This window comes from Quercus robur, chromosome 2 (assembly GCF_932294415.1).
Source record: "Quercus robur chromosome 2, dhQueRobu3.1, whole genome shotgun sequence".
NCBI lineage: Eukaryota > Viridiplantae > Streptophyta > Magnoliopsida > Fagales > Fagaceae > Quercus > Quercus robur.
The window spans coordinates 168,947-313,125 of record NC_065535.1 but is presented as its reverse complement, the minus strand read 5'-3'; the positions used below and the strand labels follow the sequence as shown (position 1 = coordinate 313,125).

Genomic DNA, 144,179 nt, shown 5'->3' with positions numbered 1-144,179 from the left:
AACATTAATGACTGTCTTATCCAACATTAATGACTGACGGTTAATCTTCCTGAGGAGTCGTTGGTTTACCGAGGTAAGTCCTTGATTCGTTCTCGAGTGCCGGACATGAATCAAAGGGGGGCTATTGTACGACATACGGCCATAGGCCCATTTATCTTGGGCCCAAGCCAAAATAGGACCATAATATTGTCAGGCCCAGGCCTAGTGTCATGACTAGCTTACTATTGATAAGCTTGGCATGTGAATGCCACCCCTGTGTAGAATGGTCGGTAGGTATCCATGTGATGGGCAGATATGCCTCGACAGCTCGAGAGTGCCATGGGAAATTGCACTGTTGAGCAATCTTTTGGAGGCTAGAGCCAGTTCCAACGTCCTTGACACCATTCCCAATGAAGTATATTCCTTGTTAGGAATAATTAATTTGGGCCCCACCCACACGAGCGGAATTAGAGGTAATCATGATTCCCCCACTAATCTCAAGCTATAAATAAGAGAAAGCAATGAGGTAATGGGGTTGGATACTGGAGAGATGAAGAAGAGAGAGAGAGAGAGAGAGAGCACATCTGTAGCTTGAGAGAGCTTAAGGAGGGAAAGAGGGAGGCTAGGCTATGCGAGACAATTCTTTCTTAAAACTCGGCTGGGAGCTACCCAAAATAGGAAACCCATCACCCACTATATAAGTAAATTGTGTGCCCAACCCTAAGTCCGGTCTAATAAGGAAAATTGAGTATGTACATTCTAAAGTTTCGGTGATATACTTAGATGAACATGTCTAGATATCTCATTGATGTTCCTTTTACATGCTTAGATGAACACTTCTAGGCTAATGCGCAATTTTCACTCAAATGCTTAGATGAACATGTCTAGGTAGTTGTTTTACTCTCTTTTTTAAATGCTTAGATGAACATGTCTAATTAAAATTATGATTTTCATTCAAATACTTGGATGAACATGTCCGGGTGATTTTCTTTGTTCTTCTCATAACTGCTTGGATGATTAGTATGCCTAAAAATATATATTTTTTCTTTGCAATTATGTTGATGACAAATAATATGACAATTTTGTTTTCCTTTACATGCTTAGATGAACATGTCTAGGCTAGGAATTCTCCGCTTTATATTAACTTCTTGGATGAACATGCAATTACTTTCATGCTTTCTTTACATTTGCATTGTTATCTAACAAATTTCACTTTTTGTTTCTCTTTACATTAAATTCCCCAACACATGTTTGTTTACAATTCTTGCAAATTAACATGTTTATGTGATATATTATTTGCATTTGTTTGACATGACATGATATTGGCCACCTTAACCTAGGAGACCGGTTTTACCAGGCGAGATGGGGGCTTAATCCTTTCCTATCTTGTAAATTAGCCTCTGAACCAAGATTAAGGGTTCTAGACTAGGCACTTGTATATGCAATCTTACATTTTTTAGAATGTAACTAAGAAACAAAGCAATATAATTTACTTTCTTAGATTGTATCTAGGACCAAAAAAGTATTGTAAATTTTTGTTACAAAATTGATGTAAATTGTCATATATAATAATACAACATAAGCATTTTTTTTATAGAGAAAGTTTTCTTATTTTTCCATTTAAATTAAATAAGTGGCAACTCCATGTAAAACCCTCGATCTAGGGGGGAGTACATTTTACAGTGAATTCGACATTTTGAGCATCATGATCCCACTCATTCACACTGGTTAGGCCCAATTTGAGAAAAAATTTGGTTGGCTGGGGCCGCGGTTGCTCACAGTAGCAAAGGCACATCTGCCAGGAATTGCTACCAGGGATTTGTTGCTTCTCCCCAAGCCGGGTATGTCAGGGGAATCCACCCATTCCATACACTCCTCTTTGTTAACGAGAATATGAATTTCCATTCCTTCCTCAAAATCATGCTAAACCAACCCATGATTTGGGTTGGGTTTGCTCGAATCTTGGCTAGCACCATTTTGGGAATCTCTACTATCACCCCCTCTAAATTTATAGCCCATCTTTGGCCAAGTGGTGGCTGCGAACTGAAAGTTTCCAAAAGCTCCTAGTCTTGAATCTCCATTGTACGTTTTTAGACCCCTGTAAACTAGATTGTTTAACATAATTAATTAACCAAGTGAATACTTAGGTTTATTATTCAGATCTAGGTTAAAACAAAACAATCATATCATGTAAAGAAGCGGAAATATAAAGAACACCACGATATGATGACCGAAGAAAACCTAACCGGTAAAAAACCTGGGGATGATTTAACCTAGCTATCCTCAAGGTAAAAGAAAATTCACTATGAAAGAATTGAAGTTTGTACAATAAGACTTAGATCACTAACATCCTATTGCTACCTCGAGTAGAAAACTTACTACCACGACCCCATGATAGCTCCGAGTCCACGGATTACTTTTTTCCTTGGCCTTTGCAACAACATAAGCTCACCTGCTTGTGACTTTGAGACTCCACTCAAAGATTTTGGATCTCCTTAGACGTTGATCTTGTATACAGCAACTTCTACAACACCGGATCTTGAGATTCTTCAAGGAATAACATCGGTAGAAGACATTAGAGAGCTTTTGAGTATAAAACCCTAGATCTACAAAAGAGGCACAAGATGCACTCTAATCTCTCTAAAAAACTCTGAAAACCCTCTCTAGGGTTAGCTTATAATGTCCTTTAAATACTGGAAAAAAGGGCTTGCGATTTGGGTTTCAAACGAATAAGTTATGGCCTTTTTACGTTTGCTAATTTTTGCTGATATGCGACTTTTGATCGATCGAATCTAATTTTCTATCGATTGAGCCTTGTAGAAATTGAATAGTAATTTCCTGCAATTACTCGATTCCAAACTTAATTTAAACCAAACTTTGGGCAAGTATAAACCTAGACTAAATGTTTTGATCATGGTTTGCCAACATATACAAATTGAAGTTCTAATATATTAGTTCCTAAAGTCTTAGAACCTAACATCCATCATAGGGCTCACCTTACTTCAAAGCCAACATTGTGTTCCCTTTCAAGTGCTCAATAGATACTGATTTCGCTTTTCCTTCTTCAGCGGCGCTAACTAATCCAGGTTGGGATGCCCTCAGTCGTGCTATTTCCTTTTTACCCTTCACCGAATTGGACTTTAATGAGTTCTAAATTGACACAGGCCGAGTTGGAACAAATCTTGAGTCATTGGGCTCTTGTTCTCGGGGAAGATTGGGCTAGGCTTGTTTCGTAACTTCCTTCCCTATTTTTTTGGATTAAATTTTCTAGCTGGGCTCTATCCAATATCCTTGGGGGGATAGCTTCCTCTTACTTTCCCTCACAGGCCCATTAGTGATTTCGGCCCTTCCAACTCCTTGCCTATCCACTTCCTCTATATCAAAGTTACCATTAAAATTCCCTATCATGACATTCTTTTGGTCAGGTGGGGACCTGCCACTTCTCTGAGTTTTTGTCCCATTTTTACTACGAGCCACCATTACCCACGGACCATACGTACCTTCATGCACAATCTCTTGCACAGTTTCATGCACCTCTCCACTGGGTCCTACATCAGTCCTTGGACTAATAGGATCACAATCTTTGTGTGACCTTGCTCCCACGCCATCTGCGACCTCCATCCTTGCCTCCTTAGATAGCGGTTCTTGTCAGGTGATGTAAGAACATCTCTCCTTCCTATGTCCCATTCTACCACATTCAAAGCATAACTTGTGGATTCTTTCATAGCTTACCGGTTGCTCGAGCTTCCTTATTATGACAGTGGTAATCAACAGCTTCTCCACATCAATTTGAACACATAATCTTGCAAACCTTCCTCTAGTTTTAGATACAGTGAACATATCAACTCTTAGAACATTTCCAATCGCTCTTCCAATATGATGAAGTGCTTCTTCATTGTAGTATTCAATGGGTAATTCATTGAGCCTTATCCATACTCAATGGAGGAAATGTTTGTTAAGGCCCGCTTGAAATTTAGCTCCCACGGCCTAAGTGACAGAAAATGGTCTCCAATAAACCAAGGTCCCTTTTTCATAATTTTTTCAAAATCTTCCTTCAAAGACAACCTCGTGAGGAAGAACCCATGCCCTAAGTCCACATGATCCAACCGCCCTGCTGGTTTCCACAGAGCAAGAAGTTTAGTTTGGAGTAAGTTGAATCCCATAGCTCTACCATACACCTTAACAATGTGAGCTCTTGCCCATGGCCTTCGAATTTGTTGTTTAAACTCTTTAGAAAATTTAACAGCAACAAGTCCATGTTGAAGAGTCTCCACTTCTTCATCCGAATCAGCATCGTCATTCATGATATCCCCAAAACTAAAAGCTTGGGTGAAAGAGCCTGGGATTTCACCCATTAGCTTATCCTTGAAGGATATGTTATGTTCCATGGGCCAACAACATGGCTTGGAGATGAGGGACCCGAGTTTTGGCCTTCACAGAATCCAGCGTGACTCACATCCTTCACTTTTTTTTGCTATGTGCAAGTTCTTCTTGTTCTTCACGAGAGAGAGAGAGAGTGCTCGGCTTCCATTTTTCTATATTTAATTTTTTTTTGCTTCGAAGTGTATTTTTAGTTAAGTAAATTAGTTAAGTAATGCCATATGGCTGAGTCTTAAGAATGGAACCTAATGAATAACATCTAAGTACTATACCTAAGTTTTGTCCATTTAAATAAAAGCCACTTTTAAGGAATGAGGCAGCATGTGCATGCATCATCCAACTCATAGTTTTTACTAAAATACCAATAATTTTATAAATGCCAAACATTATTGTTACATACAGTGGGCTACACAATTTTTGTTACATTGTGTCTACATTTTTAGGATACATCAAGTTTGTTCACAATCATTGCAATTTGGGTAAACGGTGAAATATGATTGAAAACACAAAGTTATCCACTGAAAGGAAAAGTTCTGGTATTTTTTTTATTAAAAAAAAAAAATTCCTCCTACCAAGATAGGGGATTTTTAAGAGAGGGTTAGGGTAAGTCCGTAGTATTGTTTCAAAAAAAAGTCCGTAATATGTATGGTCCAAGCTCCAGCTATCGAGAGCAAAAAATCGAGAATGTTCTGTCAGGCTTGTTCTGTGAAGTCTCACAGGCACAGCACATGGGTTTTTAATTATTTATCCTATCCCGAACTATGGACCCGATTTTTCATGAATTTATCACAACTTAGATGTTATTATACAAATCCTCAAAACCTTCTCAAAAAAAAAAAAAAAAAAAATCCTCAAAAAAGAAGAAGAAGAAGATGTTATTATACAAATTATAAATTATATATTATGTGATTATCAAAGTGCTTTAAGATGTGAGTTTTAGTTAGCTCAATTGGTAATATCTCTGATGGTTGAATAAGAGATCTGAGATTTAATTCCCGCCTACACCAAAAACCGTGTCTCGTTAAGAGCGGATGCCATAAGTTTTTTTTTTTTTTGAGAAAAAAGACTTTTATTGAATATAATCAACGTGCGGCCAAATCAGCCTGAACAAAGGGTAAAGTGCGAGATGGGACATCTTCCATCCACACGGTACAATCTGGTGTGGTCAAAGCTAGCCTAGCTAAACTATGAGCAACTTTGTTGCCATCTCTTTTAATGTGAGAGTATGACAATTCTGAAAACAAACCCGAAAATAAAGAGACATCATTTATCAGTGGTGCAAAAGGAGTCAATCCATTGTCATTGTTCCTCAAAGCCTTCACTATCACTTCTGAATCACCCTCCACAATAGCACAGTCCACTCCAATCTCGCTGCCAAACTCCACAATAGCACAATGCACGCAGCAATGGCTTCCACTTCCACAGGCTGGAAAGCTTGCTCCAATTGCTGAATTAAGGATGCCATTACCTCTCCATTGCAGTTGCGAACAACCACTCCAATCATCATTTATCTTATATTTGTTCAGTGGTGGGACTGACCATTTTGGCTTGGGCTGTGGTCTGATTGGGTTTGGCAGAGGATTGCCTGATCTGATCTCATTCCAGCGTTCTTGTGCAGCATGTTTCAGGTCCTTAGTGAGGTAGCAAGATTGTTGCAGCCGTGATTGATTTCTCTGGTTCCAAATATACCATAAGTTGAAATAAAAATCAATAATAAAAAAAAAGTGCTTTAAGATGTCACTACTCTTAATTAAGCCATTTCCTACGGCCTACCTTTGATGGAAACACGAGTATTTGTACACTAGGGACTAGAATTTTGTTTACACTGGTATTTTAAAATAGTATTTCTCTTTTATAAATCCCTTGGTGTATACATTTCTCATTAGTTAGCTTAAATTCAAACATGTCATGGTATGTGGGTTCTAATTAATTTAATTAGTAAAGTTTCTGATGGTTGAATAAGAGAAGAGTTCAATCCCCCCTACACCAAAAACTGATTAGTGTTTTGGTCTCTGAAAAAAAAAAAAAATGTCATGGTATTACAACATGCACATACATGAAAAATCACCGTGATAAGGTATTCAAAGTATTTCACAACAAGCATTCTCCTTGAAACAGAGTTGCACTTGTATACAATATGCACACACACCATGAGAGATACTTTATACACAGCATACGTATACGTAGTGGAATAAAAGAAACATACCCCTAGCTATGAGTGTTCAAGTGCATTAAATTAAAAACTCATTTCTTGATACTAATTTTGAATAAGTCATAATTTTTTTACAATTATTCTATTTAGACTTAATTTCACAAGTGTTAACATATCTTATTGTGATTATTATTATTTTTTGCTAGAATATCTTAGTGTGATTAGTGTGTGAGGCTGACTCATGCAAAAGTAAATACTGCTAAACACCATAATAAGTTATGAAAAAATTTGCGTTTTTATCATTGCACGTTAGTTTAATGAAAATTTTCTACCTTAACTCCTATCTTTGTTTCATCTAATAGAAACATATACTTGGTCAAAAGGTTAGGCCATGGAATATCTTTATCAAAAAATTTATTTTTTTGAGATAATCGTTATCAAAACTTGAGTCTTTTATAAATTACTTCCAAGAGATTAGTTATTCGTAGTTATTTGATATTATTTAAAAAAAAAAAAAATTGTTCAGCACATAATTATTTAACATTAACATATTTATTTATCATTTATATTATTAAAGAAATAAAATTAATTATTAGAATAAATCCGGTAAATGGACCACGACCACGTTAAATGATCTCCTTATGGAGATAAAATCTTATCTTACTACGTACTACATAGGCCATGGTAATATGGCAAGAAAGCATGAGACCCCAAGAATCAAGAAAGCAGCAATGTCATGCAAGTGCACGTGGGTGGGTGCACCATATATGGAAAATGCATCATAATTCATAGTTTCAGACATACGGAAACCTCAGCGAGAGTGAGAGAGGCATTGTCAGAAACTCAGAGAGAGACAGAGAGAGAGAGAGACCAGAACCCAAGAAGATCTGAAGTTGCTCAACTAAAGCCCGGTTTGGATCCACGTTCACGTTTCTTTGTGTTTACGCGTTTTCAGCTTATTTATTTTTTTATTTTTAAAGACCAGCACCTGGTGCACTGTTCATGGGACATGAACTGTGCACCAAGCATATGAACAGTAAAAAAAAGAGTGAACAGTAATTTTTCACAAATTTAAAAATTAATTTGCTACAGTATTTTCAGTTTTCAGCAAAATAAGTTGTATCCAAACGGACCCTAAATCTGTTGCTTTGTTGGGAAAAGAGCACTGTTTCCTTTGTTAATTGGGTTGGTTGATGTATGGGAAGTTAAAAGTATACATTAGTAAATTATTATTTTTGCTGAGAAATTAAAAAAGTTATAAAAAAATTTAATCAATTTTTCATTTTTCTTTAATTTTTTAAAAATGGTTTATTAATGTATGCTTTTAAAGCATATTTTAGTAAAACCATTATTAATTTGATCACAACCCTTCTCTTTTGCATGGGGATCCCCCATCTCTCATCTCAAATCATTTTGTTTTTTTGTTTTTTGTTTTTTTTTTTTTGGGGGGGGGGGGGGGGGAACTTCCTTGATAGTCTTTAATGTTTTTGATGTAGAACAGACAGATCATGCCTTCTTGGAGCAGCAAGGGTGTTAGAAGTCACAATGTAAGATCAAAGGGGGGTGTCAGTAGAGGGCATTGTGGCGATAGTGTCGGAATTACATGAAATTTGGCAGGTTAAAGGGAAAAAGGCATTTTGATCCAAAGTCATAACTATATGAGCGTCACCTAAATTTAGGCAAATTCCTTCGTTAAGGCCCTCAAAACAGTGTTTTTACTATTTATAGTAATATTTGTTACTTTTAGTTTAAAAGTCAGAATAAGGTCTCATCTATTTTGGGACAACCCTTAAGGTTAGTAGTTTATGATTCTGCATTTAACTTAATTTTGCCATTTTTGGTAAATTTCGGTATTTTGTCACCTAATCGTATAATTAGTGCGAATTAGGGTTTTAAACGTTTTTCTCAGTATTTATATGTTTTGTAGCTATCAAAGGCAAATCAGTTTATTATAAATAAAATACATAATTTTGTCAAATTCTTTCTCTAGTGGATTCCAGTTATCTCCTTGTGGATTTAGGGAAACCCTTCGTGGATTTGAGGTTTACTACTAGAAATTAACAATTTAGTTTCTGTTATATCAAAAAGAGTATCGTGTGTGCTTTTTTTAGGCTTCTACTATTGGGAACTTTAGACCCCAGTTGATAAAATTAACAAGTTTTAAACCCAAGTTGTTAATTAGATTTATTAGGAATAAAACTTGTTAAAACAAACAAACATCAATATCATGTCAAAATCATACAGCGGAAAAATAAATAAGACAAGATATGATAACCCAGGAAAACCAATGAAACAAACTAGTTTCACAGTAAAAAACCTGGGGGAAAACCTTCCCAAAAAGTAATCCACTATAGTAAAGAGAAGTTTCAGATCTAGTACAAAACCTTTGTCCCTAGACTCTACAATCCCTGTAAATGAACTTACAGCAGAAACCTTTTACCGCTTCAGAACCTCTGAACTCTTCAATATATGAACGCCATCCTTTGATGCACGAATCCCGGTACATGACTAACCAATTGTGCGGATCCCAGTATGCGACTTAATCACCAACTAGAAGAAGATTGTTGGCTGCAAAGTTCTTCACTTCATCAACAATGAAGATTAAGAAGCACTTGGTTACAAAACCCTAAGGCACAAAAGACACAGTAGCTTCTTTCAGAGAGAATAAGGCATTGGTCACCTTTTGCATATGTTCTCCTTGTATTCTCTTATGTGACGGCCTCTAAAATAAGCCTTATATAGGTCTAGGGTTGTGAGAAAAGAAACCCTACACAAATATGTAAGCTTGGGCCGAAAATCAGATCTGGAAATCTAAATTCCCGTAACCTCGATCGATCGGGAGGTGTCGAGGAGGTGTCGAGCTTTAAACCTCGACAGATACAGCTATTGAGAAGCTATCGAGGAGCTGTCGAGGAGACAGGAGCTTTCTTGATCGATCCACTAGCTATCGAGAAGGTGTCGAGATTGCGATAACACTCAACTGAAGAGCTCGATAGATAGCCTAGCTGTCGAGAGGTGTCGAGAAGCTGTCGAGCTATCTGTCCAGCTTTAATGAACAACTTTTCTTCACTTGTTTCTTGGTCCAATCTTCATGAATTTAATACTAGACTTGAACAACATGTTTTTTGAAGTATTAAACACATCCTAGATCTACCCAAATATAAGTAAAGTGCGTTTTGTCAAAGGATTAGCCAATTACACAAAATATGTCCTTAACATCTACGACATCAGTTTTCAATCAAGATGATGAAAATCAAATGTTCTTGATGATAAGAGATGACCCATTGTAATAAGTATAGTGTTTAACTTGTTGCACACAAGTGTTGAAAATTGTGGCTTCAAGTCCTAATTTGAATTTCAGTTGCTTTTAGAGTGTGTAAAACAGTTTGTGTGTATTAAACATTCAATGGTGTCGGCTCTATACATATGGAAGTACTAACAAATATGCTAGAGATACTATGAATTAAACACCTAAATCTACAACATTCTAAGTGTCACCTTGTGATTGGTGCACTTAAATCTTTTTTTCCAGCAAGTACTCTTGCTGGTCTTGTGTGTAAGTGCTACAATTCAATCACAAATTGACACTTAAACATAATGTGAAATTCTGTGAATTTGGAGGTGTGCACGTAGGTAGACCAGAGTACTACATAACCATTAATTTAAACTACCCTACAAATAAATTAGGATTAATTCTAGGACCACATCTTTTACCACACATTGTTTTCACAACCATCTAATGTGACAAATTGTGACTGACTACCTATCATTTTTGATAGGTCAAAAACGTATTGACCCCTTGTGATGAATTAATTGATTAATTAGCCAAGTTTATTAATTAATTAAATTAACATGTAATTGTACGTGGTAGCACAAACAAATCACCAAAAAACTAAAGTATGCAGTGGAAAATAAATTGATACGGTGATTTATTTACGAATGGGGAAAACCTACACGGCAAAAACCCCATCAGGTGATTTTAAGGTCACCACTCCCGTAAATCCACTATTATCATAACAAGCGGTTATAAGTAAAGGAGTCCAAGTACTTTATACCAATGTACAGTTGAACCTTTACTCCAATATCCAATTGGACTTGTTCTATAGTGACAATCTCTTCTTTTCAATGCACGACTCCTAGTACGTGACTAACCAATTGCGCGGATCCCAGCACGCGACTTAATCACCAACTTGAGAAGGATGTTGGCTGCAAATTTTTTCAGTTCATCACACGATGAAGATCATGAAGTTGCTTGGTCACAAAACCCTATGGTGCACAAACATAGCAGCTTCTTCAAGAGAAAGAAGAACTAGGGCAAAACTAGGTTTCCTGTCACACTCTTCTTCACACTATGGAATTGTGCTCTTGTGCAACTTCTGTAATCTTTTAGGGCCCTTAAAATAATCCTTATATATGTTTAGGGTTGTGAGAAAAGAAAGCCCAAACATACATTCACGGATTGGATGAAAATCAGCTTGAAAAACTGAACTTCATAAACCTCAATAGATAGCCATCTATTGAGCTAGCTGTTAAGCCACAGGCTTCAGCAGCTTTTAAATCTTGATAGATGCTAGCTGTCATGCTTTAAAATCATGCACTTTCTCACTTGATTCTTGGATAGACTTGCATGGCTTTAACACTTGAACTTGAAACCTTGTTTCTTGAAGCATTAAACACATCCTAGATCTATCCAATTACAAGTAAAGTGAGTTTTGTCAAAGGATAAGCCAATTACATAAAATAGTGACATATGTTCCTAACATTGAATCACATATGTCCTAACAATTTTCACATAGACCTACTGCTTTTTCTCAATTACTCACAACTTGCCACATTAGAATTGTGGTAAAATTGTGACACAAAGTATGGTCCTAAATCATTTCATATAGATGAGGTGTCATCGGCTTGTGTCTATGCCATCTCACGTGGTATGCGGTTAAGGAGGCTATGTGTGGATCCTAAGGAGTCTTGTTGCCCTAATAATTAATATTGGATTCTTTTGGAGGGGAATGTTTAGGACATATATTTCCGAGCAAAGAAGTTTAAGAAGCTATATGTCATTGTCGCCTAAAAGCCATTTCAAGGAAGCAAAGTCCAACAACTTGTTCTAGTTACGATTAATGAGATTATGAATTCTCTCTTTTTATTTATTTTTTAGTATTATCAAAGATTCAACGCGTTCAAACATTAAAATAATCAAAATTATTTAAGTATATATTCAGGGTAAATCTTTCCATTTCATTCCTCTAATAAAATAATGTCACTTTATTATTATTATTGTTAAGAAAACCATTATAACGATCAAATTCCATGAGAGAGAGAGAGAGCCAAGGCTATTTATTGTCTCTTTGCATTAATTATCAAAATTGATTAAAAAATGAAAATAAGAGAGATAAAATTAAGGTGATTTCTTGTCTTCTTGCATATAATTTCATGTGTAGAATGCCTATCTCTTGCTTCTTACTCAATTCATCCAAGAAACTATGTAGCCAAATCATCTCCTTTGCAGCTTCAGTCGCTGCAACATACTTAGCTTCTGTAGTAGATAGAGCAATAATCTTTTGTAGATTTGAAGCCCAAGATATAGTTGTACCACCCAGAGTAAATAAAAAACCTGTAGTACTCTTTCTACTGTCAATGTCACTAGTTAAATCAGCATCTACAAAATCTTGCAGTTTCAAACTTATACCTGTGAAGTAAAGACATGTATTTGATGAACCTCCTAGATACCTCAGAATCCACTTGACTACCTCCCAATGCAGCTTTCCTGGCCTTCTCATGTATCTACTCACAACTCTCATTGCATGTGCACAGTCTAGCCTTGTACACACCATAGTATACATCAAGCTGCCAATAGCTGAGGCATAGGCTACCTTGCTCATATGGTCCATTTATTCTTTTGTCTTTGGTGACTGTTCTTTACTTAGTTTGAAATGACTATCCAAGGGTGTACTCACCGGTTTAGCTTTATTCATGTTGAAGTTGCTAAGAAACTTCATCACATACTCTATTTGTGAAAGCTTCAATGTTCCGTTGGCCCTGTCTCTAGTGATTCTCATACCAAGGATTTGTTTTTGAAAGTTCAAATAGTGTAAAAACACCCTTGAACGTTTAGACCCCCAATTTACAAATTAACCAATTCAAGCTTTATGTCAAACAACAAGTGTGCGGAAAATGAACAAAAGCTATAAAACAGAATTGGTAAACAATCTAAGCCAATTTAAAATCACAACCCACAGCAGATAATAAAATGCAAAGATAAAAGGGAAGGAAGATGCAAACACAAGGACAACATGCGATGTATTATCGAAGAGGAAACTGAAGCCCTCGGCGTAAAACCTCTCCGCCGCCCTCCAAGCGGTAAACAATCCACTAGAAAATGTAGTTGGGATACATGGACAGCAATAGACCCTCCAAGCCTAATCTACCCAGTGCACCTAAGCCCTCCAAGCTTCTTGCTCCAACGAGGTTGCGCCAAACCTATTTCTTTTCTAGCTTCCCGGATTCCGTTACTTGACCATAGCATCAACCAATGTAAATTGGTTCCTTCCTAACTGCTTCCCAGAACACCAAACAGCCCTCTCAAGGGTTTAACAATGGAGAGGAAGAGAGTTGAGGAATTTGAAGAGACTCTTATGTAAAGATTGTAGATAAATCAATCTTGTTTTACTCTAGGGTTTCTCTCTCAAAATTCTCTCTGGAAGCTCTCATTCTTTTGTGGGTATAAGGGGTATTTATACTGGAGTGAGAAAAGAATGTGAAAAGTCAGGTTTTTCAAAACAGTGGTGGCTCGCAGCTTGGACTCGCGGCTTGACTGAGTCACGAGATCCAGCCGCGCGATAATAGAACGGCTAGTTGTCCTTTTTTGTCCTATAGTGCTCCAGCTAGCATGACGCTTCAACTTCTGGCATGCTTGGCACATGTGCTGCTTCTGGCGGTTTGCAGCCGCGAGTCACCCGTGAGATCAAGCCGCGAGACTCTGTTTTCTTGCACACTCTTGAGCATTCAATCACTCTATCTCACTCACTATCCTTACAACAAACCCACCTAAATACAGGGTTACTAATTGCTGAAATACAAGCAAATTTGGCACGGAATAAAGCCAACAAGATGGTTGATTAAATTCAACCTTACAATCTCCCCCTTTGGCTATTCCGTGACAAAACCCTAAAACAGACTCTAGACTTAACATGTGAGTTGGGAACAGTTGAGCAAAACTCACTCACACCTAATTCTAGAAACTATGAGGCACTTGAATCATATGAGCATGAATCTCCTAAAACACAACAATACACCATGATCATTGTATGCAGAAAACATGAAATGCATATGAAACAGGCATAAGGAGATCAGTAAGGATGAAGTTAAGAAACAAACCATGGCTTGACCAAACAAGTAATCACTACAAGGTAGTGATCACAATGCTCATTCACACTTGGAATGAACACTTGAACATACAAGCAAACAAGAACAATGCAAGTTACTTGTATGCCCAACACTCAAACAATGCATAATACACTAAGTATATGCATCTAGGAACAATCCTACAAGGGCACAAGAGTGACAGTACTTAACCAGAAAATACATGACATTTGGATAGAAGTACTAATTTAACAAAAACAAAGAGGTTGCATAAAGCATGGTACAAACCATAAAGCCTACAATAAAAGAACATAAACCCTAAAAGCTTACAAAAGCAACATGGGCCTACAATAAAAGAACATAAACCCTAAAAGCTTACAAAAGCAACATGGGTACAAAACACAATATATACTGAATAACATCAACAATATATATAAAGAGTAAACCAAGTTTCAAAACCATCCATGTGTTAAGAGTTAGAAACACAACATACACTGAAACCACAGTGTATCAAACCCATAGTAACAATAAATATCCAAAAACATAAACCTATAAATTTAAAGGATAAGTCTAAAACAAAAGTATGTGTGTACTCCCCCTATTACTATGCACACTTCCCTTTGAGCTTTCTCCACCTTTTTGGCACGAATAGCTAAAGGCTGTCGTCTAACTTTTGTTGAATAGCTTCTAGCTGATTCTCCATGGACTCGAGTCGCATTTGAACATGGTTGTTGGTGGAGTAGAGAAGTGTCACCATTTCATCAATGCGTTTCTGAATATTTTCAAGCAAACTACCCACTCTATCAGTTTGAGGATCAAACTGTGTTTTGCGGAATGCTAGTTTATGGAACTTCAGGGATGACACGCGAAGTAGGTGTGGTATGTACAGGTGTCTCTAACTCAGGAGCAGATGGAGTAACCAGAGAGATGTGTGCACTCTTTGGTGTTTTAGAGGAATGACTTCTGCTGGCTTGTAGAGTGAACATGGAAATTGAATGCAGACGGGTCAACATTTTTCCATCTGAGGGAGGAACAATGCCTTCACGAAGAATGAACTTCATGATGAGACTACAAAATGGAATACATCCTCGAGCTGCAGATCGAGCCGCGGTCTTCCTCATGGTTTGAAAGATGTGGGCACAGATATCAATAGGGGCTCATGTAATAAGATCACAAATGAATTGAGCTCTTCCAAGATTTATAAAGGTAGTGTTGGACAGTGTGTAGAGATTAGAGAACATGATCAACTTTAGTGTGGTCAGCTCTGGTGCAAACTTTGCGGTGCTTATGGATGTGCCTGTACTGGATACTTCATGATCAGATCCTAGAACTTGTAGAATGTCTTGAGTCTCTGGAGTTCGATCATCGTACGGAGTTAGATCCACATTCTGAGGTCTAGTGATGCGGAGAATATCGGCTATGGAGTTTGGGGAGATGGCAAACTCCTTTCCTCTGACCCAGCAAATTAGTTCAACTTCAAGATCACTTGTATTAGAGTAGCATTCCTTAACCAGTTCATCCATGGGATCGACAAAATTCCCAAATAAGTTTGCCCAATCTTGTGGCTTAAAGATTCGAGGGATAAAAGTGGTCCCTAAGGTGTCAAACTCAACCACCCGTTCCACTATAAGAGATGCCTTGTCAAAAATGTTTGAGTAGATGTGTGAGGTAAGCGGGATTCTGAACCTCTCCAAATTGGAGTCTTGAGATGACTGAGATGAGAGTCGAGTCCTTTTAGCAACTGGGGTTGATGGATCATCAGTAACAATGTCTTTGCCCTTAGAGGATCGACGAGACATCTGCAAGAGAATAGGCACATAGCAAAGAACCAAAAACAGCACCACAAAGGACAGATATCAACTTGATTAGATTCAGAAATGAATGTAAACCATAGAAATCACACACAATTTCAAACATAAGTTTTGACAATATAGAATGACGCAGGTGCAACACAATGGTGAAAGTGCAATAGAGCACAGAGTAAGACAAACTTAAAGATAACTGTCAATAAGACAATCTACCATGAGTTTGAAATGCACAATGAAAACCACATACAACCAAAAAAAATGGCTATGGGACATATCAAACAGAAAATTGAACGTATTAAAGTAATACACTCAAGACAAAAGCACACACATGTAATGACAACAAAAACACAGTGATACAAGATAGGTAATCCAAAACCACAGACACAAGTAAACTTTCATACACACAAACAGAGTAAAAACCAGAAAAACACCAAACCCATTTCCCAAAAGAGTATAAACAACAAACAAATGCCAAAGCACAGAACAAAGATAAGAACATTGTGACCAACAAAACGACACCAGATGAAATCAGCATCAAACACAATCCACCATACCCAGCACACAAAGAGTAAAACGTTTGAACACAATATGACACAAATAACAACCCAAACAGCAAGAAAGTAACACACAAAACATAACATATGAAGTGAGGAAGAGAAGACCCATACCTTTTCTTGATGATTTTGAGAAGAAATGAAGCAACAATGGAGTTCAAAATGGGTTACACGGAGCGTTTGGGAAGGAGCCGGTTGAGAGAGAAGATGAACAGTCATAAAAAGTTCGAGGGAAAACTGAAAAAGATTTTAAAAACTGCCCTCACTGTGCAAAACACGCGTTTTTTGCGGCTGAGGTAAGTCGCCAGATAGTCGCCAGATCCATTCACCAAAACACTTCAAGACAAAAGTTTTGAAAAATTTTCTAAGTGTTTTTCGCGACTAGAAGTTTCACTTGCGAGTGAGTCGCGAGATGAGCCGCGAAAATCTCTGTGTACTCCTTGCGACTGGACCTTCCACTCGCGAACAAGTCGCCAAAATTGACCTGCGAGCTCGCAATTGTGGCATGCGACTTGACTTAACCGCGATTGCTTCGCCAAAACAGGGCAAAAATGTTTTTTGAAATTTTTAGTTTTTGAAGAACAAAATACTTTCCAAAAACACCTAAAACACTCAAAAATCTTTTTGTGCTTGAATCAACAAAGATTGAGCATGTGGAAACACATTTCATCAAGTACAATCACACAAATGAATATGGCATTTATTGAACATAAACTTGTGTGTTGTGTGTGGATATCAACAATGAGATAGTCCTTAGTCTAATGTGAAGCTTCAATGATCAATTCAACCAAGGCATACACAATTAGCACTAGATCATGCGACCCATCTCAATTATAGAAGTATGCATATATGACCTCCCACAAAACTTGATAACATAACTTGGAGCTTTACATTTGACTCCACATTCAATCATAACATTTGATCTTTTTGGTCCTTTTAAGACAATCACTTCTCATTGTGAGAGTGATTAGGGGTGTGCAGAAAACCCACCGACCCGCCAAACCCGACCCGACCCGACCCACCGGGTTGGGTCGGTTTTTAAGGCTTGGTGGGTTGGGTTGGGTTACCAAAAAAATTATTATAGCGGGTCGGGTTGGGTTTGGGTCATAAAATTACAAACCCGCTAAACCCGACCCGACCCACCCATATTTAATATATATTTAAAATATATTTTATATTTAATAATTTTTTTTAAAAAAAATCAATTGTAGGGCACTTATATATATATATATATATATATATATATTATATATTTAATAATTTGCATTTCCTCAATTCCTTCTACTAATACTAATTATATATATATATATATATATAATATTATATAATTAATAAATTTTTTTAAATAATCAATTCTTCCTATCCTATATAAAAACCAATTAGTTCACACAAATTCTAATAAATTACTATTGTTGTTTAGTCATTAGTGTTGAGCCTTTGAGGAGTTACATTGATACTAATCTTTAGGTTTTTTTAATATATTAATATTTATATTTTTTTTCTACTCAATTTAATAATAAAAAAAAATTGTCAAACCCATGGGTTCAACCCGACCCAACCCGACCCACCTGGGTTGGGTTGGACGGACTTATGTGATGAGTTAGGTTGGGTCGAATTTTTTTTGACCCACCATGGTGGGTTGGGTCAAAAAATCCCCTCAACCCGACCCAACCCGACCCATGCACACCCCTAAGAGTGATATTTGATATTTCACCTTGATGAGATAGCCTTTGGCTTTTTGAATAATCATTCACATAAATTTTTGGTCGTTTTCCCTTTTTCCTAGTCAAATACTAGTATGTGCGACAGACTTTTGTAGCTCAATATCTCTTTTCATTTGGAGATTTACATTTGGTGAGCTCTTTTTAGCAAAAAAATAAAGAGTGGGAAGATATATAGGCACAAGTCTATGCAAGTCTCAAGATCAACATAATCATTCACTAATCATTCATGACAAGTTTGAAGATCTATTTACAACAGTCACATAGATTTCAAGATTTCTTCCACTGTGATAAGAGTGCAAAGAAACAAGCTACGCTCGAAAATGCACAAAGCCATTAGCACAAAGGTACAAGGCGAAACAAGTTTTGAGACAAAACTCAACAATGTCAATCAAACTTTTTGATTTTCAATTTTTTTATGTGGTTTTTGAATTTTTTGACACATAAGAATAAAAATATTGATCAAAAACAAAAATGAACAAAAGTATGCACAAATAGACAAATAAACAACCACCAGCATAATAAATAAGCAAACAATCAAACACCGACACAAAGCATAAGAATTGATGCATGGACATGTTGTAATGCTTATGCATAAGTACCATTTTTCACCCGCATGTCACTTGCGTTTGGGGTGATTTTCTTATAGGATTGGGTACGAGAGTTAGGGCTTTCAAACCTTCGTGTGAAGCTCTCCAAGCAGTTGGTGAAAGCACCAATCATCTTCATTACGTCCATCATTCCAGTATCACCACTTTGATCTCTTGATGGTTCAACAGCCCAATTTCTTCTGTCATTTCTAGGTCCTCGTGACCTTGGAGCAGTTGCATTGTTCAGTGCACTCAGCTTTTGACAATTTGGCCGAGTATGCCCTTGAAGTCTACAATGATGACACACATAGTTTGATCTAGGACCTCTTTGTGGTCATGGACGAGACTTAGTTCGGGATTCAGACCTGCCCACGGATTGATTACATGGATTCAACAATCGTTCGTTCCCCACATTCCTCTTCTCCTCTATCTTGGGCTTCTCAGCAGTAGGACCAACATCAACTGATTCTTTGGCCTTTATAAACTTTACTTCTTTAGTGATATTGCCAGATGAGCTACTTCCTCCGATATATCCCAATCCGGATTTGTCTGAAAAACTCTTTTGAGATGAAATAACATCATCTAGCTTCTTGGTGGTGACCCTCTCTATTTTAGCATTTGCTTGCACAACCTCCTGCTCAAGAAATCTCACTTTTGTGTAAGCTTCTGACAGCTCACCGATCAGTGTTTCTATCTCACATTTGGCCTCCTTATAGCGAATTAGGAGACTTCTATAGTCCTTCTCTGCCTTCTTCATCTTTCTCACAGCTGCCTTTGCCACCCTTGTGTACTCACCCGACCTCTCCAGGAGTGAGTTATAATTGTCTTGAAGATTGGCTGTGTTTTCATCTTTTTCTGCATCTGATTCCACAACAGCTCCAAATGATTCTTCATCACTATGTACTCCAAGCTCTTGTACAAGTAGATTCAACTCATCTGAAGACTCAACATGGGCAATAGTGATAAAGGCTGAATAATTCCCTTTTTCGTCACAGCTTTCCTCAGAATCTGAGTCGGATGAATCCGAGTCACTCAATGTCGTGGCATACACTTTGCCTTTCGATTTTAAATAATTCGGACATTTTTTGTTAAAGTGTCCATGCCTGTTGCATTCGAAACAAGTGACACCTTGTGTAGATTGGGATTCTTTTCCATCTTTCTTTTTGAATTCCCTTTTCTCTCTTCCTGAACTTTTGAATTTTCCTTTATCACCAAATTTGCCATTATTCTTGAATTTCAAGAATTTTCGGAAATTTTTTACAAGATATGCAACATTTTTGTCAACCACATCTTCTTCCGATGAGTCATGGTCTTCCACTTTTTCATTAGTGGTCTTAAGAGCAAGAGATTTACTCTTCCATTGATTGGGCAGCGACATTTCATAAGTCTGAAGAGAACCAACCAGCTCCTGGAATTTTATGTCATCAAGGTCCTTGCTCTCTTCAATCGCTGTCACTTTGGCACGAAAATTTTTTGGCAATGATCGAAGGATCTTCTTTACAATTTTAGAATCCTCCGTTTTCTCTCCCAAATTGAACTTGCTTACAATCACCTCATTCAGCTTGCTATAGAAAGAGTCAAAGGACTCATCCTCACTCATTTTCAACTCCTCAAACCGAGTGGTTAGCATCTGCAGCTTGGTGTCTTTTACTTTTTTCGTGCCTTCGTAAGTGGTCTCCAATATCTCCCACGCTTCTTTGGCAATGGTAATGTGAGAGATCCTGTGAAATTCATCTGTAGACACACCACAGAAAATAGCATTGAGTGCTTTACTGTTAGCATTAGATGCGGCGAGTGCTGCCTTATCCCATGTGGATTTAGCTGCCTCAAGTCTGATCCAACCTATCTCAATAGCATTCCAAACAGATTCATCAATGGAACACAGAAATGCTCTCATGCGAACCTTCCAAAAAGCATAATTACTACCATCAAAATATGGAGGTGCATTTAGGGATTGAGACCGATCCATCTCAATAGGGAGTCAAGGATCACATTATGGTAATGAAACCACTAAAAGTGTACCTGCTCTGATACCAATTAAAAGTTCAAATAGTGTAAAAACACCCTTGAACGTTTAGACCCCCAATTTACAAATTAACCAATTCAAGCTTTATGTCAAACAACAAGTGTGCGGAAAATGAACAAAAGCTATAAAACAGAATTGGTAAACAATCTAAGCCAATTTAAAATCACAACCCACAGCAGATAATAAAAGGCAAAGATAAAAGGGAAGGAAGATGCAAACACAAGGACAACACGCGATGTGTTATCGAAGAGGAAACTGAAGCCCTCGGCGTAAAACCTCTCTGCTGCCCTCTAAGCGGTAAACAATCCACTAGAAAATGTAGTTGGGATACATGGACAGCAATAAACCCTCCAAGCCTAATCTACCCAGTGTACCTAAGTCCTCCAAGCTTCTTGCTCCAACGAGATTGCGCCGAACCTATTTCTTTTCTAGCTTCCCGGATTCCGCTACTTGACCATAACATCAACTAATGTAAATTGGTTCCTTCCTAATTGCTTCTCAGAACACCAAACAGCCCTCTCACAGTAGTGGATATGGTGAGGAAAGGTTTTGGTAAAATGCCTCTTAAGGGTTTAACAATGGAGAGGAAGAGAGTTGAGGAATTTGAAGAGACTCTTATGTAAAGATTGTAGATGAATCAATCTTGTTTTACTCTAGGGTTTCTCTCTCAAAATTCTCTCTGGAAGCTCTCATTCTTTTTTGGGTATAAGGGGTATTTATACTAGGGTGAGAAAAGAATGTGAAAAGTCAGGTTTTTCAAAACAGGGGTGGCTCGCGGCTTGGACTTGCAGCTCGATTGAGTCACGAGATCCAGCCGCGCGATAACAGAACGACCAGTTGTCCTATTTTGTCCTGTAGTGCTCCAGCTAGCATGACGCTTCAACTTCTGGCATGCTTGGCACGCGTGCTGCTTCTGGCAGCTTGCAGCCGCGAGTCACCGGCGAAATCAAGCCACGAGACTCTGTTTTCTTGCACACTCTTGAGCATTCAATCACTCTATCTCACTCACTACCCTTACAACAAACCCACCTAAATACAGGGTCACTAATTGCTGAAATACAAGCAAATTTGGTACGAAATAAAGCCAATAAGATAGTTGATTAAATTCAACCTTACAGTTTTGCAGTTCCCAAATCCTTCATTGCAAACTACTTTGACAATTGCTTCTTCATATTATTAATCTCCTTAGTGCTAGGTCTTGCAATGAGCATATCATCCATATACAGTAGTAAAATGATATATGAGTTGTCAAAGAACTTAACATTGCAACAATCACATCTCTTAAACCCAGTTCTACGCATAAAATTGTCAAATTCCATGTACTACTGTCTTGGAGCTTGTTTTAGGCCATATAGGCTCTTTCTCTGTTTGTAGACTAGACTCACTTGTCCCTGAATAGTGAACCCTTCTGGCTGACTCATGTAAATGTCTTCCTCCAAGTCACCATGAAGGAATGCCGTCTTCACATCTAACTGCTTAAGATGCAGATTCTCTATAGCCACCATTCCCAGTACTAGTCTAATTGTTGACATTTTCACAACTGGAGAAAATATTTCTGAGTAGTCAATGCCTTTCTTATGTTAGAAACCTTTGAAACCTAATTTGGCCTTATAGCGTTTGCTACCATCATCCTCATTCTTTATCCTGTATATCCACTTATTGTGCAAAGCCTTAATCCTTGCTGGTAGTTCAATCAGTCCCCATGTCTAATTCCCCAATAAGGAATACATCTCATCCTTCATGACTAACTCCCAATTGCTTGAATTTTCATCTTGCAAGGCTTCGTCATAACACTTTGGCTCACCACCATCAGTAAACAGGATATAATTTAGAGTAGTGATCCTAGAAGATCTACGGACTTTAGCTACAGGTGTACTCTAATCTACTTGTGAATTTACATTCTCCTTATCTTCTTCACCCCTTTTATGGACAGTATTCTTAGTTAATTCATCTAAGTTGACAAACTTAGATTTCTTTTGATCTATGTTTGTAACATCTGACACTATAGTTGATATGTTCTTGTACATAACCTGCTCATTAAATATCACATTTCTACTTCTGATGATTTTTCTGTTTTGTTCATCCCAAAACTGGTAGCTAAATTTCTCATCACCATAGCCAATAAAACAACATATTTTAGATTTTTGCATCAAGCTTACTATGAGCATCAGAATCAATATAAACATAAGAAACACAACCAACAACTTTTAAATGGGAAAATTTTACCTCTTTACTACTCCAAATCTCTTCAGAAATTTTGAACTCTATGGGAACTGATGGTTCTCGGTTTATCAGGTAAGCTGCAGTATTAACAACATCAGCCTAGAAAGTTTTTGGTAATCCAACATGCAACCTCATACTCCTAGCATGCTCATTGAGAGTTTTGTTCATGCGCTCAACCATACCATTTTGCTATGGTATCTCAAGAATGGTCTTTTCCATCCTAATTCCATGTGCAGCACAATACTAATTTAATCCTCCATCTATGTACTCTCCTCCATTGTCTGATCTCATAAATTTTACTTCCAAATCTGTTTGTCTCAACCACAGCCTTCCACTTTTTAAAAGTCTCAAATATGTTAGATTTATTTTTTTAAAAATAAACCCATACTTTTCTGCTTGAGTCATCAATAAAAGTAATGTAATACATTGAACCTCCAAGGAATGCAACCAGAGAAGGCCCACACAAATCAGTGTGTACTAACTCCAATCTTCCAACCTTCGGTGTTTTGCTAGTTTTCAAGAAGCTCACCATTTTTTGCTTTCCTAAGATGTAGCTTTCACATATGTCAAAATTAATAGACTTCAATTTTGGTAGTTTCCCTTTTGACATTAGCATCTTCATCCCTTTCTCACTCATGTGGCCAAGTCTACGGTGCCATAGGCTTGCATCAGTACCTTCTTTAGTAACTACAATTGTGTCTCTTGGACTTGAGGTCATATACAAAGTACCAATTTTCTTTCCACGAGCCAATACCATGGCTCCCTTTGTAACCTTCCAGGTACCACCAACAAATAGTATTGCATGCCCTTCATCATCAAGTTGTCCAATAGAAATTAGATTCTTCTTTAGGTCAAAAATATGTTGAACCTTCTACAGTAACTAGACAGACCCATTGGGCGGTATAATCTGGACATCTCCCATATCCACAACATCCAAGGCTTCTCCATCAGCTAGATACATCTTACCAAAATCACCTCTAACATAGTTCTAAATAATTTCTTGGTGTGGAGTGGTATAAAACGAAGTTCCTGAGTCCAAAACTCAATCATCAAGTGGACTATTTACAGTAAGAAATAGTGCATCTTGTACCTCATATGTTACAGTATTAGCAGAATCATCATCATTCTTCTTCTTAAGGCTTTTGCAATGCTTCTTAATGCGGCCAGCTTTGCCACAGTTCTAACATTGTACTTGTTGGCCATATTTAGATTTACTTCTGTTTTGATTGGAATTTCTAGATTTTGATCTACCCCGATTTGAATTTCTGTCATTACCTCTACCTCTTCTCTTAAGGTTTAGGACAGAACCAAATCTTGAGGTTTCACCTGCATCTCTTCTACAAATCTCCTTAGCTAGAACTAGATCTTGTATGTCATTGTACTGTAGTTTTTCTTTTCTAGTAGAATTGCTTACTGCCATTCTTATAGCCTTCCAATTGTTTGATAAAGAAGCCAAAACTGATAGGCCAAAAACATATTGACCCATTGTGATAAATTAATTGATTAATTAGTCAAGTTTATTAATTAATCAAATTAACATGCAATGTACGTGGTAGCACAAACAAATCACCAATTAAACTAAATTGCAGTGGAAATTAAATTGACATGATGATTTGTTTACGAATGGGGAAAACTTACACGGCAAAAACCCCACCAGGTGATTTTAAGGTCACCACTCTCGAGAATCAACTATTATCACAACAAGCGGTTACAAGTAAAGAAAATTTAGTGCCTTATACAAACCTACAGTTGAACCCTTATTCCAATACCTGATTGGACTTGTTTTATAGTTACAATCTCTCTTTTTAATGCACGGCTCCTAGTACGTGACTAACCAATTGCACAGATCCCAGTACGCGATTTCAATCACCAACTAGAGAATGTTGTTGGCTACAAAGTTCTTTAGTTCATCACACAATGAAGATTGAGAAGCTCCTTGGTTACAAAACCATATGGTGCACAAACACAGCAACTTCTTCACAAGAAAGATGAACTAGGACAAATTTTATCTCTGGTCACAATTTGCTTGAACAAACTTTGCTCAACACTTGTGCAACTTGTGTTACCTTCAAATACCCTTAAAATAATCCTTTTATATATCTAGGGTTGTGAGAAAAGAAAGCCTAAACATACAATCACAAACTGGATGAAAAATAGACCAGAAATTTTAAGTTTCATAAACCTTGACAGATACCTGTCTGTCGAGCAGTTGTTGAGCCACGGGCTGGAACAGCTCTTCAAGGCTCGATAGATGCTAGCTATCGAGCTAGTTGTCAAGCTTTAATGATAAGCACTTTTCACACTCGAATCTCGGACAGACTTGCATGACTTTAATACTTGAACTTGAAACCTTGTTTCTTGAAGTATTAAACACATCCTAGATCTACTCAAATACAAGTAAAGTGCGTTTTGTCAAAAGATTAGCCAATTACATAAAATAGTGACATATGTTCCTAACATGTGAATCACATATGTCCTAACAAAAACAATCAATGCATGGATCTCATCATCAAAATCAATTTTAACAGAAGACAATTGATTTGTGATGGTGTTAAATTCATTCAGATATTATGCTATTGATGCATTCTCCGCCATCTTCAAGTTGAATAGTTTCTTCATCAGGTGCACCTTGTTGTTTGTTGACGACTTTTCATACATACCAGACAAAGCTTTCATAAGATCTGTTGTGGTCTTCTCCTTCAAAACATTTTGTGCAACAAACCTTGACAGAGTTAATCTGATAACTCCCAGCACTTGTCTGTCAAGAAGAGTCCATTCATCATCTTTCATCGTCGCAATAGACCTTGACAGATGCAACTTCTTCCCATAGAGGTAGTCCTCAATCTGCATCCTCCATAATCCAAAGTTTGTGCTATTGAATTTTTCTATTCTAGACGCCTTTGCTGTTTCCTCTGTCATTGCTCCCACTCAAACTTAAACCTAGGCTCTGATACTACTTGAAGGGTAATATCATGAAATTCCCAAATTTGTGAGATGCAAAAATAGAGAAAAATATGCGCCAAAGAAAATAATCACACAAGACAATATTTATGTGGTTTGGCAATTTGCCTATATTTACGGAGTTGCAGGAATTTCACTATTCTCAAGAAAAAAATACAAGATGCGGTAGTACCCTTTTTTTCTCTCAAAAACTACATGAAATCCTAATATCCAAAACAACAGTTTTTCTATCTTGCACATGCACATAATTTATAATGGGCTACCAAATGGGCCAAAAAAAATTTCCTATTGGCCCAAGTCTCCGCTCCATGGACCAAGTCTCAAAAAATCTCCCATTAAAAACCGTAACAACATTATTTCAGGTCAGTTCATAATTCGAATCAAACACAACTAAGCTTCACAAAAGCTCAACATATATATCGTCAGCTAAGCTACGCATCATGCAAGATATTAGCGGCCATTAATAATTGCAGGTTTATTAAGAAAAAAGAAAAAAATTTTGACTTAATTTATAGGCCCTAGTGGCCCACTACTGCAAGATAGCAATTAGGATTTAGTACAAAAATAAATTTTGAAAGAAAGGTAAATAAATTGGAGGTGAAAATAAACTGAAAAAAAAAAGGGTTTTAAGTTCTGGGCCTGGATAGATTGAAGCTGAGCCTTCTTCAAAGAAGAAATATTGTTTGAGTTATATTCTTCCCAATTACTAATTATTTTATAGTGCAATAAAACATAAATGTATGTCATAGTTTTTATTTTAAATTTTATAAAGAGAATTTTTATTAAACCAACAAGAGATCAGCATCTAACTTCCAAGCATCCTAAAAGGAAGGAGATAGCAGGGAAGATTTTTTACATATTAAAACTAATGGAAAGCTATACACTTAGTCATGTCATATATAGACTACTATGTTCAACTCTCTCTTTTTTTTGGTTGAAAATCGATATTCAAGTCTTTCTTAAGTCTTAACCCAATAAGTTAAAACAACTATGATGGACAGTTAAAATCTTAATATCAAAAAAGATTTTAAGAAGCTTCTAAGATCAACATGACAGTTAAAAACTCTATTCCCTTAAACGTTAACGTTATGATGGACTTTTAATTTATCACTCTTTTGTGTATAGAAAGTAAAATAAAAAACCTGAAGGAGCTTTCATTAAGCAATTTCAAGTAGTTTATATATATAACTATATAGACAAAAAAAAAAAAAAAAAAAAATACTAGGGTTAAATGCTAAGTCATGCGTGAAGAGAGTTTTTAATGCAACTTATACTTGTACGTTAGAGACCACGTGACAAGGAAAGCTGTATGCAGCGCAGCAGCAGGACAGATGGGTTTCACATTAACATACAGGTGACAAAAGGTCATTATGAGTTGAACAAGTCAAAAGTAATAAAAAAAGGAGAAAAAATAGTTTATCAATTATGAATTATCATGCATTTTGTTTTTTGGATAGTTGTTTATCAAAGGATTCAAATATTGGTAATTTTAAACTTATTATATAGTGTGACTCCAATTAAATTTGTTATTATCCTAATTAAGCATGTATTTGTGTTGAATCAGAGATCTAGGGTTCAATTTTTGTCTATACCAAAAACTGATTGGTGTCTTGGTTTGATGATAAAAATCTATCATTAGGAGTGGACGCTATAGGTTTAAACTCTCTAAAAAAAAAAAAGCATATATTTGTGTTGAATGAATAGAGCTAGAACTTCATTTTTTACTGTTGTTTTTTGCATTTGATAATTAGGAGTGTGCGCGGTTCGGTCAGCTCGGTTTTTTCTCAAATTTGTTATCGAACCAATAGAGATCGGTTTTCTCATAATTAAAACTTATACATATTGCTTAGGGTTGGTTTTTCAACCTATAATGGTGTGGTTTCTTGCGGTTGGTTTAATCGGTTTGGTCGGTTTGAAACATTAAAAATTCGATTTTTTTTTTTTTATATAAAAAAATTTGTTAAACTTGTTCACACATAAAATCTGTTCAAAAATCTGTTTCAATTTCACAAAAACCTCACAAAAAAATGTTAGGACATATGTGAATCATGTTAAGAATATATGTCATTTAGAATTGGCTAATCCTTTGACAAAATGCACTTTACTTGTAATTGAATAGATCTAGGATGGGTTTAAGTCTTCAAGAATCATGTTGTTTAAGTCAAGAGTTAAAGCCATGCAAATCTATTAAAGAAACAAGTGAAGAAGTGCTATATTTTAAAGCTCGACAGCTACTTGGACAGATTGCATCTATCGAGGTTTAAATGGAAATTTTAGCCCAATGCTCGACAGCTTCTCAATAGATAACCTATCTATCAAGATTTACGAAAATCAATTTTTTAGATCTGATTTCATGCATATTCATTGTATGTGTTTAGGCTTTCTTTTTTCACAACCCTAAACATATATAAGGATTATTTTAAGGGCCGTCATAAGGTTGTTGCACTTGTTGTTGCAAGCATATTGTGACCGGAGACAATTTACCCTAGTTCATCTTTCTCTTGAAGAAGCCGTTGCATTTGTACGACGTAGGATTTTGTAACTAAGGTGATATTCATTGTGTGGATGAATTGAAGAACTTTGTAGCCAACATCCTTTTCAAGTTGGTGGTTAGTCACGTACTTCGATCTGTGCATCGATTGGTTAGTCACGTACTGGGAGCCGCACATTGAAAATGAGAGATTGTCACTACAGAACAAGTCCAATTGTGTATTGAGGTAAGGATTCAACTGTAGGTTAGTATAAGGTATTGGGATTCCTTTACTTGTAACCGCGTGTTTTGATAATAGTAGATTTTCGGGAGTGGTGACCTTAAATTCACCCGGTGGGATTTTTGTCTTGGAGGTTTTCCCCATCCGTAAACAAATCATCGTGTCAATTTAATTTTTGCTGCATTTAGTTATCTAGTGATTTGTTTGTCCTACCACGCTTATTGCATGTAATTGAATCTAATTAATTCACTTAGCTAATTAATTGGTTAATTTACCCAATGGATAAATATATTTTTGGCCTATCAAAAAATCTGTTAAACTTGTTTACGCAAAATCTGTTCAGAAAACAGCAACAAAATCTGTTCAAATTTCACAGAAACTTCATTAAAAAATCTATTCAACTTGTTTACACAAAATCTGTTCAATCTGTTCACAAAACAGCAACAAAATCTGTTCAATCTGTTCAAAAAACAGCAACAAAATCTGTTCAAATTTTAGAGAAACTTCATAAAAAAATCTGTTCAACCTGTTTACACAAAATCTGTTCAATATGTTTAAAAATAGCAACAAAATTTGTTCAAATTTCACAGAAACTTCATAAAAAAATATGTTCAACCTATTCACACAAAAAATAGCTATAAAATCTATTCAAAAACTTGTTCAATTTATTCAAAAATCTATTCAATATGTTCAAACTGTTCAAATCTATTCCTACATAAACAAACTATCCAAATTTCATCATTTCATTCACACATAAACAATTTGTAAAATTTCATCATAAACTTGTCCAACCTATTCACAGTTTCACACATGACAAACTGTCCAAATTTTTTCATTTCATTCACCATGCAAAAATGTTTTGAAATTGCCTCAATAAGAGTTCAACTCCCAAAACACTATCATGTAGCATATAATATCATTAGTGTCACGGTGTGTGTTAGTGTCAATAACAATAAGCATTAATGTATCCACTTAATAACGTATTACAGAACCATTTGTCGCTGTCCACAAATGCCAAAATAAAAATATACAAATTAAATTAGCATTTAGGCAAAAGAATGCTAATTGCTTGTATCCCCATTGATAATCCCACCCATGAGTAACTAAATAACTACCATTAGTGAAAAGTCCACTCCCAATAACATGTACAAATATAATTAGCATATAAGCAAAAGAATGCTAATTCCTATAAGTCCTTTGTCCAGTAAGTCTGTGCACTATGCATCGTTCTAGAAATCCTACAAAATACTAAACAAAACAAAATAAACACGTGTTAATAACAATAAAACATTTATGAACAATAAAATATTTATAATTAGCACAAACAAATAATAAAAGCAAGTATACTTACATAATACTAACTACTAACTAACTCCAAGCAAAGAGCAGCACATCACTTATCATCATCCAACACAACGGTGCTTGAATCCTCCTCCATAGGCATTGGGCAAACCAATGCAATTTCTACAATCTCATTCAAAATAAAATGATTCTTAAGCATTGAGAAAATAAATAAACAATTGATGCATACAACAAACAAAATGAACATATATATATATATATATATATTACCAGTGTCAATATCAAAACCATCCATATCCTCCACATTATCCATGCACTCTCGAAGCTTTATTGGTCTTTTTTTCTTTGTATCCTTCAACCAATTCTGGGTACAAATAAGGGCTTCAATTGTATTAGGAGATAGTGAACTACGGAATGAATCCAAAACACACCCCCCAATACTAAAAACAGACTCAGATGCAATTGTAGAGACAGGAATAGCCAACACATCACAGACAATTTGGGAAAGGACTCGATATCTAGAAGGGTTCATTTTCCACCACATAAAAATGTCAAAATCTTACACATCAGGGTCTTCAGAAGATTCCAATAAATACTTATCCAACTTAGATTTGCATTCCACACTGTCCTCATCTGCCAAGTGTTACTTAAACCTATTATTATAGCTTTTAATGCGATCAGACAATGAAACATTACCAACACTTGGCCTGGAGTCTCTAGACAATGAAGCACTACTACCACTACCATTAGAACTCGAAGTTTCATTTTGAGCCACTCTTTCCATATACAACCTCTTCAATGCATCTTGAACCTTAAAGCTCATTGCATCCCCCTTGTCCTTTCCATACCACTCCCTGAATAAAAACTTGACTTACTTCAATCTATACTTTGGGTCAAGAACAACAGCAACAAAAAGCATCAAATTGATATTATCTATACTTCACCAGTACTTATCATATGTTTTTTCATCTCTACTGCCATACTCCTCAAAAGTGGATCCCCATCAACACTACACAACCGTTGCAATTGATCTTCAATGCTAATTAGCTCATGGAAGTATATATTAGAAGTAACAAACAAGGACCCAGAAAATCTAAGTGTAGCCTTATAAAATGTGCCAAGAAATTTCACAAAGGTTTTGTCATTTTCCCAATCAAGATAGTTAGAAGGACCTATGGGCTTTTTCACATTTCCATCTGCTTCACAAAAATAAAGTTTGTAATGCCCATCCTCCTCTTCCAACCTATCAAATGCTCTCACAAATTTCAAAGCACAATCTAACATGAGATAAGTCGAATTCCACCTTGTTGGAACATCAAGGGACAATAAACATTTGGCTTTAATTTTCTCATTTTCAACACATTCTTGAAACTTCTCAAACCTTGCGGGAGAGGCTCTCACATATCGCACTGCATTCCGTACCTTGGCAATTGATTCATGAATGGACTTCAACCCACTTTGCACTATCAAATTCAAGATATGCGCACAAAAACTCATATGCATGAACTCACCACCCAATATGCTACTATCTCTTTCTTTTGTTTTCTTCTTCACATAATCAATTGCCATATCATTAGAACTAGCATTGTACATGGTAATTGTAAACAACCGGTCTATACCCCACTTCAACAAACATGACTCAACCGCTCTACCTATGGTGTCCCATTTGTGATTAGCTATAGGGCAAAAGTTCAAGATTTTCTTTTGGTAAGTCCAATCCCCATTAATGAAGTGTGCGGTGACTACCATGTAGTTCATGTTTTGTATGGACGTCCAAGTATCCATTGTCACATAAACCCATTGCCCAATAAAAGCTCTTCTCAAAATATCCACCTCACTAGAATAAATCTTTATACAAACCCTTGCAATGGTAGTGTGATGGGGAATAGGAAACCTAGGCTCAACTATTTCCATACATTCTTGAAAGCCTTGATGCTTCACAAATTTAAAAGGTAATTCATCAATAATGATCATCCTTGCCAACGCCAACCTTATCCTCTCTTCACTATAGTTTGCAACCACTAACTCATTTGAACCACTTTCTCCTTCCCTCTTAGCTTGGAAAGACAAAGTTTTTTGCTTATCATCATGGAGAAAAGGCCACTTCTTACACATCTTCATGTGTTGCAACATGCTTGAAGTATCATTTTTCTTACCATGTCAATTATATTGATTTTTACAATACTTGCATTCAGACCTAGGCTTCTTGAGATTAGGACCAGCCACCTTAATGAAGTGCTGTCATACTGTAGATGGGTCCTTACCACCTTGTTTAGGTGACAGTGGGGAAAGTAATGCACCAAGTCCAACTGGTGCTGCAGGTTCAGGTGGATTAGGGTTAGCACTACCAGGAGGAGGTGGGTTAGGGTCCCCAAGGGCACCAAATCCAGGTTGGGCATTGACATCCATCTAATAAAAAAATTTTCAACCAACAAAAAAACAAAGTTTCCACAACAATGTCTATGTACAATTTTTCTAGCAAATACAAAATCAAATAGCTTACTCTCAATCAATGAATGTCACAACCAGATCTAATAATAGCAATAACTAATCAGTTTAGTTACAACAAGTCAACAATAATAGACTAATAATCATTAGCCATTACTCAACAATTCATGTCACTAATATTAACAAGGAATTCATTATATTATTCTTAGTATAAATATAAAATAGAAGCTAATTATATATATATATATATATATATATATATATATATAAACTTAAAGCAGTTGTTACTAAGTACTAAAAATTTAAAATGAAAATGTTGAATATAGTGAATGATTAGTGATTACCTCTCAGTGAAGGCTTGAAAGTGAGAACTCTCTCAATCTCGTCACCCTCAAAAATTAAAATGCTAAAGAAAAAAAAAGAGTTAGTACTTAGTAGACTGTGACACATCGAGTCACTAATTAGCTAACTCATGCAATTCAACTATATATGCAAGTAAGGTACTTAAAGAATTAAGTGGGACTAAAGTAACAATGTAACACTTCCAAACAAGTGCTGAAAAATGATAAAAAAAAACATGATAAGTGTTACTAACTTTATAGTTTATACTATTACTATTACCATTGAGTCCAAACAACTGAAACAAGTGCTGAAACAATGATAAAAAAACATGATAAGTATTACTCAGTGATACTTAATTTCGTACATAGTAATAGTATACTATAAACTATAAGCTTAGTTTGGACTTTTTGTTTTTGTCGAGAGGTGAGAGAGGAGAGTGGCTTACGGCTTACTGGTGGTTTACCGTGGTGAGCCGATGACTGGTGAGCGCTTGCTGCAGAGGCCAGTCGAGCCGAACTGCGAGAGCTCAAAGGTGAGGCGTCATGCCGGCGAGAGGCGAGAGCGAGAGAGAGAGTTAAGGGTTATGAGAGCAAAAGAATGAATTTATACTTAGGGTAGAAATCTAAAAACCTAGCATAAAAGGGCACCGTTTTGTTTTTGTTTTTGATTTTTTTTTAAATAACACCCAATATGACAACGTTTTATTAAAAAAAAAATTAAAATGGATACTCGATAAAATGATGTTGTATCCAAACATCTGAAAATTATATACAGGTATCGGTTCGGATCGGTGAGACTTGGTTTCGGATTTTTTGCTCTGATGACTGCACCGTATCGGCATCGGAACTCCCTTTGTGCTCCGATCGCCAGCATCGGCTCTGTCGATCGATTGCAGTGGCGGTGCGGGAAGATTCGCACTGGTCGGTTGGATTAGTGACGGCGTCTTTGTGCACACCCCTATTTGATAATCAAAGGTAATAAAGTATATGGAAAGATATTGAAACAAAAGGAGAAAAGGAGAATGCATAGAATTAACATGGTTTGGGCTTAGAGATATATAATTATAGTAAGAAACACTTAACTATATCTTTATTTCTTTACTATCAAATCTATATATTACCAAAAAAAAACCGAAAGGTATATATAGTAGGTGATTGTACGTTTTAGACCCCTTAATACAAATTGTTTAACCTAGTTATTTAACTAAGTGATTACTTAGATAAATTATTCAAATCTAGGTTAAAACAATAAAATCTTGTCATGTAAATAATGCGGAAATATAAAGAACACAACGATATGATAACTCAGGAAAACCTAACCGGTAAAAAACCTGGGGACGATTTAACCTAGTTATCCTCAAGATAAAAACAGATCCACTATGAAAGAATTGAAGTTTGTACAATAGAACTTAGACCACTAACATCTTATTGTTACCTCAAGTAGAAAACTTACTACCATGACCACATGACAGCTTTGAGTCCACAGACTACTTCTTTCTTTGATCCACTGCAACCATAAATTCTCCTACTTGTGACTTTGAGACTCCACTCAAAGATTTCAGATCTTCTTTAAAGTTCTTTAAGCAGCAACTGAAGAGATCACCAAGTTCTTGACATGAATCTTGACTTTGATAACCCTAAGTGTGTGTATGAAGGTAAACATTTCTAGATCTCACAAAAGATTCAACACACAACTATCAAAAGACTTCTAAAACGTAGCTAGGGTTTTTCCTTTTATACTTGGAGTAAAACACAAAACCCTACACGTCAAACGGGCTTGGGCTGAATTGGAAATTCTGCAGAAAAATAAATCTGCACGTGGTTCGATCGATCGAGTTTAATTTTCGATCGATCGAGCCTTGCAGATTAAGTCCAATAATTTCTGCAATCACTTGATTCCAATTTTACAAATAAACACACTTTGAGCAAGCCTAAACCTAGACTCTATGTTTTGATCATGGTTTGCCAACATAATACAAATTGAAGTTCTAATACATTAGTTCCTAAAGTCTTAGAACCTAACAGTGATGATGTACAAAATTGTCAGTGAGTCGATCGTCTAGATGCGCAATGACTAGAGGGTATTTGAAGAATAAAAGGTAAAGAACCTATAGAGAGCACTAGTGGGGTGTCGACTAAAGACCCTTCGAATCTTAAGTTAGTGATTGAATGATTTCTAATAACTCTAAAAGTATGAGAGTTAGGAAATTCTATGTACCTTGGAGAGGAAGGAGCTTGGTGCTTATATACTGATATAGAGCTGACCAAGATTCTATGGAATATAAGCTATTTCCTTATAAGGAGAGTATGGAATTAATGCTCTAAGATCCTTAGGCTTAACTTCCCATGTTTGGAGGATATAAAAATATAAAAAGATTTTTGGGTGTGGCATGTAAGTTCTTTCCATATGGAGATATTTGAGTGGAGAACAAACAAATGATGTGGAACAAAATATGGAGGGTCTTCAGTCAGGGGAGATTCGTCAGCCACATGAAGTACCAGATGGGTAAGCGTTGGACCGCGGCCATTGATCACTAATAAAAGAAATCTTTGACTAGGAAATCATATTGATCACTAATAAAAGAAATCTAAAATATGAAGGGTTTTCTTTTTCAATGAAACCGTTTATGTTGAAATCGGGAGAGGATTCTATGAATTCATGAAGGGCCAAGAGTAGTGAATGTGGGTCTTACTCCAAGGCACTGGCCAGTGGCCACTGACGAGTCTTCATTATGGGATTGAAGAAGTGAAAGTAAAGTGCCTTGCCTAGGTGCATGGTCTACATCTTTGTCACAATCCCTCAAATTAAAGAGGCCCTACCTAGCTAATATTTAATCTCTCCAAAATCCATTAGACCATTTCCATCAGACGTTTAAAGTACATAAGATTATTGTCTAATTGTTGGTGGAAGCCACCTTGCCTGTATCTTATTTATAGCCTAAACCAAAATGGCTAACATACTAAATGGAACCAAATATATATAAGAGACCAAATCAAAGACCTTTCTGCATCACCCTTTTTTCTTATCTTCAACTTAGGGTGCATAAAGGGTTATAGATGTTGAATGCATCATAACTTGTCTTGAGATGGCTGAACATGAGAAAACCAAATTTGGGAAACATGTGATCTTGGCAAGGATTATGGGGGCAGATCCTTATGGTGCCCATGCAGTCTAAGGCCATTAATTGGTGGGGTTATATATTGGATCTTAATGTACGTCCAACCCATCCTTTTCAGTCTAATTAATGATGTTGTTGGTTTGCTAAATGCGAAATAAACAACAATTTTGACTTATCAAACCAGGTAACAAAGATGTGATGTGAGTGAGAGTGGTCTTTTATGTGGTTGCTCACACCTCCTGCCAACCATTTATATATCTCTTCCGCATGCAGGTCCAATTTGTAGCTTGATTAACCATATTTTTGCCTTCTGATCTTGTTCTGTCATTCTGATTATTTTTTGGATGGATTTCTCCTCTCTTTTTTTTTTTTTTTTTTCCTAATTATTTTTTTTTAATGAGTTTTGGTGCTAATTAAGGTGAGGGCCGAGGGGTCCAGGAACGAAATTTATTTGTCTGATCTCCCTTCTATAAAAAAAATAAAATTAAACATATAATGGATGTTTTAAGAAATTGAGTTAACAATATTTTGAAAATGAAAATAGATTGAAGGACTAAAATCACAATATTGTAAAAAATAATTAACAAGCTAAAATGACAAGATTTAAACTTAATGGACTAAAATGACAATTTATAGAATTTATAGGGTGTAAATTATATGTTTACCAATATATATATATATATATATATATATTTTTTTTTTTTAAAGAAAAAAAATTAGTAGTTGTGGGGAGGAAGATTTAAATATTAGTAATTTCTTTTTGATAAAGGAGAGTATAAACATGCCATTGAGTTATAATGCTTTTAATACCAATAAAAATATTTAGCACGCTGTATCAAAGATCGAATTATGGTTCTAAAAATTTAACCAAAAAAAAGAAGAAGAAGCCAATAATACAATTTTATTTATTTATTTTTGACTTAAGTTACTAGTGCATTAATAAATTTTTAATGTTAATTATGGTGACTGCTGGTTTCAATCCTAACGCAGCCCCAGTTTAATTGTAGAAAAAGGCAATACATGAAGAAGTTTCAAACTTCATCAATCATCATGCGTGAGCGTGAGAGAGCAGTAGTTATCAAATTAAGCATATTTAAACGTGTAATTTTACGCGTATGAGAGAGAGAGGGTTGTGGATTATTTGGGTTTGGAATGATTGAAAGTCAATATTTAAATTTGAGGCTCTCCTTCCATGTATGTATAATTTACCCAGGGTGAAACGCCAATTTTGCATCATTGGAGAAGATCTTTCATCCACTTGTTTTTCTCTTTTTAAACTGTCATTTCCATTTTTCGGTAATGGAGCTTTCTTCTAACACTTTCAAAATTCAAACAATCATGATAGCGTTAACAAAGCAAAATGCATGGGCCCATGAACTCTCTGTCATTACCAGTTAGGAGCTAAAGGGATTTTTTATGCAAAATCTTTATCTTTTTTTACCTGTAATTCTTCATTGTCGTCGACGATTCCATCAGTAATTTTTATTTTTTTTATATTTTTTTTATGTCTTTGATTTGGATGGTTATTGTAGTGATAAAGGATTCAGAAATGGATATTGGGCTGTGAATTGTGTCGGAGAACATTAAATTGTCCGAGGACAGGTAGATATTAATGGGGGCATATAAGTTAGTGGTTCATGGTAGAAGTTTGGTCATAAGGGATTGGGAGTGTAGTCTGAGGAGAAACATCTTCTTGGCTAAGTAGAGTAGAGGTCAAAGGTCCGACCTTTCGTCAAGAATAAGGCACCAAACGATCATATTGGTAAGGGTAAACATCAGATGAGAATAAGACAAAGGAAAGCTGAAAAATATCTAAGAAGAAAGCTGCTATCACCGCATTGAATGCTCTGCAGCTAACTCCCTAATCACATTAAGGTGGAGGTGATACCTGAATAGTAACATTCAACCTTACAATTACCCACAAAGATTTCAAGAGGATGCTGATGAGACAAATATCAAAGCCAGCAATTTAATTTACACGTGGAGGGCTGAGATAGAGTGAAGAGGGGGAATATAAAGAGGAAATACCCCATTACAAAGGACGATTGGATAATCTGTAGAAAAACACTGTACACTCAAGAACTGTAATTTTGTTTAAGTCCAATGATAGGTCAAGAATGTATTGACCCCTTGTGATGAATTAACCAATTAATTAGCCAAGTTGTTTGCATGCAATAAGTGTGGTAGCACAAACAAATCACCAAATAATTAAATGCAGCAGAAATTAAATTGACACGGTGATTTGTTTACAAATAGGGAAAACCTACATGACAAAAACCCCACCGGGTGATTTTAAGGTCACCACTCCCGAGAATTCACTATTATCATAACAAGTGGTTATAACTAAAAGAATTCCAGTACTTTATACCAACTTACAGTTGAACCCTTACTCCAATACCCAATTGGACTTGTTCTGTAGTGACAATTTCTCCTTTTAATGCACGGCTCCTAGTACGTAACTAACCAATTTGATGCCTACCGGGTGATTTTAAGGTCACCACTCCCGAGAATTCACTATTATCATAACAAGTGGTTATAAGTAAAGGAATCCCAGTACTTTATACCAACTTACAGTTGAACCCTTACTCCAATACCTAATTGGACTTGTTCTGTAGTGACAATCTCTCCTTTTAATGCCCGGCTCCTAGTACGTAACTAACCAATTTGATGCACAAATCCTAGTATGCGGCGTACTCACCAACTTGAGAAAGATGTTGGTTGCAAAGTTCTTTAGTTCATCACACGATGAAGATCACGAAACTCTTTGGTTACAAAACTCTACAGTATACAAACACAGCAGCTTCTTGAAGAGAAAGATGAACTAGGGCATATCTCTTCGGTTCACAATATACTTGTGAAAAACTTTTGCATTAAGTTGCATTAGCTGTGACGGCCCTTAAAACAACCCTTATATATATTTAGGGTTGTGAGAAAAGAAAGCCCAAACATATATTCACGGATTGGATTGAAATCAGCACTGAAAAACTGATTTTCATAAACCTCGATAGATAGTTGAGATAGCTGTCGAGCATCGGGCTGAAACAGTTTTTTAAATCTCGATAGATACTAGTTGTTGAGCTAGCTGTCGAGCTTTAAAATCCAGCACTTCTTCACTTGTTTCTTGGACAGACTTGCATGGGTTTAACACTTGATTTTGAAACTTTATTCCTTGAAGCATTAAACACATCCTAGATCTACCCAATTATAAGTAAAGTGCATTTTGTCAAAGGATTAGATAATTCTATATTGACAAATGTTCCTAACATTAAATCACATATGTCCTAACATCCAAGAGAAATATATAAAAACAACCTTCCTCGGACTTTGTCGAGGAGGATTTTCCTTGCACAAAACTGTTTATTTATACTTTCAAGCAACACTTAGCCTACGGGGATTGTTGTCCAACTCATTGGAGTTCAGTTTCTAATCTACTCTCTACAAATTTATTATTTTGGGCTCTTTGGGCCTTTATTCATTTTACTTGGGAGCAAAACGTTCCCTTACAATTACCATTAAAATGTTTACCTTACCCGGGCAGTCCAATGTATAGCGCATGCATGACTTTTGTGTAATCTATAAGTTTAGAATACAATAATAGATATTAATTAATAAATAATGATTATACCCTCGTCGAATACATGAGCTACTCCACCCCCCCCCCCCCCCCCCCCCCCCCGCGCTTTTTTTATTGAGAATCTTTCCCCCAATTATATGCATGGTCCAGAATAATTTTTTGGCCTGTATATACCTACTTAATAAAATAATAACAATAATAATGTGAATATGTAAAGTATTTGGAATTGTGATTTTAATTAATTATATAATTTTTTTTTTCTACTTAACTTTGCAAAATGTAGAACTTCAGTTTCCTATATTATCACATCTTTAAGCCAAGGGGAAGAAAATCTTGTTAAAAGTATATGCCAGCTCTAAGATGAGCAAATGGACATATCTTAGAAAGATCTTATTATATATATTTATATATATATATATATATATAAATGATTTTTGAGAAGTACTTTTTATTGATAAGCATATAATTTTAGATATTTCACTTGAACATATTGTATATATCAAACAATTCCATGACCGAGGCAACTATTGTATAAAGAAGTGAAATCTCTTATTAGCAAAGACAAGAAACAAACAAAAGAAGGAAGAAGTCTTATATATTGTAAATGCATTCTAAATTTCTAATTCTAACATATTGTATATGGTGACATTGAACAACATATATCTTGACCTATATAGTGTATTGAATAATCAACTACTAGTTTGCCAGCTAGATGAGACTTTCACAATTCATACCAAAAGCGCGGAACCTTCATGCCTGGCTTCTTCAATCATTCCTACCACAATTAATTCAAGAGAGGGATTTAAATTTAATAATTGTACGCGTATGGTTTATTATCACGGCCTCCTCAATCTTGAGGTCAATTCAACTCAACAAACCGGGGTAAAGAATTTTCACATACAAATGCACATCCTTAGAGTGATAGTCATTGAATAAAGGAGGCAAGGATTGAGATTCAATTTTTCAAAAGGAATTAAGCTTTACACACATTATATTAAGTTATAGTATAATTCTATCTAAAATGGGAAAAAAGAGAGAAGAGAATTTGCACATAAGTGGATTGATGGAGCAATTTGAATGCTAAATAATTTACCAGTAAAGGTAGAATCTTTAAATGCAGCTCCAGCCCAAAAAGAAAAGAAAAGAAAGAAGCACCAAATATAGGATCATATATATGATGCTACTACCTAACCTAACACATATAGGAACATAATAATATTCCACTTCCACCCAACTTATTGAATTAAATTATTCAACCGAATTCTGAAAATTTGTTTGAATTTCAATAATCTTCTAAGTTTCAAAAAAAGAAAATTTATCTACCCTCTGAAGGACCCAACATTTGTTTCCAAAAACTGTATATTATAAAATGAGGGGTAGCAGTTCTACCCAAAAACTACCCATGCAGAAGCAGAAGCAGAACGCACTAATTAATCTATCTAGCAGTAACATGAACATAAAGTTACACCAAACTGACCAACATCAACATGCCTGTCCAAAAAAACACTACAGGCAGGCAAAACGTGGAGCCCGCCAGTATGACCATGACACTAATTGTTCTGCTCTCTCTGCATCATATTGCATATACTTATATTTTTCTACGTACGAGAGAGCGTACGCTATTATTAAACATGATCAACGGCTTGAAATTCGAATTGGAAGGTAAGGAATACAACCAATTTACAAAATTACAAACGTCATTTCAGTTCCATTGGGATTTGGGAGAGGTAAAATTTTATTTGATTTTGGGGGATCAGAAAAGAAAAAGCCAAACTGGCATGGCATTGGCTCTCGCTTTCCTTTTCCTATTCCTATTCCTATTTGGACGGACATGCACGCGCGTGACTGAAGTGAAGACCCTTTATAAAGTCTCTCACTCTCTCTCACTTCCTGTTCCCTTTCATCTTCAAGGCGTGCCATTTAGCTCTCATTACTCTCTCTCTCTCTCTCTCAACACCACCACAAGCATCAATACTCAATAGCTCCGTTTATACTTCATGTTTCCTTCTCACATTTTCATTACCCAGAAATTTTCATAGCCATTTGCTCCAATAATAATACCCACCGGTTTTCTCTAGCAGTTTCTTTCCCATGATTTTCATCACCAGCTTTTATTTTTATTATTCTATCTTAGCAGACAACAACTGACAACAAGCTCTAAGCCTTCACTTCTCATTTGTCACTCTCTTTCTTCTATCATTCACACACACACACACAGTCTCTCTCACTAATTTCCTACACATTTTCCACCTACAAAAACATGCATAGGTGGGAGAAAACATTGAGAGAAGATAGATACAGCCACGAGAGAAAAAACCCGTCTTTCTCTTCAACTCTACTGGACAAAATTTACCGTTCCATTGATGATGGTGACAAAAGGAGTGGAGAATTGAAATTTTACAGAGAAACAATGGGAAAAAAACAGAGCAAAGGTAGTGGGAAAAGCAATAGAGCTCTGGAAGAGGAAGAGGTGGCTAGTCTTCGCCGAGCCTGTTTGATCGAGAAGTGGATGGATAAGAAGGTCAAAGAAAAGGCTACCACACATCGAAGACAGTACTTGACAGAATTGGAGAGAAAATCACAGCACGATCATGATCATGACCAAGATGTTCTGTTCTTCAGCTCCACTTCAAGCTCTTCAGATTCTAGTTCTGGAGGATTCTCATCCTCTGATACGGAGTCTGTGTTCGGTGTGAGATCGAGGTCCTCCTGTTTCGCACCTCCAAGGCCTAAATCTGTAAGCACCAGCGTCTCTCCTCGATCGGAGAGAACAGAGAGAAAACAGAGCACTCTGTATCAAGAACAGAGGGCGTTGCATATGTGTGATGATTATCATCATAATACTACTACTACTACTACAGGGCAGACTCCAAAGCTTAAGGAAGGCATAATTAAGTCAAAATCGAGGGCATTAAAGATTTATGCCAATTTAAAGAAGGTGAAACAGCCAATTTCACCTGGTGGTCGCTTCGCGAATTTCCTAAATTCTCTTTTTGCAACAGGGAATACAAAGAAAACGAAGAACACGTTAACATCGTCAATTCAAGGGTATGATGATGCTGTTATCGTGGAGAGGAAATCCAAGTCAGTGCAAGCCACAACAGCTTGTTCTTCTGCATCTTCGTTTTCAAGATCATGCCTGAGCAAAAATTCACCTTCTTCTAGAGAAAAGCTACGCAATGGGGTTAAAAGGACGGTCCGATTCTACCCGGTAAGTGTGATTGTTGATGAAGATTGTCGTCCATGTGGGCATAAATGCTTGTACGAGGAAGACAATTCGAGTCTAATGGCGGGGTCAGTGCCAACAGCGTGGAAAATTGGACGATCTCCTACAAGAAGGAATGAAGAAGAGCTCAAATTCCAGGTCTTGGAGAAAACCCGACGCGTGGAAGAGGCGGCTAGAGAGTTTCTAAGAGATTATGATCATCAAAAACAGAAAAAGAACGAGTTAACAATGCGAGATTTTCATGCCAAAAATGATTATATTTATGAAGATGATGATGATGATGCATCCAGTTGCTCAAGCTCGGATCTTTTTGAGCTTGATCACCTTGTTGTAATGGGGAAAAATAGGTATAGTGAAGAGCTTCCAGTGTATGAAACCACTCATGTTGATACTAATCGGGCCATTGCTAATGGCTTGATAATGTAATTCCAGTTATATTATACAGAGCCAAAATTTTATATATATGTCATAAATGTTTTAAGTTGGTTATTGGTATCAGTTTAATTAATGGATTGGATTTCATGAAGGCCTAGAAATTGCAGGAACTCATTCTAGGCACCAATCTGTTTAAGCTTGATCAACTTAAAATGTTTGTATTTATGTAAATAGTGAGGAAGTATGCTTTATGTTAGGCCAAATTTTGCGGTCCAAAAGAGTCATGCATGTAGAACCAATTTGCTGTAAGTTCTATACCTTTATCTCTTTTCATAATGAGTTGATTTTGATTTGGACGATGATGATAGTGATGAATATATACTGCTAGTCATATTTAGATAATTTTGAGCTTGATGGCTACAGTATGCATATCATACCGGTCGACCAATTAAGGGTTTTGTCTTTCAATTTCAAATTTTGTTGTTGATTATGTATACCAGTTTATATATATTTAAATGTCAGTGAATGGCATGATCTTTTTATCTTTGGGGGGGTGGGTTTGAGAAAAAAAAAAAGAAAAGCTTATTGGAAGTCTTGAGTTTCTGAAAAGAATGTGGGGATGCGTCATAGGTTAGTTGTTGATCATGATGTAACACTCTCAGGTGGATACTGACAAAACAGTTTGATAGGGAAGAAGGAAAAGAGAGAGAAAGAAAGAAAAAGAGGAGGAAAAATGAAAGATTCGAGATCGTAATCACAAGCAAAATGAGAATGAGAGAGAGGGTTTGATGGTAAAGGGAAAGGCAGATCTTCGCCCATGGGAATAGAGAAAGTGAAGATTAAAGCTTTTGCTTTTGTTCTTTCTCTGGAATTGGAACTGTGTTGGCCCCCCCCTCACCCCTTGAACATTGCGTTAGAATCCCCCGTCCCAACTCCCAACAACCAAGAAAATATAAAATTCACTGTTTTAGCTGAGGCCCATCCCTCCAAAACCAAACTTATCCGTGGTTGCAAATCTAAATTAAAGCAAGGTATAAGTATGGGAAAATTGGATTTGTAGCCATTTCTACTTTTGAACCCAAACATTTTTCCAAAATTCAATGGGGCATGCAAGTGCAACCACCATCACTCAAGTCTCAATACAACGTAACTTTAACCATATTAGAGGTGTGGGTACGAGGTTGAAAGCGTTATATATTTGAGGTTTTAATTAAAATGATAATGTGTTTTGTAGGACTAAGATTATCTAAGGTTTTAAGAATGATTTGACCGTAGAGTTATTACAAATTCTATTAATCTATTGTTAAATAATTAGGTTAAATTTTAATCACATCATCAGCATTCAAACAAAAAAATGACTTAACAGTTAACACTATTTTAAAATTGTAAGGGCACAATTTGTAACGATCCCAAAATGATATTGGGTTTGTACGTTTAAGGGCCTAAACAATATAATTTGTAGAGCGTGGGCTTGAAAGGTTAGGCCTGGGTCACCGAACAGCGGTTAGTCGTGGTTTCTATGGAAATTTACATGAAAATGAACCTGGCATGTCTAACAAGACCCTCCTGACGTGTCTAACAAGACCTTCTTCTGGTGCGACATGAGTGGTTCCGGTCTTTAGACCTCGTCCGAGGAGCTTGGTGCTCTTATTATTCTCCTCCTTTAAGACTTCATGGTCTGGGAGACCCCCCCCCCCTTTTCAATTGGTTCTTTTTCCCTTTTATACTAACATTTACCATTCTTCCAGTGTCCACGTGTAAGCTCCACTTTCTGGGGTTGAGACTTGTCCCATCAGCCCATACCTAGAGTGGTTGGGGGTGGTTGTAAAAACTGAATAGCATGGTGAAGAGCATGGACCTGTCAGACGCAGAGTTCTATATTGCAGTATTGGCAGCTTTTTCACTTGGCATGCTCCTGCATTGAGCTCGTCTTTTCCTTTAGGGGCTCTACGGGGTGCCGAGCATAAGATCGTCCTCGGCCATATTCTTAGGCCTTTTTTGGACTTTCATTATGCATCCTCGGCTCAGGCCTTGGACCCTAATGTAAAGTGGGCCGGGGCCACAAATTCTCTGGCCACACAATAGCCCCTCAAAATCCTACTGCCCGACTTCTTGGTTGGGGAGGAGGGTTTTGGTGATGTCGGGCTCACTTCATGGCTTGCTCAACTCTACCCTTCATTGTCGGTGTCTCTTCATTTTCCTGGGAGGTGCGCTGGATTACGAGACATTCCCTTAGATTTACTCACGCGGTGTCCTCACCGTTTCAGTGCTCGAGACGCGTCTTTAATGTGTCCCCTTCACGAGGCCACCCAAATCCTACGGTTGTAGACGGTGTTGGGAGTTGAGTAGAAAACGTCTCGTCTATAGTGCTTCTTGGAAATCTGCGTAGATTAAATGCCGCCAACTTGCCCTCCATATAAGAAGCAGGGTAGGTGGTCGCTTCCTTCACGTACAGATCCTCCAGTCTTTTCAAATTCCTAATCCTTCAGCTGTGCTCAAAGTTTTCATTGCCAGTGCAATTAAACCTTAGAGAGTGATATGTTTGAGGCACGAGTAGGGGTGAAGGAACCACACCCGCTCCAGAGGCACTGGGTCCTTCCGAGATTCAAGATGGCACGGTTAGGACAGGGGAGACACAGACTCAAGATAGTTCTCTGCCTTCACAAGGTGGGAGTGATGCCTCCATCTCTTTCAGTCAAAATCTGAAGCAGGTGCTGGTCACGTTAAATTTTTGGTGCGACAGCAGTGGGGTTCCTCGTCGTCAGTATCATCCGCTCTCTCTCGAGCGCTACTAATATGACACCTGCGTGTTAGGAGTCAGAGCTGATGCGGGGATTAAGCATCCCTGCTTCTTCCTCTCTTCCTTCACTGGTACCTCTTTCCGCCTCCGCTTCTTCTTCTTTCCCATCACCGGGGCTACCCTGGTGTTTCTACTTCTTCCTCTGCTTCTTCTTCTCTTCTATCAGCGAGGCCATCCTGTCATGCATAATATCTACCAGAGTAGAGTTTTAAAGGATTCATCTCTTCCTTGTATCTTTTTCTTTTTGCTTCTGTAGTTAGCTTTTGGTATAAGCTTACTTAAGCTCCTCATTGTACGCTGTACTATTTCTTTGTCTTAATAAAAGATGATTCTGTTTTATTCTACATATTCCTTCTTTTCGTGATAACAGCTGAATGACCTGTATTGCGCGCGAGGCAGTCATCCGAGAATGAGTAACCTAAAATAAACCATCCGAGAGGGTTGCCAAGTACTTGGGGGCTTGACCGAGTTCTTGGCAACACATGACCATCGTTTTTGGCATCTAGTCCGAGGACCGAGGTGTGGCTATACCGGGCCTAAACACTCGTTTGCGTTAGTTCCCTTAAAATTGAGGATCCGAGGATAGACCGGGACTTCCATTCGGTCCAGGATTTAACCCACTTTTTAATGCATAATCTCTCCATGGGTCAGAGTCCGAGGACCATACAATACCCTGGTTCTGTCCAGAAGTTATAATAACAATCAGTTAATAATAATAAAAATCTCTTTTTTTTATTTTTATTTTTTTTTTATTTTTTATTTTATAGGCTCCTGTCCGAGGACTATACAGCGCCTTGGTTCTATCCAAAACTTATAATATTTCTTTTAAGTAGTTGGTTTTCCCATAGGCTCGTGTCCGAATACTATACAACGCCTTGGTTCTGTCCAAAACTTATAATCTTTCTTTTAAGTAGTTGGTTTCCCCATAGGCTCGTGTCTGAGGACTATACAACGCCTTGGTTCTGTCCAAAACTTATAATCTTTCTTTTAAGTAGTTGGTTTCCCCATAGGCTCGTGTCCGAGAACGATACATCACCTTGGTTCTGTCCAAAACTTAATCTTTTTTTTTTTAGTTTCGAGGATTAGCCTCTCGACCAAGGTGTGGGGCATTAACTTGATGTTGGAAGCCCCTAGAACTGCCCGTGCCATTGACACTGTGAGGTGTAGCCCCCAGCGGAAATTTATGTCAGGACAACAACAGCGTGTTGCTGGAAATGGAGGAGCTTTCGCAGATCCTTGTTTGACAGAGGCTTGATTCCGCCACCACCTGTGCCAACGCGCAAGCCTTTCCCACAGACAGCGCCAATTGTAAGGACACAATTTGTAATGATCCCAAAATGATATTGAGTTCGTACGTTTAAGGGCCCAAACAATATAATTTGTAGAGCGTGAGTTTGAAAGGTTAGGCTTGGGTCACCGAACAGTGGTTAGTCGTGGTTTCTATGGAAATTTACATGAAGATGAACCTGGCATGTCTAACAAGACCCTCCTGACGTGTCTAACAAGACCTTCTTCTGGTGCGACATGAGTGGTTCCGGTCTTTAGACCTTGTCCGAGGAGCTTGGTGCTCTTATTATTCTCCTCCTTTAAGACTTCATGGTCTGGGAGACCCCCCCCCCCCCCTTTTCAATTGGTTCTTTTTCCCTTTTATACTAACATTTACCCTTCTTTCAGTGTCCACGTGTAAGCTCCACTCTCTGGGGTTGAGACTTGTCCTATCAGCCCATACCTAGAGTGGTTGGGGGTGGTTGTATAAACTGAATAGCATGGTGAAGAGCATGGACCTGTCAGACGCAGAGCTCTATATTGCAGTATTGGCAGCTTTTTCACTTGGCATGCTCCTGCATTGAGCTCGTCTTTTCCTTTAGGGGCTCTACGGGGTGCCGAGCATAAGATCGTCCTTGGCCATATTCTTAGGCCTTTTTTGGACTTTCATTATGCGTCCTCGGCAATAGTATTCCTCAGCTCAGGCCTTGGGCCCTAATGTAAAGTGGGCAGGGACCACAAATTCTCTGGCCCCACAAAAATCTATTAATTAAGTGACAAAATTCATTCCATTTATGTTTTGTAAACCTAGAGAAACACACGATATAGAATTTTACCTAATGTTTAAGAAACTAATAAAGATAATATGATTCAAAATGTACGCATTGTAAAATATTGGGAGTTCAGATTCTTCTATTTTTCCTCACTAATTAAATGGGTATTTCGGGGTTTAAATAATGTTATTTACCGTACAGTGAGAGTTATGAGAGGATTCAAGCAAGATGCTGTGGTCCAAATCACAAAATATTAGTGGAGAGTGCTATAAAATCAAGAAAATTGAAATGATTCCTCCTACCAGTCCAAGGCCTTAATAAGTTTCTTTTATAATAATTAATAGCTGTGCTGGTAGATATATGGTACTGAAAATTAAGTGGAAAAGGAAAAGGCAGTGGGTCAGCGGCGACCGAAAATTTGTAGTGACAAATGTAGCAGTAATTTATATATATATATATATATATATATATATAAATAATATATATTCAACCTTACGTGTTTTCTATTTGTCAAGGGATGGAAGGCTCGGTTGTTGCAGTTGACACATGAATGAGGGTCCTGGCCACATAAGAATCTTTCTAATATATATATATGAGTGTTGACGATGCTGACTATCAAAATATTATAACAGTACTGTCATAATACTGGAATTTGTCTGTGCATGTAAATATATATAGTTTCAGTGTTAGCTAGGGTTCTTGAAGGAGAAGAGTAATGTGTATAAATATCAAAAGCTAGATACAATAGTAGAGAATCCCAGGTGACAGTAGGGTAACATAATACTAAGAAGAGGTTAAAAAAAAAAAAAAAAAAAAACAACAACAACCACATAGTGATTGTGAAAAGCTTCATAAGCCTTTATACTTTCGATACAGCATTAAAACCGCTTCATATACTGATTGTTGTTGTGGAAGCTTCCATTGATTAAATAACAGGTTAGAAATTCTAGAATCACTCGAGGGCCTTGACCAAGGCAACCAAATTTTGGTTTACTCCTTGGTGAAAAAGTGCCTCTTTGGCACCTTGGATCCTTTACAACCAATACTACAAAAAATGCTAGCTATAGCTGCGTTTACAAACTACAACAAAAAGTATTTTCAGTGATGAAAATATTCATCACTAAAAGTTCAGTTTTTCGTCGCCAAAGACTTTTAGCAACGAAATCTACTAATTAGCGATGAAATGAAACCCCGTCGCTAAAAGTCCTGGCGATGAAAAATTTCGTTACTAAAAGTCTGATTAGTTTAAAAAAAAAACTTTTAGCGATGAAAACATTTCGTCGCTAAATGTTTTCCTCATTAAAAACACTGTTCAGTGACAAAAATATTTGATCGCCACACTACAAAACACACGTTTTTTTTGAAGTTGCGTTTACAAAAACGCAGCTATAGAGTGGCTTTGAGCCACGTTTGACACAAACGTAGCTACACCACTAGAAGTATAGCCGTGTTTACTGACGCGACTATAGATCAGCTATGTAGTCGTGTTTCTTGATGTTTCAATTGCATTTTGCTGGGTTGGGCTTAGGCCGTGTTTTAAAAACACGGCTATAGACCCATCTGACTTTTTTTTTTTTTTTTTTTTTTTTATTATTATTATAAAATATGTCCTAAAGCCGCGTTTAAACAACACAGCTATAGACATACATAAAGCCGTGTTTAAGAGTCAAACGCGGCCAGTGACTCCCCTAAAGTTGAATTTATAGAAACGCAACTTAAAGGATGTCTATAGCTGCGTTTCTTTAAACGCGGCTACAGGTCCCAGTATAAATGAAAAAAAAAAAAAAAAAAAAAACCCTTGAATTCCACTCTTTGTCGCTAGCTCTTCGAACACCCTAAGTTCATGACCTAACACAATTTACGACTTCCAGCTGTTCACGCCCTCTCTACCACTGATCCTATTCATTGGCGCCAACACAGCCCAGTCCTCCATCACCGACGCTGCCAATCTCAACTAGTAGCGCTGTCACCCTTACTTGGGTCTCTCCCTCTCTCTCTCCAACTCTCAATCTCACTCAAGACACTCTCACAAGGCTGACTATTAGTAAGTTTTTAAAATTTTTTGTTTTGATTTTTGTTTTACGGTTTCGATTTTTGGTTTAAATGGACTTTTTTCACAGATTTGCTTCATGGGGTTTTGATATTTTGTTGTTTTCTTGCAAGAACAAAACAACCTCTCTCTCAATCTCACTCGGACCTCTCTTAATCTCCCCAATGATAAGTTTTTAAAAATTATGAAATTTTTCAAATTTCGTCTTTGAAATAAAATAACTTAATTGGCTCGATTAATTTTTGTTTGGGATTGTTGGTGTAGGTTGTTAGGGTTGATAACACATTTAGAAGGAATTTTGATCGAGAAGAGTATTTGGAACGAGCTCGAGAGTGTGAAAGATAGGTAATTTATTTCAATTATTACGTTTTCAAAGTTTTTGTTTTTCAATTTTTATTATTTTTTATATTTACATTCTGATGAATTGCTCTTAGTTGATTATGGTTCATTTTTTGTTGAACTGTAGGAGGAAGAGTCATGGTCTAAGTCCAAATGTAAGTGATTCTAAGCTGATTATCCTTTTTTATTTTTTATTTTATTTTATTTTATTTTTTATATAATTTATATTAGTTTGAATTTGTATTTGTTTCTGGTTTGATTGGTTTTAGCATTTGTGTGTGTGTTTTACTTGAACCCTTTGAGTTGTAGTGTAATGAATTTTCAGAAATACTATTGTGTGTGTAAATTGAACCCTCTGAATTGTAGAGTAATGGATTTGCAAAAATAGTACTGGGTGTTGACTCTTTGTGTGTGTGCATGCATTTGTTAATTGAACCCTTCTGAATCATAGAGTAATGGGTTTGCAAAATTAATATTGGGTGTGCCTGCATGCATGTGTGTGTGTTTATTGAACCCTATGAACTATAGACTAATGGGTTTGCAAAATTCATTTGGCTCAATGTTTGTACTCTGTATGCATATGTGTTAATTAAACTCTCTAAATTGTAGAGTAATGAGTTTGCAGACTTAATATTGTGTATTTGTATGTGTGTGTTCTAACTGAACCCTTTGAATTGTAGAGTAATCAGTTTACAGAGTCAATATTGGGTGGTTGTACTCTGAGTCTGTGTACATGTGTGTGTCAGTGTGTATGCATGTTAATTGAACCCTTTGAATTCTAGACTAATTGGTTTGTAGAATTAATATTGGGTGTCTTTTATTTTGAAATTATTAGCTTTGCTGAAGTGTAGACCAGTGGGTGTGAAAACTTTACGTGATTCATTGATTTTGTTGTAGCAAAAGGTCCTCCGGTGCAAAGGAAGCCTTTGAAACATAGGGATTATGAAGTGGACCTTGAATCGCGGTTGGGAAAAACTCAAGTGTGTTGCTTTGTCCCTGTTTCTTTTCTAGAATTGTTTTTCTTCTTGAATGTGTGCTTAGGCCATTTTGCTTGTAAGTTGCACTCTTTGGTTGACTAGTTCTTTTATGAGCAGTTCAATTTGTAGGATGTTTATGACATTGTTTCCACTTATGTGGATGACATTGAAATGCATTGCCTAATTTTTAGGAGTACAATCAATTTTCATAAGTAATACTTAGAAGTGAGTTATAAAAGTTTTCCTAATGTGCGTGTTGTCAAGTGACATGGTTAATCTGTATAATGCAAGTAGGTGTGTCACCTTGAGAGCATTGAATGAGTCTATCTAATCTTGCGTCTTCATGCACTTTTACATGAGAGTTTTCTGTAGCTTACTGGGATTATGATTTGTTGATAAATGTTGAAAGAATTGGCTACTTGGCTAGCTCTATGCACCAATCTAGCAACACTACCCATGAAATTTCAAACTGGATTCCTCAAGAATGACTAAGTTTGGAATTGATTCTGCTAGTTCTAGGAGATTCAAAAAATATTGTAATTAGTAGGTCTTCTATCCAAAAAGAAGTAGGTCTCTCTTGCTCTCTTATGTTGCTTTATGTTACTTTAAAGAAGATGATACTAAAAATTTTACCTCTTTGGATGGGGATTTAGCGGATGAAGTGACATATACACCACCAATTTAGACGGATCACACTTTTGAAGCAAACCTGCTTATAACAGTTGACAATCTTGAAATTGGGCTTTCCAATTGAGATTTGGAAGTAGTAATATATATTCCCTTTGAACCTTGTTTAAAAGTATAATTAGTTTTCATTAATGTATAATTGTCAATCTATTTAACAATTGAGACAAAGTCTATTCATACATGTTATTCACTTTACCTTAGGAAAATATTGCAACAAGATTGGAAAAGATATTTTCAGGTCAAATAATATGCAGAAAATGAAGAAATGCTGTTTGTACCTTTTAGAGTAAATGAAACGAAGGAATTAATGTCATATTAGAGTTACCATTTTGGTAATTGAGCTATAAATTTGTGGGCCTGAATCATATTGACATGCAACATTTTATGGATTGGATATAGTCCGTGTAATGGACTTAACCATAATTTTTTTTTTCTTTCTATTTTATGGATTTGACTTTGGTATAAAGTCTTCTGAGTTTTGAATGTTATGGTTGGCATGATCTAGATTGTGAATGTATGGAATACAATTGTCATGGTTTTCTATTTTATTGCTCTAATTGTGTGGGGGTATGTTTTGCTTTGTGTTTTCATATGTTTTGATTTGTCTTGTCTGCAGTGGCAGAGCCAGCAACTTCTCATTGGGGGGGGGGGGGGGGGGGGGGCGACTAGTGTACTATTAAGTATTTAAACAAAATAATATACAATCACTTTATAATCAATTACTCATATTATATTTATATGACACATTATGTCCATTAATTAGATTCCATGAAAATGAAAATGTAATATGCTATAAGGCCTAACCTATAGCCGTGATTAAAAAAATGTGGCTATAGACCTGCAGGGGGCTATTGTCGTGCAGAATAAGCCATGTTTGTAAACATGGTTATAGCCTATAGCTGCATTTTTGGGGTCTATAGCTACGTTTTATAAACGCAGCTATAGCTCGCGTTTTTTGTAGTGCCAAAAACACTTTAGTTTATTAAATCATATTTAGTGACAAACAATTTCGTCACTAAAACTATTTTCGAGTACATATAGTGACGAAAAAGTTTGTTAGTAAAACTATTTTTAAGAAAATCCAAGCACATTTAGCCACGAAAAGTTTTGTCACTAAAACTATTTCTTAAAAAATCCTGCTACATTTAGCGATGAAATATTTCGTCACTAAAGCAATTTTTTGTTGCTATATTTGGTGACGGAAAAATTCTTCGCTAAAACTTATTTTCTGTTTTTATTTTTTTCATTGCTTTGATATTAGCCTGTAATCTGTCATTACATTATTAAAACCTCACATTTGAATAACACATTTATTTCAAAAGCACGTTTATGAAAAAAACGATCCATACATTCAACAAGTAAAAAATAAAACAAGTATCCAATTCAAACTCCTTCCATACAATAATTGTTTGCAACACATACAATAACATAAGATGTTTTATAACAATACAAAAAGTGTAGTATAATATAATTAGGACCAACAGAAGATGTCCTCAAATGTCTTCAACTAATGCCAAAAGTAAATGCCCTAAAAGCCACCAATAAGAAATCTGCACAAATATAAAAACAATGCTACATTAAAATCATAAAGTAAAAACATTAACTATGTTATAAGAAACATTTCTAACAATGCATTAAGAGTAGCCACACCAATGAATTAAAATCACAACTCCTAATATATAAGTTGTAGAAAGCAAATATAGATTTTCAAGTGTAATATAATACAATTAGTTTCAAATAATGCATTAAAAAAAGTATTCACACCATGTAGTGCGGGTCAATTGCTAAAATAAAGTATTAACCAATAAGTGTTTTAACTTAAAGATGAACCACCCCCATAAGTAAGAGTGTCATCATAACCCTTACTCCTCAAAAAGTTAAGAATATTCTTTTGGACCTCTTTTTGCTTAACTTGCGCCTCTTGGTCCCTAGCTCTTGTCTCTTTGAGCTCAATTATCTCACTTTCTAGACGATGGATATATTCCACCGATGACCTAGATGAGGACGAGGTTACTAGAGAAGAGGAAGGTCTTATGCTAAGTCCTTTTACAATATCGGACTTCTTCTTAAAAACCAAGTTTGAGATCTCCTCTTGTGTAAGGGGAATTGCATTAGGATCTTGACAATGATCCTCTTGCACTTTGATAATAGTTTCCTATCATTTGAAAGAGAGAAAGAAACAAACAATCAGAACATTAATACTACATATGTTATAGGTTTACAAACATGATAAGGATATATGATACACATACATATGTCGCTTCATCCTCATGGTGTATCCACATATTTGTCTTTGGATTGAAATGAACATCTTTGAAGATTTTTGCCAATTTAGGAACTTGACCGCCATTATTATTTGTCTGATTAATTAACATTCGAGTGTTAGATAGATATAGTTAATTAATCACAACATGTAATATACTAAGGTTTAAGAAAATGAAAAAACACACACCTCCTCATCAACCTTAACAGTAAGTGCCTTTGTTCTGCATCTATGTTTGCCTGAAGTTTTTTCCCTATTCTCAGAGTTTTTTTATTTTATTTTTTCTAATAAAGAACATTCAAGATATTTATTAGATCATGAATAAAACAGTATACATTTACTTCATCTAAGTATTAATCTAATCATTTGACAACATAATATAGTAAACATTGGATAATAATAATATACGCATAAATAATTTACCAGTCATTCCTCGTTGGTCCATTTTCCATCAATGAGTCCAGTCCACTACACAAGTGTGGCATTCTTTTGCGGGTGGCTTCTTGCATAGTCAACACCATGAGATGTTACGAGCTTTTTATAAGCCTGATGCAACTTGTTGGAGCTGCAACTCAATAATCTTTCACATTTTGTATTTAATATTTCCATTACCAAGTTGGAATCTCCTTGTAGCTCAATCTGATCCTGTAAAATGAAGTGTATATGAATTATAAAAATATTATTATATGAATCTAATATGCTTAGTGACAACAAAGACCAGTTAGACATTATCAATGTAAATTTATCATGATATTTTGAAACATCACATCTCTAGTAGCAGCATTAACACTTTTCCAATTTTTCACTTTGTAACTAGATAGATTACTTTGCATTTGTACGCCAATTTGATTAACAAGCTTGCATGCATTCTTCCCAACAGGAGCAGCATACTCTGCAGCTATACGTACTTACAGCTTACCACTTTTTTCAATAAGTGCCCGTACTGCTATACCTCGTGTTGTTCCACGAGTATTTCTGCTAGTAGATCCTATTTAGACATTATCAGTGTTAAAAATTATACATTCCATGTATATTATAGCTAAACTAAGTGAAGTATAATCTCAATAGTAAAGACAAGGTGCAATTGTAATTAAATATGGTTCTATGTAATTACCAGTTGTGCTAGCTAATGTGCCGGTAGGCTATGCCTCCGTACTAGAAGAACTTTGGATAGGAGGATTTGCTTCAGGAGGTGTTCTCATAGATTGGACCACCGGGATAGATGTCTCACCTCGCGAGCGTGTAAGTCATCTTGGTGCCATTTGTAACTAACAAACATACATATAATGGAACAAGAAGGTCATTACAAATAATGGAACAACAAAGTTATTATCTAATGTAATAATTCTAATAAGAATAACATATATTGTAGCAAACAATACATCACATTTATATTACCTTATGGATTAAAGAATTAGATGACTCATCATCATTGTCATCATCACCAATAGGTGGTACATAATTATCATCTACCACAACACTAACTCCATTTCTTTTCCCTTTTACACAATTGGACTGATCATAATCCTTTAGAGAAGTTGAGATGTGCTTCAATCCTAAAGCATCAATTCTTTCTTGATTTTGCCTCATTCTATCCAATCTTGCCATCTCATACTTTGGTATATTATGAATATATTTGGCTTTTTTGGACATTTTTTGAAACTAGGTATTAACATGAAAGATAAGTACAATTACTACTAACTTTACATATCATAGTCCACATCATTATCCATATCAAGCAATTTACAAGTACAAAATTTGAACACAATTGTTATTAACTCAACACAACAAATGATCACATTAATATCCATATTAAGTTCAAGATAAGCAAAAAACTTTAAAACAATTGCTACTTAGACAAGTATAAAACTTTAAGACAAGCATAAAATATTTAAGACAATTGTTATGAACTATACATATCATAATCCATATCAAGATCAATTTCAAGTATGTCATGCTCTTCATTTTGATTAGCGTCTTTTGAAGTTCCACCTTTAAGAACAACCTCAGTTTCAACATCACCCATACAATACTCAATATTGTCTTCAACATTGATAGGGACAACATCAACAATCGCTGCTTGTTAGAATGCGTCACTATTTTTTGTATTATCATTGGATTCTCTACCCTCGACTTCTGGGACATCAAACACACCCCTATATTGGATGCATTGCACAAATTTTCAAGGTTCACCCTATTTGGTATCTTAAAGGTAGAAAACTTGTTTCGCTTGACTAAGAAGTATAAAAGGGTCATTTTGATACCACTGACTTGGAACATCAATGCTTGTGCAATGTGCATCGATTCTTATCGTTCTCCTTTGACCATTAGTACCAGTATTGTACCATTCACTTTGGAACAAAACAACTTTATGACGAAACACATACTTTAATTCCCAAATTTTGCACACATGACCATAGAAGTTTTGCATTTCTCCCTCATGGTCCCCTTCGGTACATACACCACTGTTTTGGGTCACACAACAATCGTCGAGATCCCTTGTATGGAACTTTACATCATTGACCATACAAACTATGTACTCCTTCACATGCGGCTTAAGATCATTTGCTAATGACCATAACTATTTAGTAGTTTCTGATGACTTGTTAATTTTCAATCTATTCATCTATATTGACATACAACAAGTGATATTAATTAGTAATAAGCAATGAAGAAACTGTTTAAATGTTTAATTTTTATCAGTGAGTGATTAAATTTCAAATGTCTTACACATTCTTTGAACCACTTAGGAAACTCTTGTCGTTGGATTTGAGTTATGGTTTCTCTAGTAGGATCATGCAATGTGCTTTTGTGTTCATTGTTAAAAATAAGGTGATTTATTTTCAGCTAAGCATCGCAGATAATATTCAAAACTTGATCAAATAATATGTGCATATGAAATCACATACTTTAAATAAGGCTCTAGCTCAGGACTATTGTACAACAAGTATCAATGAGCAATATCAAGCAATGCATAAGACAAGTTGCCATCATTCTGCCTACCACCTATAGGTCGGGCAATCTGTGAAAAAACTATTAATCATTCACTAGATTTATTAAAATATTCATTTCTTTCTCTTCGATTATGCACAGTTTCAATCCATCAATATACAAAGACCAGTTGCTAATACATTCTTTAAGAATGTAAGCCTTTGCAATTAAACCTTCTGGTCAAGCTCGGTTGGAAACGTATCTTTTCAATTTTCCAAGGTACCTATGAGGAAAAAATATTTGGAGTATGTGATTTTATACCATATGTGAAAGATGCAACTGATGGATGCATCAAAGGATCTAATTGCCTTTCAATTGGGTATATCCACCGATATTGTACCTGGCCTCCTAGAATTGCTTCTTGAGGCAAGTGAACAGCAAGGTGGACCATAATATCAAAGAATGCTGGAGGAAAGAACCTCTCAAGCTTGCATAGTATAAGAACTATACTGTTAAGGACATATTTCGTATAATTGGCTAATCTTTTGACAAAACACACTTTACTTGTAATTGGGTAGATCTAGGATGTATTTAATACTTCAGGGAACAAGAGTTCAAATCTAGTATTGAAGTCATGCAAATTTGTCTAAGAAACAAGTGAAGAAGTGCTGATTTTTTTAAAGCTCGATAGCTGCTTGACACCTCTCGACAGCTAGGCTATCTGTCGAGCTCTTAAGCTGTTTCTTATTGCAATCTCGACAACTCCTCAACAGTTGGTGGATTGATCGAGAAAACTCCTGTCTCCTTGATAGCTTCTCGATAGCTGTATCTGTCGAAGTTTAAAGCTCGACACCTTATCTGTCGAGCTTTACGAATTTCAAATTTTCAAATATGATTTTCGGCCCATGCTTATGTATTTATTTAGGGTTTCTTTTCTCATAACCCTAGACATATATAAGGCTTATTTTAGAGGCCGTCACATAAGAGAATACAAGGAGAACATATGCAAAAGGTGACCGATGCCTTATTCTCTCTGAAAGAAGCTATTGCGTCTTTGTGCCTTAGGGTTTTGTAACCAAGTACTTCTTGATCTTCATTATTGATGAAGTGAAGAACTTTGCAGCCAACATCTTCTTCTAGTTGGTGATTAAGTCGCGTACTGGGATCTGTGCAATTGGTTAGTCACGTACTGGGATTCGTGCATCAAAGGGTGGCGTTCATATATTGAAGAGTTCAGAGGTTCTGAAGCGGTAGAAGGTTTCTGCTGTGAGCTCATCTACGGGGATTGTAGAGTCTAAGGACAAAGGTTTTGCACTAGATTTGAAACTGCTCTTTACTATAGTGGATTGCTTTTCGGGAAGGTTTCCTCCCAGGGTTTTTACTGTGAAACTAGTTTGTTTCATTGGTTTTCCTGGGTTATCATATCTTGTCTTATTTATTTTTCCGTTGAATGATTTTGACATGATATTGATGTTTGTTTGTTTTAACAAGTTTTATTTATAATAAATCTAATTAACAACTTGGGTTTAAAACTTGTTAATTCTATCAACCGGGGTCTAAATTTCCCAACATATACATTCTTCTAGTTTCTCCAATTCACTCTGCTTTAAGGTCCTTGAGTATAAGTCTTGAAAGAAACTGTCCAACTCAAACAATACAATACTAATGTCTTTATCTGCAAACCCCCGTAACCCAATTGGAAGAATTCGTTGTAGTAGCACATGACAGTCGTGATTTTTCAAACCAGATAATCTACCATTTTTTGCATTCACTGACCTTGATATGTTGGTTGCATAGCTATCTGAATATTTGACTGATTTCAAAAAGACATAAAAACCATCCCTTTCATTGGGGTTTAATTAAAAAAAAGCCCGAGACTTATCATATGATCTATCAGGACGTTGTTTCAAATGCAACGTGTGCCTAAAGTTCATATTTTTTACAAGTCTATCCGTGCCTTATTAGTGCCCTTGTTTTCCCTCTCAATGCCCAACAAAGTACCGTAAGTACTATCACTAATGTTCTTCTGCACATGCATGACATCAATGTTGTGCTTAAGGTTCTTATTTTTCCAGTATGGAAGCTTGTAAAAAATACTTACCTTTGATCAATTTGGCTCCCTAATGAGTTGTCTCTTCTTGTTACTTGCACGCTTTTCTTAAATTATATTTAGTATTCTATCTAGCTGCTCTTGTACCTTTCCCACCGGTAACTTTAAAGATCTCTTTCGTTTCTCCGATAAACCATTATGCAATCGACTATGTCTCCAACGATGTTCCATAGGAAAATAAGCTCAATAGTTAATGAATCCAATTTTACTTTCCAAAACTTCTGAATATGGTTCATCATTGCAAATGTAATAAGAATGATAACCCTTTGTCCTCCATCTAGACACGTTACCAAATCCAAGATAGTCATGTATTGTCCAAAACAAAATTGTACGCATCTGAAAATACTCTTTACTATAAGCATCATAAGTTTCTACATCTTCTTCCCATAAGTCCTTCAACTCGTCAACCAATGGTTTCAAGTAAATATCAATCTCATTTCTCGGTTGATGGGGACTAGAAATAAAAAAGGACAACATAAAATATGGCTTCTTCATAACCAACCAAGGCCGTAGTCATAGGGGATAAGTATGACAAGCATTTACTGTAGTTGTTCATATTCCCAAAATGATTAAATTCATCTGTAGCCAACCCTAACCTTACATTGCGAGGTTCGAGAGCAAAATCAGGATGTTGCAAATCAAATTCCTTCCACTCCTCATTATTACTTGGATGCCTCATTATCCTATCGTCCACACGTTTGTCTATATGTCATCTTATGTCCTTAGCTCTTTGGCCTGACATGTACAATCCCCTTAGTCTCGGTGTCAACGGGAAGTAACACAATACCTTATACGGAATCTTCTTACCTTGGGCATGTATATCCTTGTACCTAGGCATCTCACACACCGGACATTTATCAAGGTTTTCATTTCCCTTCCAAAATAGTGCACAATCATTTTTGCATGCATCTATATGCTCATATGACATACCCAAGTCACATAATATCTTCTTTACTTCATAAGTTGACCTTGTAACCAAGTTACCTTTCGGTAAAACTTTTGTCAGCAATTCTAGCATCATATCAAGTCCCTTATTACTCAGGTTGGTCATTACCTTTATATTCAACATCTCAATAACAAATTTCAAGATAGTATAATCAGTGCAACTCGGATACAACTCACGCTTTGCATCTTCCTTAAATTTGTCAAAATTACACACTTCTTCATCTTTGGTTGCATTTCTTAGTTCCCCTCTAATTTGGTCACCTACTAAGGTATTAATACCATCCATATAATCACCATTTGGCATTTCATTATCATGAATGTTCTCGTTCAATACATAAGGTTCTCCATGATTATACCAATTAATGTAAGATTGCATAATCTCACGATGAAGCAAATGGATACACACAGTATAAAGAGATTGTCGATAGCAATTCACGCAGTGAATACACGAGCATGAAATATTACCACTCTAGTCCACAACCGCCCTTGCAAAATTGATAAATGCATTGACCCCTTTAATATATGGATGACTTAATCTGCCATCAGGTGTCTTACCCATTGTCATCCAATTTTTATCCATGTTTGACTACAATTGTAAGGTGAATGCTACTTTAGTAAAATAAGGACAACTCATGCATAATATATTCTAACATCTAAGTCTATAAGCTACTTTGATAAAGTTCTATCCCATTCATGAATGCACAAGTCTATATTAATACTTAAACAAATATACATTGCACAATCAAACACTCCCAATATCAATTTATACTACCTTATAACACCATGCAAGCCACCCGCTTGCTCCAACACAATAACCCACCACAATACCAATCATCAACATCACAATATAAAACGTTTACACTTATTGAAAAAAACGTTAATATAATCATACAAAAATAACTCAATAACTCCATTCACAATTCTAATAAATAAGAAAAAATCCCAATATAATATTGAACCACCTTATATTACCATGCAAGCCACCCGCTTGCTCCAACACAACAATTCACCATAATACCAATTTTCAACAAAACTATATATAATGCTTACAAGTATTGAATATAATTAAATAATATCTAGCACATATAATTCAACAATATCCATTCACAATTCCAAAAAAAAAAAAAAAAAAAAAACACTCCCAATATGAATTTAAACCACTTTATAACTCTATGCAAGTCATCCACTTGCTCCAACACAACAATCCACCACAAAAACAATAATCAACATCACAATATATAATGTTACAATTATTGAAAACAATTAAATAATATTCATCACATATGATTCAACAATATCCATTCACAATTCCCAAAAAAAAAAAAAAACACTCCCAATATGAATTTAAATCACCTTATAACACCGTGCAAGCCACCTGCTTACTTCAATACAACAACTCACCATAAAACCAATTATCAACATTACAATATATAATGCTTACAAGTATTAAAAACAATTAAATAATATCCATCACATCTAAATCAACAATATCCATTCATAATTAAAAAAAAAAAAACACTCCCAATATGAATTTAAATCACCTTATAACACCGTGCAAGCCACCTGCTTACTTCAATACAACAACTCACCATAAAACCAATTATCAACATTACAATATATAATGCTTACAAGTATTAAAAACAATTAAATAATATACATCACATCTAAATCAACAATATCCATTCACAATTAAAAAAAAAAAAAAACTCCCAATATGAATTTAAACCATCTTATAACTCCATGCAAGCCACCCGCTTGTTCCAACACAACAACCCACCACAAAACTAATCATCAACATTACAAGTATAGAGTTTTTTTAAGTATTTAAACAAATTTTACTTACTATGCCCAAACTAAGCGTACACCTTTAAGAAAAAATCCAAAGTTATTCAAACAATGAGTATTTAACTTGCAAAAGAAAAGACTAATTTATAAAGAGTTTATCAATATGCTTACAAGCTATATCATCACTACTAGCAATAGCATATAATGCTCAGTGTTATAGCATAATGTTCAATATAAGTATTTAAGCAGAAAACATTTCAAAAAAAAGACAACACATGCATAATGTATTCTAACATCTAAGTCTGTAAGCTACTTAGATAAAATTCTATCCCATTCATGAATGCACAAGTCTATATTAATACTTAAACAAATATACATTGCACAATCAAACACTCCCAATATCAATTTATACCACCTTATAACACCATGCAAGCCACTCGTTTGCTCCAACACAACAAAACACCACAATACCAATCATCAACATCACAATATAAAACATTTACAAGTATCGAAAAAAAGTTAATATAATCATACAAAAGTAACTCAACAACTCCATCCACAATTCCAAGAAATAAGAAACACTCCCAATATAATATTGAACCACCTTATATCACCATGCAAGCCACCCGCTTGCTCCAACATAACAGCCCATCACTATACCAATTTTCAACAAAACTATACATAATGCTTACAAGTATTGAAAACAATTAAATAGCATATTTCACATATAAATCAACAATATTCATTCACAATTCAAAAAAAAAAAAAAAAAAAAAAAAAACTTCAAATATGAATTTAAACCACTTTATAACTCTATGCAAGCCACCCGCTTGCTCTAACACATCAACCCACCACAAAAACAATAATCAACATCACGATATATAATGTTTACAAGTATTAAAAACAATTAAATAGTATCCATCGCATATAAATCAATAATATTCATTTACAATTCAAAAAAAAAAAAAAAACTTCCAATATGAATTTAAACCACTTTATAACTCCATGCAAGCCACTCGCTTGCTCAACACAACAACCCACCACAAAAAAAATAATCAACATCACGATATATAATGCTTACAAGTATTAAAAACAATTAAATAGCATGCATCACATATAAATCAACAATATTCATTCACAATTCCAACAAATAAGACACTCCTAATATAAGTTTAAACTACCTTATAACACTATACAAGCCACCCGCTTGCTCCAATATAACAACCCACTATAAAACCAATCATCAACATCACAAGTATAGAGTTTTTAAAGTATTTAAACAAATTTTACTTACTATGCTCAAGCCAAGCGTACACCTTTAAGAAAAAATAAAAAATTATCACAAATAATGAATATTTAACCTGTAAAAGAAAAGTCTAATTTATAAAGAGTTTATCAATACACTTACTATCTATTATAGCATAATGCTCAATATAAGTATTTAAGCAGAAAACATCTCAAAAAAAAAAAAAAAAAAATACAAACCCCTTTTCCAACTGATAGATAACAAGTCATTAGCTTCACCAAAAAAAAAAAAAAAACAAAAAAAAAAAAACAAAAACAAAAACAAAAACAAAAACAAAATATACATGACCAAGAACTATTAAAATCAAAGAATCCCAAGAGAAAATAAAATTACACACACCCAAAAGCTTGTTTCAACAAATGATAACAAATCTTAAAATTATAATGTTAAATAGTTTCACCACAAAACAAAAATATACCTAACCAAGAATAGTTAGAAACAAAGAATCCCCAAGAGAAAACCAATCTTTATCATCATCCAAACCTGACAAAACCAACAATAGAGAACTTAAATTTACAAAATTTAATAGATGCACTCTAAAATCACACAAAAACCAATTACAAGTAACTAACAAAAAACCCATTACAAGAAACTAACAAAGAACCCATTACAAGAAACCAACACAAAAACCCATTACAAGTAACTAAATACTATAAATTCATACTTACACTTACAAATCTTAAAATTACTTAAAACCCATATCATTTAAACAAATCCAAACCAAATTTACCAAAAAAAAAATACATAGTTCAGATTAGTGGAAGGAGAGGGAAGGGGGGAGATAGAGGGAAGGAAGAGGGGAGGTAGTGGAGGAAAAGGGGGAGGGAAAGGGGAAAGAAGGGAGGGGTGGTGGTGGAGGAGAGAGGGAGGGCGAAGGAGAGAGGGAGGGATGAAGGAGAGCTGGGTTGGGTTGGTAGTGAGCTGAGGTTAGCAGTGAGCTGGTCGGTGGTGAGGCTGGCAGTGGTGAGTTAGTTGGGTTAGTGGGCTAGGTGAGGGAGAGAGTGAGGGAAAGAGAGTTGATATGGGTTTCGTGGGAAGTGAAAAAGAAAAAGAAAACAGAGCTGATATATGTACACAACTTTTAGTGACGACTTGAATTTTGTCACTATTGGCTACCTGTAGTGACGAAATTGGATTCATTGTCAATAACGTTACAAAACATTCATGATTTTCCTTTTAGCGATGACTTATTTTCGTTGCTATTTCTCACATTCAGCGACGAAAATGATTTCGTCACTAATAGAGTGACCAGCAACACCTTTAGCGATGAACATTTTTGCCACAAAAAACTTAAACTTTTAGTGATGAACAAATCATTGTTGTACATGAATTTAGTTTTGCACCTACAATTTCGTTTGGCACCCTTAATTCAGCACAATATATAGCGACGAAATCTAATTTTCGTCGCTAAATGTTACTAATTTTTTTTTATAAATAATGACGAAATATGAATTTCATCATTATATGGTACTTTTTTGTGACAAAAAAAATTTTCTTCACTAAAATTCGTCACTAAAATTACATTTTGTTGTAGTGAAAAACGCGGCTTTAACGATAGACCTATAGACGCGTTTATTAAATGCAGCTATAGGTGAGATCTGTAGCCGCATTTTTTGGTGTTTTTAGCGGCATTTTTGCAGGTAGGGCTTATGGCCGCGTTTAAAAAATGTGGCTATAGGCCTAGCCAATTTTTTTTTTTTTTTTTTTTTTTTTAAGATGTCCTATGGCCACATTTGGAAAACGCGGCCATAAACACACCTAAAGCCACATTTCATAGAAACATGGCTATAGTGTTGTCTGTAGCCACGTGTTTCAATTGTGGCTATAGGTTGAACAATTTTTTTTTTTTTTTTTTTGAAAAATGGCCTATAGCCACATTTTGAAACTGCAGTTATAGCCTGCCTACAGTTGCGTTTGTTTAAAACATGACTTAAAGCATGTCTATAGCTGCGTTTTATAAACGTGGCTATAGGCTTGGTATAAATTTAAAAAAAAAAAAAAAAAAAAACCCTCAATCCACACAAACTCAGATCATTCTAACCTAGCTCACGTTTCACAGAAACCTTCAACTCTCAACAACAAGTCATCTTTCGATCCACAATGCCGTTGTGCTCCGAGCCATGCCATTGAGCGCTAATCGACGCCACTGGTATTGAGAGCAGCCATGCTTCATCACGTACGAGTCCCAGTCCAAACCCTAACCCTAATTGGATGGAAATCGCAGCGATGGGGTCCGAACGGTGCTTCCCTCCAGTTCCTTTCATCACACGGTAACGATCATCTCACCAAAGACGAGGTCATCGAAAGAGTCCTCTTCTTCATCAAGAGCTTCCCCAAAGTCGATCCCTCACAGGTCAACCCCTCATTTTCCCTCTCCCTTTCCCTCTTCCATTTTCTCGAGAAAATTCCTATTTGGTTCGCAACCAAGCAATTTTTTTTACGTGTCTAATTTTGCTCCTTAAATCAATAAACTTTTTTTGTATAACAAGCTGAAAAATATGTATTGATTAGTTTAATTCCTTTGCTAAAAGTGTCTGTTTGGTTGCTGAGAAAATGTGAGGAAGTGAAAATCGTTGCTTGACTGAGTCTAATAGTACTGTTATGGTTTAGCTAAGCTAGATTTACAGATATTAGATCAACAATTTAGACATAAATTTTTTTAGGTTGAACAAAAGTGATTTTGTTCCAGACATGGTAAAAATTCAATGCTAGTTTTACTAAATTTTCTTTGCACACAACCTATATATTCAAATAAAGAGAAATACGTTGATTTTTCAGCAATATAGAAGATTATTACAAATGCATATTGTTCTTTTGTGTGAGTCATCATAGTGCAAAAGGCTGGAATGTATTATTTGGGATTCTAGTAGACCCTGGAAAGTTGAAAACAAATGCAAGGACGATTTTATCCAATCCCAGGAAGAACTCATGTAGGACAAGATTTGGGGAAAAAAAATCTTTGTTTATTGATATTGTTCACAAATACTATGGAGAGAGCTTTAGCACTACTTGATATCGCTTGAAATCAGTAGGTTGAACGCTTTGGCTTCGGTGGGCTACTGAAAGGTGGAAGGCCTACAAAAGCAAACACACTATCAAAAAAGGGCACCGGAGAAGACCGGCCAAACCCCCTCCGATGGCAAAGTTAGTCTCTCACAAGAATGAAATTCCAACTTTTTGGGAGTCAAGTCTCAGAATGTTCTTACCTTCATTTGGTCCAGACCGGTCCTTTATATAGAGACCCTAGGGACGATTATTTGTCCAATAACCTTCCCAAGATTTGTGGAAGCCAATGAGTCCGGAGATAACTTCATCAACGGCTACTAAAGTTGTAACCGCTAATGGAAGTTAACTCATTCGAGGGATTCATGGCGATAGCTACGGGTTTAGTAATCGCTACAAAGAGTCGAAAGTTTCCTAAGTGTTGCGCATTCGTCCGTCCATTGTATGACGATTTCGTCGTCCCTGGACATCTAATAATCGTTCATTGACGACCTTTATGGACGAGTTTATCGTCCATGAGAGACTTCATTGTTCAAGAGCAATATTATCGTCCATGAACATCTTTTCTTCTTCTAGGGTGATTTTTGATCTTGCTTGCTCTATTGGCTCTGGACGATCGCTTTGGACGAACTGGAGTTGGGACTAATTTTTCACTTCCCCATTAGTTGCCCCTTTGTTCAAGGGGTCGTCCAGGATATTGTCGTGATTTTAACAAAATTTTACTTTTTTGTGAGCCACGTGTCACGAAGCTATTGGTTGGCCAGTCGTGTCGATCTCATTTCCCAAAGGAACCGCCATGTGTCAATTTTTGAGTGGTGAGCGTCATTTCACTGACCCTGTTGCTGGGGCCTATAAATAGTGTATTCTCTTTCATGCCCCTTACTTTCCTCTCATTTTCCCTTCTGTCATCTCGTCCAAGAGCCTCGTCTAGCTCTCCTCCTAGTTCTATCAGGTATTTCCTCTTTCTTTTTAGGCTTTCATCTTAAATCTTTCTACATTTCAACCATGTCTTCGTCTAGTAGTTTAGAGAAGGAGATAGACGAGTACCAGGACGATTCTTTTGGGAGTGAGGGTAGTGATGAAAGTAGTGTAGATAGCTCGTCTTGTAGCGATTCCTCAGACGAGCATTATTTGTCTGGGGTTCCTGGCATTCCCTTGGAGGAATTTCAGGAACTACAACGTACCCGTAGCTATCACCATGAATCCCTCGAATGAGTTAACTTCCGTTAGTGGTTACAACTTTAGTAGCCGTTGAGGAAGTTATCTCCAGACTCATTGGCTTCCACAAATCTTGGGGAGGTTATTGGACAAATAACCGTCCCCAGGGTCTTTATATAAAGGACCGGTTTGGACCAAATGAAGGTAAGAACATTCTGAGACTTGACTCCCAAAAAGTTGGAATTTCATTCCTCTGAGAGACAAACTTTGCCATCGGAGGGGGTTTGGCCGGTCTTCTCTGGTCCCCTTTTTTGATAGCATGTTTGCTTTTGTAGGCCTTCCACCGTTCAGTAGCCCACCGAAGCCAAAGCGTTCAACCTACTAATTTCAAGCGATATCACTACTATCTCAACCTTGTCTATTTTAGATTGTTTAAGAAAATAAGTCGTATTATATATTTTTACCATATACGAGGATTAGTCTAAACCTAGAACATGAAGTCAAAGCTTAAGATCCTTTATCAATTTCTCATCAAAGGATCCAGCCAAGGGATTGATCATTAATTTTAATTGGATCCAACTGATTGATATAACTATATCATTCTACCATTGTTTTCTAGATCTACCTACATGGTACACATTATGACTTTCAAAAAACCTTTCCCCACTTCCCATTTATAAAATAGTCAACATTCTATGTTTCTCGTTCTTGTCAATTTCTGCATCAGCCCAGTTTTAGGAAATGACAAGGATACTCTTGACTATAGATTGCAATTTGAGCTCGAAGTTAGTGAAAGACTAATGGGCTTTCAAGTTGTTTTCTAAAATTACTTTCTGCCATTTAAGTTGGATCTTGTAGCCTACACTATTTTGCAAGATTCCTCCTTACATAATGTTTTTCCCTAATTTGGCTTTGCTTATCTTTATGTTTCATAATCATTTGCAAGTTTCACTTGTCAACAAGAACAGTTGACTGGCTTTGGGTATCTACAGTTACACTGTCAAAGGTAGTAATGGGATTGTTTTGGCTTTTATATAACTATATGTGTCGTAAAGTTTCTTTATATTCTTTACTTGAGTAATGTTTTATTGGGGTTGAGCTTAGAACCCTTACTACCCGGTTTGTGTTTTTTATTTTTTATTTTTTTTTTTTTTAGGAAACTTGGAAACTATAAAAATTTAGTTACAGTTGATTTTAGCAGTATTAGACTTTGCTATTGTGCTGGTAATTGTGATGGAGCCATAACTATAAAACCTTTTGAATGTTGCCAGAATTAGAATCTAATAATGGAGTAATTTTTGTATTTGGGTTGAGCTTGATAAAAGCAAATTGGGGGTAAAAAGAATTTTGTTTTAGCTTTTGTTCTAGGGAGGTATTGATATTGAATAATGGTGGCAGCTGCATCTTTGGGATCCAACTCTCTTAAAGAATATCTAAAAAGATATGGAATCAATGATGAAGAGGATAAAAAGAAAAAGAAGAAGAAGAAGAAGAAGGTCCAAAGTAAACCAAATGCAACAGGTCTTTTAGTTGTGGATGAAGATCTAGTTTGGCTGAAAATAGTCAATTTGGAAGAGGAAAACAGCGGCGATTCAGCTGGTAAATCAATAACATTCAGCTGGTCTTTTAGTTGTGAATGTCCATGCTCTTGTTGTTGAGGAGTTACGTGTGCCCTAGTACTTACACTTCAAAGAGGAACTCGTTGATGGAAGGTGACTTTACTTGCTTTTCTTGTGTTTAGGATTTTATTTATCTATCTATAGGTTCTGTTCTGTTTTTTGCTTATTACTTATTGCTTGACTATGTATATAATAAATCGAGAAAAAAAAAATTGCACGTGGCCGACATGACTAATTTGTTGAGGATTTATATATAGCTGACCCAAAAAAATTAGGGACCTAAGGATCTAAAATGCTTACCATATATGTTTATTGATCTCAATAATTTGAATGTGTAGTGCCAATGGGAACTTTGTGCACACCTAGGCATACACATGTCTTAAGTATTAACGGAATCACAATATTTACGTCGCCCTTGCTAATTCTCAAGTTTAACTTGCAAGAGTCCTCTTCAGTTGCACTGTCTAGCATGCCTTGTTGTTGTTGTTATTCTCTTGTTTTTTTTTCCCTCAATTAGACACACACACACATATATAATTTTCTTTTTAAGTTTCTATATTTTAATCACTTGCTGGTTCATTTTGCTAGATATATTCAGCTACAAGCATCTCCTACAAATAGAGCAACATGTGATTATCATTTTTTCAACACATATTTTTACAACAAGCTTAAAGAGGTTGTATCATACAAGGTAGTTGTTTCTCTTGGTTTCTTAATTTCCTTAAGTCAATGTTTCCAGCTGCTAATGCTGTAATCATTTTTACAGTTGGGGGTTGCAAATGCTGATCTTGGTTGTTACTTGTTAAGCTACTTATTGGCATGGTTTGATATGTTTTTGATTTGATTATGAATAGAGCATTTTGGTAGTGGCTTTGTAAGTTTTGAAACTGAGGCAACTCAGCTACATATGGGGGGATATATGGACACCAGTTCTCTCTTTTTTTGTGGGGTGGTGGTGATTATACATAGTGAGTTTTCTTATCAAAAAAAAATTATACATAGTGTATTTATCAGTTTATGTGGGAACAACATTACCGACGTATCTTACCTTTAAAAAAAAACTTTAATGATGTATCTTAGATAAGTTTTGATATTTGCATTTGATATTGTGTTGCGTTTTTTTGTTTTGGCCCAATTTATCTCTAACTCGTATTCCCTTGTAATATGTAGGCAAGTGATAAGGATACTTATTTTGCCAAGTTCAAAAGGTGGTGGAAGGGTGTCAATATATTTGGAGTTAAGTCTTTTTTTAATTTATTTGGAGTTCCATATGCGTAAGATGGTAAAAATGGTCAGAGTATCATTTAATGCCTTGACATATTTATTGGGAGTTAGGTATTTTTTTAGAAAGATCATTTGCTATTCACAAATGAGATTGACCAGAAATTCTTTGGTTCTAGCAAGCATCCTTTTGATTATTGCAATTCCTAAGTTATTGTTATCATGACCAGAATGGTACAGCTTGTGGTCTGTACCCACCCTGGATTAAGTGATTTTTTTTGTTGGAACCAGTATGGTTTTTGTATTTGGGCAGGAATTTGTGACTTAGCTAGGAAAAAAAAAAAAAAAACTTGTAGGAGGCTTTAGCCGCATTTTTGAAACACAGCCAAAATAGGACCTATAGCTGTGTTTGGAAAAATGTGGCCAAAACAGGTCTATAGCCGCATTTTTTAAAATGTGGCTACAAGTCTCAACCTATAGCCACGGCTACAGAAAATGTGGCTATAGACCAAATGGGGCTATAGCTGCGTTTTTAGGGTCTATAGCCGCATTTTAAAAATGTGGCTATAGCCCTCATTTTTTGTAGTGCAAGTTTACGATGCAATCAACCCTGAAAGATATTAAATTAACCACTTTGATTTCCTTTACAATTGTTAAAAATATTGAATGACTTTATTGTATTTCACATGCAATAAATTGTACGAAAACGCCTTTATATAAGAGGCATAGTAGTGTACTACGAGACATGCATATGCAGTACAAACACGTGTGCTATGTAAAATAAGGAAAATGGTTCTAAAGCCTAAGACCTATTCACATTAATAACCCTCCTCAAACTCAAGGTTGAGTGAGAGACAAACTTAAGTTTGACGACCAAAGCATGAAGACGTTCCTTGGGGTATAACTTAGTGAAAAATATATGCGAGTCGATCTTGAGAGGAGATAGAGAGCAACTTGAGAGTGCTATGGACAGGATGATAATAGAAAAAAAATGATAATCAATCTTGATGTATTTGGTTTGTTCACAGAAAATATCATTATGAATAATCTGAATGGCACTCCAATTATTACAATAAAGGGAAGTGATAGATAATGTGGACACGCCTAAATTCTTGAGAAGCCATCGAAGCAAAAAAAATTCATATTTGGTGTTAAGAAGGGCACGATATTCAATTTTAGTACTAGAGCGAACCACAACAATCTATTTCTTACTTTGCTAAGAAATCAAAGAATAACCAAAAAAGAAGTAAATATAAGTGGTGGTTGACTTTTGATTAATGTGATTTCTAGCCCAATCAACATTAGAGTAATGGAGAACAAGAGAAGATTGAGCATATGTAGTAGTGAAAGTCATGAAAGAGAGTGAGTCTAAAGCCCAAGGCCTATATATGTCAACAATAATAATTATCTTCTACATTCAATATGTATACATCATCATTTTCATGGTATGTGAGTCTCAAAATCGTGAAGAATCTAAACGTGTATACATCGAATATACAATATACGTTCTTCTTGTATAACCAACTTGGGCAGTGGTCAAGCATCATTTCCATTAATTTATTGAAATTTGCTTGAAGCTTCTGTCACAAAGTTTCATATATACACTACCAACCTAAGCTTTAATTGCAAATAGTAGTTCCTTTTCGGGCGACCAATCTTGGCCACATCTTATACGAAGTGAAAATATAGGGACAAGGGCCAAATACTTCTAGAACCAATGATTCTCAAAGACTATAACTTAACGCAGCATGAACTCAACAGACATGCTCAAGCATAAAAAAAGAAACCCCTATGACGGTTCATTGTTGGTAGACCTCATAATGATCAATTAATATATTATTAACATGTTCTTATCAGTTTAAAAGCATAACAAGTTCATAAAAAATAAGATAGTAATATAAGATTATAGTACGTGACAAGCATGCACAGGGCCTGCTATGTGAAAATGAGAAGACCCACTTAAAAGAATCTTTCTCTATAGTCAAAACTAACATGATCATATGAAAAAAAAAAAAAAGCACGAAAGCTATGGTGGATTTGTAACTTATTCTAGAAAATGTAGGTAGACCACAATCTTAATTTTTTTTTATTGAAGCTCTTTATGATTCGAAGTGTTGAAAAATAGTTTTAAAAGGTTTGTTATGGAACTAAAGATAAACTTAACTGCTTTTAGATGACTAGAATGGTATCAAGTTTTTTTTTTTAAAGACCATTCCTAATCTTCCTTGGTTAGAGATTCCGTACCGTCGGCGAGGTGGGGAAGTCGCTAGCGCAATGATGAGAAGAATCTTGTTTGAGGAGGGAGAAGAGGGTTAAATACACAGACCTAACTGCGTAGGCTTTGAACCTTCTACTACTACTTTTTTCATTTCAAACATGACCCATTAGAAAAATTCTGTCAATTCATCAATCATAATCATCATCTTCCCTTTATTCATATTTCATATCGTTGCTCATCTTTTTTTTTTCTTGGTAAAACTTTAAACTTGTTCATCAGGCATCGATATAGCTCATTAATTTATGTGATAGCATAGTCAAACTTAAAGCTTGGGTCTCTTACATAATTGATATTCTACAAAAACTTACGCAAAAAATATAATGATTTAATAAGGACACATAAAGACGCGTATGGAGTTTTGTTGACATGCTAGCACAACAAGAATAAAGACTGATCCTTATAGGATTGGATGGCAGAAATGGAGAGAGAGAGAGAGAGGGAGAGAGAGATAACCAAGTTCTGCGTGTACAATAAGAAAATATTAGGAAGAACTAAATTGAAAGAAAAGAGACCCAAAATAATTATCATCACTGAATGTGACTCATACTAAGAAACCTACATCTAGAAGAAAAAAAACTCCTAAATGGAACCTCTTTCTTTTTTTTTTTTTTTTTTTTTTTAAATGAAAAAGAGGGTTTCCGGTGTGGATTTATTGATTTCACGCTACGTAACCATAATGAATAATATCATTTGTATTACTGAGGCCTTAATGAGACTATTATTTTGGGCAAAAAAATATTTGTTAAAGCGTTACGGTTTGAATCATTCAACTTTTGCCAAGTATCATGTAAACTGATAAAAGTACTTTTACCATCAAACTACACTCCTCGGTGATCAACCATATTGTTTAGCTATGTGGCTACCATGAATCCATTGAAATACGTATGGTAGACTAATTATGGACTAACTCCGAAGTCCAAACTAACCCAAGGATTATAACAGTATAAGTAAGACTAAAACTTGATTATTTCATAACCAATTCCACAGCTATCTCACGTGTCTTGCCATCGTACCCCAATTGGGCCCATTACAAAGAAAGATCATACTCAAACCGGTCATTAGCTACTAGCTAGTTTAGACTTTAGAGAGATGGTCCACCAGTTTCCACTTTTGCTTTGCAAGTTGCTACTAAAAGACATAGCCACAGATCGTATGTATGTGCATGTGATTGGCGATCCCAAGGCTAGTTTCCATAAGATCGTTAGCAACTTTTCTTTTCTCCTACAAAGGGAGATATGAAGATAATGATATTTGCTTGGAAGAATCTTGTGAAAAAAAAGAGAGGAAAATCCAAACACATGATTTTGAAAAGAAAAACACAATAACAACAGTAACGTCTCTCTCTCTCTCTCTCTCTCTCTCTATATATATATGTTGCGAAATTTAGATCCTGGTTAATAGAATTAAAAAGTTTTAAAACCAAGTTGTTAATTAGATTTATTACGAAAATCCTTGTTTAAACAAACAAACATCAATATCATGTCAATATTATGCACAGTACAATAGTAATTAAGACAAGATATGATGATCTAGGAAAACCAATTAAATAAACTAGTTTCACACACACACACACACACACACACAAAAACCCTAGGGGAAAACCTTCCCAAAAAGCAATCCACTATAATAAAGAGGAATTTCAGATCTAGTACAAAACATTTGTTCCTAGACTCTATAAACTCAGTAGATGAACTTACAGCAGAAACCTTCTACCACTTCAAAACCTCTAAACTCTCTAATATATGAATGCTCTACCCACAATCACAATTGGAACCTCCAATTGACTTCAAGAACCTTTTGAAGGCTTTCTTCATAGTAGCAAGTCTATGATAGTTGCTATGACTTTAGCTTCTTCACTAATGGAATCTTTAGATTTACTTTGAACTCTTTTATTTGGTGAAATAGAGAAAACTTATTTAAAAAACCCTAGCCGTATAAATAGAGTGTTTCTCTCTCTAAAAAACCTTCTAATAGATGGCTTATAATTTCCTTTAAATACTGGTTCAAACAGATCTCAATTCGAGCTTCAAATGAATAAGTTATGGGCATTTTCATGTTACTGATTTTTGCTAATCCATGAAGCTCAATAGATCGAGGAGGTGTCGAGCTTGTGTCGAGGAGGCAGTAGGTTTTGAGCTTCTATCGAGAGGTATCGAGGTAATGTCAAGCTGCTATTGAGGTACATGCTGAAAAAGTGTTGAAAAAATGTTTTTCTTAAGCTTTTCTTGAGCAAATTTTGTGTCTTCAACTTGGTTTTCAATTATAACTTTAAGACACAGCAAAACTCAATAAAAGATACATAATTTGGCATGGTTTGACAATATCAAAACACATAACCCTAACAATTTCCCCCTTTGTCAATCCATGACAAAACCTCAAGTACAAAAGTAAGCCCAATACATTAATAACCCGAATACAGTAAATGAGCCCATATTCAAACAAACTGGCCTATCTAAATATTTCACATTTATAATCTGTCCGACATTAGTTATTATTATTATTTATTTATTTTATTTATTTATTTATTATTATTATTATTTTTTTTTTGTAGTAGTAGAATGCTTTATCAAAGCCACCATCCATATTATTACAAGTATGTTTTTCTTCTTTGTTATTTGTGTGTGTGTGTGTGTGTGTGTGTGTGTTTTAAAATGTTTTTGCTTATGAGTCTTAAAAGGCAATTTTAAATCTGTGAAATCCATTATATAAACCTCTATAAATATCTCACCTTCTTGATTTGACAGCATCCGTTATTATTTGAGTTAAACTTAAAGGTATGGAGATTTATCCTTCTATGGCTATACGATCTTCTTTTTAATCCTACAATTTTTTTTTTTTTTTTTGGTTTTGCATTTATGAATTATTTGTACTCATATTTTTTCTCATAGGATTTATCTATTTATTATTTAAGAATATCAAATTTTATAATCTCTCCTACAATAAGGGTTTCATCCTTTTTATTTCTAAGTTGTATTTGTGTTATGTTTATATGTGTGTTATTAGATTAAAATAATTTTCTTGAATAGTAAAATTTTTATGTTACTATTTCTCAATTTCATTTTCTTTGTTAGTAATATTATATGTGTGCATGCTACAAATGTCATTATAAGACAACCGATAAGTTAGAAGAGAATTATGTTTTATTTTTTGGCAAATGAAATACGTTTAGCTAAGTTTCTATAGGTTTTTAATTATTAAATTAATGAATTTTTTCATATAAATATATTGTGTGATTGCTTGAGATTTTTAAGAACAATACTTTATATGCAATTTATATTATCTAAATTCAAGTGATTATCAATTTATTATTTCTCAATAAAATTATTCTAAAAGTTTATAGCTAAAACTGTGTAGCGCATGGGAATAATACTAGTAATATATATAATTAGGCCTAATAAAATGGCTCCAACCTGAAAACCTATATATGTTTAGTTGGGTTGGTTTTTAAGCTTCTGGTTGAAGATTTCTCAATTAGAAGAGGTTGGATTAGGGTTCGGTTGAAAAATATCCCAAACCCCCAATCTGACTGCTTACTTGGGCATAGTCCTCCTTTGATTAACCAAATGGTTTCCACACCATAAATAAATCCCAGTCCGGAGCAACCAAGATATCAAAAATTAATGTTACGCAAAAATTGTCATGCATATCTGACTTAATCTCTATGCCTTGTTTCTGGACAACCCGGCCCACCTATTGTTTCCATTACCCTCGTATAAATGTCCAGAAGTGTCATAGAAAATGTCGCCTGTTAGTGTTATTTACAAATTAATGTCCGTCACAATCATTCTCAAATTTTACGTACATTTAATGGGAATTTATTTACCCTTACCCTTATATTTTTGGCTCCTAGCTAAATAGTAGAATTGTCACTATGGATCAAATAGTAACGCCAATAGTGTGGCTCTTTCTTGTTTTGTATTTGGAAAACCAAAGTAAATATTGTTGGGAAATTTAGATCCTGGTTGATAGAGTTAACAAGTTTTAAACTCAAGTTATTAATTAGATTTATTATGAATAAAACTTGTTAAAACAAACAGACATCAATATCATGTCAAAATCATGCAGCGGAAAAATAAATAAGACAAGATATGATAACTTAGGAAAACCAATGAAACAAACTAGTTTCACTGTAAAAAACCCGAAGGGAAACCTTCCTGAAAAGCAATCCACTATAGTAAAGAGAAGTTTCAGATCTAGTATAAAATCTTTGTCTCTAAACTCTACAATCCTCGTAAATGAACTTACAACAGAAACCTTCTACCGCTTCAAAATCTCTAAACTCTTCAATATATGAATGTCACCCTTTTTGCACGGATCCCAATACATGCCACCCGTAGATGAACTTACAGCAGAAATCTTCTACCGTTTCAGAATCTCTGAACTCTTCAATATATAAATGCCACCATTTTTGCACGGATCCCAATACATGACTAACCAAAAGATGCACGGCTCCCAGTACATGACTAACACACCATCTTGAAGAAGATGTTGGTTGCAAAGTTCTTCACTTCATCAACAATGAAGATCAAGAAGCACTTAGCTACAAAACTCTAAGGCGCAAAGACACATTAGCTTCTTTCAGAGAGAATAAGACATCGGTCACTTTTTGCATGTGTTCTCCTTATATTCTCTTATGTGACGGCTTCTAAAATAAGCCTTATATATGTCTAGGGTTGTGAAAAAAGAAACCTTATACAAATACATAAGCATGGGCCGAAAATCAGATCTGAAAAACTGATTTTCGTAATTCTCGATAGATACCTCGATAGATAGTATCTGTTGAGCCTCATTAAACCTCGATAGATAGCTATCTGTCGAGCAGCTGTCGAGCTTTAATGAATCAGCACCTCTTCACTTGTTTCTTGGATAGATTTGCATGGCTTCAATACTGGACTTGAACTTTTATTCTTTGAAGTATTAAACACATCCTATATCTACCTAAATACAAGTAAAATGTGTTTTGTCAAAAGATTAGCCAATTACATAAAATAGTGACATATGTTTTTAAACATGTGAAACACATATGTCCTAACAATCTCCCCCTTTGGCAATCCGTGACAAAACCACAAATAACAAATGAACATATGAGAGAAGTTATAAATCACTCAACTCATATTCAATTGAAAAACTTTGCAAGAAGAGAGTTTGTGGCAAGTAGACTTTGACAACCTGTATTTTTGAAACACTTAAAACAAAACTCATCAAGGTATCTTTGTATGAAACAGAAATAATAGATTGCATACAAGATATAAGAAACATGTGTATAAAGAAAGAAAAGAAACAACACATGTAGAGGTAGGTGAAGAAGACATACATCAGTATATAAATATATAGATAAACACAATGTATGTAAACATGGTCACAAGACTGGTGTACAAGAAGAAGGAGGTAAGCACTCCCCCTAACAAGATGAAACACATCTCCCCCTTACAAAGGCATGTATTTCTCCCCCTAACATGTAGAATCTTAAAAAGAAACCACATTTTCTCCACAATTTCTCCCCCTTTTTGTCATGATTGACAAAGGATATAAGAAGCTAGAAAGCTTCACCTGAGAAACATAAAGAGGATCAAGGATGATTAATGGGGTACAAGAAATTCATATAAATGCATGAATGTAATGAAACAAGATGCTATTGATGACAAGATAATAGAAAGATGCAAAACATGTGAAAAACAATGCATGCAAGAGGATCTCGATGGATTGAGAGATGTCAAGATGCTATCGAGCCAACCTCAATGGATCGAGAGTCTATCGAGGATCTATTGAGCAGACAGAAACTTTCTTGTTCGATCGACCTAACTATCAAGAGGTGTCAAGATTGTGATAAAAAGCAATTGAAGAGCTCGATAGATAAGTTAGCTATCGAGAGGTGTTGAGATTGTTTAAAAACAATTTCTCAAAAAGAGAAAAACACAGATATGAATGCAATCTGTAAGGTTGAATTTAATCAACCATTTTATTGGCTTTATTCCGTGCCAAATTTGCTTGTATTTCAACATTTAGTAACCCTGTATTTAGGTGGGTTTGTTGTAAGGGTAGTGAGTGAGATAGAGTGTTGAATGCTCAAGAGTGTGCAAGAAAACAGAGACTCGCGGCTTGATCTCGCAGGTGACTCGCGGCTGCAAGCCGCTAGATGCAGCACACGTGCTAAGCATGCTAGAAGGTGAACAATCATGCTAGTTGGAGCACTACAGGACAAAATAGGACAACTGGCCATACGGTTATCTCGCGACTGGATCTCGCAACTCAGTCAAGTCGCGAAGCCAAGCCGCGAGCTACCCCTATTTTGAAAAACCTGACGTTTCACATTCTCTTCTCACCCTAGTATAAATACCCCTTATACCCACAAATGAAAGAGAGTTTCTAGAGAGAATTTTGAGAGGGAAACCCTAGAGTAAAACAAGATTGATTCGTCTACAATCTATACATTAGAGTCTCTTCAAATTCCTCAACTCTCTTCCTCTCAATTGTCAAATCCTTGAAAGACATTTTACCAAAACCTTGTTCTCACCATTTCCATTACTGTGAGGGGGCTGTTTGGTGTTCTGGGAAGCAGTTAGGAAGGAACCAATTTACATTAGTTGATGCCATGGTCAAATAGCGGAATCCGGGAAGCTAGAAAAGAAAAAGGTTCGGCGCAACCTCGTTGGAGCAAGAAGCTTGGAGGGCTTAGGTGCACTGGGTAGATTAGGCTTGGAGGGTCTATTGCTGTCCATGTATCCCAACTACATTTTCTAGTGGATTGTTTACCGCTTGGAGGGCGGCAGAGAGGTTTTACGCCGAGAGCTTCAGTTTCCTCTTCGATAACACATCGCGTGTTGTCTTTGTGTTTGCATCTTCCTTCCTTTTTATCTTTGCCTTTTATTATCTGCTGTGGGTTGTGATTTTAATTTGGCTTAGATAGTTTTCCAATTTTGTTTTATAGCTTTTGTTCATTTTCTATACACTATTTGTTTGACATAAAACTTGAATTAGTTAATTTGTAAATTAGGAGTCTAAACGTTCAAGGATGTTTTTACACCATTTGAACTTTCACAATCAAATATTCAACTCAACCAATAATCCAAACAACATTTTAATCTCTCAAAAACATCTCTCAACAAAAAAAAAAAATGTTAAGCATATAGATCCCAAAACACACACACACACACACACACAACAAGTCTAACCAATTTTATATTTCAAAAACAAGTTAAGACAGTTTAGTGAGCATACATTAACATATGTAAAACCTTGTGATGGCCAAATCACATTGTACCTACACATGTATCAAGAGTAGCAAAGAATATTGCGTGTTGTGTGTGAAAAATATCGCAAGATTGCATAAGTGTCAATTAGTTATGACGATTTGAGATATAAGAAAATCACTTAAACTCACACACAATCATAACTGTTTGATGGGGACTATCACCTTTGAGGTACATTCTATAACTCCCACATATCCTAGAATACATACTTGCAATCATATTTAAAAGCATTTTGATCTTTTTGCTTTTGATTTTTTTTCTTCATATTTTTCTTTTAAGCAAACCATGCATGGGCATATAAGAGATAGAAAAGGAATATCCAATTATGTTAAGCATTTGATATTTCAATTTTGCTATGCCGAAGTACACAAATGTCATTCATGATTGGCGAGCAACAGTGGTGAGATGGTGATTTATGCTTTTCTCTTAAGATTTTCTAGTCCTTTCCGTCAAAAAGAATGATACGAGTGTTAAGTATAAGAGATAGCTTAATCTTACTCATCACAAATATGAGTCACAAAACTCACTTGCTTAATTGTGCATAGAGATGCTTATCTAAGCTACAAAAGATAAAAAGTTTAGAAAACTTTGTTTCAATGGCCATCTAAGATACATAAGTACCAATGTACACAAACACACACTGTTTTTGTATTTTTCTGATTTTTCAATTTTTTTTTTTTTTTTAATTTTGAAAACTAAACCAAATAAAAACTAGACAACCAAACAAAAACAGACAAATAACATGAAAGCATGAAAGAAAGATGCATATGTGTGAAGGCATGATAGAAGGGTGCAGATGCATGAAAGCATGATTCCAAAAGCAGATAAGAAATCAATTAAAGAGAGTCCTACTTTAGATAGAAAGAATTAAAGTAGAGAACAAACAGAAATGACAATTAAGTCTTAGGCTCCTCTCTCATCCATATAGCACGAGTCTTTCGTTGTGAAGATGAAAAGGCATGTGTCCTAGTATGTCTACTAAAGGACATAAAAGAATTAAAATTCTCCTAAAATTGAGTTAAAAAGTTCAAGACTTTTAATAACTCTTCAAACAAAGGTGTAGGTCCTTAAGAAGAAACCTGTGACCATTTGGACACTTGCTTTTGAGGATACAACTTAAAGCAATTAGGACGAATGTGTCCAGAAACACCACAACGATGACAAACATGAGGTCTAACAAAGGATTTAGAATTAGTCAAATCAGTTTTGGTTTCATACTTTTATCACCTTTCTCAGATTAGGGCACAAAGACAGTCCTTGATCTAGAAACCGTGGAAGAGGAGAGGCTGGAGGAAACAGCATATCCTAAGCCAATCTTATCAGAACTAGGCTTTTGAGCACTCAAGACCTCATTAAACTTTGCACTAGACATCCTCTCTATTTGAGTTCTAGCTTGACTAAGCTCTGCCTCAAAATTCTTGACCTTCTCTTCTAATGAGGCGTTCTCCACAACAAGAGTCTCAACTAACCTTGTAGTCTTATCTAATTTGACTAACAGATTAGTTTTTTCAATTTTTACCTCATTAAGCTCTTTTCTACCAAGATGAGAAGTCTTTTTAGATTTTATAAATTCAGTGCATAACTTATCATAGGCTTCCTGAAGGGTCATCTTCTTGGGTACTTCATCATCAGAAGAATCCTCACTGTCACTAGCACTCTCCACAATCACCTTATCAGTTGAGGCAACAAAGGCCATAACGTGACTACATTCATCCACATACTCGTCAGAAGAGTCATTTTCAGTATCACTCAAAGTAGCAAACCAACCCTTTATCTTTTGACTCCTTGGTCTTTTCCTTCGTGAGGTAGTTTGGGCACTCTATCCTCATATGACCAAAACCTTTGCACCCATGGCATTGGATAATGGGTTTCTCATTCTTGCCCTTCCTTGAGAATTTAGATTTCTTAGGAGGTTTTCCCTTATTCTTTTTCCTAAATTGAAGAAGCTTGATAATCTCATCAGTTATGAAGGTTAGATCCTCATCCTCATCATCATCTTCATCTTCATTTTCATCCTTATCTTTAGAGTCCTCAATTTCTTCCTCTATACCCTTAAGAGCCAAGTTTCTGCTCTTTCCACCTTTTTCCATTAAACCTAATCCCATCTCATAGGTTTGAAGGTTCCCTACAAGCTCAATTAAAGGAATTTGATCAATGTCCTTCACGTCTTCAATGACAATGATCTTCGCACAGAATTTTTCAGGTAAGGACCTAAGGATTTTTCTAACAATTTTGGATTCTGCAATACATTCTCCAAGGTTGAAGGCAAAATTCACAATATCCTTGAGTTTGGCATAGAACTCCTCAAAGGTTTTATCCTCCCCCATCCTTATTTCTTCAAAACTACTAGTGAGTCATTGAAGCTTTACAGTCTTTACTGCTTTGGTACCTTCATAGATGATATTTTCTTGAATTCCTCATTAGTCACCCCATAAAATAATGCATTCAAGGCCCTATTGTTGAAATTTGCTGCTATGATTGTTGCATCATCCCAATCCACTGGTGCTTCCTTTGACTTACTCCAACCAACTTTAACAGCTTACTATACCTGTTCACCTAGAGCCTGCAAAAAAACTTTCATACGAACTTTCCAGTATGCATAATTAATGCCATTAAATAAAAGAGGAATCAAAAGAGATTGTCCACGATCTATGACAACGGGGGTCAAGGATCACACTCAGGAAATTAATCCAATCAAAGTGTACCCACTCTGATATCACTTGTTGGGAAATTTAGACCCCGATTGATAAAGTTAACAAGTTTTAAATTCAAGTTGTTAATTAGATTTATTATGAATAAAACTTGTTAAAACAAACAAACAAACAAACATTAATATCATGTCAAAATCATGTAGTGAAAAAATAAATAAAATAAGATATGATGACCCGGGAAAACTAATGAAACAAACTAGTTTCACAGTAAAAAACCTAGGGGGAAACTTTCCCGAAAAGCAATCCACTATAGTAAAGAGAAGTTTCAGATCTAGTACAAAACCTTTGTCCCTAGACTTTACAATCCCCATAGATGAAATTATAGCAGAAACCTTCTACCGCTTCAGAACCTCTGAACTCTTCAATATATGAACGCCACCATTTTTGCACGGATCCCAGTATGTAACTAACCAAAAGATGCACAGCTCCCAGTACATGACTAACACACCATTTTGAAGAAGATATTGGCTGCAGAGTTCTTCACTTCATCAACAATGAAGATCAAGAAGCACTTAGTTACAAAACTCTAAGACACAAAGACACAGTAGCTTCTTGTAGAGAGAATAAGGCATCAGTCACTTTTTGCATGTGTTCTCCTTGTATTCTCTTATGTGACGGCCTCTAAAATAAGCTTTATATATGTCTAGGGTTGTGAGAAAAGAAACCCTACACAAATACATAAGCATGGGCCGAAAATCAGATCTGTAAAACTAATTTTTGTAATTCTAGATAGATACCTCGATAGATAGTATCTGTCGAGCCTTGTTAAACCTCGGTAGATAGCTATTTGTCGAGTAGCTGTTGAGTTTTAATGAATCAACTCCTCTTCACTTGTTTCTTGGATAAATTTGCATGGTTTCAATACTAGACTTGAACTCTTATTCTTTGAAGTATTAAACACATCCTAGATCTACCCAAATACAAGTAAAGTGCGTTTTGTCAAAGGATTAATCAATTACATAAAATAGTGACATATGTTCTTAAACATGTAAAACACATATGTCCTAACAAATATTGATCAAATCATCAAGGAGCTAATAGGCTATAGTTCATCACAAAATCCGTCCTAAATATTAGTATATATATATATATGTGTGTGTGTGTGTGTGTTGTAGGGAAATAGTAAAAAACAAAAAGTGTAACATCTTATAATAATAGTAATAATAATTAAGAATAGCTTGAGACATTTTAATTAAGATAACCCCTAGCTAGCTTCTTTGATTTCTCAGATGGATGCCATGATCAAGTACAGCTAGTGGTAAAAGAAAAATGATGAACATTATTAGAAGCAGCAGTAGTAGCTAGTCATGAGCAGATCGAAGAAGACCACTTATTTATTCGAGTCTATGCAATCGCCAGCAGTGAATTCCCTGTCCCCATCAAAGCACAATACAACTCAGACTAGTTAGCCACGTAGATGGTGTGGAGTACTTAACGACTGCATGAGTATGGGGTCTATTATCTCCACCAACCAATTTCGAATTTGGTGTAGCAGGTATCTATATATATACTATAATTTAGTGCACAACATGCATGCAATTAATACTTAATAGTTATAGCACTCACATATGTGGGTGCAAAATAATATGCAAAATTTACACAATATCTTCTAAATCGGTCTTGCATCAGTTAAGTTATTATTGTGTAAACATACACATTTGCTATAGTAATCGTGTATATTTACAAGGTTACTGTAGAGGTATATAATACTATTTTATTAATTTTTTCTCTCACCTTTGCTCTCATCAGTTTCTCTCTCCCTTACCCCAGTCTCTTCAACGTGAAGAAGAAGATGAAGACTAACCGCTAGCACCACCTAACCACCACTAGCACCACTGCAATCTAGCACCACCACAACCTGCTTCAACGGTTGAAAATTTAAACACAAAATCGACCCAAAATCAACCCAAACCATCAGAAATCAATCTCAAACTCAACTTAAAATCAATCCAAACCCATTTGAAAACTCATCCCAAACCCAACTCAAAATCAACCCAAACCCACTGGAAAACCCATCCCAAACCCAACTCAAAATCATTCTAGACAAAAAACAAATCAAAATCAAACCCAACGAAAACCCATTACAACTCAACAAAAACCCATTAAAAAAACCCAACGGGATTGTTGGAGTTGCACCTTCGTAAGCCTGGTGATCCACTGTTGCTACTGCTGTTGCATCATTGGTGCCCCCGCCTTCGAGGCTACGATAGAGTCATGATTGTCTCTGGTTGCAAAGGGCTGTGCCAAGCCGGTGTAGCCACAGGCTCGTTTTCAGCGGATCTCCTTGCCTCTGTGTGTGAGAGTGCGTGGGTTTGGGATATGAGAGAGGCATAGAGTTGAGGAAGAAGATGGAGAGACGTGAAAGAAAGAGAGAGGGGGACATTGTTGAGATGAGAGAGATATTTTAATGGAGATAATATTAATAAAATAATAATAAACAAAAAATGAAAAATATTATTTAAATAAAATAGTGTGTATAATAGATGGTCTGATGTGGGTATTTTGTAAAATGGTATTGTAAAATAGAAAAAGTAGGTTCTTATGTGTAAAATAGACAGAAAATTATAGATAGATTGATGCTAATGCTCTTAGACCAATAAATTATATTGTTTACTTTTATTTTTATCGGGAAAGGATTTGTGGTAACTAAGTTGCAGCAATTCCTACAAAAATACATATGTGTCAAGGCCTCAAATAGATACCTGTCCAAGTTTATATTATTGTGTTAAAATTGAAATTTTCACCAAATAAGATCTATTTGAGGCATTGACACATATACATTTTGCAAGAGTTACTGCAATTTAGTTTGTAGCAACTCTTTGCCCTTCTTATCAACAGTTTGATTTGGTTTATGGTATAGCTTGATGCATCCATCTACGCTTGAGCCTCTTTGGATGCTTATCCACTCAACCTAGCCCATATGGTCACCCTTTATCATCTACCAGGTCAAATTTAGCTACGACGTGAATTCGTGAATTCATCCAACAAAACATATACATATTTACATAGAGAATTGAAAGACCCAAAGGTCATATAATTTTGGAATTTTATTTATATTAACTAGTCGCTAACCCGTGCGATGCACGGGAAAGGTATTGAAAAATATATTTAATCTTTCTTTTATTCTATTACATGTCATGTATATATAATTGTGTTTAGGTCTATTGATAGAGAGCAATCATTGTGTAGCGTACTCCATAAATTAACATTATACTGAAATTAAAAAATAAAAAATTAACCATCTTCTTCACTTTTTACTCAAACTTGTTTTCATGGCTCATATTTAAACAATCACAACAGAAAATTTTCTATTAATAGTAAAATTTGTGTATACACAAATTACAGTTTTATGTAAAGTGTACATATACATGCTCTATAACTCTAAGGAAGGAAACATTACAAACCCTTTACATATGTGGGTTAGAATTAAAACAAACTACATATATTCCAAGTCTGATAAGCCAACTCAATGGTAGAAAAATGTTCTTTATAAAATTAGATAGTAACATATTTTACAAAAGGAGGCAATTCTTTGTAACTCTATCTTGCTGCTCATATTCTGCAGTATACAACAAAGTGATTTATCTATCTAGGTACAATGGGCAATAGCATTGGCTGTTCTTAAGCACAATTCAATACAAATAAACGAGATAGAAAAGAAAAAAAAAAAAAAGTAACAAAACAAATACAAAAAGTACCACTGTTCCAGCCCTCCAAAACTCCATAAACAAAACCCTTTCCTAGCCCAAAAATACAAAAAGTTCCCTCCTTTCCCAGAAATCCAAGAGGGCTGAGACCACCAACAACTCCCCACAGTTAGTCAGACAAACCTCTCAAAGAAACTCGAAGAAAGCATGACGAAAAACATATAAAGCTTCCTCCTTTTTCTTATTGAACCAAAAAACCTAACAAAGGCAGATTTCCCATTCACTCTCAAAAACCAATAGAACAAAACAGCAAGAACATATACAACAAAGCAAGCGGCAGGGCATGGGAGCAAAAGTAAAAAAGGAGATATGAACAAAAAGCAGGGCAAAGAAAAGAAAAGAGAAAGAAGCAAAGATGAATCAATAACATTTCCCCACTTCATTCTTACTTTCTTTTGTTTCTTCTCAATATTCAGCTATTGATGATTTAGGAACTAATTTATGTGGGAAAACAAATCATGCCATATGAACACTATTTAGGAATTCTATCAAACTCTTATGAGAAGCCAATAACAAATCCGGAAAAGACTTCCAGTTTGAATTCTTTCAAACTCAGGTTTATTTGCCTCCATCTAAAAAAACTTAGCAGTCTCAATTTTCAAAAGGGAAACGAATACTTATCCCAATGAAGAAAAAATTGGAAACAACTGGAGCTTCAGTTTCATAGGAGTATATTGTTCTCAACAAAAAATATTTTGCCAAAAAAAAAATGGAATCCAAAATATTTTGGGGTTTATGTGATTTGTGACTGCTTGAAACCAAAACAATATGAGCCATACTATAGTATTTCCAACTACCATAGTGACTTGTTTTGTGGAAGGTACTTATTATTGCACCAAGCCCGACCTCTAAGTCCTACCCTTATGTTCAATTTAAACTACATCTAATCCTAATTGCCTTTTCTGTTTAGAATTATATGCAAAACTAAATCAATTAGGCTCTAGAAATAAATATATATAAATTCTGATATAAAGTTAAAATTTTATAAAACAAACATGAATTCTAATATCAAACTCCAAATAAATTACATAACATGCAACAAAGAAATCCAAAAAAGAAAAAAAGAAATGAAAAGAAACTATAGTAGCTAAATATACAAATAAAATAGTAATTAAAAGACATTGACATGCAGAAATTAATTAATATCTAAAACTAAAGAAGCATACCTTGCTCAAAAACTTTTTTATTTCGATAAGATCAAACCTGGCTCAGAAAACCTTAAATTAAAAGAACACAATTTAAATAGATTTGTAAACCTAATGGTCAAATAAAGAAAACAGGTAAGAGGGAAAATCCTAAAATTATATTAAAAACATCACTAACCATTTTAAAAACTCCAAGCGACAAAAAATGGCAACCCCCCAACTCAACAACATCTTTGCTAAAGAATGCATACTATGACACATCTCCAAACCTACAAGTTAAAAAAAAATAACCTCCATATATAAGAAAGACATTTAATGAAATTAATTATTCCCAATGAGAAAAATACACACACAGCCTTGCATGCTTATATACATATAGGGCAGGACAATAGCTAATCATAGCCTCACTCTCAAGCCATTTTTGAATTCAAACATGTTCCAATTTTCTCTAACAAAATTAAAAATATTTTGCTAAAATCCACATCATAAAACACAAATAAGTCATTCTATCCACTACAGTGACAATTTGTGAATGCAGTATTATACAAAATATGAATGGTTTTGATTCATGGGCAACTAACCAGGCCTAAGTGATGTGCCTAATGAGGGAAACTTGCAAAGAAGAATCCATTATCAGGTCTAATGTTATTTGCCTTAGTCAAATAGTTCGATAGTTAATAGATTCATAATTTCTCTACAACTAAAAGTAATGGCTTATAGGTATTTATCATGACCAACTCTAGAACGTGACAGAGACTAATTATTTTACAACAAAAGGCTTGCATTTCTTTTCAGTGTCAAAACAAAGGTTATTGTTTCAAGTTTGTTGTTAATTAATATAACACCACGGTATCATCCAAACTCACTCAAGCCCTTAACAGGTGGATTTCACACAAGTTAGGAGAAGTATGCAGTTGGTGAATGGTTTATATGTAGGCTCTATAAAGTTAGAGGAAGCACTAAACATCATATACTTGTATCCATAAAAAGCAAGGACTTCACATAGCGTGAAAATACCAGAATTGTTTTTTTCAAGAGAAATACCTGTTGGGGAATGAGACCTGAAAACTCCTGAATAACAATTAAAAATTAAGCTATAATCAAATTAAGTAATACAACTTTGACTAAAACAATCAAATCAGGGAGGAGTAAAATAAAAATCAGATAATGATTCATAGATATAAAACCCAAATCGCCCAGATTATAAACCAACCAATCAAATCTTCATTAATTTTGACCCTTTTTTCAAGTAGAGAAACCCCCTGATAGGATTAAAATCAAAAGTACATTAAATTATCAAGTAGATTATAAAGTTAGCCTAAAAATAAAAACACAAAACCCCTTAGTAACAATCAGAAATTAAGCGAAAATTGAAATTAGTAAATATATCTTTGACTAAAAAAATCAAAACAGGAAGGAGGAAAACAAAAATCAGATAATAAGTCATAGATTAAAACCCAAATTGCCCAATAAAAACAATGAAATTTCTCATTTTTTAATCTAATGAAAGCAAACCCAAATTATAAATCAATCAGGACAGCCCAAATTTTGATCGCATAAACACAATAAAGCTAAAAACCCTAGAATATGAAACTAAGATCAAAAACCAAAAAACAAAAGGCAAATAATAGAAAGATTCAGAGAGAGAGAGAGAGTAGAAACATTGTGGATTTGAAATATCTTTTCCCTAAAAATAAAAAACAAAATAGAATAGAACAGAACATGAAACTAAAACTTACCGACAACTGTGTGGAACTAGAAGATGGAGGGAGATCGGTCTAACAGTAGTGAAGAGGCCTCCCTCAGGTTTATAGAGAAGCAGAGCATCGGTCTAACCCAGATATCAAGTCACGGTCACAAATGCTCTCTATTCTTTATACATCTCTCTCTAGTCGTTATTTATTTAATATAGAGAAGCAGAGCATTGGTTTTAGGGTTTAGAAAAGTTTTATTATTATTATTATTATTTTAATATAGAGAAGCAGAGCATTGGTTTTAATATAGAGAAGCAGAGCATCGGTTTTAGAGTTTAGAAAAGTTTTATTATTATTATTTTTTTAATATTGTGCTGAAGTGGAAAATTGTAGAAGCTTCAAAAGCTTCAGTTATATATATATATATATATATATATATATATATAGATAAAGAAGATATATTAACCCCATAAAAAAAAGAAGCTATATATTAACATAATTATGCCCATGTAAATGATGAAATTTTAGAATATATCTTTAAAGTCATGTTTGGCATTCTTACTATAAAATTTTTAATAACCTCCATTTCTTAATTAGTTAAATTAAAATTTCTTTGTATGTGTGTGTTTGTTTCTCAAGAAAAAAAAAAAAAAAAAAAAAAAAATCCTTGCAGTGCTTGATTTAGAAATCCCTCATAACCATACACCCTGCCATTGGAATTGACATTCTCCCTAGTTGTCTTATTGGACCAAATATATATATATATATATATATATATATATATATATATATATATATAATGTTCTTGACAATGTGGCCAGATCTAGTAGCTTTCCTTCCAATTTATATTTCTTCTAGTTACAAAATTATATGTTTTTTTTTTTTTTCTCATTTAAAGGTAGCCGATTTGGAAAGGGAAATCCAAAGCCAGAAAGAACATCGGCTCGTGTACTCGTGTACAGGAAGAGGATGGAAAGAACACAAGATTATCTAAGGTACTGTCTCCAAATAGCACAAGAGAATGGATTCTTGCACCTCATTATAAACAACAAAAATGATCAACAAGAAGGTGTTCTTTACTCCAATATTGTTAGTACTAGTCCTCTACCTCTAATGCCAACTCCTGTGCATCAAAATTCCGACTTATCAGCAATCATTAATCAAGCCAAGCTAAATGGATGGTACCTTGATCCAAATGAGTTCAGTCTCTCAAATCAGTGGCGGCCACGTTAGAGTCAAGGTGTTCCCAGGAACACCATGACTTGAAAAAAAAAATTTATATATAATAATTAAAAAAATTTTATTTGTTTATCCTTAAAAAAAAAAATAGGAACACCCTTTAGAAAATGAGGAACACTCTCAAATTAAAAAAAAAATTATTTGTTCTACTTTCAAGCAAAAAAGAAAAAGAAAAAAAAGCCCAACATCAATCCCCCAACATCAATCCTAAATGTAAAGCAAACCCAATCTAAACAAAAAAAAAACAACCCAACAAATGGTAAACAGTAAAGCAAACCCACAGATTCTAAAAAAAAAAAAAAAAAAAAGCCTAAAACCCAATATACACTGCAAATCACTCAATCAGAAACCTCAAATCACTAATCAGATATCACTAAAACAAACTTAGAGACAAAAACGTCAACAGAGCAATGCAGCCAACAGACGGATCGGGCATCGCCACATCAAGATTCGGGCATTAGAGATCACTCACTAGATCGGATCGGAGATCGCCGATCGGTCACGTCACTCGTCGCTCGGCTCTATCACGTCGCTTGCTCCGTCGCTTGCTTCGTCGCCCGTCGCTCGGCTTGCTCCGGTGCTCCCTCAAGGTATTTCATAACTTCTCTCTTTTTTTTTTTTTCTCTCTGACTCTCTCAGTCTTTCTCTCTCTCTCTCTCTCTCTCTCTCTCTCTCTCTATTTGAAAAATTAAGGCTCTCTTTATTCTTTTAAGACTTTAAAAGTTAACTTTAATAATTTATCTGATTCTTTTGAATAATTGTGATTGGCTCAGCTTATCTTTTAACTTTATTAATATTTTGACTCTGTTCTTGACTTTTTCTTTTTGGCTTTATCCGTGTGTTGGTGTTGGTGAGATACAATTAATTGTTTTATTGTGATTTGTGATTGTGAAACTTTTTTATTGGCAATTGGTTCTTGTGATGGGGTTTGTCTCATTGTCTATTGAGTGGGGTGGGGGTGGATGGGTCATCACATGGGATCGGGTGAGGAATTGAATTGGGGGAAGTAAATGCACATGGTGCAACTAATAAACAATAATTTAATTAATCAATAATTAATTAAGGGAAGCAACTAATATTAAACAATAATTAATAATTTAATTAATCAATATATTATAAAAGATAAACAAATTAAATTATTTTAGGCTAAATAATAATTAATAATTTTATAATTAATGAAACAATAATATAACAAATTATAGTTTGTAAAAGACAACAAATTAATGAAACAACTAAACAATAATATTTAATAATTTTATTAATATTTCAAATCAACTTATAGTTTATTGTTTATTCTTTTGCTAGAATTATGGACAAATATTTGATAAAAAAACTACATACCCAAGATTAATCTACTTGATGATGGCTTTGGCCTTTGGATCTTTCAACTAAAAAAAAAAAAAATTAGGAACACTCTGGGAAAAATTCCTAGAGTCGCCACTGTCTCAAATGGAAGCTTCTTTCAAAACACACATACAAGAGCATGGTGTTGGTACTTCATTTACTTGTACGTACTTATTAACTAACGATTTTCTTTATTGACCCTTTACATCTATAACAAATAATTGGTACAGATTGAATTGCAAGAAAAGCTAACACAGGGAAGTACTGCGGATATTTACAGAGGAACTTGGCATGGACTTGATGTTGTGGTGAAGTGTCTAAACCCTGATTATTTTCAGACTTTGAATGGGAACGGTGTGTCATTTTTTGCTCAAGAGCTCAACACCTTATCAAGGCAGCGCCATCCATTTGTGCTTCATCTAATGGGCGCGTGCCTTGAACCCCCAAAGCATGGGTGGTGGTAACAGAGTTATTGGGCATGACACTGAAGGAATGGCTACATGGACCAAGTAAGAGGCGGAAAGAGAGGATGGTTCCCCTTCCTCCAATTGAAGAGAGGTTAGCTCGGGCATTGGAGATTGCTCAAGCAATGCAGTATCTCCATGGAAAAAAGCCTAAGGTTATTCATCACGACTTGAAGCCTAGCAACATTTTCTTGGATGATTCCATGCACGTGAGAGTAGCAGATTTTGGTCATGCCAGGTTCTTGAATGAAGAGGAGATGGCGCTCACTGGTGAAACAGGCAAGAACCTGTATCATTTTTGCACCATATTCCTCTTGGGAGCATTGTAATAAGGGTCATGCTAACTAGTGTCCTTAAAGCATTGGTTAACATTTCAATTAAAGAAAGTTTTTATGAGAAAAGAAAAAAAAAATCGCAATTAATATTTTGATAACTTTTTTCATTTCCCATAAAAGTGATGTCAAAATTTTCTTAAAATTGATTATTAACCAATGTTCTAAGGGCACTCGTTAGTATTTTCCTTATAATAAAACCATTAAGACTACATAATCAATATTAGTCAAACACTCTAATTAGTTTTGTTGAATAACATAAACGAATATCTAATTATCCAACTTAATTTCTAGTTACACACTTACACTAACATAGAGCTTAAAATTATGTATAGTTCTATGATGTTATTCTCAAAGCAAGGGCCGATATTAGGGGTGGCAAATGGGTAGGTTTGGAGTGGGCATAATTGGGTTGGGTATATAAAACCCATTTACCCATTAAAACTCATTTAACTAATTGCTTCTAACCCAAATCCAACCCAAACCAATTATTATGGGTAAACCCCAACCCACCCAATTATTCAATTATCAAAATTACCAAAATGCCACTAAAGTGAAAATGACCAAAGTACTCTAAAATCTTTAAAAATGACAAAAATACCTCTAAATCTAAAATTACCAAAATACCCCCCAAAACCTAAAAAATGACCAAACTACCCCCGAAACCTAAAAGATTACCAAAATACCCCAGAAACCCAAAAAATGACCAAAATACCTCCGAAACCTCAAAAATGGCCAAAATACCCTCGAAAGCCAAAAAATTACCAAAATACCCCTAAAACCCAAAAAAATGACCAACATACCCCCAAAACTTGAAAATTACTAAAATACTACCGAAACCCAAAAAATGACCAAAATACCCCCGAAACCCAAAAAATGACCAACATACCCCAAGAAACCTAAAAATTACCAAAATACCCTTGAAACCTAAAAAATGACCAAAATACTCCCGAAACCAAAAATTACCAAAATACCCTTGAAACCCACAAAATGACCAAAATACCCCTAAAACCAAAAATTACCAAAATACCACCAAAACCCCCAAAAAATGACCAAAATACCCCTAAAACCTAAAAAATAACCAAAATACCACAAAAAAACTAAAAATTACCAAAATAATCACAAAACCTACAAAATGACCAAAATACCCCCAAAACCAACAAAGTGACCAAAATACCCCTAAAACCTAAAAATTACCAAACTAATCACAAAACTTACAAAATGACCAAATACCCCTAGGAATCCAAAAAATGACCAAAATACCCCTGAAACCAAAAAATTACCAAAATACCCCCGAAACATAAAAAATGACCAAAGTACCCTTGAAACCCAAAAAATGACCAAAATACCCCCCGAAACCTAAAAATGACAAAAATACCCCCCAAAACCCAAAAACTGTCCAAAATACCTCCGAAACCTAAAAATGACAAAAATACCCCCAAAACCCAAAAAAAGTCCAAAATACCCCCGAAACTTAAAAAATTACCAAAATAATCTCGAAGGCTAAAAATTAACCAAAATAATGCCGAAACCTAAAAATGACCAAAATACCCCTGAAACCTTAAAAATGGCCAAAATAACTTCGAAGCCTAAAAATTGACCAAAATAACCTAAAAACCAAAAATTGATCAAAATACCCTCAAAACCTAAAAAATGATCAAAATACCCTCGAAACCTAAAAATTAACTGAAATACCCCCTGAAACCTTAAAAATGACCAAAGTACCCCTGAAACCTAAATATGACCAAAATGACCAAAATATCCTCGAAACCTAAAAAATGACCAAAATATCTTGAAACCTATAAAATGCAAAAATGCCCCTTAAACCTATAAGTCAATAAAAATACACCCTAAACCTAAAAAATTACCCAAATCCCCCCCTAAAACAAAAAAAAATGACCAAAATACTCCCTAAACAAGAAACTGACCAAAATACCCTCTAAACCTAAAAATGACTAAGATACCTCAGAAACCTAAAGAATGATTGAAATATCCCAAAAACCTAAAAAGTTATTAAACAACCTCCAAAACCTAGAAAATTACAAAAAATGGCCCCAAAATCTAAAAGTGAATGAAACACCCCTAAAACCTAAAAAATTAGTGACATTCCCTCAAAACCTACAAAATGACTAAAATACTCTTAGAATCTTTAATTTAACGAAAATACCCTCGAAACATCCAAAATACCCCAAACCCCTATTTTGGTAATTTTAGAGGTTTCTGGTGTATTTTGTTCATCTTATAGGATTAGTGGTATGTTGGTCATTTTAGATATTTTGAGGGGTATTTTGGTCGTTTTATAGGTTTAGAGGTATTTTGGTCGTTTTAGAGGTTTAGAGGTATTTTGGTCGTTTTAGGGGTTTTAGGGTATTTTTGGTAATTTTAGAGGTTTTAGGTTTTTTGTGGCCATTTTAGAGGTTTTGGGTTTATTTGGGTCATTTCAAAGGTTTAGGGGTATTTTCTTCATTTTATAGGTTTGAGGGTATTGTTGCCATTTTTTAGGTTTCATGGGTATTCTGGTAATTTTTTAGGTTTCAGAGGGATTTTGGTCATTTTTTGGATTTCAGGGGTATTTTGGTAATTTTTAGGTTTCGGGGGGTATTTTGGTAATTTTTTGGGTTTCGAGGGCATTTTGGTCATTTTTTGGGTTTCAGGGGTATTTCGGTATTTTTTAGGTTTTGGGGGGTATTTTGGTCATTTTTTGGGTTTTGGGAGGTATTTTGGTAATTTTTAGGTTTTGGGGGTATTTTGGTAATTTTTTGAGTTTTGATGGTATTTTGGTCATTTTGTAGGTTTTGAGGTTATTTTGGGGTATTTTGGTCATTTTTAGGGTTTTGGGGGTATTTTGGTAATTTTTAGGTTTCGAAGGTATTTTGGTCATTTTTTGGGTTCTGGGGGGTATTTTGGTCATTTTTTGGGTTTCCGGGGTATTTTGGTCATTTTGTAGGTTTTGGGGTTATTTTGGTAATTTTTAGGTTTTGGGGGTATTTTGGTCATTTTCAGGTTTTAGGGGGTATTTTGGTCATTTTTTAGGTTTCGGGGGTATTTTGGTCATTTTGTAGGTTTTGGGGGTTATTTTGGTAAATTTTAGATTTTAGGGGTATTTTGGTCATTTTTAGGTTTAGGTGTTATTTTGGTCATTTTTTAGGTTGAGGGGGTATTTTGGTAATTTTAGTGGTTTTGGGGCATTTTAGAGTTGGGTGATCTGTAGAAATGATAGTTGAATCATAATTGGGTTTAATTGGGTACCCAATTAAAACCCAATAAACATTAATGTTAATTGGGTTTAATTGGGTTAATACCCATTTAACCCAATTAATAATTGGGTGGGTTTGGGTCTCATTTAAGTGGGTGGGTTTGGGTGGGCAATATCCATACATTGAGACAAATTACACTCCCACAAGGGTAAATCAACTCATCTATCTAGACTACCTTATTAAGTATATAGAGAAATTGTCAAACTTACGATAGTATTATTCAAACAATTGATTTGGTATTAGAGTATGAGGTCTTGGCTTCAATTCTTTGTCTTCACTTTACCTCCCATTATATTTTCATTAGCAGCTCAGGTGGCCCACATGTGAAGGAGGAGTGTTAGATCACTGATAGGATGACTTATCATTATTGTCATTATTTTCTTGTGCTTTGGACTTTATCAACATGATAACAATAAAGAATAATCATATTAATCATTTTACTAACATACACTTGTCTTGATTCTACATTAGATTGCCATGGAGGTTGCAGAGGGTAAGCTAAGGCCAACACTTCCTAAGGACGATGGTCAACTTAAAGGGCCCATCGACCTCATTTGCCTTTCATGGGATGGGGGTGCTTATAATAGACCATCCTTCACAACAATTACTTGTAATCTGAGGACAATTCAAAACAGTCTTTTAAGAACTGTTTAGTTTGATATTCTTATGTACTCATTTTAGAGTTCTAGTAGTATGTCCAAAAGTGTAGTCTTAGCCAGTTGGAAAAATGACGAGTGAAATTGAACTTATTTATTGTAGATGTCAGTTTGTTCAATTAAAAATATCTCTTATCGTCAAATAAAATTTCTATGGTTAAATCTGAAATACAATAAGGAAGAGGGTGTCTATAGAATGTTGAGATGGCAAAAATTTTGAAACTAACGTATTTGTTGTAGGTGAAGGTGAAATTAATTACCGTGAGTTTATGTAAAATAGAAATACAAAATGATCAATCACACAAAGAATATAAATATTTATGTGGTTCAATTTTAGTCCTAGGTATGTACACGAGTGATATGAAGTAGAAAGCTTCATTATGAAAATAAGGAGATTATAATGATAGCGCAAAAAGCTCTCTCACAAAACCTTGACCCTAAATACACCTAAATTTATTACACTTTTAATTAAGAAAGGCCACGGTTAGCTGTGTATGTATAAATCCAAACTTGGCTTGTGATGCAAGGTGGCTTTGTTCCCATATCATAATAAAAAATTAGGATTCAAAATATGAGCTGTGTTAATAGACATACAAAGGGATTTAATTTAAATTCAAGCCCAAGGTAACAAATCTCTGTCTGGCTTTACTTGGATCAAACCTCAAACAAAAACGCTTCCACCGTTCCCAGTTCCCACCAAAGCCTTTAGAAGACAACCATAGACTACAAACACTTTTTTAGTTCAAGCAATGCTTGAACTTGTGCAAAGGAATCATGTTAGTCATCAAATTTGATGGATTATTTGGTATGGCTACCTTTTAACTCTAATGCTCTGCCAAGCTAATGGACGAGCCCCAGTTAAAAAGGATTCAATCTCTTATGTTGGTACGTTTTTTTTTATTTTCATTTTCCTGAGCATGTTTATGTAAGCTCGATGATGAAGGAGAGATGGATATGAAGTCAATCTAGCAAAAGTTAAACAAATCAAATCCACAATCTGACCAGTTGCCTATAATGGGTTAGTTTGCCGACTTACTTGGGTCCATACAATACAAGGGCCTTGTTTTTTTTTTTTTTTTTTTGAACTAAGTCGATATAAGGGCATTATTTTAAGATAGCTTATAGTAGAACTAAGCTATCAATGGAGTGGTTCCACCATGACGTGGCTGGACAGCCTATGTCTTTCAGCGATCTTATATCCAGATTCATGCATTCTCAGGAGGATGATTACAGACTTGAACTCTTCTCAATCATGGCTTGGCTGCTGTGGAATAGGCGCAACGCCAAGCACTTTGGCCGCCCAGTCCAGCCACTCACCAAGATATGTAGCTTGGCCGGTACCTACCTCCATGAATTCCTTGCAGCCCAGGCCAAGCCCCCAAAACCCCCTGATCCAATAATTCTGCAGCAGTGGAGACCCCCTGATAATAATGTCTATAAGGTGAACTTTGATGCAGCCACATTTCGGACCACCAATTCAGCAGGCACTGGAGTTATCGTTCGTGATTGTGCAGGTGAGGTCATTGGTGCTCTCTCAATGCCAATACCGTTGCCCCAATCAGTTGCAGCTGTGGAAGCTCTGGCATGCCGCCGAGCAGTAAAGTTTGCTGCAGAAATTGGCTTGACTCGGGTGGTGTTCGAAGGCGACTCAGCTGTGGTCATCAATGCAATTTCCTCAACCAAGGGCGACCAGACCAGCTATGGAAATGTTATTGAGGACATTTGTGCTGTTGCTTCGGGTTTCCAACTGGTTGAGTTTCATTATGTTCCTAGAGTGTGTAATACAGTTGCTGATGCGCTTGCAAAAAAAGCAAGCACAGTGACTGATATCCAGGTCTGGTTGGAGGTTTGTCCAACTGATATTATCCCTCTTGTGTTAAGGGACTTTTCAAATGTAAGGAATGATCCATGAACAGTTTATCTTTGAATAAATTTCCAGACTTCTGGTCTGGTTTCTCAAAAAAAAAAAAAAAAAAAAAAAAAATCTAGTTATTAATTAGTGGGTCGACCCAATAAAGGAGAAATAATGGACTAAAGTGGACTCACCACGTATTTAGCAAGCCTTAGATGAGGGTGACCCAGGTTGCATGCTTGCAAACCAAAATTTTTAATATAATAATAATAATAATAATAATAATCAAATAAATTAGATGGGACTAACTCACTTGAGGACCCATGACCTACTTTTGGTTCAAAGACCTAACAGGAAAAAGAAATATTTATATTAATTATAGTAAGGCCTTTAAACTAGTAGTATGATATATGTTGCGTACTTTTATAGAAATCAATATTTAAAAAAATAAAAAGAAGAAGAAGAAGAAGAAGAAGAAGAAGAAGAAGAAAAAAAGATGGGAGGAGATCAGGAGAAAAGAAGAAAGAAACAAAAGGAAATTGGGCCACGTCTATATAAAGTAAAATGATCCAGTACTTTAAACACAAGTCCAAATGAAAGAAGTGAATTTGGTATTACATTACATCACCAATGGTTTTGAACAAAAATAGTTGTTAGAAATTTGCTTCTTCACGCTAATTAGAAATTAGTGGTACTAGTTTAGTTTCTTAATGGGCTCAAGTGAATTTATAGAGGCATGCGGTTTTAGTAATTTCCTACTCTTCCTCTCCTTTTTGTTAGTTTTTTTGTTAGTAGTTCTTTAATTATAGGAAATCAAGATCTGAGCTTATTATTAAAGTCTCCTTTTCTTGGCATAAGCTGTATAACCAATTAACCATCCTTTGCCTTCTCAAAAAAAAAAAAAAAAAAACCATCCTTTGCCCTTCTCAATTTTCACACTATTTTTCCGTTGTTGACATTTATTCTGGTTTTCAAGTTCAAGCAATATAATTATTACTGTACAAATGTATAGTACTACTACTACAGAGAAAAGAAGAATGATATGGAACAAAAAACATCCTCTTCATCTTACATTTTCAGTACATTTATTAATTTAATAAATCTCTGTGTTGTCAGCATTATTCATTTCATATCTGGCTTTGTTTTGTCACCAACCATTAAATCAACCCTATTATTATTATTATTATTATAGGTCATAGGCTACTTGACTTCCCTTTCGTTGCATACATTTTCGTTTATCCAAAACATAACGTTCCCCAGACCCCAGGCCTCTTTCTCTTCTATTTATATTATAGCAAAAATTTCCCCTACCGTTACTGATGAGTGTACTGTGGACTAGTCTAGTACCATACCATTTTACATCCCAATTTTTATTTTACCATACAACATTTTAAAATAATATATTTATATAATAAAAAATATAACCCAATATCCAAATAAAAACCCAAAACTCAATAATATATATATATATATGTATAAACTATCTTGCTACAGTATCATCATAAAAGTAAAATGATCCTGTAGTTAAATGGTAAAATTTTTTAGAATTGGAAGTACAGTTAATGCAATATTTATATGGTTTGATGCTAAATTTTAGCATATTTGGAGTTTTAGCATGTGAAATACTGATGGCTAAAGCCGATTCATTCTTTCGGGTAGAGATCAGATGAGAGTAGTAGTACTATTTTAGTAGCACCTTTAAAAAAAAATTATGTTATTTATATATATATATATATATATATTAGTGATTTAATTTTTGGCGCGAAAGCGAAATTAAATTAAAAAGCTCTTTAAAGATTTGCATTGCTCGCCGGTGGTGCTGATTTTGTGAGAGAGTACCTACTGACACTGAGTCAATTTAGAGAATCTCATTTCTTAAATTAAAGATCTGAAAATAAAATTAAAAAAAGTGTATGCATGTATCTTTTGTTTCTTTATTTAGGTTTGGTTATTTCTTTCTGACACTTTTATTACTAGCTACTTATTTTATTATTATTATTATTTTTTGGTTTTGGAGCTCTAGCCTTGAATTGATTAGATGGTGAGTAAGAGAGAAGCTTGCAGTTGCAGGTCTAAATCACAAGTCTTAGTTTAATTTGCTCTAAATTCATGGCAGAGACAGAGAAGCAAGTGGTTGTGGAAATCCCTATCCCTATCCCAGGCGAAGAAGAAGAAGAAGAAGAAGTAGTAGAAGAGTCTTCTTCGAATTCGAAACCCATTAAAATAATAGACGCATCAGCAAAAGCAAAAGGGTCACCGGAGATCTGTAGCTGGTACAGTCCCACCAACACAAACACTTCCAAGCCTCCCAAAGTCCCCACCACCACCACCACCACCAATGTCAATGACAACCTTACACGCAGACGTTCTCTTGCAAGGTCTGTTTATTCCAAACCCAAATCAAGATTTGGGGAACCATCTTATCCTCTATTATTAACTCCAAATGACCACAACAACAACAAGGGTTTGCATTTCCAAGAACAATTACAAACTGAGACTTCTCCTAATAATTCCTTCAGTATGGCCACAGCCATGGCGTCCCCTAATAATAAGTCTGCCAGACCTGTCTCCATCACTCCTAAGACGCCCCTCATGTCGTCTCCGGGGGATGATGATCAGGATGAAGAGATTTACAAGAAAGTTGTTTTGAGTAAAGAGAAGCACAGGAGACTAAAGACTAAGGTTTTGATTGAGCTAACTGTGTTTGTATGCATTTTGGTGTGCCTGGTGGCTAGCTTAACTCTTGAGAGGTTGAAGAATTTCATGGTGTGGGGTTTGGAGTTTTGGAAATGGTTCGTCCTTGTCATGGTCATCTTCTCGGGAATGTTGGTTACCAAATGGTTTATGCATCTGATTGTGTTCTTGATTGAAATGAACTTTTTGCTTAGGAAGAAGGTGCTCTATTTTGTTCATGGATTGAAGAAGAGTGTTCAAGTCTTTATTTGGTTGGGATTGGTTCTTCTTACATGGGTATTTCTCTTCAATGGCGGGGTTCAGCGGTCGAAGATTGCCACCAAGATTTTGGATTATGTGACATGGACTCTTGTTTCCCTTCTCATTGGGGCGTTTTTATGGCTATTAAAGACATTATTGCTGAAGATCTTAGCGTCCAAGTTCCATGTGAACACCTTCTTTGATCGAATTCAGGAATCAATCTTCCATCAGTATGTTTTGCAGACCCTTTCGGGGCCTCCGCTGATATTGGAGGCTGAGAGGGTTGGGAGATCACCGAGCACTGGTCAATTGAGTTTTAGGAGTACGAAGAACAAGAAAAATAGCAAAGGTGGGAAGGAGAAAGAGGTAATTGATATGGCAAAGCTTCATAAGATGAAACAAGAGAAGGTTTCTGCTTGGACAATGAAGGTGTTGGTTGATGCAGTGATGAGTTCAGGGCTGTCGACAATCTCAAATGCACTAGATGAAAGTGTTGATGATGGAGGTGGTGAGCAGATGGATAAGGAGATTACAAATGAGATGGAAGCAACTGCCGCCGCCTATCACATTTTCATGAATGTTGCTGAGTCTGGTTCCAAGTGAGATTTACCTTTTATAGAAGTTTTGTAATGTTGTTGTATCCTTTCCTCTCTATGTTATTGTTTGGCTAGTTTCTCAATATCTTATATCTATGAGTAGGTACATAGATGAGTACGACTTCCTGAGATTCATGATCAAGGAAGAAGTGGATCTTGTGTTTCCACTGTTTGAAGGAGCAGATACAGGAAGGATTGACAGAAAAGCTCTTACATATTGGGTGGTAAGACTTTTTCTTTTTATATTAATAAATCTTCACTTTAGTTTGCAGTTTTATGCTGTCTTCTGAATCTCTTTACCCATAGCACGCTTTTAGTCACTTGTCACTGGGTTCTATTGCTTAGTCATTAAGGAATGCAATTCTGAAACTGTAGAACATTTTTCATCCTGCATAATTTGTGAAAAAGCATAGAAGAAGCATAATGTAATGACCAAAGAAAAAAGAGAGACTAATAACCTATGCATGTGTAAAGTTTCAAATTTGCTTCTGTTTTCCTTCATCAATTATGTGACCATACAGAGCAAACAACATTCTGAATTTTCTGGTGCATTTAGTCAATTGTTTTTCAATTTTGAAAATGCAGGACGGGAGGAGAGGTTGAGCCTTGGTGCGATGGTAAGTGTCTTCCCCCAAAAGTGACTGATCATGAGTTCAAGTATGAGAATCAACCTCTTCAAAAGAAATAATAAAAACATAATAAAAAATAAAATTGGGGTGTAAGGCTGCTTACCAATCACCTCTCCCAGACCTTGCAAAGTGGAATCTTTGTGCACTAGGTATGACATTTTCAAGACGGGAAGAACCATATCATAATCATGAATCAGGGTCAGTTGTTGCAATGTGGGGTTGCTGAAGGTTTTCTCTACATGGGTTTTTACTAAAAATAAACTTGATTTTGAAATATATAAAAGGCAGTGGACAAATTTATGTATGTTACTAACTGTAACAAAGATGGAAAACTCTGTTTGGTTCATGGAATGCTCTTTCGTTAACATTTGTCATCGTGCAGGTGAAGATCTACAAGGGCCGCAAAGCACTAGCACATGCTCTAAATGATACAAAAACCGCTGTGAAGCAGTTAAACAAACTCGTAACTGTGATCCTGATTGTTGTGACTGTTATCGTGTGGCTTCTCTTGATGGAAATTGCAACAACAAAAGTTCTTGTCTTCTTCTCATCACAGCTTGTCGTGGCAGCTTTTATGTTTGGAAATACCTGCAAGACTATATTTGAAGCTATTATATTTGTATTTGTAATGCATCCATTTGACGTTGGTGATCGCTGTGTCATTGATGGTGTTCAGGTAATCTATAAGGAAACTTTATTTTTTTTTAATTTAATTTTTATTTTATCTTTAATAAAGTTCATCTTGTGTGGGTTGGGTTACTTCATTAACTGATAATTGACAGATGATGGTTGAAGAGATGAACATCTTAACAACAGTCTTCCTGAAACTCAATAATGAAAAGGTGTACTATCCAAATTCAGTTTTGGCCACAAAACCCATCAGTAATTACTATAGAAGCCCTGATATGGGGGATTATGTTCAATTCTCAATTGATTTTGTGACACCAATAGAGAGGATTGGGATGCTGAAAGATAAAATAAAGACGTAAGTTTACTAAACCGTTGCTTTTCCTTTCCTTTTATGTAATAATGCAATTATGAAAGACTATTATAATTGTTGCAAATTCGTGTCTTTATGCTTAATGGCTTTTAAAGGATAATTGGGAGAAACAGATACTTTTTGGGCCATATTCTGGTACAATTCACTCCCCCCCCCCCCCAAAACACCCAGAAATGAACAAGGAATTTTATTAGAACAAGCCAAAAACAGCAAAATTACAACAACAACAGTTGGAGCTACAAACTAGAGACCAGACTCCAACTCCTAGCGAAACAACCCATAGCTCCTCAAGCAAAAATGTTACAAGTTAAATATCATTATTTACTACAGACTGGGAATTCCACAATATCAACACAAGTTTATTTTTAGATTGGATGTTGCAGGTTCTTATGGGGTGAGTTTATGGAAATATAATAGAAGTGGCTGGTCTATTTTTTCTTGCCATATTCAGTTTGAGGTTGGAAATGGATCAAGAGTGAAATTCTGGTCTGATGTTTAGTGTGGGGTCAGCCCCTTGAAAGTGAACTATCCAGAATTATTTAGAATTAGTAGGGCAAAAGAGGCTTATGTTGCTGACCATATGAAGTTCACTAATGGGGTCCTTTTTTGGGATTTGGTATTCTTGCGTGCTATTTAGGATTGGGAATTGGCATCCTTGTCTAATTTTATGGATGTTATATATGGTATTGGGGTATGAGTGAGGATAAGTTGTGTTGAAAATTTTCCAAGAGAAAGGGATTTGAGGTGAGTAGCTTTTATCGTACTCAGATGGGTGTCTGTGAACAATCACTCCCTTGGAGGAGTATTTGGAAGACAAAGGTCCCTTGTAGAGTAGCGTTTTTTGTTTGGATAGCAGCTTTGGGAAATATTTTGACAATTGATAATTTACACAAGAGGAAGATGTGGATTTTGGATTGGTTTTACATGTGTAAAAGCAGTGGAGAATCAATAGATCATCTTTTTACTACATTGTTTTATTGCATTTGAGCTATGGTCTATAGTGTTCACCTTGTTTGGTATTTATTGGGTAATGCCAAAGACTGTGCTGTATGGGTGTAAGTCCTGTGGTGTGTGCAAGTGTTGATGTGTGTGCAGTGCAAGTGCTGAAGAGGTGCAGCGCAAGTGCTGAAGAGGTGCAGGATTGAAGCTGTGCACGTGCTAAGGCTGTGCTGAGCTGGAGTTAGTTAGGTAGTTATTGTGATTAGTTGTTATGCAGTTAGTGGATGAATCAGATTGTATAAATAGATTAGGGAATGAATTGTAGGGACCATATGTGGAATGTATAAACTTGCTCTTCTTTTCCCTTATTTCTTCCTTATCTCTTTTTTTCTTTCTTCTTCCTTCCTTTAGCTCTGTTCTTTAAGTTCTTGGAGACCTAGTTTCCCTCGAAGAAACTACCAAAGTGTTCTTGATTTCAGTTGTAATGGTGTTATTTGGATGGCTGTCCCTCATTGCTTGATGTGGTGCATTTGGCGGAAGAGAAACAACCGGTGCTTTGAGGATTCAGAAAGGACAGTAGCTAATCTAAAACTTTTCTTCTTAGAATGACGACTGATTGGATGTCCATTGTTGCAAGCCATTCCATTATTTTCAGTCTGTGATTTGATGGATGTTTGTAACTTATGTACTTGATTGTTATGATCCCCAAATGTATACGTCATGTATACTTGGGTGATTCTTTTTATGATTTGAATAAATTTTACATTACTTATCAAAAAAAGAAGTTCACTTCCTTCAATTCTTGCTCTGACTTCGCACTTTATTGCATCAGCCATGTCCTACTTAGTTATTGATATTTTCTTGGTGAATGATGGCACTTCTTTGTTGCCAAATGTGATAAATAGCAGCTTCCAAATTCAGTTGACAAATTACAGCCATAAGGCTCTTTTCCTTCAAATTGTTCTCACCCCAATTAGTGACCATCTCACATTCAAGTTCAGGAACTTCAATGATGCAGCTATGCGTCAATGTTCTCCAAAATTCCTAATTCTCTTAAAAAATGAACACTCAAAGAAAAGATGACTTCCTACTTTCCATCCTTATATGAATAAAACACAAATTGCACCACAATTGAATCCGTGCTTTACCATTCTATCTCTTGTTGATAGGCTATTCTTCATTGCTAAACAACAAACAAATGCATAGTCTTGGTATTGCTTTTGAAAACTAGACTAGTTTCTGTGAATTGAAGTTTGTGTCAAAATGTATAGAGGATTGGCTTTATTTAAGATCTTGAGTTCTTTTTTGTTGAAATATTGGGTTTATGTTGATGTAGTGGCCTAAGAGGCTTAGTTATGTTGTAAGCCCATATTGGGCTAACCCTAGCTTCTAGTCTCTATATACACCCTATTAAGAATTCATTGTAATTGTTGACTTGAGTATACGGTAAAGATTAGCTACTAGGGCTTTATTTTGTGGATGTAGGCAGTTGGCCGAACCACGTAGTCCCTTATGTTCTTCTCTCTTTCTTTCTTTCTTCCATTTTTCTTTATATTATTTTATTCTCGTCATTAACAGTTTTTATACTACTATTTATTCCATAAATATGTACAACTCTTTTGCCTCAATCTTCTCCCAATTTGCTTTTGTTTGGTCAGGTACCTGGAGAAAAATCCACAACACTGGCATCCTAACCACAATGTGTTGGTGAAGGAGATTGAAAATGTGAATAAGATAAAGATGGGTCTCTACGTCTTTCACACAATGAACTTTCAAGATTTTGGAGAGAAGAACAGGCGAAGAACTGAATTAGTTATTGAAATTAAGAAAATATTTGAAGAGCTTAATATCAGATACAATCTCCTGCCCCAAGATGTTCATCTTCTCCATATTGGGTCCGAAACAACAAATGCAGCCAACAAATGATTATTGCTCATTGCTTCATATGCCTTTGATAATCTGCAAGTATGTTCCTGTTCTTCCTCTCCCTTCTGATGAGATGAACTAGGTTTTTTGAGATTATCATGTCAGTTTGCCATTTCAGCCCACATTATGTTAGAGTTTCAATTCAGATCTACATTAGATATCTGGGACTTGAGTCACCAGCTTTCCATTTGCATCCCATTGCCACTGCTTCCAATTATTCTAAATCCATGGTTTTTTTAATGTGAATATTCATATACACAAACAAGCTGAGCATAGTCTAACCCTGGGCTAGTAGAGCTGGGTTTGGTCAAGTTTATATAGATTCCAAGCTAGAATCAAACTTTGCAATACCACAAAACTTTTCTCACTTGACTTGACCTGGCTTGTTTTATCTGACAAGCCTGTGACTGAATCTCAAATTTGAGCTCATGCTTGAGCCTGGCACAAGCAAAGCATATGTTAAATTATTAGCTTAATATAGTCATATGAAGGCTGATGCATCAAACCGGCTGATCTCAAGCTCAAGTTCATTAATTACATAAACCTCATTCAAGCTTGAGCTCATCTCATCTATTAAATCATTTGAGTTACGCAACGACAAGCCTCCAACTGACTTGAGCTGAAGTGGCTGGCTAGTGGCATGGCTCATCTGAGGCCTTACTAATCCGTATTATGAAAAGCCCTTGCTCACTCTGGATTTAGAATTAATGTTGAAATTTCTGCAGGATACTTTTTTTTTTTTTTTTTGAGGAAAGCTGCAGGATACATTTTACATTTTATTCAAGGCCATTGTGGACCTTCTGTTTGGATAGGACCTCTTCAAACAAGGTATTGGGTAAACAGTAAGGAGTAGAATTACTGGAACAGATCACTGTATATATATTTTTTAGCTCGAAGTCAATGTAGTCTCGAAAGTTGCTGGACAGTATATTTGTGGTGTGTGTGCGTCTGTTTTATCTTATGGAACTTCATACTCTCAAAAGGCATGTTGAATCAGTGATGAAGCTGAGCAAACTGGACATTATAACTTGGCTGGTTCGTTGAGCCATCTATGCAAGAAGGTGGAGGTGGAGGGTAATATTTATTTTTCTTTCTATATAGTCGAGGGAGGTTAAAGGATATTAACCTGTAGGCTAGATAAATGAGTTTTCTAGATGATTTTGAAGCTGGAAAAAGACAGTGGAATGGAATGTATGGATGCTAGTACTTGTAAAATGTTGATATTTAGTGCATGTTTGGGATTGTGGTAGGAAATATATTTTTAATGGTAGAGCTTTTACGAAAAAAAGATAATAGTATGGAAAGGCTGTTAGTAAATCACACTTATAAAAGTGCTTTAAAGATGTTATATCTAAAGAGCTGTTAGAAGTGGGAATTGACAAAAGAGGACATTAAAAAAACTGTTACTTACTGTTACTATTTTAGTTTAAAATGCATTTTTTTTTTTTTTGTTCATTAAATCTGACGTATTTTTCGATTTTGGTTCCTCAATTTTAAAATTTTTAATTTTGGTATTTTAAAATTTTAAAATTATAACAATTTATTCCCTCAGTCTATTTTAGCGTTCAGGTTTTCCATATGAATAGAACAAACTATAAGTCTTAACCGTATTCTTCATGTACAAGAGAAATCTAATCCTAATGGATCAATCTAAGAGGATAACCTTATCCTCCAAACCAGGTGGAAAATTTGCCATGTAGGACAACTCCAAATTGACACATAAGCTGCAAATCTCTAATTTCCACCTCCCATCTTATTCCAGGCCTGATTTGTACATCCAATATCTAAGCCCCATCTCTCTTCTAACTTCTAAGAGGGTGAATAGAATACTGACATCACTTGTTGCAAACCAAGCAAGATTGATAAACAAAGTGACACTCGCAAAAATGGCATCTTCTGTTTCAATGGCGATGCCACTCACTTCCGCGGCCCATAATAAGCTAAACCAGCCTAGCTCAGAATTCTTCTTCAAGCCATTACCAATAATACCATCAAAAAAGGCTATGTTTGTGAAGCCGAAGTCAAAAGTCCGGCTTCAAGTGCAGGCCTCTCTTAAGGAAAAGGCTGTGACAGGCCTAACAGCAGCTGCATTTACAGCCTCAATGGTTATACCTGAGGTGGCTGAGGCAGCAGGGCCTGGTGTGTCCCCATCTCTTAAGAACTTTCTGCTCAGCATTGTTGCCGGTGGAGTCGTGCTAGCAGTGATTGCTGGAGCTGTTGTTGGTGTTGCCAACTTTGACCCTGTTAAGCGAAGCTGAGGACTGAGGAGTATCTGAACTGAAGGTTCTGTTTTGTGAATTAGTTTTCTTGGTATTGACCTCTTGACTTTGTTGGTATTGGTTTATGAGTAGTTTATATTTATATTGTGCAACTCTTCTAGCTATTTTTATATTATCGGAATGAAACAAATGAATTTAGAAATAAATGTCCTTTATTATTATTATTATTATTATTATTATTTTGGGCACAAAGCTAGCATACATGGTTCAAACTAGTTAGAGCATCCACACCGGTGGATCTAAAATTTTAACTTTTTAGCTACACAAAAAGTCACTTTATCTATTTTACCTTCACACACCCTACAGCAGTTGAGCTATTTTACCTTTTAACACAATAAAATAATATAAACACTACAATAAAATAATATTTCATTTAACCACCAACACACCACCACAACCACCATCAAACCCATAAAAATCACTGCACAACCACAACCCCACCGTGCCCATCAAAACCAGTGAAGAAGAACAAAATAAAAACCCAGAAAAATCAACATAGCCAAACCAGTGAAGTAGAACAAAACAAAAACCTAGAAAACTCACCAACCATCACAACCACCACCACAACCCACTGCCACTGCCACAACCACAACCACAATCATAAACCACAAAACTCATAGCCAAAATCCACAAAACCCACTGCCAAAGCCAAAATCATCCACCACCACCACAACCAAAATCCACAATCCCACTGTCAAAATCATCCACCACCACTACCATAGCCAAAATCAACCACCACCGCCACAGCCACCAAACCCATATGAAAATACATAAAATAAAAAAAAATAAAAATAAAAAACAAAAAAAAAACTCAATCACAGCAAAGAGAATAGAGAGATGGGCGGAGACGGTGGCTTGTGGCTTAGGGAGGACGGTGTCGGCGTGGGTTTGATCGGCGGAGGCGTGGGTCGGAGGCGTGGATTGGTGGCTCGGGGCTTGGGTTGGCTTGGGCCGGTGACGTTGAGGTCGGCGGAGGCGACGTTGACGATGAGCTTTAGACCGGAGTTGAGAGAGATGAGCTTCAGAGATAGAGATGAGAGTGAATGAGAGAGAGAGAGGCACGGTGATAAGACAGAGCAAGTGGGGAGAATAAAATAATATATATTTTTTTAGCTTTCATGAACAGTGCACATCTATCTATAAATGTGCACTGTAGCAATGGAGCTAAAATTTTTAGATTTAGCTCCACTGCTACAGTAAGATTTTTGTGTTTATGGAGCTAAATTTTAGCAATATGCCTTCACTACTATGAGTGCTTATTAGTAATTTCTCAAGTTGACATTTCTTAAGAATTAAGATGATTGTCGCTGAACGACGCACAAGTATCTTCTGGAATGGATGAATTTAATTGATAACCCAAAAAGAACATGAAGACCAAGAAACTACGGGGGGCCCCTTCATCATCAAAAAAAAATAAAACCTATATCCGTGCAGTGCTACAATCTGAATGGAGGAATGCCTCATATTTCATTCATATCAGATAAAACCTTTTTGTTACAGTTTATCATTTTGAACCCTCTAAACGGCCCAATGAAGCTAGCTAACATCAATTGTGTAAAACCAATGCTTCAATCTTTTTCCTCTGTACAGCAATTCCCCCCGACCTGTAGCTTGTGACCTCAACGGCGATAAGCTACCCCATGTCCATGAATGAATCTTGCACTTTCTTCTGTGTAGATGTGAGTTTCATTCAACAACCTGAAATGGCAAATCCATCTTAATTAAGAGAGATTATATCACCAAAAAAATGATGAAGATATGTCTCATATAATGCAAGTGACCATGTCTACTAGCACTAGAGGCTTAACTAACAGTACTACGCACGTAATAGCCTAGGACTAAATTCAAAATTTTTTTTTTTCAAATTAGTTGCTTCTATAATCAAGTGAACTTACGATAGAGTAACGGTCTTGTTCATGGTGGCAGAGGAAAGGAACGAGGCACCATTTAAATAGAGTAATTCGCCATTAATTCTTGCTTCAATCCTTTTGTCAATATCCTCAGCGTTAATAGAGAAAGGTTGGTCTGAGGCCTGGATTGAATTTAATTATCACGTAAACAACCAAGCAAACTCAAATTAATCCATTTCTATCGAAACATGTAACATACCATGACCCATCCCCATGTATCTGCAAAAGATGGCACGTGAGCTGTGTATGAAACCACATCTGCAAGCACGCATAGGAGAAAATTAATAACACTTCGACGTGGGAGTCCATATTGGGTGGCTCTGCTTGTCTCAATATTTCCACCAAAAAAAAAAAAAAAGTTGATAAGGTGAACTGTTTTGGATTGGATGCGAGACTTACACTTGAAGACTTGCTTGATTGTGTTGTATATAGAGGTGAAGACCTCCTTGTGTGTGAAAATACCCGCTGGTCCAGCCTATACGACAGAAAATCTATAAATTTTTGGTCTGTTTTATCCATCGGATAAGCTGAAGAACATGACTCCAAGTAGTTATGTAAAGCTTTTCCAAGTGACATGTTACCTGTGTCACAAAGATGCCATTCTCATTGAGCTTAGGTTTTAGAATTTTCTCGTAGAAAGATTTTGTGTAGAGCTGATAGCAAGGACCTCCTTCAACTGGGTCTGCCAAATCTCCAACTATGATATCGAATTTCTCATCCCTCTTCTCTAATTCAGCCCTTTAATAACAAAATTTATTCAAATCATATGATATCGTGTAAGGACAATGCTAAAGAGACCCACAATATATACCAAGCAAAACAAGCAACAATATGCACTCTCAATTTTGTCCTCGTTATCATGTCAATAACATAATAAATAAATTTCTTAAATTTTAAGTTAGCATTAGTTTGTAACTTTTTGTACAATTTATGCATTAAAATTTATAATAATTGCACTATATGGTGTAATAAGATGCTAATCCAAGACTCCTAAAATGGTTATTTATTGAAAGATTTTTTTCAAAAAAAAAAAAAAAAGAAAAGAAAAAAAGAAAAAGGTCTAAAATTTAAATGAATCGCGCTTCTAGAGTTACAATGAATTAAAAAAATAAATACATTAGGCCATACATTCCGTTGATTAGACTTGGCAGTGTCTCTCGTAACCAAAGCTAGCGGATCAACATGGTATATGTGAAGACCTACTAAGAGCATTAGCATTCACTTGTGCAATTTTATTTATTTATTTATTTGTCATCGTCGTCGTCTATTTAGCTATTACACAATCACTTTTCAAAACACTCTATATTAGATTATTTATTTTTCACTACATTTGATTAAAATATTATTTATTTATCAATTTTTTATTACTCTCTCAAATCATATCTCTCTCTCTTTGTGTAAATAAGTAAAGAAGTATTAAAAAATAGATATGCATGTGAATAGTGACTGTATATATTATGTTTTAACAAAAATGTAAATTTACACACTTTTAAATTGATTGATGTGGTAATTTTTGGGTTTATATGTGCATGACACTTATACTATTTTACATAATGTGATATGAATGTTATTAACTGAGTCAAATGACCTATAAAAAAGAAAAGGTTTCCAGCTTTATTATAAGGACAATTGCCTCGTAAGTAATTCTTAAAAAAAAGAAAAGAAAAAAAGCATGCGAATTCCAAAAATAAAATATGGTGATAATGAACATATTAAATTTTGTTAGTTAAAAATTAAAAGACTTTAGCCAATCTGTGTCATTTGAATTTGATAGTTGTAACTAATCAGAATTTACCGAACAGCCCTTGAGTTAAACAAAGGAGCATAATACTTACTTGGCATCATTAATAACAAGATTAAGCTTCTTGTGACAAAATGTCTCTTGATTTACAGTCAAGTATCTACGACAGAAGTCGACCACCTCCTGAAACAAGCGTCCAACAATATTATTCAAATAGGCATATGATATTAAAGGTATATAAATATTTAAAGCCAAGTTTACATAAAGTTGCTGCGAGTGATAAAGAAAGGTAAAAGCAGAATGCAGTGACTAACTACACATAGAAATGGACTTCTCCCTCGTATCCCTAATTCCTATATATACTGAAATTCTTGTTCATACTTTACTCCCAAATAAATGACTAGTAAGAGTTCATTAAAAATAAAAATTAAAAGACGAGAAGAGATGGATAGACAAATTTTCACAGCATCATCAACATATGCCTTTCACACAATTTTTATCATGTACCCACACTGAAAAAAAAAAAAAAAAAAAAAATTTGTGAATTTAAAACACTACGCTGTTGGAATTGAATTACTTCTTTTTTCTTTATTAAAAAAGAAAAATAAGTGTATATGACAATGTATAACTCAGTATGCTTAATAATAATTAGCGAATAGAAATGATGGGAACCTGGTCAATATCACACATAACAACTTTCTCCAATGATTTGTGCTTGAGTGCTTCCCTTGCAGCCGACCCCTCACCACCACCCATTATGAATACGGTTTTGGCTCTGCACGGAATAAAATGAGTCAAATTTAGTCCAATTGGGTGAGTCAAAGTCCGACCAGGGGGAGACTTTTTTTAGTTAATTATAGTATCGACTATATTTCTTGTCATATAGCTAGAAAGATTATCGACCCAAATTATTATCTCATGGGCCATGCATTCGACGTATATTTCCAATATGCTTATTATGACAGAAACTAAAATGTAGTGTAAATTACCATGAATTTTTAGAGGGCTAGCTGGGTAAATCGTCTAACAAAATTATTTAAACAAAAGTAGTTTGATCACTCGTAATTTAATCATTCAAGTAATTTTTGCATAAGTAAAAAATAAAAAAATAAAAAATAAAAAAAACGAAAAAGATTCGGGCGCACATATATATATGATGAAAGATGAATGACAGTTATAGACCATTATTGAACAGGAAAACTGGACGGCTAAATTCGATCCATTGCATATAATGGAATACACCATCTAATGATTGTCCAAATGAATATCAAACAAAAGAACAAAATTTAATATATATATATATATATATATATATATAAAAGTTTTTGAGCTATAAGAGATTTGGACTTACTCTGGGTGACATATGAGAGCGGGATGAATCAAGCATTCATGATAAATAAACTCATCCACCTCTGCACTTTGCATCTTCCCATCAATCACCAAGACCTATATATCCAATAAACCCACAAAGGCATCAGGGATGCAGGAGCATTAGAGGATAAATTTTCATTTAAAAAGAAAAACTAATTAATTTGAAATCTAAACAAAATACAAAAAATCATGAACTAGTATCCACAAATGGTTCATATCACATATTATAAATACAAAGATGTATCTAATGTCATGTCCAGTCTATAAATGATGTAATGACATTTACACTATTATGTATATATATAAATACAAAACATAAAATCTAAAACATGAGATTGACTCTAGGATTCTAGTCCAAAAATCATATCATATGTATACCTTCCCGAAACGTTTCGTGTCCAAAAGAGCTATCTCCTGGTAGTCACTAATCCCTTTATGTAGCACCCTAATTAAGGAGAAAGAATGAAATTAATATATAGCAAAGAAAACATGATTATTTAGTGCATAATTACCTTATGTATAAAAAGACATGCTTAAACCTTCTATTTTACCTTTTTTTTGGGGGGCTGGGGGCGTGTGTTAAAAAGAATACAAGAAAAATTGCTTAAGATCTTGAGAGATAGATGTTCAATATCTAGCATGATCTCCAAATTAATATAGTTAATTGGAAAGAAGCCTATAGTTTACTTCGAATTATGGAACAATGAATAGTAGCTAAGTTAATTTAGTCATGAAAATAAAAGATTGTTTCTTATTAAATCTATTTATGAGAGAGAGAGATAAGGAAGGTTGTAGAGGGGAGGGGGGCTTTCTAATGAGAAGATATCTCATGCGTGAATATATACATCAATACGAAATGATGTAAACTTAGACACTATAAGAAGAAAGACGCATATATCCTATGCACGAAATGATAATTGGCCTACTAACATAAATATGACATTTACAATACGATTGAACATATTTGGCTATGGACTAAGATTGAAGACGAACCTCTTCAATGCAAAGGACCATTTGAGATCATCATCAATCACTTCTTCATACCAAGAACAGTCCTCATGATTATTAGTAAGTGTTTGATTAGTTTCTTCATGAATCTTTAAGAACCCATTGGCATACCCATTGGTATGGAAGAACTGAATAGCCTCCTCACCCATCCTTGAGAAACGAAAGGGAAACCCCAAAGACAGTTAGACACAGACACAGCGAGAGAAGGAAAAGTAGAAATGCGTGGTAGTTTGAAGACTGCAAATGGGGCTTTTATAATAGTAGAAAAAAATCCAGAAAGGCACATTAGGCTTAAGTTAGGCGGGTAATGATTCTGTCACCGGCAACCTTACGGATTTTCTGTCAAATATGCAAGTAGCATGGGATGGAAAAGCGTGACTAGTTAAATATATGATTACTTCAAAAAAAAAAAAAAAAGGATATATGATATTATCTTATGATTGCGTCATGTTTAGTTCACATACAATGGGATTTATATATATATAGTACAAATATTTAGTTAGGAAAAAAAACATTATTGTACATGATATGTTTGTAACTTTGGTCGTCCATTGATGAATGGACGACAATTACAATCAACATTAAAGATTTAACAAGTAACACGCAATCAAATAAAATAGACATATAACTACTGCGCATCCTTAGTGCAGTGGTTACTCAACGAGTATAAGTGCTTGTGGGGTGTGAGAGGAAAGAGCTGGAGTTCAAGTCTTTAGGAGGGAACTTCATACACATATATACTTAGATTAGGTTAAAGTAGAATTTCTATCTTGTATAAAAAAAATAAATAAATAAATAAAACGGACATAAGATCGTTGTCAGGTATAGGTAGCAAACTTCAACATAAGCAAAGCGTTACAAAGAACATAAATGCATAGCCATAATGAATCCAAAGGATACATGATAAAGAAACCTATAAAAATGGCCAAACCAAAAGAGAAAAGGTACACACAAATATTCTCAGCAATCTTTCTATGTTAGTTATTCTCTCTAAATCATTTCACTATCTTGATTTTAAGAGAATTTGTGGCTAGCACCACAAGTGTCTTGAGTTTCTATCTTAAGATCGCCTCTTTGCAGGATCCACTTTGGTCATCCATGCCATCCTTGGACGAAGGGAACCAGCTAACAATTTTCCGCATCATCAGTACGCATGAAATACTAGTAAGACATGGAAAAACATTTGAGCTCTCCTTGTTACTGGCTAGAAGACATAGCCCATAAGTTTTTAACTCCTCAACTTGTGTTTGATGCATATTAATTTTCTGGGAGAATTACACTTTACCACCCTAAACTATACCTTAGATTATATTTTGCACCTTAAATTTTTTGAATGCACATTTTACACCTTAAATTATGACCTTAAACTTTACACCTTGATATTAAGTTTGCCATTAACTTAGATGAAAAAGTATGACATCACGTGAAAAGACTCAATTACCCATTTTCTCAATTCTTTAAAATAAAATGAGAAATTACATTTTACCACCCTAAACTATATTCTCGATTATACTTTGCATCATAAACTTTGAATTTTCATTCAAGTTAACAGAAAAATTGATATCGAAATGCAAAGTATAACAAGAGTCATAGGTTAGAATGCAAAACATGTATTCGAAAAGTTGAGGGTATAGTGTAATTTAGGGTATAGTTTACCGTAGTAAAGTGTAATTTCACCCAACTTTCTTGATTAATAAAAGTTTTAGTTTTCATTCAAATATAAAAAGATTAAAAGAATATTAAATGGTAATTACCCTATTCAATGCAGAAGATAATTTTTCTCGGGGAATAAGAGATTTGGCACTTGGCAGTCAACAGTAAGTCCACGACAAGAGCTGCTTGTACGAGAATTTTTTTAAGGGACAGTGCTAAAAAGAAAATCTTATGGAAAAGTTACTTACACGATTAAGCTTCACCTTTGTGTTTATATTTATTTGTTTGATTATGTATATCTTTGTTTTCATAAAAATCAATAATATTTGTCATGTGTGTTCTTGTTGTACACAAACATTATATATGCAAACAAGAATATATTCAATTCGTGGAGAGAAATTGTAAAGTTTTTTTCATTTTTTTTCCTTCTTCTTCATGTTTTTTATAACAATAAAAAAGAAATTATAAAATTTAACGTATTTGTGATTTTTTATTTATTGATAATTTGATATATTCAATTTTTTTTTTTTGTTAAATTTAAGTTTCTTAATAACCGTTAAAAAAATTTCCTAGAGCTGCAATTGTTGGAAGACACATCCTTCAACTTGTGTTTGATGTATATCAACTTTTTGGATACTATTTATTTTACTGAAAACTAAAAATTTATTGTTGAAAATACTGTAATAAAATAATTTTTAAAACACAAAAATTATTGGTGATTGCTGCATTTTTCATTGCTTTGGTGGTTCATGAACAGTGCCATGGGCCCTAAAAAAACGCAAAAAACAACTTAATTGCTGGGCAAACAAATTCTAAATAGTAATTATTCTATTTAATGCATAAGATAATTTTTGCAGGCACAAACACAATGGGAAAGAGAAACTCCGAAAAGTGAAAACGGAAAGAGAGTCCGCGTGGGATAGTGGCGGGTACTGATTAACACGTGGAAAACATTAGATACACGTGGCACACTTTGATTGAAGCAATGAGGCTTGGTGGGAGCCTCACAAAAAGTGGATTGTTTTTTAATGAAAAAATTTATTTTTCTTTTTTGCAACTTTTCAAGCCAATTTTGATGGTGCCATCGATCAGTCTTGTGCTGTGAGTGGGTGTTACCAAATCCCACTGACATGTCTGCCTGCCATAGTAGAAGAAGAAGAAACATAAAAAGTTTATAGGCACACAAATATTTGAATAAAAATTTTACATCAGAATAATGTGACAAATTGTAAGAGAGAGAGAGGTAAAAGAATGAATTCAGTACAATATTGAATTTAAATAAGCATCGGTAAAAGCTTGTTAATTCAGTTATTGTGAAAAATATTGTAAAAAGAGGCAAGAACAAGCATGAGAAAAAGATAAAAGAAAAGGAAAAGGAAGAGGAAGAGGAAGAGGAAGGAAGAAGTAAGACCCACAACTGGATGCCAAAAGGGTCCCACAAATGGTGGGGAGATGTGATGCCTTGTAATTGTTGAGCGTGGGATGACTCCACTGAGGAATTTTTGTGGGGATTCCACTCTTTGGCTTCATCATATCATATCCCATGTTTGTCTTTGTCTCTATCTTTGTCTTTGCGTGAATATAAATATCTTTGTCCCAATTTAATTTATAACATTAACAAGTGACCATACTGCCTCTGCCACCTGCCTCCTGCCTTTGGTCGACTTATTAATTAGTAAATGTTAAACAAAACACAAGCCAGCGGGAAATATTCCTTTGTGGGAATGATACCTTTCATTCAACTAATTACAGCTACAGCTAGCCTACAGGGGTTCATTACCCACAATTATGTGCCATTTGTCAGTCAGTCAGTCTATTGTTATGCTCATACCTCTTCTCCAAAGCGCTTGCTCTCTATTCTAGTCTCAAAGAATTAGAATTAATAATAGGAATTTATTAACGTTATTTTTAAAAAAAGAAATTATTCAAAAATAAAAAAATAATTCATTATTTTGAAAGTTTTTTCAATTTCTCATAAAATTTTTCTCAAAATAGATGGTTAATGTGTGCATTTAAGGCACACATTTAATAATATGCTCTTAACCTAGTCCGGCAAAAATATAAGATTAAAAAAAAAAAAGACCTATCCTTGTCAACTCTTTGCACTTTGCACCCTGCACTCCTCTTCATCATTGAAACTTTTACTAGGCTTTCTGTTTGAGAAAAATCCAATAGAATGAAGGCCATAACTACTTTTACGGATTACATGTGGCAATTAATGGTCTAAACAACGGTTATCAGTAATAAACAAAAACCCAGATAAAACCCCACTGGTATAGACTCTATATATCCTAATTAATTGATTTATTAAAGATAATATTTGCATTTGTTTCAATATATTAATTCTTTAATTTCCTGTTCAACCTCAGCCCCCTTCTGTTGATAGGATTTCCGATTTCGCAAGAGTTAAACACAAAGAAACAAAAGTCTGGAGAGGAATTATTGTAAGAGTATCATTCTCTCATGAAGCATGGAGCCTCTTATTCTTAATGAGTGGTCAGGAACATTAATTGGAAAGATATATTATTTCTTTATGATGCAATTAGAAAGTCCAAGACGCTCGTTCGTTAGCTTCAAATTGGCATAATGGTAAAGAAACTGATAAAAATGTAGAGCGCCAAAAGCTCTTTGGTTTGCAACCTTTTCCTGTAATGGAGAGACAAAGCATACGAATATTTTCAAATACGATGCACAAGATGTTTTGGCCTTTAAATATATTCATTCATTGCTAGGGCGGTTCACAATCATTTTCGGAGCCCTCGTGAGTGATATGTTTCAAGAAACCTTTATTCCACCTTTCTGAAATGTTTTTTTTTTTTTTTTTTTTTTTTTTTTTTTTTTTTTTTTTTTTTTTTATAAGTCAATTGCTTTAATAATCCAAGGATGTAGGTTCACTAAGCAAGTCAAAACCTTTTTCATAGTTTCACTTTCAATGTGGAGGTCAAGACTAACGTCTATATCCAGGCCCCAGGAGTGGCTTGATGCATTTGAGGGCCTAAGTGTAATAACCCAAAGAAAAACACTAGCCACATCTGTGCTATACCTCAAAAGGACTAGTCACAATTGAAACTCCTTGTAGTTGTTAATAAAGTCTAGTTCAACCCAGTAAATACCCGATGTGGAACTTATCACACACCCATACACATCACACAATCAATCAAATTGGGGCAACACAATCTCCCACACTTAAATCTCTAACGTTCTCATTAGGGCCCACTTTGTGGGGTAGTGTCTCTGAGCCCACACTGGGTTACCAGGCCGGCTCTGATACCATATGTAACGACCCAAAGAAAAAGCGCTAGTCACATCTGCGCTATACCTCAAAAGGACTAGTCACAATTGAAGCTCCTTGTAGTTGTTAATAAAGCCCAGTTCAACCTAGTAAATACCCGATGTGGGACTCATCACACACCCACACACATCACACAATCAATCAAATTGGGGCATCACACTAAGGGAAAAATTGATTATCTTGTTTTAGATACAAAATTATTACTAATTAACATAAACTACATAGAATTTATAATAAAAAAAATTATAGACGGAAAAAATTTGACAAAATTTTTCATACTTATTGATGTGACAAATTGATAGTAGTAAGTAAAAGAGTGATGTTAGTGGTAGACTTTGATGAGAACTAGTAAAAGTTTACTAACTAAACTATTATTATTATTATTTTTTTTTTTTAGAAGTGCAACATTCACAATATTTTTTACAACAAATCCTAGGTTTAAGTTGCTTTTCGTTTTCTATTTGAAAATATCACTATAATTATTTTTTTCCCATCAATAACAAGTTGTAACAACCTGTTACTTAGCATTAGTTGTAAAAGTGTAGTGAAAAATATTGTGAACGTTACATTTTTCTCTATTTTTTATTTGTTTTTCATATGGTAAAAAAATATTATTTTATTTATTGATTATAAATAACCCTACTGGTTAAAATTTGGTGGCCTTTTTTTTTACTTGGAGCCTTAGGCGACCGCATCTCTTACTCCACCATTCAGCCGGCCCTGTCTATATCTTAGAAATTTTGAAAAGCTAATGATAGATTTATGTCGTTTTATTCATCATTTTAAATAACAATATCAACCAAGCTTTATTAGTCTAAAAGTTTTTTTAGTAGGTAAAGGTAATGGATTCTCATCGGAGTAATAAGCATCCGCTATATGTAATTCTTTTCCATAATTTTATTTTATCTAAACTCATCATTATTGTTACTGTAGGGATAAGGGCCCGAAATAGTATGTTGGGCCTTGGGCCTTGTCCAAAGACATCGATAGGTCCGAGGAGAAGTGAGTAGTTGTTAAACGTTCCCAATTAAAGTCTCAAAGATGAGGAATAAGTGAGAGGTTGTCTGAGGAGGAACTACTCCTTGGATATGATGAATACAGTTCACAATATGTACTCCATCCGTTAGTGTAATCCTCAAAAAAACTCCAATGATAGAGACACGCTTCAGGAACATATGAGAAGGAAGGAAACCTAAAAATATCTAAGGGAAAGCTGCCACTACCGCATTAAATGCACTACAGCTACTTTTCTGGCCGCATTTATATGGAGAAGACCTATGAACAGTACTACCTCAGCTACCACAACTCACAAAAAATTAGAGAGGGTGTCTGATGGGACAAGTATCTAAGGGAAAGTTGCCACTATCGCATTAAATTCACTGCAGCTACTTTTCTGGCCGCATTTATATGGAGAAGACCTCTGAACAGTACTACCTCGGCTACCACAACTCATAGAAAACCAGAGAGGGTGTCTAATAGGACAAGTACTCAAGTAAGGGTTCGGATGATCAACAAGTGGAGGGTGAAGATGATCCAAATAAGGATATATAAGGTGAAAGACTCTTCATGGAGAAAGGATCGGAAAAAAGAAAAAGAGAACATTGTAGTTGTCCAAATTGTTTCTGTATTCAACTGTAATCAATATATATAATTACGGTCTCCTCGGACTGAAAGTCTATTGATATCAATACATCTTGTTTGTATCTGATTATCATTTAATTATATATTAGCCGTTGTTCAAATCATTAAGCCTAGTTCTTTGACCCATTCACTATAAATTCATTGTATTTGGCTCATTGGACCGAGATTTCATATATTTTGGGCTTGGGCCATAAATCGGGACCCTACAGTTACCTTCTTAATTTACAAATTCTTTCTTTTACCACTTTTAATGTTATTTTAGGTAGTTTCTAAAAAAGAAGAAGAAGTTATTTTAGGTATTCTTATACATTTTGTTTTGTTTTGTTTTCTCAACTTGAATAAATTTACTCTTCATTATTTGTGAATTAATTTCTAACTTTCCTTTACCTATGACTAATCTATTTTAATTTTTAAGTGATTCTCTCGTCTTTTTATCAGCAAAGACTGCCAATATCTTTATTCATCATTTTCAATGGGGGGAAAAAAATTCCTCAATGGGGTCGTCGATCCAATGCTCTCATCATTTGATTCCCTCTCGTCTTTTTCATATTTGCCTTATATGTTAAAATTGTCCATGCTGTTTCAAATGTGTCAGCTCAGCTCTTAACCTTTTTGAATTGTGACAAAATAATTTTTGTGGTTTACTGGTGGCCGCTTATGAGTAAGATAGGAAGATGAAAGTTTAAGGCTAAGGAATTACGATTGTTAGGTCAAGTGGTTTTTTTTTTTTTGGGGGGGGGGGGGGGGGGGATTTCAATACCAACTATGTTCTTTACTAATTTTAGTTTACTTGAGTTATTTATTTTTTTAATAATTTTTTCAAGGCACATGGCAACCCATGCGGCATAAAAAATAATTTTCTATTATCTCTTGAGTGTTTTTTTTTTTTTTTAATAAAAACTTATTAATGACATGTAATAATATATATATTCTACTCTAACCTAATTTAAGGGTATATATATGTGAAACTTTCTCTTAGAGACCTGAACCTCGTAAGAACTTTGTACTTGTGAAATGATCATTACTGATGATCTAACACATTCACAATTTTTTTTTTTTTTTTTTTTATAAGTACGTTAGGATTTCAATTGGTTTAGGTTTCTATTAGGCTAATATTTTGAAAGCCTTATTAGAAATTTTTAAAAAAAATGCTAAAAGTACTACAAAATGTTCACAATATTTATAATGTGAAAATAATTGTGATTGATGAATTTTAATAATGTAATTGTAGGGACTCAAAAATTAAAGGCCCAAGCCCACCTAGAATAGTGGTACCTTGTCCCTCAAATCAAGCCCAAACAATAGAATTTTTAAGAGAGTGGGTCAATAACTCAAGTGCAATACAAGAATGAGTCCAAGTCTAAGATCGAAAAGTCTAAAGTAGCAGATAAGCGCAATTGGAACCACAATTGAGGATAATACCCTCCTCGAGCAAATCTGAGGATCAATTTCTTGTATATAAATTTAGTTCTGGTTCCTTACAAGGTAATTTTGAATTCTCCTCACTGGTTTCTTTTTTACTTAGAAAATGTTCCTCCCCTTTTTTTGGGGGGTTCCCTTCCTTTTGTAGTTCATTCCCTTACATTCTAGCCCTCCATCTGTATGTTTCAGGGCATTTCTTAGGATACTTGTCCCATCAGGACCTTTTGGAGATGGTAGAAGGAATGGTTAGCTGTGAAGTTACTGTTCAAGGGTCATTTCCACATTAATACAGTTGATAAGGTTGGTGTTAGACATTGAATGTGGAGGCGGGAGGTGTCTCCTTCAGGAAACTTCCTCTTACCAATCTTGTTTCAATTGCTATCTCTTCTCTTATCCCTGGGCTTCTAAGGGATATCAATTGTCCTGATTCTCTTGCTCTCCTTAGGTAGGCGGAGTCCTTGGAGTTTGCTTACCCGTTTTGGCCTGGATTGGGCAAATTAATTCTTAGCTGGGATTTCTCGATCCTCGAACCCCCCGCAATAGTTAATGAATGTTTTAATTTTTTTAATTTTTAATTTTTATTTTTATGATTAGTGATACTGATATGTCAGTTTGTAAGTTTATAGTAAAATTTGCAATGCCCCTAACATCACTAATAAAAAGAAGTGTACAACCATTTGAAAAAAAAATAAAAAAAATCACATTTTTTATAAAATTTTGAGCATTTTACAATGGAGACGGGTCTTTTTTCTAGGAGGTATTTTTTGTTGTTATTGTGGTGGGGGTGGGGCCTTACGCCTAGGCCTAAGTTGCCAACTTTTTTGCTAAAATAAACTTCAATATGGTCACACTCATTGTGGCTCAATTAAACTAGAGCATTTTATTTCAACATAAACTGATTACATGCATTTATTATTTTCATGCCCAAAAAAAGAAAAAAATAGGAATTAATTACCTTATCCTGTATGATAACTAAAATGCCCTCACTTTGTGGCAAAAGATCGAGTTCGCAATGCATGTTTTTTCATGAACATTTGCTTTTCATTTCTTTTCGTTTCTTGAGATTTGATTGCTCAATTTGCTAGTTATTGCGTAGACGTGTAGTTATAGTTTTTTGGTAATCGACCTATATATTATCTTTAATGCTACCAATCAATATGAAAAACCCAAATCCCATATGAATAATCGGTATTTTATAGTTTTTGATTTCTCATCAATGGTCATTGGATAACATGTAGTCTAAATAAAAACAATTCATATAGAAGTTGTTTCCATGAAGGTAACAAATCACTTGGCCAAATAAACAATGATAATCTAAATTTATATTTTATTACAATTATTGGCAAATCCATAGAAAACCTAAAATCTCATCTGACCTATACAATCAAACCTAATTTAGGATTCCATTTTATAATTATACACGAGTGTTTGTTAACCAGTCAAACAAGAAACATTTTTTTTCATTAAAAAAAAAAAAAAGAAACCTTTTTTTTTTAATGTTAAAATGAGAATTTAATGGTTCACACTTTCTTCTATGTAACATATCTACTTAATCTTTTTTTTATAGAAAAATATCTACTTAATCTTAATTGTTCATCTAATAATAAAAAATATATTGAGTAAGAAAATATCCTATGTTGTTAACTATATTGTCTCGACTAATGTTAAGTAGATATGGTACACAGGAAAAAAAATGTATATTATAAAATGACCAAATGAGATTTTCAATATATATATATATATATATATATAAATCCAATGCTAATTGAATACTTTAATATAATATTCTCACAATTCTGATCGATGAGATATGAGTTCATTCCTTTTTATTTAATAATTTTGGGTGATAAGGTCATAAAGCTATTCACATGAATTTCACAAACACCAGGCGTGCTTGGTGCTCTCCACTACCACTAGTAATGCATACACAAGAATTTCCTAAGATTGGCAGCTGGGGACATGGTGCACTTTTGGCTGTGTGGGCTGCTTGGTGCTCCAAACTCCATAGGCTTTTTTATTTTTTCTTTCTCGCATTGTGTCTTAAAAAGTGTGGGGCTCTTGAGTGTCATGCCGTCAAATTGTCTTGCACACGTGCTACTAGTGCTTGAATGTGACCTTAAAGTGGTATAATTATAAAGATGATAAGATTTTGGAGCTTTCATCGGACACCAAGTACCCAGTGTTTGGTACATGTGCTTGGGAGGATTATTATCAAGAAGATTACTCTTTAGTGACAGGGGAGAGAGGGACCAGCAAAGCGGAAATAATAGCAATATAGGTTTCCATGATATGGACCAGTGCATTGCATCCAATTAATATATGGGTTCCTTGACTTGAGTCGAGAGAGGAGATTAAATCAATGGAAATATATGCTAATGCTCTGTAGTACTAGTCTATATATGCTTTGTTAATGGGAGGGATTTGGGATTTGGTTTTGGTTTGTATGCGAGCTTGGAATTTTCTGATCATGCTACATCAACATTCGACTGGAAAATCAGCCCGACTAAGTAATGGCACGCTTCTTAATTCCTCAGTAAAAGTAAAAGGAGATTATTCAACCAAAAAAAAGGAGATAGGTGCCCTTACTCTGTTTATGTCACTTATTGTCATGTGCCTGGAAATAGATGATGATGCATCATCATGCATCCCATTGGAAAGCTGCGTAGACTATGCATTTGGATAAACCCAATAAATCGTGGTCATATTATTTATATTTAAACAAAAAAAAAAAAAAAAAAAAAAAAAAAAAAAAAAAAACACTCTAGTAATATGTTTATATCCTCATGGTGATAACGTGGTGAAGAAATTTTATAGGCCAAAATAAAAATGGATACGGTAACTCTGCTCCCGAATGCAAATTCCTCCAAGTGGCAAAGGATTTCATCAAATTTTATATATTTGAATATATAAACAAATGGCACTATAAATTTTTTTTGGAGTTTGGACTTTGAACCATAGCCTTAAGAAAGGAATTTAGGATTTATTAGTGGACAACACAATATATGATATTCAAATCCATTTTGTGTGTTGAAAGTAGAAAGGCGTGGTCAAACCATTTTCTGAATAATGTGGAAAAGGTGGTGCATGATGAATGAAGTCGACTAAACCCACTATCACATCAACCCCCAAATAAAGAAGATAAGGCATATGCTTGAACATTACTTTTGTTTACGTAAAGAGATTAAAATGGACAATTACAAGCTCACAAACAAAGCAATCCCTCCCATCCCAACCCCCCACTCATCCTCCCCACTTTCTCCCACCCACGTAACAAAAGGAGAAAATTATTCAGTGATTTCGAAAAACAAAGATCACCCATTTGACCTCGTACCCCTGTGCAATACAAGGGTGGCGCATCATTATATTTAATGGCCGACATAAGTTCGATATACCAAACAATTATACTAACATCTAATACAAAATCTTATGTTACATTCCTGTCATGTATTTGTAAGATTTATATTAAGCATGTTCAATTCGTGTCGTGTTAGCTAGTACGATTAATAAATAAATTGTGCTCTCGGTTATTAGCAAAAATAAATTGTGTTAAAATTGAAGAATTTATTTTGAGTATTTAATGAGTTGTGTTCTTATCGACCCATATAATCAAATGCTTCTAACTCAACACAATATGCCCATTTATTTTCTTTCTCATAAAAGTGGGGGTTCTCTCTTATGTAAACAAGTGTTCTATCTATTGGTTGGTTGACAAATTAAGGTGACTTATTCTCCCAATTATAAAGGACATAGATTAGTATTAATGCAAAATGGTGGACGGGGATCTGGTAGAAGAATTGCAAAAACATGAAGTTGACCGTGGATGAAGAAGATGATATTGTAATTATGGGGGAGAAGAGGGCATCAATTACCACACTTTGTCATTGATGTGGTCATTTAGGGGCTTTAAAAATAGTTTTCAGTTTTTAAAAACTAAAAATGATGGATCTCACTATTAAATCATGTGTTTGGTAACAGAATTGTGAATATGGTTTTCAAAATAGTGTTAAAAATATGTATTTTGAAAACAGTTTTCAATGGCATCGTGGTCATTTAAAAATATGTATTTTGCAAACGACAGTATTGTTTGTCTATTGTTGATGTCTATTGGAGCAAACCATGACATTTTCCAGCTTCTCTCTCATTAATCTCTTTTGGTTTTATCCAAAATTTTCTCTTGCCAAGGAGCAAGCCACAATATTGTCTTTATCTATTGTTGATGTCTATTGGAGCAAACCATGACATTTTCTAGCTCCTCTCTCATTAATCTCTTTCGGTTTTACCCAAAATTTGTTGCAATTTATTTTGTGATATATCTTATGAACGTATGTGAAAAGTTTGGATGATTGATGATAGATTTTGGTACTTAGATTTGTCATGGTGGTTGTAGGGGTAAGAGCCCAAAGTTGTATATTGGGCCTTGGGCTTTGGCTGATTACTTTGATTGGTCCGAGGATGAATAGACAATAGTGAGAGTGTTAAGTCCAGAGTCCCATAAGTAACATGCAAGTGGAAATGTTAGGAAATGTGGTCCGAGGAGGGTTGTATCCTCGGATAAGCGAAGCATAGATCAAATGTATACTCTATCACTCAAAGTGACCTTCCAGGAAATTCCACTGAGAGGGATGTGCATTATGAACGAATTGGAAGAATGGAAGCTAGGAAATATCTAAAGAAAAGCTGTTGCCACTGCATTGAACACCCTGCAACTAACTTTCTAGCCGCATTTATGTGGAGAAGACCCCTGAACAATGCTGTCTTAGCTACCACAACTCACAAAAGGCCTGAGAGGGTGTCTGATGGGACAAGCACTTAAGTAGTGGTTCAAATGATCGACAAGTGTAGAATTAAGATCATCCAGAGGGAACTATATAATGTAAGAGATCTTCCATAGATTGGGGTGGGGGGGGGGGGGGAGGAAAAGAGAGAAAAACACTGTAGTAATCAGGAACCAACTGTGTAATTAAACTTGAACGATATATATAAGAACTGACTTCCTCAGATTTTGCCGAGAAGGATTTCTTTGGATTAATTCAATCTACTCCCCTGTTCTTGTCAATTGAGTTCACTTTATTTGTTGTCCAACTCATTTTAGCCCAGTTTTCCAACCTACTCTCTACAAATTCATTGTTTTGGGCTTTTTGGGTCTAGGTCCATCCATCGTCTGGGCTAGGAACTCAAATCTGGTCCTTACAGTGGTGTTTTTTATACTTCTCTTTCCTTTGTATGGTTTGCAAAGGAAGAAGAAATGAAAAGAAAAACATATGATTTTTACTTTTATGACCACTTAAATGTGAGATAGATATTAAAATCCTTGGCATATATACAAATTTTGGGCCATGAGAAGTCAAACATGGAAGGCCCTGCTTCTTTTTTTCACTTTTTCGCTTGATTTTCGAGTGAATTGTGAATAGTTGAAGGTGTCTATTTGGTGACAGCTTTCAACTTTTTGCTTTTTGCCTTTTGTCTTAACTTTATTTCAAGAGTTCAATTAATGAGTTCTCTTATGGTTTTTGTTGGTGAATCATTTTAGGATAATTTTTATACCACTTTTATGGGAAACAGAAAAAAAAAAACTGCAAAAAAATCAGTTGCTTTTTATTATTTCCTGTAAACAGTTTCCAAAAGTATTTTCTAAATGAATGTCCCTATGACACCCATTAACAAAATCATTATTTCAAATATCTAACTTTTAGATTTTTGACAATAAGCTATCTTTTAACCTTTTGTCCCACATTATGTAAATAAGCTATTGAAAATAAGTTGTACCCAATGCATACTAATGCCTTCTCTTCTCTCCTATCAACCAAACAGTGGAAACCCAACCCTTTCCTTCATGCTTCTCTTTACATCACCCTTTCCTTCATGTTCCTCCTCTTTCCATCTTTCTTAATGTTGAAAGTGTAATAACTGAAATGCCTCTATATAGAACAACCTTCAAGACTTATACTTCCACACAAGTTACCAACTTTCGTGTATCGCATGGCTTTTCTGGTTAAAAAGGAAGACAAGTGGTATTCTTTGTTGTGTCATAAGGATATTGAACTTTTGATAAGTTAAGGATTTGTTTAGTTGGAAAGATTTTAGAAAGATAGAAAAAATAAGAGAGAAAAGTGGAGAGAATTATTTTTGTGGATGTTTGGTTGGAGAGATGAGAGGAAGGAAAATTGGTGGGACCTATTGGCCCATTTGGACTGAGGGAGAGTGAGGAGGAGTAGAATAAGGTAAAATTGGCCCAAAATTAACCTATTTTCAATCAACTCTATTCTACTCCGTTTCCTTTCAATCCAAACAGGCCCTGGGTGCTTTCTCCCTAATAAAGCTATCCAACCGGTTGGATGACCCGACCAAATCGACCAAACTTGCCAGGCCCAAAGCCCAACGGTCGGTTCCAGATACCTAAGTCTGTCGAATGTGGGTCTAACTATTACAAAAACCAAAGTTTCGGTTTGAGTGACGATTTAAAAGTTTGAAAACCGTAGCAACCAACCCGACCAAAACTACTACTCCATTTGCAGATTTAATTTCACTTTCACCTGGGTGGGTAAATTTCTCCATGATGGAATATACTTTTGTGTTTTGTCATGTCAATAGGCAGTAGCTATTCACCACAAATTAACTATAAAAAAAGTTTTGTTATGTCAATAGCTATTTAATGTCAATAGCTTTTCAAAATTAACTATAAAAAAAATTGTTTGAATCAATGTTAGTAGGCAGTAGCTATTCACGTTACTTTGAACTTTGAATCAGATTCACATCCCGTGCAATACCTAGGGTATTGCATGGTGTGCAATACCTCAAATCCCAGCCATCCATTTAATCCAACGACTCCTTATTTTGACACCTTACCAGGACACGCTGGTAATCCGTGTGCTCACTCAAGATTTCATTTTAGCTTCCCATTTTTGAATTTCACTAAAACTCTCTCTCCTCTCTCTCAATACCTCCGAGCTCTATCTGTCATTCTCCCTAACGCTCCACTTTCTCAACCCTGACTGTGCCTCCACCACTCTCTCAACATCCACGCTTGCTCTCTACCTCTCCCTCAACCCCGTTGTTATCGCTTCCCGCATACCCAACTCAGACCCATAAACAAAAACAAAGAAAAAACGGTGGCTCACCATCAGAGATCCCGATCCCCAAACACGCGCACCCTTTTTAGACCCAGATCAGAGAGAGAGAGAGTAAGGGTTGGGGTTTGGAGAGAATCGGGTGTTTAAGTGAGAATTTGATGCTTTTTAGACCTAGATCAGAGAAAGTAAGGGTTAGGGTTTGGAAAGAATCGGGCAAGAGAGAAGTTGATGCTTTTTCAAGTTTGATCTATGGAGGGATGTGAGATTAAGAGGGAAAGAAAGAGAGTTTGGTCGAAGAAGAAGCCACCATCGAAGGTGGTGGTTGTGATGAGCCAGCCTTGCCGAATACTTTGGCTCTGGTATTTTCATTTCTCTTTTAATTTTATTTGTGAGAGTTTTGGAATTTTCGATTTTGAGTGACTTATTTACGGTTTTGCCATTTAGGTGAGGGGCTTAGAAGCACAGGGCGTGTCGTTGAAACAAGCGGAGGCAATCACAGCTGCACTGACGGAAGTGTTGAACGACAGTTTGGAGAATGTCACTCATTCCTTTGTCTCGAAAGCTGAAATGCAGAGGGTAATTGCTAATACATGTGTAATTCATTCGCGTTTAGTGTAGATTAGAACTGTACATCTTCCAAAAATAGTGATTGTGGCTGCTCAACTTAAGGACTCTAGAGGAATTTAGTGTAGATATTACATAGCTTTATTATGCTTGATGAAAATTGCCGTGGATATTGAAAATATTCAAAGGTCAAACTCTTTTTCTCATTGGGGCTTAACTTACCATAGAAGCCAAGCGGCCCAAGCCCCTACCATGAAGCCTACTCAACCTACTATGAAGCTGGCTTTGTTCATGAGACCTCTACTTATCTCCCTTTTAGAGATATTAGTTGTGCTTTTTGTTTATTCATGTGGCTTCAGCATTGTAGTTGTTTGCCAAGTTATTTAATTATTGATTTGATTGTATTAAGAGCATGATACAGAGATTGTTCTTCCAATTCCATCGTTATTAATGAATGTGTTTTAATAGGGCCTTCAGTAGAGCATCTTCATCCTTTTTCCATCATAGATACAAAATTTGTTTGAACAGTGCATTTGGTTGATGAGTAAACTAATGATATTTCTTTCTCTTATCCAACCACCAACCTGATTTTGGTATTATGTTAAGTTTTCTCTAACTTTTAGTCAAAGGTTTATTGCGAGAAATTGAATATTCTTATAATCCCTCAATCTTGGTACATTTTAAAATTATTAAGCGGGCTTCAATTCTAATTGGGAAAGAAGCACCAAGCACCTTGATTTAGATTAGTCTAAAGAAATTCTCTTGGGGGTTGTCGTCGCAATGTAAATTTATTATGTGCCTTGGTGCAAGAAATATAGCGAGTTGGTAATAGGTTACCTTCCAAGCATCATCTTGAGTTTAGTTTTGTAAGGTGTTCCCCATATAAATGATGTTATTTTCATCAATAGAGAAATCTATTTCCCGCAATGAGAGGAAGGAGAAAGCGTTCTATAATGTTTTTCTTTTCAACATTTGGAATGTGTTTCTTGTAAATGTTATTGCTGGTGCCATTATAAGCCAAATGAAATGAATGTTAAAACTAGTGTGAAAGACATAGCCACTGAACTTGTCCAAGTAAGAGCATTCCACTGAGTAAGAGCATGTAAAAGAAATCGGTTATCCGTCTCCTAAACAAGTTCTCTTCAAGGAGCTTCTAGAATCAAGCACATATATGTGATGAAGCATAAAAATATTAATTACTTGCATTTAAAAAATGAACAAGATTTGGTACTTGACATTGTATTTAAAAATATTAATCACTTGCATATATAATTAATGTTTAACTAGAAGTTACTCAAACATGCACTTGTACAATCTAAAATATTTAACATGTTTGACTAACTTCTTTAGTTACAAAAAATTATCCAAAAAATTTGCTACATGTGCAATCAGTTGTCTAACATCCTCGAATGCCCTGCTTTGCACATACAAATCCCTTTGATGTTATCTTTCCATCCTTCTTACTTTTATTTATGTAATGCTTTCTAACATCAAAGCCCATTTGCCTTCCATATTTTAGCCAAAATTCTCATGCATCTTTTAATGTATCGAATTCCATACCAACTCTAGGACTCAAATCTTCATTGGCATCCATGTTTTGAGAGAATTCTCTCGCCACACTATGCAATGAATTAAAGAATACTCTTGTAATTAACAAACAAATGTACAAAATATCAACTATTATAAATATAGAAGAATGAATGTTTTTCATTAAAAATAAAAGCTGAAAATTTGTGTACCAATATTGTGCTTATCATATATAAGAATTACAACAAACCAATATATAATCATGAGAGATGATGACCCAATTGATAAAGGGCAGTTTCAAGCTAAAGTTTTTTAAGAGACTGTTAACGTGTATCATACCTATACAAAGACAAACTTTCAATTATAAAAATTTTATCTCTAAAAAAAATTATCAAAATTTTCTATCCCTATGACAATAAATTTTTATCACTAAATTATGACTGCAAACTTGAAAGGCAAAGATTAAAACACTACAGTTTAAATACAATGAGGACCTAAAAGCATAGAATTCAAGAAGAGAACCAAAGGATAGAAACTTATATAGGACAAGGAAACAATGAAAAACACATTGACAATTCACAAGTGATACTTCAAATTAGAATGTAAAAGACATCAGTAAAGTTATTGAGGACGATTTGTATTCATTGATCTTTGAGAGAAAATAAAGTCATAAATGAGAAGATTTTGATTTAGTTATTATTGAAAATATGCAAAACTTATTAACGCTGAAACAACTATCCATTTTTCAATTACTTGAATTATATGACAAAATAAGGTTTCAATCATGAGTAGACCTCTATTGGTGGGACAAACAGAATTACTAAAATCGTCTAAAAATCTTAAAAGACTTAAAGGGGGTCATTTCAGGGCTAATTGGAAGCTAAGCAATTCTGGTATTAAGGGTTCAATGTAGCTATTGAGTATTGACTCATTTACAATTTCCACCCTAACCCACAATTATTTTTGCAATATCAACACCTTAATTCAAGATTAACTTGCAATGCCCACCCCAATATCTAATATCAGTATTAAAATGCAAAATTTAGTAAAGGCTCACTTGGGTGAACATTACAAATTAATTTTGATACATTAGAGCACACTACCACATAAACCAGCCCACTAATTTGGTAAATTCAACACTAATTTTGACTGGTAAACTGATCTCCAATCTGGGTATTGAATATATATTGATCACAAAAATTTATAGTTTAGGATGGACATTACAAATAATCCTATAGTTTATGGTAGATAGTTACAATAAACCCTGGTATCAAAAAGTAACTTTTTTCAACTCAAATTATGTTTTGCCTAAATATTCCAATGGATAGGGAAATTTAGCCAAAAAAAAAAAAAATGGTGATTTTCTTTTGGGTATAGGAAATAACTAATACATATCTTGGGCAAGATTAGAAAGTCAGCTCATTAAGGAAAAGAATAGAGTATGCCATTCAAAGAAGAAGAAGAAAACAAAACCTGGTATTTGAGTTGATGATCTCACCAAGTGGAAAAGGCGAGTCCTAGATCGAGATTGAAGCGTGCATGGTGGAAAGAAGCAGAGGAGTTTGAGGTTGTTCTTCTGACTTCTGTCTTTCTGTGTTCTGTTCTTGTCTTGCTCGATCTTCTTCTATGTTGGGGATGGACCCGCGGTGACTATCACAAAGGCGATTGGCTTCAGAGAGACCTTTACTCCATGAGAGTTGGGACTCAGGACAGCTTCACACACGAGAAAGAGGGAGTGTGAGTGTTTGGGGGTTTGGTTTCAAATGCTATGTTTCAGTGTTTGGGTATGAGCTGGGGCTGCCGTGACAACGGATTGAAGGAAAGGCAGAGAAAGGGTTGAAGGAGAGGCAGAGACGGCAGCTGCGCAGGGGAGAGAAAGAGAGAAAAAAATTTGATTTTCTATTTGGTTACTCATACTTTTACCAGAACATTGGGCGGGCTGAAAACAGTGGGCAGGCTATGAAATATTTTAAGGGTAAAATAGTCTTTTTGTTATTTGGTGAGGTGTCAAAATAAGTAGTCATTGGATTAAATGCATGGCTGGGATTTGAGGTATTGCACACCGTGCAATACCCTAGGTATTGCACGGGATGTGAATCACTTTGAATCAATGTTAGACAGTACCTATTCACGTGAGCATTAATTTCTCTTTAAAGTTCAAACCGAAGCTTGACTTTTCCCTACCATCCATGACCGTTGTCGATGAGTTTCGCTTCCTGTTTTGCCGATGAGTTTCTCTTCCTGTTTGTTAACATGTGTTGGGTGTTCTCTCTCTCAAGTATGATTTCAAAATCTCATTTTTCTTTTTATCTTCTCTCATTTCTCTCCTTATCTCTTATCCAAGCTCATAAATATTTTTTTTTTTTTTTTGCTATTTCATGCTCTTTCTTTGGTTGATTTTTCACTCTCTTTTTGTTCTTTTCCTTCAAATTGATCACCCAACGAATTCGACCCACCAAATCGAAGAACCAAGACAAATGGTTTCATCCGACCATTCAATTGACAACGGGTGAGAATCTGTTCACCCGACCTGAGTGAGTCAAGTAACGATTTGACCCCAAGCCCGATCCGCCCGACCCTTGGAAAGCCCTACTCCATGGGCCCACCAAAAATCCAATCTATCCAATTTAGAGAGAAAATGAGGGAGAAAAAAGAGCTTTATTGCAGAGGACAATTTTGACCCCCTTTCACCCAACCCTTTTTTTTTTTTTTTTGTGTGTGTGTGTGTGTAGTCGTTGCTCCTATCCTGTTTCAATTAACTTTAACTTTTTGTTTTCCATCTTTATCCAAACTCTAATCTAAATAAGTAAAAGCTATTGGCTTTCTATTTTTAATTTTTTCCACAATTAATTTGGGATTTTTTCTTTTTCTTTTTTATTATTTTACTTTAACTAATGTAATTAATCACATTTTATATATATAAAAAATAAATATGGAAATATAAGTTAAAATAAAGTAAAAATTATATTGTCACTTCAAGAATGTGTCCAATTATTTCTTATATACTTGGGACATAAAAATAAATTAATACAAAATACATTTTTCCATCTTTTCACTTTTCTCTTCAACCAAACAAATGAATTTTCCATTCTCCACATTTCCATCCTACCAAGTCCCAATCAAACACGTCCCAACCAAACACATATGAGAGAACTAAATCTCTTCTATTCTCCCACTTTTCTATCACTTTCTCATTTTCTATCCTCGCTTCACCCCTCCAACCAACCAACAGACCCTAAACGCTGAACTTTCTCTAGACAATTTATGGGCCATTTGGTGCCAAAGAATCAGGTCATTAGTTAAAGAGCAATCACCTTTTGCACCTTTTATGCTAGAGAATTGGGATAGCTAAAACCGTGTTAATGGTAGCGATGTAGATCTCTAATTGGAGTAAAAACGTTATTTCAACTTGAGCAAAACTGGGAAGTTCAAAAGTGTAGCTCCTAACTAGCATATTTGTTTTTGTTCATGATCATTGACATAGTAGTGGCACTCAGGGAGACAATTTTTGTAACTAAATCTCTACACAAAAGAGGTTTTTTTCGCAGGTTTGCTACCATATGCCTCAAGGACGCAATGAGTTTGACCTTATGCTCGGGCTAATCCTTGATATAGCCACTCAGCGGGGATTTTTGTAGACTTGGAAAATACTTGATATGAAATTTGTGGTGGACAAAATGTCATAATTCAACGTTAAGGGCATATAGTTCGGAATTTCTTGTGATTGTTAATGGTGAAAATATATTTGACATCAAAATATTATGTAAAATAGCATTTTGGGACAATCTACCATCTGGCCTTACTATAAGTAAGGCCATGCAAAATAGCAAGGCATCAAAACCAACTACCCATAATGTCCTTCCCCCACCCCCAAGAAGAATCCGACTAAATAGCAAGGAAAATTAATCACCAAGATTAACTCCTCTTAGAGCATCCACATCAGTGAAAGCAAAACCATGTATAATAGAAAAAGACAACTTTTACACATTTTGCCTAAAAAATGCTCCACATCAGTGTTTCTACAAATGTATATTTATACACTTGCTACAGTAACCGTGTATATTTACACAGTTACTGTAGCTCGTCCATATATTATTTTATTAATTTCATGTTCGCACATTTTTCTCTCTTCTCCGTGCACAACAAGCTTAGTAACTTCTCATCTCCTCATCTTCTTTTTCCTTAGATGCTCACAAACACACCGATACACAAACACATCCACACAAACAAATCAACACAGAGATACACAAACACACCCACACACAAACAAACCCACACAGACAAACCAACAAAGAGACAGATTGGTGCTTGATCGGAATGATCGGTGCTTGTAGAACGATCGGTGCTCGTGAGTCTTGCCTGATCGAAGCTAGGGAGATCTAATCAAGCTTGATCGGTGCTTGACTGAGTTTGATCGGAGAGTTGATCTATGTTCGAGAGTTTGATCGGTGCTTGACCGATTTGATATGTGTTCGAGAGTTTCACTAGGAATAAAGCATGGCTTGATTGGTGCTTGACCGAGTTTGATCAGTGCTTGACCAAGCTAGGGAGAGTTGATCTGTGTTTAGAAATGAGTATAGAGATGGGTAGAGAGATGGGTATAGAGAGAGAGCAACAAATCAGAAAAATGGGTAGAGAGAGAGAGAGCACGCGTATATAAAAGGGGTAATTGAGAGAAATATTGAAAAAATTGAGTATTTAAAAGAGATGATAGAATAGATAAATTGATGTGGGAGTTTTGTAAAAATGGATGTGTAAAATAGAAAAAGTAGGTTTTTAGTGTAAAAATGGATGTGTAAAATACACTAACTGATGTGATTGCTCTTACCATGAAAACAAAATTGAAGTCAGCAGAACTAAAATCTGAAAACCCTGACAAGAAAGCTTCTTCAAAGTATCTAGTATCCTCAAGCCTGGAAATAGAATAAAACAAAAAGCTATGATAAGGGAAAACATGAAAGTTGTGCAGAAACATCCATTTCTGGTTTTATGCTACTGTAAGTTCTGAGGGTGTCGACACAATTGCAGGAGTGTACTCCTCTTCCTTGGGAGTGTGGATGGTGACTAGATCAGGCAATGGTGTAGTTGGCCCCATCTTTCCCTTAGGATCCCAGTCAAGCATGATCTTGACCTTAATACCAAGTACACCCTATAATCATTAAAAAGGGAGGAAAAGATAACATATCAGTAATATAAATTATTATTAACCTTATAAAAAACGTAGCCTGACCCAAGAAAATAAACAAACCAAATTATGGAAAATCTTCAGCAGCAGCTATCAAATCAAGCACCATAATTAAAATATAGAAGCTAGCAATGAGACTGACCTGTCTAAGAAGAACGTGTCTCACAGCTGAGTCAATGTACTCTTTGACAGGTTGACCAGAGGATATCATGTAACCATCCTTGAACTTCATTGACTTGGCACGCTGCGCTCGGAGCTTTCCACTCACTATAACCTGAGTGAAGATTTAAGTAAATTAAAATTAATTCCAAAAAGAAACACGCCCACACTTAAGGGAAAAAAAAAATCCTGACATACCTCACATCCCTTCGCCCCATTCTCCATGACAAATCTCAAGACACCGTAGCAAGCCCTAAAAGATGAGAAATCCACACCCGAAATACATCAGGAACAAATAAATGCTTCAAAAGAATGGCCAATAACCAGATTTTTTAACCAGTATGAACAGAAAATTGGGGTGAGGCCCAAGTACACAAGCCTCACAGGGAGTATACTACGAACACTCCAAAGGAAAAAATAAATAAAAATAACAGGGATACAAGCAGTACAGAACAGTTAAACGAACAGAATCAATAAAGAAGGAAGACAAATGAGCTTGTTGTCACTCGAATAGTATTGCCACAGGCTACAACCTAAGTTGAATTATCAAACATTCATAGATAATCATCTTCAATTACTTTCACATGGTGTTCCAACTTCCAAAAGGGATGATGATAATAGAACATTCAACAAAAGACCTTGACAATCCATCAGACAATTGCCTATCCATCATAAACTACGGAAAAATTTGCAATGACCACCCACAACATCACAATTTAACTACATTTCAATAAAGGTAACCACGCAAATAACATTAGGAAAAAAAGATGTGGAATGTGGGAGGGTTTTCCAAACTCCAAGCACCTTGTTAATAGCACAAGAAGCCTGACTAACTCCAAGATCTTTAATGTGAGCATTGATATGGAACCCCTAGGCTCATGTGGCAAGGCAAAGAAGGAAAACAATGCTAGTAAGGGCCTGGATTGTGAGACACGCAACATACACATAACGGAAGAACCAAAAGAATTTCACAGGTACTTAATATAAATTACAGAAAAGATTAGAAGAATAGGGGGGACATTATACAGGTGAACAGTATCTGTGTAACTACAATATGCATACAAAGGTCTTTTTTTGTTTTTAATTTAGTCATTGTGTACGTAAATCAACTTTGAGCAATTTCAATGTTTAACTCCATCTTAATGAAAAACTCCAATACTAAGATTTCAGTATAGCTAACAGGGAAGAATGGCAACAATGCAGTACAAATTACAAAATAAGGAAACCTAAAAATATATTGAAAATAGAAAGAGACAAGATGAAAATAATATTTATTTTAGGTGAGAAAATTGAGATTTACAGTTTCAAAAAATCACACTACCATATAAGATTAAATGCTACAATCTACAAATATATGCAACGATTGTTAAAGGAAAGACACATCTAAGTATTCCTTCCCACCTTAAAGAATGAAGGTACAATCATCAAAATATTTTCCATCCAACCTGTCCAAGGGAATATGAAATCCATGCCTTGGCTTAAACAGAAAGATGGAACCATAAAATATAGTCATCCTCAGACACAAGGCAGGTATTCATAAGTAACCTACTTGCTGTAAAGATGACCTGAATAAGTAAGATTACTGAGGCATAAGAAAAGAACAACCGCATTATCAAACAATCTAAATGCACAAGAAAGCATATTCAATTAACAAGAAGCTAATAAAAATAGCTATTATATCAAATGCATGAAGAAAAAAAAAAGACACATTAAACACCCACAAAAATAACTCCATAATTTTTATTTATTTTTTTTTTCTAAAAAAAAAGGTCATTAGAAAGACAATGACAATGATTTTAATGTACCTTCGGACAGCAAGGCCACCAAGAAGCTTGTAGCGGAGAGACTCAGCCTGAGCAATGGCACAGAGCCCCCTGTTGTTAACCTTCTCAGCATAGAGCTCCACACTGTTCTCTGGGAACTTGAACCGTTTCTGAACAACAGAAGTCAGCTCCCTAATTCTTCTTCCCTTTTCACCTGATAAACCAACCAACCAAACCATTGTGTTGAATTTGAGTTCCATAGATGAAAGGGCCACGTAATTGTACCTTGGAATATAATATAATCAAATAGGCATAATTTTTTATAATCCAAATAGGCATAATTAAGACACTAAGTTGGTTGCTTTTCCCTAAATCTTCTATTAGCCGATACCTAACATATATATGCATGAAAAACTATAAGATCGATGCCCAATTGACTATGAGATAGTCCTAAAATATTTAAACTTTCAACGAATTATCCCAGCAAGCAAGCAAGCAAGAAAGAGAGTGTATTATAGATGATACCAAGAACATTCTGAGTACGAGTGGCCCTGATAATGATCTCAGTGCGCATCGGAGTGACCCTAACTTCGACGCCAGAGTAGCCATCCTCAGCAAGCTCTCTGGTCAGAACCTCATTAAGCTCCGCGAAGAACACCCCATCGGCGACGAACTGTAACACACACAAAGAGATACTAATAATTAGTAGAGTTGATTGATGACGATCTGGATATTCTATCCGATTTTGAGAGTAGAAGAGAGGAGAGGAGAGGAGACGCATTGACCTTTCGCTTCTTGCTCATCTGGGTTGCCATGATTCGATTCAGAAATGAAAAAACCAACACTGGGTCGCTGCTGAGGAGGAGGACGCGTCTAGTAGTTCACGGAACCCTAGCTGCTGCTGCTGCTTTTGCAAGACAACACAACAAACGAGGTTTTTGTATATATATGACTGATTCATAAGGAAGTGTGATCTGACGGTCGAGGATGTCGTCATGTTCTTTTCACGGATAGGATCAAAATTCAAAACTTAGGTTGCGTTTGGATTGGGATGAAAAGTCTACGTCTGCGTTTACCTTTTTTTTTTTTTTTTTTTTTTCACGCGTTTTTGAGCGTTTTGAGGGGTGCGGTTACTGTTCATGCACTGTTCAATGAACAGTAGCCGCAAACTTTGACTTTTCAAATATTTTTGGACCAATCACAACACATCGTGTACTGTTCACGGACCCACAAATTTCACTTTTCAGCAACTTTTTCATTAAAAATGGGTCCCACGATACTATTCACACATTTAAAAATTATTTCGCTACAGTGTTTTTCAGTTTTCAGTTTCAGTTTTCAGTTTTCAGCTGTATCCAAACGGACCCTTATATTAGACTTTCAATATATTGGCAAAACGGGCAGATCGAGTTCGGTTCCGATTGAGTCTATCCAGTTTGAAATAACAAGGGTCATTGGAAATAGGTCTAGTTGGCACATATTTTTCATATTGATTAAAAAAAAAAAAGTATTTGTCATTTGCAAATTACTTGGTTTATGATGTGCATTGATAATAACTTAGGGTGCGTTTGTTTTGAGTGAAAATAGTTTCAGGAAATCATTTTTCCCCTGACCCGCGTGTTTGGCAGCTACGGAAAATTCTATTTTCCGGAAAATCATTTCCTTTGACCAGAAATTTATTCCTTTGACCCGGAAATGATTTTACACTTTCATTTTCACTTCAATTCATTTCCGGATCACGCGCAAAAGAGAGAGAAAGCGAGAGAAAGAAGAGAGCTCAGCCAGCCACTGACACCGATCCAGCCACTGACACCAATCCAACTCATGCTGGGTCACACCGAGCTCAGCCAGTCGAGCCTCCCCCTCACGGTAGTCCGATCACTGAGCCAAACGCAGAACCACGGTGAGTGAGAGCTTAGCCACAAACTCACACCGATCCAGACAAACGCACCCGATCCAGCACACTCCGGGTCACGCCGAGCTCAGCCAATCGAACTCCGATCCAGCCAGTCAGATCACTGAGCCAAACACAGACTCACGGTGAGTTTTCCTTCTCCGGTTGACCGTTTTACCTCTCCAATCCACACACCTCACCTCACCTACGACCCACACACCTCCGATCCACACACCTCACCTCACCTCCGATCCACACACAAGTCCGATCCACATCCCCTCCAACTCAGATATGCCAAAATCCACAACCCATCCTCTCGACCCACCTCCCAGATCCGATCTTAGCATTATATATATATATATATATATATATTTATTTATTTATATAATTATTTACTTTTTTTATTTATTAATTTTTTTAATTATCCATTTTTTATTTAAACTGTGTATTATTCATGGGTTATGCATATGAAATTTTGGAGCTTGACTGGTTTTTGTTGGTTATTTATGATTGGTTTTTGCTTTGATTTTTTTTAGAATTTTGGAGCTTGATTGGTTATTCATGATTGGTTTTTGCTGTGATTTTTTTTAGAATTTGGCTAGTTGGGTTATGTGTAGAACTTTTGCTGTGATTTTTTTTTTTTTTTTTAATTTTGCTAGTTGGGTTATGTGTAGAAATTTTGGAGTTTGACCCATGATTGGTGTTATTATGTTCTTGCAGTAGAATATGTGTGTTTAAACCTTAATTGAAGGTGCATTGGGTATATAGGTGATTGTAAATAGAATGCAATGTGATGGTATTGTGATATATCAATGTGCAGTTATCAATGTGATGGTATTGTGATAGTGTAAATATTGATTGTAAATATAATGCAATGTGATTTGGTACTCGTTATCAATGTGGCTTGGATGTTTTCTGTTTGTGGCTGTTTTTATTTACTGTGTAATCAATAGCATGCTTGTTTCCATACCTCTTAGACCACAGTGTTTGTGATTTTGTTAGATGAAGAAAAAAACCAAAGCCGCAATTCTTGCCTCAGTTGCATCTGTACTCCTTGTGGGGGTTGCATTGTTAAGGAAATTGCGACGTAGATGTAGACAACTGCCTAGGGCGCCTTATGTTAAGCATGCCGCCGAGAGAGAGGAATACATAAATAGTGTTCTGCATGGAACAGAGAGACATTGTGTGAATCAACTTAGGATGAAGCCTATAGCTTTCCACCACTTATGTCACGTACGCCTGACTATTCACATGTCTGTTACGGAGCAAGTGTTCATTTTCTTACACATTATTGGTTATAATGTGAGGTTTCGTGTAATGGGTAGTTGGATCTATAAATCAACTGAGACTATTCATAGATACTTCAAGGTCGTCCTTAGGGGGGTCCTGAAATTATATAGAGTTTTAATAAGACTGCGTAGCGAAGATACACCCCCAGAGATAAGGAATAGCAGAAGGTTTTACCCATATTTTAAGATAAATATTGCGACTTGTGTATTTTTGTAAATTGTGAAGATTTGTGTAATTTTAAACCATTGTCTATCGAAAATTAGGATTGTGTTGGAGCAATAGATGATACACATGTTCATGCATCTGTGCCACCTGAAATACAAGGAAGATTTCGTGGTCGAAAAGATGGAACCACGCAAAATGTGTTAGCTGCCATTAGTTTTAACTTAAAGTTCACTTATGTATTGGCTGGATGGGAAGGCAGTGCACATAATTCACGTGTGTTAAATGATGCATTTGCTAGGCCAGGGGGATTTTCAATTCCCGATGGTATTATACGATTACTTCACCTTTTTGGTTTATTAGTTTAATAAATATTGTGCGTTTTCCTAAGCATAGTAGTGATTTGGTTTTATTTTTTAATATATGTAGGTAAATATTATCTTGGTGATGCCGGGTATGGTAATAAAAATGTAATATTGTCACCTTATTGGAGTGTGCGATATCACTTGAAAGAGTTTAGTGATCGTCTTCCTGAGAATGAGCAAGAATTGTTCAACCTTTGACACTCTTCATTGAGAACTACCATTGAGCGAGGGTTTAGAGTGTTGAAGAAACGTTTTCGAGTGTTGGATGCAGAACCATTTTGGTCTTTCCCAACCCAAGTGAAAGTAGTGTTAGCATGTTGTGTGGTTCATAATCACATTATGGGGGTTGAACCAAATGACCATATTATGGAAGATGCAATAAACCAAGTAGAGTCTAGTGACCACCAACAAGAAACACAATCACGTTAGGAGTCCGTTGAAGACAATAGATCGTGGAATGCTAAGAGAGATGAGATATGCCAAGCTATGTGGTCTAATTATACCAGGAGTGGAGACTAGTACTTTATTTAGATTTTTATGATTGTAATGTGTTTTTTCTTTCTGTTTTTTGTAAAGACAATGTATTTACTATAGACTTTTGGTGGTGTAATGAAAAAGTATTTTCAGCATTACATAGTTATTTGATGGTATTACATTGTCATTTCCAGTGTTAGCATGTTTCATTTTATTGTGCACGTTTATAAGCGTGGTTGTATGTGTGTTTGATTTGTTGTTCATGTTCCGAGCGTAATTACTAAATGCTACTCTCATTTTTAAATGCTACTCTCACTATACTATTTTCATATGTAGTAATGTCAAAGGGCAAAGAGAAAGTTAGCAGCAGCAAGCAATTTAGGTGGCTGCCACCCATGCATGAAATGATGCTTAGGATACTTACAGAGGAGGCTGCAAAGGGCAATAAGCCCTCTAGTACTTTCAAGGCCGGCTCCTTTGCTCTTTTAGCGAAGGAGATAACGGCCTAATTCGGGGTTAAGTGTCACCCATCCTATGTTGACAACCGAATGCGAACTCTAAGGACCATGTGGTCCACTATTCAGACTCTTAGAAAGAAGAGTGGATTTGGTTGGGACGATAATCTAAAAATGATAACTTGCGACGCTAAGACATACCAAGAAGAAGTCATGGTATGGCTTCCAACTATATTTTCTTAATATAGATAATAATATATGTTTTTGCCTTTTATATGAAATTTATAGTGTCATTCTTTTTAGGATTCCATTGCTTTTATAAGGTTTTTCAAATATAACTTTCATGTGCGGATCTATTGTAAAATCTGGGCTTAGCATTTGTACATTGTATTTTCTGTTGTACTTATCTTCAAAATCATAAGTTATGTCTCCTGTTCCCTAATAGATTTTTTTGTTTATCATTGACCTAAAACATTTAATGGCATCTATATTGAATTGAATATTGAATTTATGAATGAAGTGATTATTGCATTGTTATTATACGTTCCTTTCTCCCTTACAGGTGCATCGAAAGCATGCAGACTATCTAAACAAAAAAATTGAGATGTATGATGAATTAGTGATTGTTGTGGGGAAGGACACAGCCACAGGTGGCTTTTCTAAGTCCTATGTGGATATTGATGGTGAGCTAGACAATGGGAACAGTGCGGAGTTTGTTGTAGACAATGTGGAGGAAGGTGTGGTCGAGAAAGGGAAGAATGCAGTCGAGTCATCCACCACTGGGTCAGGAATTTCCAAGTCCCGCAAAAGAGGGCGTGCACCTTCTAATGCTGATGATAGTGTGCTGACTGATCTGTCTAATCAGTTGAAGGAAATAGCTGTGGCTCTGAAAGAAATCAATCGGGGCCTGGTGGAT

General features: G+C 35.4%; 8 protein-coding genes across 8 annotated transcripts in view; 6 read left to right on the top strand and 2 right to left on the bottom strand.

The window, feature by feature from the left end:
• The first annotated feature begins 41,139 nt into the window (after positions 1-41,139).
• LOC126707664 (protein BIG GRAIN 1-like A) lies at positions 41,140-43,254 on the top strand. The gene has a single exon (XM_050407478.1). The coding sequence runs from the start codon at positions 41,512-41,514 to the stop codon at positions 42,901-42,903; it is 1,392 nt and encodes a 463-aa protein (XP_050263435.1). The 5' UTR covers positions 41,140-41,511; the 3' UTR covers positions 42,904-43,254.
• A 23,838-nt stretch (positions 43,255-67,092) lies between these two features.
• LOC126716150 (U-box domain-containing protein 51-like) lies at positions 67,093-92,246 on the top strand. Its single transcript, XM_050417180.1, has 5 exons — positions 67,093-67,267; positions 68,644-68,844; positions 89,769-89,959; positions 91,684-91,807; positions 91,921-92,246. Exons 1-5 carry the CDS (start codon positions 67,093-67,095, stop codon positions 92,244-92,246), a joined length of 1,017 nt encoding a protein of 338 aa, XP_050273137.1.
• Positions 92,247-97,303: 5,057 nt separating this feature from the next.
• Positions 97,304-98,074, top strand: LOC126716149 (uncharacterized). Its single transcript, XM_050417179.1, has one exon. It carries the CDS (start codon positions 97,304-97,306, stop codon positions 98,072-98,074), a length of 771 nt encoding a protein of 256 aa, XP_050273136.1.
• A 1,876-nt stretch (positions 98,075-99,950) lies between these two features.
• Positions 99,951-106,963, top strand: LOC126707663 (mechanosensitive ion channel protein 10-like). Its single transcript, XM_050407462.1, has 5 exons — positions 99,951-101,547; positions 101,648-101,768; positions 102,556-102,849; positions 102,956-103,158; positions 105,771-106,963. Exons 1-5 carry the CDS (start codon positions 100,124-100,126, stop codon positions 106,036-106,038), a joined length of 2,310 nt encoding a protein of 769 aa, XP_050263419.1. The 5' UTR covers positions 99,951-100,123; the 3' UTR covers positions 106,039-106,963.
• An 827-nt stretch (positions 106,964-107,790) lies between these two features.
• Positions 107,791-108,481, top strand: LOC126707662 (uncharacterized). Its single transcript, XM_050407446.1, has one exon. It carries the CDS (start codon positions 107,925-107,927, stop codon positions 108,294-108,296), a length of 372 nt encoding a protein of 123 aa, XP_050263403.1. The 5' UTR covers positions 107,791-107,924; the 3' UTR covers positions 108,297-108,481.
• A 1,284-nt stretch (positions 108,482-109,765) lies between these two features.
• On the bottom strand, positions 109,766-114,598 carry LOC126707656 (thermospermine synthase ACAULIS5). The gene is made up of 10 exons (XM_050407431.1): positions 114,333-114,598; positions 113,718-113,784; positions 113,320-113,414; positions 112,641-112,743; positions 112,063-112,151; positions 110,809-110,965; positions 110,627-110,702; positions 110,427-110,485; positions 110,213-110,349; positions 109,766-110,015 (listed from the first exon to the last, which is right to left on the bottom strand). Exons 1-10 carry the CDS (start codon positions 114,494-114,496, stop codon positions 109,937-109,939), a joined length of 1,026 nt encoding a protein of 341 aa, XP_050263388.1. The 5' UTR covers positions 114,497-114,598; the 3' UTR covers positions 109,766-109,936.
• A 21,712-nt stretch (positions 114,599-136,310) lies between these two features.
• On the bottom strand, positions 136,311-139,599 carry LOC126707649 (40S ribosomal protein S3-2). Its single transcript, XM_050407419.1, has 6 exons — positions 139,409-139,599; positions 139,149-139,296; positions 138,666-138,837; positions 137,059-137,113; positions 136,844-136,975; positions 136,311-136,665 (listed from the first exon to the last, which is right to left on the bottom strand). Exons 1-6 carry the CDS (start codon positions 139,436-139,438, stop codon positions 136,504-136,506), a joined length of 699 nt encoding a protein of 232 aa, XP_050263376.1. The 5' UTR covers positions 139,439-139,599; the 3' UTR covers positions 136,311-136,503.
• Positions 139,600-143,374: 3,775 nt separating this feature from the next.
• Positions 143,375-144,179, top strand: part of LOC126716148 (uncharacterized) — a 982-nt gene continuing 177 nt past the window's right edge. Inside the window, exons 1-2 of the mRNA XM_050417178.1 lie at positions 143,375-143,479; positions 143,826-144,179. The exon at positions 143,826-144,179 is cut by the window's right edge and continues 177 nt beyond it. Coding sequence (XP_050273135.1) covers positions 143,375-143,479; positions 143,826-144,179 — 459 coding nt within the window. The remainder of the gene's footprint in view (positions 143,480-143,825) is intronic.

Bases quoted from the DNA above. Each gene is read 5' to 3' on its own strand.
- LOC126707662 (XM_050407446.1), top strand. From the start codon at position 107,925: ATGGCATCTTCTGTTTCAATGGCGATGCCACTCACTTCCGCGGCCCAT.
- LOC126716150 (XM_050417180.1), top strand. From the start codon at position 67,093: ATGTCTTCGTCTAGTAGTTTAGAGAAGGAGATAGACGAGTACCAGGAC. The intron at 67,268-68,643 runs GTACCCGTAGCT...TAATGGTGGCAG, and splicing joins GGAATTTCAGGAACTACAAC to CTGCATCTTTGGGATCCAAC. The intron at 89,960-91,683 runs GTTAGTACTAGT...TAATTGGTACAG, and splicing joins GTGTTCTTTACTCCAATATT to ATTGAATTGCAAGAAAAGCT.
- LOC126707664 (XM_050407478.1), top strand. From the start codon at position 41,512: ATGCATAGGTGGGAGAAAACATTGAGAGAAGATAGATACAGCCACGAG.
- LOC126716149 (XM_050417179.1), top strand. From the start codon at position 97,304: ATGGAGTGGTTCCACCATGACGTGGCTGGACAGCCTATGTCTTTCAGC.
- LOC126707663 (XM_050407462.1), top strand. From the start codon at position 100,124: ATGGCAGAGACAGAGAAGCAAGTGGTTGTGGAAATCCCTATCCCTATC. The intron at 101,769-102,555 runs GTAAGACTTTTT...GTCATCGTGCAG, and splicing joins AAGCTCTTACATATTGGGTG to GTGAAGATCTACAAGGGCCG. The intron at 103,159-105,770 runs GTAAGTTTACTA...TTGTTTGGTCAG, and splicing joins CTGAAAGATAAAATAAAGAC to GTACCTGGAGAAAAATCCAC.
- LOC126707656 (XM_050407431.1), bottom strand. From the start codon at position 114,496: ATGGGTGAGGAGGCTATTCAGTTCTTCCATACCAATGGGTATGCCAAT. The intron at 113,785-114,332 runs GTTCGTCTTCAA...CTCCTTAATTAG, and splicing joins TGGTCCTTTGCATTGAAGAG to GGTGCTACATAAAGGGATTA. The intron at 112,744-113,319 runs GTAAGTCCAAAT...TATTCCGTGCAG, and splicing joins GCTCTCATATGTCACCCAGA to AGCCAAAACCGTATTCATAA.
- LOC126707649 (XM_050407419.1), bottom strand. From the start codon at position 139,438: ATGGCAACCCAGATGAGCAAGAAGCGAAAG. The intron at 138,838-139,148 runs GTATCATCTATA...TTGGTTTATCAG, and splicing joins TCGTACTCAGAATGTTCTTG to GTGAAAAGGGAAGAAGAATT. The intron at 136,666-136,843 runs GTCAGTCTCATT...TAATGATTATAG, and splicing joins GACACGTTCTTCTTAGACAG to GGTGTACTTGGTATTAAGGT.